Consider the following 116,158-nt stretch of genomic DNA (forward strand, 5'->3'; position numbering starts at 1 on the left):
CCTGTGGCCACAGAACCGGGTCCTCCCCAGGAACAGCCTCCTCATTCCAGAACTTTCTGGGGCTGGGCATTCATTGGGGGGTCCCAGAGGGACAGGGCTGTGGGGTTCCCCCCCGGCCACCCCAGTGGTGTATGTGGTGGGACACGTGGCGAGGGCTGCCAGGCATAGCGCCCGCTCCTGGCACCAGGGACTGGCACCATTCCCCGTCAGTGGGTGCAAATTCTTCCTAAAACACAAACAAAGGAGGAGGCTTGCGTGGGCACTGACAGATTCCTGTACATAGAGGGACCCCACCAGGGCCAGGAGTGTTTCTGTTTAAAATTAAAATGGTCTTTTCAAAGCAAATTAAAACTCGTGAAAGCAACCACAAACATCTGTGATCTCCTCACAAAGGCCTTCCTGGCTATTTTAGAAATTACCCTGTGCCCATTATAGTATCAGCATAATTCTGCCTCTTTATTTCAAGCTTGCAAGATATTTATATTTCAAATGATTTTACATAGTTCAAATGTGAATCACAAGCTGGTTTTTCTGCTTATGTATTAATTGCATGTGTGTGTCCAGTGCTGAGCCTTATTGCCATGTAATTTGTACAACATAATTAACCATGTAGAAACCATATTACATTGTGTTTGGAAGTGTTACATCCAGTTAATCTAATTGACTAATAACATGTTTTCATTTAGCAGCACGTACTGTATTTCCAGTGATTGAATTAATGTCATGTTAACGGCTGCTTTTTGCAACAACATTTGGCATAAATTGCATTAAAAATTGATGTTCGTACAAATGTATTTTGAATACAGCTCAGCATGTGGCCTGGGAAAACACTCCTGCTGTTTATTAAATCAGCTCCACTTAGGAATGCACTCCGAGGCACAGCACCACTGCCCTGCCCGTGCGCTGGGACCCCTGGACCCCTGTCCTGCCCCGGGTCTGAGCCACCCCAGCTGTGATACAGATTCCTTCCAGCTCCTTGGGCTGGCAGTGCCCAGGGTCACACCTTTACTCCCTGGGCTCTTGTGACAGGTTTTAAAAGGACTCTCTGTTGATGAGATGGTGGTGGGCAAGCTCCAGGCACGTGTTGGTAGAGGCAGAGCCACAGGCAGCACCAGCCATGCCCTCGGTGAGCCCCCATGACTGCACCTGGCCAGCCCACTGGCCTCTCCCAGAGCAAGGACAGGATGGACACGTGCTCCACAGCCTCCTCCTTCCCTCCCATCCCTGTTCTCAGCTGGTCCCAGGGAGTTGTAGCCAGGAGGCTCTCGCTCACCTTGATCTGCTGTGGAAACAGCTGCAAGTGCAATGCCCCGACCTCTCTCCACAGCTGCCTGCTCCAGAGGGCCAGGAGAGTGGGCACGGGCCCATTGCACACAGCCAGGCCAGCGGTGTCCAACTCCACAACCACAGACCAGTGAAGGAGCCCGAGGCTCTCCCTGTTTCTCTTTGACAGATTAAAAATCCTGGGGTTTTTTTGTTCTATACTTGTCAGTGTATTATATTTCTGCTGGGGTGGACAGAGTTGGTTTAAGGTACTTGTGAAAGCAAAGCTAAAAAAGAACAGGAAAACTGTTGGTTGTGGTGGCATTTGTCCAAAGCCAGAAAAACAGGAAAACAAGGCACAGATATATTTGTGCTGATGGCAGCTTGATGTCTCATCTCCTCACAGGCATTTTCCACACCATTGCAAAACTGCTTTTTCCCCACCTCTATAAGCACCACTCTGGTAAATCAGAGGGGCTGTAAAAGACACCACAAGTGGTCTGTGAGCCAGGGAGGGTTCACAGCTTTGTGGGGGAGAAAGTTCCCCTTCCTTGGTTTGCTGTCTTCTTTGCAGGCTACACAGGCTCCGTTCTCTCCTACAGTCGCTGCTGAGCAGCTGCACAGGTGAGCATCCTGAGGAGGGGGACTTGACTCACTGGAACCCCATTCCTGCTGCAGCTGTAACCCTATGGCACCACATCTCTGTGCGAGCAGCAAGGAACCAGCACAGCCCTTCACGCCTGTGCCCTGTGAGGGAAGCAGAGCCTGCTGGAAAGGCAGGGAAGCGGTGAGGAAGGCAGTGCTGGGTGGGACAGCACAGTGCAGCAGGAGCAGTGCAGCCAGGGGCTCAGCATTCAGCCAGGAAAGCTGCTCTCAGGAGCCATCCCTGGGGGTGTCAAAGGCAAAGCATGGAGCCAAGCTCCACCCTAGAATCAGCACTGTGGAGTGACAGCCTTGACTCATGGCAATGCACCTCATCGGATCCCAGTGTGTTACTGCATCCCACCGAAGATCTCTGGGAAACAAAACCATAACCAGAAAGAAGCTTAAATCACAGAACCTCACAGCAATTAAAAGTCATGTTAATACAGAGCCATTAGTGCTGATTCTCACGCTCTTTACATAAGACCAGAACATAATAATAATTTCCAATTAAATTATGCTTCTCCAAGGTGCATTAACCACTTTTATCCATCCGATTAATTGGATGCCTCTCCACTGCATGGAGCAGTTACACCACTCCAGAGGGAAAGCAGACAGTTAATAACAGCTGCTGCTGTGGTGCTAATGCAGGAACACTGCTGTCAAACCCATGGACACATTTCCTGCAAACTGTCCACCCAAACACTGCTCCTGCACTGTCCTGTGCTCTGTTCACTCCTACAGTGTGACAAGGGGATGCAGCAGTGCCTGGGCTTTCCCAGCGCTTGGATCTTGTGTTCCCTTCTTCCCAGGACTTGGCACCTGGTGGTTCTGTGGAAAGTAGCGGCTTGTGTGAGGAAATTGCAGAAGGCCCAATCTGTGCAGGAAGAGCTGACCTGTTGCCATGACCCAGGGGTGAGAGTTTAGTTACCTGAGAGGGATGTATGTTTCCATGTAAATTCTTAGGGCACTCAGTTCTTCAGACTCCTCAGTGAGAAATTAAGGGCGATTCCTCGCGTGCAGCAAAGGTGATGTTAGTGCAGCACAGCAGCAGCAGCAGGGCAGTGTGTGTCTGAAATACAGTGAATGGGACACCCAGATGTGTGTGGTGGCCTGAGTGTGTCTGCAGAGACCTCACAGACACAAGGGCAGCTGTACCTGGGATGGAGCCCCAAGGTGCCTTCCCACAAAGAGGTAAGATGAGATCTTTAAAAGAATTACCTGCTGACCTTGGGGCTTTGTAAATCAGGTCAGTACAGTACATGAGCCCTACCCCCTTCTCATGATTGCAGTTCCTCTGTGGGAGCAACCACTTGGACATCCCTTGGGGACTGAAGTAATTCCTGTGTGACAGGAGGCAGTGCAAGCATGGAAACAGCCAGGTGCACCCGGAGCAATGCACACATGGACCCCAGGTAGTGACTGGAACATCACCAGAAACATGTTGAAACGAGCAGGAATGGGGCAGAGCCAGGCCTGAGAGGCAGAGGTCTTTTCCAGGAGGCCTGATGAGTCTCTGACCTGTGCTGGAGGGAGGTGTTGGGATGGCAGAGGTGCGTGTGTGCGTGCTCCCGTGTGCCCACGCTGGAGGCATAGCAGCATTCCCACTCATTCTCTCTGCAGGCACGGATAACATACCCTCAGGAGCATGCAGTTATCAAAATGTTATAAATTGCTGCCTTTTAAATAGGGTGGTAATTTGCTAGTCCATTACGGGAGGAGTTGTAGGATACAAGGAGCACGCTGTAAGATTAAGCCTTCTGCGTCACTGCTGACCTCGCAGCTGAGGTGCTCTCAGAAGTGCTCCATTATGTCAGCCTGCCCTCAGCAATTAGCCACCCGTCAGCACCCGTCAGCATGTCACAGTGCCTCAGAGGAGCAGGGACCTGCCAGTTCCCATCCCTGAGTCCTGCTCTGCTGAGTTTCCAGTCCTGCTGCGGGGCCGCCGGTCAGCAGGGAACCGCAGCAGCTCTGCACCACCTCTGCTGCTGGAATTAGTGCCTTTGGATAGCACCACTGGGAGATGCACCGCCTAATTCTAGTCCAGCAGTTTCGTTCTCAGAGGTGGGAACAATCCTTTCTGGAGAGAGCCGTGTTTTCGGTGGCAGTGCTGCTGCCCAGTGCCCTCCGTGCAGAAGACAGCCTGCTGCAGCACGGCAGCACTGATACATCCCAGCAGCACGTGTTGCTCTGGGGCTGGGATAGCTGTGCTCCCTCTTCATTCAGGTCACACCAGGAGAATTATGTTCATTATGCCAATCTTGTGTGAGGCAAAGGAATATTTCTCCTAACCTATGTTTGATTTCTCAGCATAAATCCCTCTGAAACTAAACTTCCCCATAATTTTATGTGCTTAGATATTTTCTCACAAGTTGCAGGTGAAATCCATGTCCTGGCACACACAGAACAGCAAATACAGGAGGGATGTGTCCTGGCAACATACGCATCATCCCTAGAGATAAATATTTTCTTGCTGGGAAGGAACAACACAAACACCAACTACTGTTTTTTTCCCAATGTATATACACCTTTCAGGACAAAAATAAACATGTGAACACAGGACATGCTATTCCCAGGCTTTCTTCCCAGAGGCAAGGTGACAAGCAGCAGTTCAGAGGAAACTTGCACACAAGTTACACTCAGCCAGCTCATTAAAAACACATCAGGGAACCTCCACTACCCTGGGAACCCCAGAAGCAGCTTCTGATCCTATCACACACACAAAACACATGGGCTGCTGTCATTCTGCTCTAGTCACCTCCCTCAAAACGGGAAATGCAGGAATGGGTGGCAACAATATGGGGCCAAAGGCTGGCACAGCCTGGCAAGGGCCCCCCAGGCACACAGTGTACCCACTCTCCTCCCAAGGACGAGCCAAAACTTCCACCATGGGTGGCTGTCCTGGTCCCTGTTGGTGTGGGACAGCTGTGAGCCAGGGCAGGACCTCACTGGTTTGCATCCTCCACATCACATTCCTCACAGGAACACCATCGGGGAGCTTTGTGGGATCGTGAATATGAATTGCTTTGACCTCACTTAGTCTGATATGGTAGAGTATTAAATCTCTATTTTTCAAGCATTAAGCCTGTGTAATAGAAGGATGCTGAGAGCAATTTGCAGTAAGATGAAGGGATATTACTGTCCTGGGAGACAGACAATCCAACTACATCCACAAATTGATAACACAGATAGTGGCTTAGGTTCATGCTAGCTATTAATTAAGGGCATGTTTTATGTGGAAGACAATACCAGCTTACACTGGCAGGTACTCGCTGACCTCCTCTCCCCTGCAGTGAGCGGCGCTCCTGGAGCTGGAGCGCAGCCAGGTGGGTTCATACCTTGCTGAACCACAGTTCACACGTGTGCATTTGAATCTCTGACAGGAAAAATTAATTTCTCAAGCCTTTAGCATTCACAGCTCCAAGAGCTGTTCTGGCTGAGGAGCTGTGCCTCTGGGAGCAGTGTGCTAGCCCTTCTTGCAGGGACACTCAGAGGCTTGGCCAGCCCAGGGTGCTGAGAGCTCTCACGTCTCTGGCTGCTAATGAGCACTAACCATGTCCCAAGCTCTTCCTCTGCCCTCAGAACTCACTGCCTCGTTAGCTGGCTGATGCACAGCCCTTAGCAAAGAATTCCAATACCAGCTTTCACTTCTCTCATCTTGGCTGTGGCAACATCCCACTCAGCTGTTACCCCTCTCCTACTTGGTGCTCTCAGTAGGCTCTTCCTAGCCCCTGTGGCAGGACTCTCATCTCACATCCACTGATTAACTTAGGATGATTGCACAGCCACTAATTTTGTCCAAATTACCAACAGAACATTATCCTTTTACAATCTTTTGCTCCTTGCCCTAGAATTTAGCAGCAAGCCTGCATCATGCCCTGACAGCTGCCTCCCGTGCTGGCACAAAAGACCCACAACGGCTTCAGCCTCGCTCAGAAAACCCTCTCCCCAGCCTCAGACAGGTTTCCTGAGCAGGGCAAGCCCATGCAGGGACACTCATCCTTGGAAGTTCACAGCCACCCATGGCACAAGGTGAAACATTACAGAGGGCAAGAAGCAAGAGACCCCAGCCAGTATCCCCGGAGCCTGTCCTGCTGATGGAGCCAAGGCACATGGCATATCCAGGGCACCAGCAGTGCCACAGTGTCCAAGTGCTCTTGTGGAGAGGGCCTTCCCAGCAGGAATCTGCAAAGCCAAAGAATGCAGGTCAGCCATGGAGGTATGTATGTAATACTTGAGAAAGCAACAAGACAGTCATGTGTCATGAATAAATTAAAGCATCCCTTTCTATGGACAGACCCCTATGGACAAGAACACAACAAGGGAGCTGGTCTGGGGAGAAAAAAGAAGTTTCTTTTATTTCATATGGGACTAGAGAACAGCTGGAGAATTGACGAGGTGGCAAGGACAGGAGGTGGCTCCAGGCTCCTGCCAACACATTAGAGCCCCTGTGCTGGGCCACAGGCAGGTCACACATACTTTTCTGGAAAACTGCATTCAGAGATGGGGCAACTCTTGGCAGGAAGCATCAAGCCTTACATACCATGACAGCTCCCTTCAGGCTCTCCTGATAAAGTGTCTCATGGCCACTGGTTCCCAGAGACACCTGTCACACCTAGGGTTTGTCCATGAGTTGGACAGGAGCAGACCTGCTCAGACCTCCCCAGCTGAGCAGAGCAAGGACAGGCAGGGACCTGGGTAGGGGCTGTTGGAGAGGGATACACTGGTGAAGGGTGAGAAATGGAGAAATGAACAAAACAAAGGGAAAGAAGGACAAGCTGGAAGTCAGGCCACTGAGGATGAAAGGAACCACCCTCGTAGTGGGAGAGTTCACAGCTGCAGACATATCTGGCCACAGGTTCACCCTGTCTCCTTTAAAAGCTCGATGCAAATGTCCTTATGAAACCAAAAGCTGTCCTGGGCTGTAGTGACCCTCTGCCCAGCAAGTGTGGGAGGGTGCATGCCCTCGCACACCTGGCACCTGTAGCCACATCCCCACGTACCCTGGAGCCAGGATCTGTACTGTGCCCAGCACCCCAGGCTGCCTGCTGCAACCCAGCTGCATGTCTGATCAGGGGTGAGAAATTTCTCTTTATACCGGGCTGTCTATTCAAGTCATAAAAATAGGCTTTTTTTCCTTCTGTAAGTGCAACACTTTTCATATTTTTACTTCCAGCTGTCTAGATAGTATTTCACTTTTTTTCATTTCTAGTACTCGCTCTCAGTTATTTAATGTGAATTTCTAGGGCATGGTGCCCTTAGCAGACATCAGAGCAATATAACACAAGAAATCAGATATACACTGTTCTAGGAGAAGGCAGGAACAAAAAGACAAACTAGGCTCTTAATACATATGGTGCTTTTGATTCATGGAATATAGAAAATTGTATTTGATTATATCTGTAATGGATCCTCATAACTTTAGATTAGGGTTATGCTGATGGCCCAACTAATGGACAGTTTATTGCAGGAATAGATTTCATCCTATCATATTTTTTCCTGGTATCAATTACTTATAATGTTTAAATGTTTCATTTCTGTGGATGTTTATTGCTTAATTTTCCTTTCTAAGAAAAGCCTACAAACACACAATGCCTTGGTGCTCCTCTTCTAAGGGGCAAGGAACTACAGGGCTGTGTTTCTGGAGCCCAGAAACTCCCATCATCTCTGGATGCACAGGCCAGGAGATCCATAGCTGCTGGCACCACCGTGATCCTAAGCTGTGAGGGAGCACAGCCAAAGTTCCCTTAGCAGAGATGTGATGTTATTGGGGAAAAAATTAAAATTAAAAGAATTATTTATTTAAAATAGTTATTTAAATTAACCTGTCTCAAAAGCCAAAGGACTGTGTGGGATTGCTGCCACAAAGTCAACAGCAGAGCTGATGATAAGAGAGGATGGAAGTAAAGATGGTTTGGTGAAGAGAATTGCATTTGCAGTCAGCTGAAATGGTAATACTATTAATAAAAACAGTAATAATAAAAAATAGTATTTCAACAATTATTAAATAATAATATTATGAAACCCTGAAGATAAATGCTTGTTTCCCAGTAAAGAGTTTAGGAGGCTGTTGAGGCACCAGAGATGCTACTTAGTGATCCCAGAGACAGAAGGCAAAGTGGCTAATGGATTTTTTTTTTTTTTTTTTTAACTTTGCCAAGCTGTAACCACACCTGAAATCCTACCCAAAGAAAACCCCTGAAACAAACAAACAAAAACCCCCAACGAAATATAAAACCCCCCAAAACATAAAAAACTTCTAAGCAAAGAACAGTAACAGAAAGATCCCAAACTACAAAAAAAAAAACCCAACAAACCAAATAACAACAATGAAAGCAGAAACAAACAACCCCCCAAAAAAAACCCCAAATCCCAACAAAACAAACTTGCAGAGAAACATACCACCTTTGTCCCACTTTAAATACAGCTGCTTAGACACCAGTGACTTCAGAATGGTCTCTGCTATTTACACAAGCATGCCTTGCTGCACTCCAGAATTGACACCTGGCAGCCAAAGCAGGGCCACGAGTTTGATCTCCCTGAAGAGCAGCAATCCAGGACCAGGAACAGCTCTGAGCATCGCGGGCACCTGTCAGGGCCATTGGCATCAGCAAGGAGCACTAGCTGCACGTCCCAAAGGGTGCCCAGCACTGGGAATTTGTACTTTTGTTTTAATCTTTAGCTGAACTCTTCCATTTGCCCTGCATGCTGAGAGGGGAGGGTGCTGGGGCTCTTCTGGCCCAGTGCATTTTGCTGTCACAGTCCCTTCTCAGGGAAGAAAGAGCCTGGCAGCAGGGACACAAGATGGTCCTGTCAAGAAGGGCACGGTGGCACGTTGGTCACAGCAATTTCCTGTTGTGAGGTGGGATCGTTGCATCCTGCTCCTGCCTTTTCCTGGAGCCGTTTCTCCCACGCTCAGTGGAAGCCCCAGGCCGAGTTGCAGCCCCCCCTCCACAGGGGCAGCCTGAGCATGCAGGCTGCTCAAGGACACGGGGAAGAGAGGGGACGTCGATGGGGACAGTCCCTCGCAGGGCTGGCAGCTCGCGAATGCCAAGCCACCTCAGTTCACTCGGCACACTCATTCTCATACAGGTGGCATGTTATCACCACTTCAAGAGGAGAGCTGGCTCCACTTATTTTTTTTCATTAAAATGCAAATTAATTTAATAAAAAGTGGAATTGTAAATTAATGAAGCGCTTTAAAATTCTACATAATACAAGGCTAATACTCTATAGTATTTCCTCCAGTTAATACCACTACCAACTCCCCCAAGTGGCACCAGCTCCCCCAGTCTCACTGACTGAGATGGGCCCAGAGCTTGCAGAAATAGGCACAATGCCTTATTACAGTTTCTGGGGCAGTTCCCAGGCTCTCTCGTCCTCAGGAACCTCAGCAGTACCTGCCTGCACCCTCAGGGCCAAAGCACTCGAGAGCAGAGATTCTGCCTTTCCTCTAGAAATAGCAATGGATCCCCGTAATTTACTGCAGCCCAACAGTTCCCATGGAGATTGAAGGGGCTGCTGCCCAAACCAGCCCTAGACGAGCTCTGGTCATGTCAGCTGTGACAACAATCAGGGCTGCCTCGGGTGCTGAGCTCCCACGGAAGCTTTAGGCATATTTGAATTTAAGAAAGACTCTCCATTCACATGTGGTTTTTTTCTTTATTTTTACCCCGACACAAAAAGTCAGACTGGGGTATTGGCTCCAAAGCCAACCCGCTGTGGGGGCAGCTCCGCACACAGGGCTGCAGCCACCGCGCTCACGAGCAGCTCGGCTGCTGCACACATCCCCCCACATCTGGCTGGGCTCTCAGCAGCCCCTCTACCCCCACCACTGCTGCCCCTTCACTGCAGGAGGGAGCAGAGAGACAGAAGGCACCCAGGCAAGGCTGGCAGGGGGCAGTTATTGCTCAGGACCACCTGTCTTCAGGGCAAACCTGGCTCAGGAAAACAAAACATTACCTTGAACACACATGAGCAAGGTTTGTCCCCTACATCTTCCCTTTCTAACGTCTACTTGCATGGAAACACTGTAGGAGATCCATCCTTAGAAAATTTATCCTTAAAATAAAGTGGAACCAGAGAAGCACACTAGGAAAATATTGGTCTAAATGAATGAGGTATTTCCAACAGGATCTATCCCTTCTGACTTACAGCTCCACATCTGAGATCATCACCTTCTGCTTATTTTATAGCAAAAGGAAAGAAAAGGCAATTCTGAGAATAATTTAATTCCTCCCTGAAGTAAGTATCTCAAGTAGGTCGGTAAAACACCAAAACCCGCCCTTCCCTCTCTGGTGGTGATGAAGCATCCTGGAGCTGTGGCACTGCTCCATCCCGAGCTGGCCAGGAATACCTGCCTCCCTCACTGCTGGCTCCGTGCTCAGCGGGCACGTTCTGTCCTGCCCTGTCCTGCCCTGCCCATTCCCATCCCATCCCACCCCATCCCCATCCCACCCCATCCCCATCCCCATCCCATCCCATCCCCATCCCCATCCCATCCCATCCCATCCCCATCCCCATCCCCATCCCCATCCCCATCCCATCCCCATCCCATCCCCCTTCTCTGGCCGCACGGGCTCCGTGCCGATGTTAATCCCCCCTCTCTCCTTTTCCGCCGTGTCTACACCGCACATTATCCCTTAAACAAAGCTCGCCCACCCTGTTATTGTAATGTCAACGCTGAAGCTGAGATAAGCCCTACAGACAATTTATAATTACACAGCAATAGCTCTTGTGCGCTGCACGGAGGGGCCATGAGAGAGGATTTAGGTCTTTCACGGAGCCAGCGTTTGACAGGTCTGTGCTGGCATTTCATCCTGACACCTCCTTGCACCCGACTCCACACGGCACACTCGGGCTTTGTTGTGTGATCTCAGGTGAAGAGAGCACGTAATGGGCAATAATTGCGGCCGATTACTGTTTACCTGTTAACTCTGCTTGGCAGAGCAGCCGTGATGGACACGGGGACTGGAATATTCCCTTTTATCGCCTGTAGCACTGAGAGTGAACTGCTGCTTAATTCAAAGGCTGAAATCTATAAAAAATAAGACGAAACCCATCATTAAATTTCTCTTAGTGGCTATGTGCATAATTCATCCAAACACCATCAAATATAGATGGGCTCGTGTCAGGCTGAGCAGGGCGGGCACAGCTCATCCGCTGCTCCCGGCGGGGCACGGGCACCGTGCGAGCCCAGGGCTGCTCCCGATCCCAAATCTCTCCTGCTGCCGTGCTGTTGACTAACATTTTTTTCCCCCCTAGAGCTTAAAAAAAGCTTGCACAGATTACAATATCCAAATTCTTTATTGCTCCCTGCTAGGGTCTGAACTTTGATTAAGAGCTGAATGCCCCCGATTTCAGCAGCCACAGCCCGGTACACAGCCCTCATTCCACACTGCAGATGTCAATCTGCAGCAGTTCAGTGAACGCTTGCAACAAGTTTTCTAGGAAGTTTTTTCCAATTATTTGAAAAACAACAAGTTATTTAATAAATCACAGAAAGTTGTTTTGCAAAAGTATCCTTTGAACCACTAGATATTATTTTGAATGCCAATTTTTCTTCCCACCTTATGGCAGGATAAAGATACCCCACTCAATTTTCATCAAAAGCACATGAAAGCAATTAAGGCTCCTGTAGTTTCTATGGAAATAAGGGATGCAAATTGGGATTGTGTGGTGCCTTTTTTCTTGAATTTATCCATAAAAATGCAAATATTCTTCAACAGATACTGAAATATTGGCCTTTTTTAAGGGAGCAGAATACACAGATGAGGCTCTTTTGTCCACTGGTTCTTCTGGCAGAGGTTTGACAGCCTGTGGAGCACAAGCCTGCAAAAACACAATGAGCCCTGCCAGAGTACGGATGGCAGCAAAGCAACCTCCAAGAGATGTGTGCCCAGCCCAGAGGTCTGGGGCTTCCCCTCGCAGGTCCTTCAGTCACCAGCATTAGCAAGTGGCTTCTCCTGCCTTTTCGCACAGGGGGACCCACCTCACCCACAGGTACTGCATCGATCCCTGCCCATAGTGCCAGGTCACCAGCCCTGTGGCACTGAATTAGGATAGCGATGTCACCTCCTTTGTGTGGAAAGCATAAGCCAAGGGACCAGCACAAACAAATCACATTTGATTTGATATATCTGCTTTACTTTCCTGCCAGATATTTCAGGGCAGAGTATCCAGTACAGAACATCCTAGTCTGTTGCTGGGACTCATCTTGTCCTGCAGCAGGGATGAATCAAAACCCTGCAGCACAAAGTTTAATTAATTCCCTTTCAGACTGGAGGATACAGAAGAGTTAATGCTAGCAAAGGTCTCTGGATTATTCCCCAAAGTGCCATCCAGCTCTCTCCTCTCTCTGCAGGCTGGATGTAGTGAGCATCACACAGCATTCACAATAAATAATCCAACAGCCTGAGGAGCTGCCAATCTGCAGCTGGGCACCTCATGCCTGTCAGCTCCGGGCACTCAGTGCCTTCCATGTAGGAGGCTGGGGCTCCTCCCCAGCATGTGCACTCTGCCTGCGGGTTTACCAAGGCTGAAAAGGTCAACAAATGGTATTTCAGATCACTCTTGTTTGCCAGAATTGATGACAAACCGTGGCAACTCAACTAGTAAAACTCTAAGCATGAACTAGAGCATGCTGCAGCTGCACAATTATCAGCCTGCGATTAATTAATTGTGCTGTCACTATATGCACCTGAGAACAACAGTAAGATCAAAGAACTGAACAGAGATCAAAATGAGTTGTAGATCACCTTACTTACAGCTGAAAGTGCCAATTAGATACAGCAAAGACAGTCTGGCTTAGCTGCTTAACAGCTGCTTTCCTTTTCTGGAAAGGAAAAGTCAGTCAACTGACTGTAGGAAAAACCCCATGACAGCTGGATTGCTTCCAGCCAGGGCAGGGGGGAGCTTGATGGACTGTCCATTGAATTCTCCTCTCCAAGGGTACAGGGTATCTCTCTGTGCCTGTTACACTCTACAGCATCCACACCTTGGGCTGTGCTGGGGAGTCCCACTGGCCGTGTGGCTCTGGGACCCAAAGGCCCTTCCAGCAGGCCCAGGAGCCCCAGGAGAGCCAGAAACAGGATCCCAGCTGCTGGCACATCCTCTGCTGGGGACCCTAGGGAGGGGCTGCCTGCAACCCACCACCTGCCCACCGGGTACCGTGGGCATTGTGAGGCTGAGCCATGCAGGCAGGTTGTGGAAGTGACTCTGGTGACAATGCCCAAGGTCTCAGTGTGACAGTGACATTTCCCAAGGCATCAAGGGCTGACCCACAGCACCATTCTCTCCTGTCACCTCTGAGCTGCCCCACACTGACTGAGCCAAGCATGGCTGTAGTTATGGTGTTGATTTATAATTTCCTGTAAAGTTATTTGAAAAAGACTTTCCAGCTGCACTTTCCTAGCCTCCAGGAGGGACTTTTCCTGCCTGTAGACAGCCTCTCCCCTCTGCCAGCACACTGACAGCAGCAGTGAGGAATTCTGTAGATAGCTATCTTTCAGTGAGCAACACTCTAGCTCACCCAAACATACAAGCTCCTTGGAGGAATTCAGAACCCATTTCTAGCACATGTTAAACTGGATGCCATGTTTGTGACCACAGAGAGCAGCTCTGACTACTGGACTACTCTGCCTCATCTCTGAGCTCCAGGCTGAGGTGATGCATTAGGCTGAGTTCAAGGGATGCTGCCCTTCCAGAGCTGGCTCTGAGTCCTTCAAAGTCCCCACACTCCTCACCAAGCACCCAGCCTCTGAGGCCAGAAAACATCTGCCCAGGTGCCTGGAGGAAAGGGATTTGCTGGACTCTGTTGCTGGCACAGGAGAGATGGTGCCAGGAGGAGAGGCCAGACCAAGGAGGAGATATTCCCTAACAAGTGGGTTCTGAGCAGCCTCAGGTGCCAGCCCCATGAGACAGCTCCCACGCCCCAGTGAGGTGACTGCAGAAGCCCCGGGAAGGCACCACTGCACTGACACAGACTGCTGTACATGTGGCTGCTGGACTGACTGGCCTTCCTTACGTGTGCCAGCTTTGTCTCCATTGTCTCCTGTTTATCACATTGTTTAATTTCTCTTCTTAATTGACTCAGACATTTTTTAATTTCTCTGTTTAATTGGTGCAGACTGAGAGGCTGCAGGCAATGTCATCTTCACACCATCCCTCAGAAACCTCTCCAGCGTGGGGCTGACATCATTGGCCATACACAGCAAGTTGTGCAGAACCTACAGACTCTCCCAGCTGGGGTTGAGGAGCAGGAACATGGAGCAGATGTAAATCATGGATGTCTGCAGGACAAAGGCAATTAGCAGGGTGCTGTCCTGGGCTGTAGAGAAACTGCTTTCATTTAACATACAGTGGGATGGCAGGCAGACAACTCATCCTTGAACACAGATGACACAACTATTTACATCATTCAAATCCAGAAGTTCCTGCAGGGAGCTTCTGAGACATCTCACAATGAGGTGAAAGCAGGTAAAGACAGTGACCAACAAAATCCTGCCAACACATGTGGTCTTGGAGCAGAGACTGCAAGATCTATTTAAGCCACATGTTTTTCTTAAGCAATACAGATTCAACAGATACCTGAAAAACTATTGAACAAACGTTCCTTTGTATTTTAAAATGCCTTGCATCTCACATTTTGTACTTTTCCAGTCACATGAATTGCTTGAACAGATGCGTTTATCTCCCTGGGTTCAACAGGGACAAGCCAACGGCTGCTTCATCTGCCTGGTTTGACAAACCCAGGGGCTTCAGGAAGTGATTTTCCACACAGGCTTCTTTCAGAGGGTGCTGGACAGTACTAGAAGAGCTAGAGGTGAAAAATGCAAGTTCAGACTTTCCCTGGAGAGCTGCAAGTGTTTGGAGATATGCAGCACTGCTCACTGAAAAGATTTTTAATAGCTTTGACCTTTGTGGGGTCTGTACAGTCTCCTTTTGTCAAAAAGTGTGTGTGGAAGAATTGTGGGAAAGAGCTGCAGATAATACACATGTTCTGCAGCCTGTGAGGGGATTACAGAGCACTCCTTACTTGCTTGGATTATTGTTCCCAAGTTTAGACCATCAGCATCAGCTGCTGCAGGTGTATGGGGATTTATCATCAGAAAGGGCAAACCATTGCTGGTCATGAAGCAATATAAATATTAGTTATTGCAGATGACTTATAAATAAATCATTTGAAATTACAAAATTAATCAGACAATTCATCTGACAAATAAGTATTTGATCAGCTCTGTCTGAACCACTGTGGTCAGCCAGGCACTCTGAAAAGAATCCCTGAAATTTATGGGAAGGGAAATTATTGTTTATGAAAAGCAAGGGAATTTATCCCTTCACCTCAGGAGGAGCAGGCACAGAGAGCAATGGCCTGAACATAAACTGTGGGGCTTGGGCACTCCAGACAAGGCAGGTTCCAGAAGGTTCCTGGGGACAGGGGTGAGAGCAGCTCAGGTCTGGACTCCAGCACCCACCAGGCTGCTGGGGACCGACCCCTGCATGGACACATCCGTGCACAGGGCACTCACCAGCGGCCCCGAGGGTTTGGGCAGGGAGGGGACTGTTGCCAGCCAGCTGCTCACATCATTTTCTAACTGTGCCAAGCTAACTTGAGCAGGGGTTTATTTTTTTTCCAAACCTACAAAATGAGTATGTGTCAATCTAATAGCTCTGCGTATTCTAAGTCTCATCTGTATTCAGCACATCACCAAAATGAGAGGAAGAAAATAGCCCCTGAAAATAAAAGTGTGAGAGAGAGAAGGAGACACGAGCCATTAAAAAAGCAAACAGCTCCCTGCATGTGCTCTGCCAAAGGGGGTGCTGGACACAAACCCCTCCTCCTCACATTCCACATCTCCAGTGCCTTTATCAGAGCCACATTCTGAAGAGTGTGGATCCCTTGAAAAGGAAAGATTTCATGTCCCTTCCGTATATTTTAGGAGGAAGCTTCCTATAAAATCACATACATGTAATTTTCCTACAGTCTCCAAATCCCCAGCTGCTTTCAGCTGATGTAAAGAAAACCTGTTATCCGTCTTACAACTCTTGCACCTCCCCAGGATAGGGAAATTATTTGAAGCCACAAGGAGGAATTGGCAGGTCAAACTTCTCCTGATACTCAACAATTTCAGGGTTGGTTCTTCTCATGGAGTTTTAATGTCACAAACAAAACAGCAGCAACCCTGCCAATGGCAGTGAGACCACGGTCCCCAAGGCCTGTGTGCTGGGGCACAGCAGTGACTGTGCTGGCAGCACTGGCTCCTGCTGGCCAAGCTGTGAGGGGGGACCATGGCTGGAGAGACCCAGCTGGGTCAGAGCCAGCCTCACCCAGGGGCTGCATCAGCCCAGCAATAATTTGGCCAAGGTCTGGTTTGGAGGCATGTGTGCTACTCTGCAGCACACTTCTCTCCTGGAACACTAGGGCTGATCCAGGCTGGATGTGGTAGAATTTTCAGGACTGATGTGGATATTTTCTACTCTGTCAACCTTTTATTTAAATGACATTTGGCTGCAGCGCTAGAAGTGTGATATTGAAAATCAATAGCTGGAAAGTGTTTGAAAGCCAATCTAAATCAAATATTACAATATGGTGAAGTTAATCATCTGAAATTAACCTTATAACTGCTTGAATCACTCTAATCTATAAAGAAAATCAATATAAGCATATCAAACCCTGCTGCGAGCTGCTGTCTGTTTGAGCTGACCATGCAAATGGAAAATAATAGCCAGAGGATGTTTATTGCTCCCTGTATGTTAACACTTCTTATAGGGCTGAGATGGGTAGGTGGGTTCCCCAGGGAGATGTGGTTGTGAGATGCAGGTGAAGGCTCCCGGTCCAAGGAGGCCTAGCAGCTGTAGAGACCCTCGGAGCCACCCTCTCAGCAGTGGGTTTAGAGAGCTGTGAGTGACTAACAGGCTGTTTCATGAGGAGAATTGATTCTCCCTGAATGAAAAACAGCTGCCTGTGCCCAGCACCTCGCACCGCCCCGCTCCAGCTGAGCTCCAGGTTACAGCCACAGTGGGGTTCCCGTCCTGCTGCTGACTGGACTCTGCCCTGGGCAGCCGGGGAGGACACAGGCACACGGTCCCCCCCATCACCAGCAGTTGTCCACCCAGTCAGCAGCACCTCCAGCTGTGACAGCTGCCCTGTGCCCACCACAATGCTCTGCCTGGGTGTCCTGGGCCATGTCACAGCAGTTGTCACAAAGGTGACCACCCCTGCTGTGACAGGGATTTCTGGAGAATTTGCCCCTATTGGAGGCACTGCTCGCTGGGTCTGTCTCCCAGTGAGCAGCTCCAAACCAAGGGTGACACACACCCACCCTGGTGGGGGCTGCAGCCCCATGGTGAGGGGCACAGGTGACAGCCCTCCTTGTCCAGCTGCATTTCCAGGGTGGCTATCAACAGGCATTTACTGGAGGCTCTGGGGTATGACAGTGATAAGTGCTTTGATAGCAGACAGAAATCTATAAATAACAACAGTTTCTCTCAAACCCCTCATTTTAAAATAATGAAGACATTTCATAAACTGACAAGTGTCTCAAACATTGAGAGTAAAAGCTCAGAGAGGCTCTTTTTGAAGTTTGGGAACAGATGGGAGGAGTGAGATCCCAGCAGCAACTTGCATGGCCTCAAGAGCCTGGGACCAGTCAGAGCCAAGGAGATCAATCACAAGCTTTTCCTGATGCTCTTCATGGGCACCAGATTTGAAGAAGGATGAAGGTTTCTGAGCAGATTCCATTGTCCAGGGAGTGCAGCTGCTTCACACCACTCCTGCCTGTGCCAGGGTGAAAAGCAGTATTTGCCTCCAAGGTCCGCTTGCTGTGGAACTTCCTGAGCTGCCACAGAACCCAAGGTGAAATTATTTTCTGCATTAGAATAAAAGAAAAAAATTGTGCCAATTTTTCAGCTGTCAGTGTGGCATGTGCTGGCTCCCATGTCAGTCTTGGAGCAGTGGTGTGGGCAGGCAGACAGCAGCAGCAGGAGTGTCCCGTGCAGAGGGTGACAGCTGGACGGAGGTGCCGTGGCACCAGTGACACACGGGCAGTCCGTGGTGCCCCGCAGCTCATGGCAGCAGCTCCCTTTTGCTCAGTGTCCGTTCCTGAGGTATTTCCTGCGTTCCAAACGGAGATGTGAATGACGTGGATGGTGTGCTGCCCTAGGGAGGGGCAGCAGAGCAAACATGGAAGAGGGCAGCAGCTGTCCCAGAAGTGAACACACCAGCTGGGAGGCTGAAGCTGCTGTTTGAAGCAGCAGGTTGCCATGGATTAGGAATGGTCCTTTGATACTGGAAATGTGTTTTAATGAGTTTCCTGCAATGTATGCATCCTTTGGGCTCCTGTGGAAAGGTGTTGAACAATTCCCCCTTTTTCTCACCCAAAAGGACATCAAGACATGTAAAAAATTCTTCATTTTTTTCATATTTTAAGTAGAACAGGTTTTAAAGAACTGAGAGCTTTCTTAGTGCTTAAAAATTTCTTGCTTTCTTTAAATTACAAGGACAAGCTGCACTTTCAGAATCAATACTCAGAATGTACAAACAGCTGTCCAGGTGAGGAGGCTCAACAGCAGAGCTGGGCTCTCAGAGGTTGCTCAGTGGTGAAGTTTTCTGTCCTGGCTTTCAGCCTGTGGAACAGGGCAGCCACAGCTCTGACTCCAGCAGAGCCAGGCTGTGACACTGGTAGAGGTCATGACTCCAGCAGAACTTGGTTCTCCACAGCACAGGAGCCACTTATTCTGTGTTATAATTTATTTTAGAGTTTGAGCTTTCTGAGGAAGGGACTGTGTCTAATTTAGTGTGGAGAGAGTACACACTGGCCAGGACAGAAAATCTGTGTCTGCTGAAGCCATGAGCTCCTGCACAGTGCAGAGAGAGAAGTAATGGCAAACATTAACACTCATCCAGGGGTCTCGCAGCAAGAGCTCAGGGCAGGGTGGCACAGTGCCAGCAAGGAGGGGTGCCACCATGGGGAGAAGGGGTTTGCTGCCCTTAGCCTGACTCTGAGCCTTCACAGACACTCCAAAGAGGAGCTGGGATAAAAGCCCCTGGAGCTGGTACTGCTGTGATCTCCTCCACTTCACCTGCAGCATCTCCCAGTGACCCATGAGAGGGCCCAGGCTCAGCACAGTCCCTCTGCCTCACCCAGTCTGTCCCACAGGGATGCACCAGCGGGTCAGCAAGTGCACAAATGTCATGCAGAAGGCAGGCTTTGCCCAATGTCACTAACACCATTCACAGCCTATTGGAGGGGACAATTGTCCCATTAAGAAACCCAAAGACATTCTGGATTTCTTCAGCCTGAGGGCTTGGAAGCAGGAAGAATTTACTGCCTAATTAAATTTTCATATACTGGCAGAGTACAGCTCTTCTAGTGAATCTGTATTGGACAGTGTGCCAGATTTTGCAGAAAAAGAGCAGGCTCGAGTTGCCTGGGGCTGCCGGCGTCAGCTCCCGGCTGGTGAGGAGAGCCCTGGGCACAGCGGCCGTGGCATCACCTCCTGGAGCTGCCCACAGGGATGCACCAGCCGCTCTCCTTGGGTCTCAGGCCAAGTGCCTTTCTCTTTCTAGCAGAAAAAGGATTCCTCTGGTGGCTTCTCTGTTCATTTTTAAGGGGCAGATAGCAGCCAAAAGGGCTGACCCTGCTCCAGGTTAAGGTGAACACTGTGCAGCAGCTGGCAGTGTCCTGGGCATGTGCCAGGATGTAGGCAGTAGCTCTCCTTGTGCTCGCCCTTGGCCCCAGCAGCACCCACCGTTCAGCACATGGGCTCCCTGCACCTGTGACTCTCAGAGCCAGGGTGGTTCCTTGCCTGTCCCCACTATGCCAGGTCAGAGCTCCTCACTGGGCTCAGCCTTTCTAAAAACCTGCCCCTGACTCTCATGGTGTGTGTTCAGCTGCTCTGCACACCAGGGCACAGATGGAGACCCCAGCAGACAAGCTTACTGCTCCTGGATGCCCCTCGTTACTTCTGCCATAGCCCCAGCCCTTATCTGAGTGCCCTGATGCCCTGTGACAGGATGGGCACAAGGAGCCCTGTGACAGGATGGGCACAAGGAGCCCAGTGCCATCCCCACCCGGGCACAGCCCACTGCACACACATGCCATGGCCAGCACGGGGCTGGGACCACTGCCACACTGCTGAAGGAGCCCAAGGGCTGTGGTGCCCAGCCCTTATGTCCTTGGTAAATAAGTGCCTGAAAAGCACCCACTGGAGACCAGGGACAGACTTTGCACTAAACCTGTGGTGATCATTCACAAGGTCACTCGTGCATTCTCCTGTGCCACAGCTCTGCCACCATGACCTGCTGCAGGAAACATTCCCACAAGACTTCCAGAGCACAGGGCTGAAATAAGGTGCTGTCAAAATAACCCAGATTTGTGCAGCTGCTGGCAGGAGCTGTTGCTGCTGTATTGTTCTTTAACAGAGAGACAAGCATTGGAGCTCAGACCACGACAGGCGTTTGTGGCGGTGCTGGGGTAGTGTGAGTGAGCTGGGAGAGTCTCCAAAACAACCCAGGGCTGCCACAGGCACCAGGCAAGTGCCAAGGGCTGAGTTTAGCTCTCAAACAGACTGAGGCATAGCATGCCCACTGACCAGGTCACATCCAAACATACTGTCTGTGGGCATGTAGTGCCAAGTTACAGGGACAGCGCTTCCTCCCCACACACAGCCGCCCAGCCATGCTTCCCTCCCTCCTCCTGGCTACACACGGGGCTCCACCACTGCTGCCACTGGCCTTCAGCTGGGGCTGAATGCAGCAGAAAACCTGCCCCGTGCAAGGTGTCAGCCACACACATCCAGCTCCAGAAAAGCCACTGCTGGAATTGCTGGAGGGTGAAACGGAGATAGCAGCACTACCCCACTGTGCACTACCCCACCACAAACACCTGTGCACACGCACCCCCATGCAAACGCTCTCCAGAGCTGCTGCACACAACACAAAGTCCTGAGCAATTGAGTAGCTGAAATGCTCTGTTTCAGTCCAGCCAGGGAAAAAGCCAGTGTTTGATCAATAATTTCCACAACAACCACTTCCATGTGATAAATGCAGTTATAGGGAAGAGGAACAAATTAACCTTCTGGTACAGATGGCAGCTACTGCCTGGGAAAAAAAGATGGCTCAATTCTGCAGGGAAACAGGGAAGGGCCATGCCAGAATTCCTGCAAAACTGACCAGTTGAGGCAGCACCTGGAAGGCATTAATGAAAATCAGCTGCAGCAGCACACACTCACCTACCTGTACCTTCCCTAGGGGGAAGGCAAAACCAGCCACTGAAAGTGGCACCTGCATGACTCGGAAGAAGATGAACCAGGAGAAAATATATGAACTTGGGGCAGCTGATAGATGAAGACAACTGAGGGATTGTGCTGCAGCACCATGAATGTGGGAAGACAAAAGGCGTCTCAGAAAGTGCTTCCCAACATCAATCCTTCCACCGGTGACAAATTGTCTGAAGTCAGGGTAGTTCAGCAGCTGTCTGGATCAAAGATTCCATCACAGATTTCTCAGCCACAGGCAGCTGGATGCAAATGGCAGCAAGTGGAGATGTGTAAAGAGTGCACTGTGTAAGATACCATGCACAGGAGCTGTGCAGCCCTGGGAAAACCGGAGCCTGAAGAGTGGAAAGATGAAAAGGCAATTGCCCATGCAAGGAGAGGAAGGGCAAAACCAGCACATGGTGAGGCCCATCTTCAGGCCTGCTTCTTAGGCCTGGAGAAGGCAAGGCAGACTTTCCAAACAGAAAAAAATGCTAAAGAAAAAGATCAGAAACCTCATGGGGATGAAGACATCAATTTCTCTCTGACTATGTATCTCTGACCACTCAGATTACGTTTACTCTTCTCCCAGCTGAAAATGTGGGTGAAAATATGGTTCACTGCTCTGCAATCTATCTTGAACTTGATTTTGTCTGTATCTGAAAGTAACCTTGTGCTGCATCAGCCTCAGCATCAGAGTACAGCAAGGATTCCGTCTTGGAGCTTGGTCCATGAGCTCTGCAGGAGCTCTGCTTTCCTTCTGAACCTCATCCTGCTCCTCTGTCACTGCCAGGCTGACTGGCTTCATGCTGCTGTCACTCTTATTGTGGGGACAACACTATGGGATGCTCAGGAGCTGGTCCTGTGCAACAGCCCCCTAGTCTAGCTGGGGTTTTCCTATCAGATCTAAGCAGATTTTGCCTCCTGGAATGAGTGACAAATGCAGCTGTACACCTGCAAATGCATCTCTGCCATTAGCAGTGAGCGGCCCCAGGTGCTCCACAGAAAACCCAGAACTGTTACTACAAAGCACAGCTGAGAGGAGGCACAGAGCACCTGCACTGCACAGCACAACCCTGTTCTGCTCCGGGGCTGACAGCCTGCCTCACCTGAGTCTGCCCTCCAGGCAGGAGATCCTGACCTGTGAGGTCTGAACCCTGCTCTGGAAAAGGTGATCCAGGAAAAAAAGGGATCACATGTAACCTGGCAATGGTGAGCAGCAAGGCAGAGGGGTCATAAAATTTTGCTGAAAGAAGATGAAAGCCTGTTTGTGTTCTGGCTTCCCACTGAAACAAATACACAAGGCATGAATTTGCTGGAAATTCATTAATGTTCAACATATTTCCAGGAATTTAATTTATCAACTAGTAACTGCATAAATAGAACAGGCAAAAATGCTGAAAGTAGATTAAACATTGATGTAAGTATATATTGATTTGAACATTCCTGTGCCTTTGCTTGTGACACATCAATAAAATTAAATAATATCTTAATAAAATGTCTTGGTAATTATGTCTTTTCCCTCGTGTTAAGTGTGCCCTTCAGCAATGTAATTAAAATCAAAATTACATTAACCCTCCCATGACCATTTGACAAAAAAATTAAGAGTCTAGAGATTTCTCTGAGCTCTCCCACCAAGCCAGATCACTCCTGGTCACACCCCCTGCACACTCCACTTGCATTCTGATGGCGCTGTGAACAGAGATTGTGCTCACTCACAACATGTGTTGAGTGATATCCAAGGAGGTCAGAGAGCTCTGCGTGGGAGAACAAAGAGGGTTCAAAGGTTCACCGGGGCTCTGGAAGGACCTGGCTCTCTGAGCCCTGGTGCTAGTCCTTGCAAAAGCATTCCCATGTCTCTCAAGCAGTGGTGAGTCAAAGCCAGGCCATGGTGCCTCACTGGCACAGAGCAGGATCCACCCATGGGATCTGCCACTGTCATGGGAGCTCTGCTGTGAGGACACCCAGCTGACTTCTCCTGCTAGGGACCAGGAGAACCACGGCAAAGCTACATCTGCCTGGGCCTGCTCACTGTTCTGGTGGCAAGCAGAAGCCCGCTCCTAGCCAGCACAGGGACACCTGCCACAGCTCTGAAGCAGCTCCTCAGAAATGTCACCAAGAAGCTTTTCCGTTTCTAGGAGTGACTGGAGCACAGAACGGTGAAACCCCTTGTCATTCCCATTCAGCAGGGGGAACAGCCGCTGTCCTGCTGTCAGAGACACTGACAACATGGCCTTTCAGGAACCACCAGTAATCTGTTTGCTCAACTCTGCTGTGTAACATTGTCAGCTTCTCACCTAAACTTGCCATTCACATAACCTATTAGTTGTCCAATTTGTCTTTCTGTCATGGATCATGTGATGCTCAGCACAGTGACTCTGCATTTTTATTGCTCTTCGTAGTTAATATAGCACCACTTTGGAATTTGGGGGAATTGAGAAGACATCTCTGTCACAGCACATCCCTGTCCTTGACACCCAGCATGTCCCACCATTCTGCGGCATCTCACCAGAGCAACCCATCAGGACAGGAACAAAACTGCCTTGATAGGACTGCCACACAAAAACACCTCCCAGCCTGCTCAGGAGATCAGCTGAGGCTGCCACAAAGGCATCTGCTCTTGCCTCAGACAGAGCTGGGCATGGATTCCATCAGCTCCAGGGCAGAGCAAAAGGTCCAGAGTGAGACAGACCCAGCTTGGCTTTCATACCTTCTGCTTCACTCCTGGGCTTGAGAGCGAGAGGGGATTGTGAGTCCTGAGTCAGGAACAGGCAGCTGCTGGCTGCGTGGATGGAGGGAGGCCAGGGGATACTGATCAGCTCCAGTGCCAGATTCAGCAGCAAATGGCTATGCAGACAGGGACTCGGAGGCTGAATTGTGTCAGATCAGAGGCTTCTCCTCCTCTGCTGGTGCTGTGATGGTGTTTGTGCCAAGTAAATGCATCTGTGTCCCAGAGACTGTGTCCAGGACATTGGTGTGACTCCATTAGGTGCTAGACCCTCAGCTTCCAGGACTGAAGGCAAAACCTCCCCCCATCCCCAGGAGATGATCATAGCTCCATATCTGAGCTAAATCCAGCACAGCAAAGCCTTCAGATCCTGTCTGGCAGCACCCAGCATCCTCTGAGAGGTGGCTGCACCCTCCATTGTGCTCCTGTGGGTATTTCATCTGAAGGATTTGCAGAGAACTTTGTAGCCATTCATTAGCACAGAACTTCCTGGCACCATCACTAATGAGAGAAGAGAGACAGATGAAAAAGCTTTTCCTAAAAACCATTATCAATCCTGAATTCACAGCAAAGCTTTTTTTCCTGCTTATTAGTTTTGGAATTAAAACAATTTGGCCAACTATTCTGCTACTCTGCATATCTAATAAGCAGACATTTTTCTATTTAGGTACAATTACAAAAGAAACCTTGAGTTGTACAGCGAAGAGCTTGGAGTTTCTGCCCACTCACCTTTTTATTGAAATCCTTGTAAGACTGTGTGCCATAATTCACCAAGCTGTCAAACACCACAGTTAAAGCCCCAGTATGACATTTTACACCTGACTTAACCAGCACTAGATTATTGGCTGTTGGCACAAGAGTGCATTTTTTACAACTTGCTTGTCTCTGAACTTGTATTAAAGGGTCCTGGAAACCTCGTGGGACTGAGCAGGCTCAAGACAGCAGTGGTATAACTTCGCAGCTCTTGGCATGCTTGCACAGACCATTAGCTACAGATGTCCTTCTGAAGATCAAGAGCAATTCAAAGTCTTCTAAATTCCTTCCTAAGCTCAAGAGGCTTGGACCATTTGCACAGCTTACGCCAGCTGACCTCGATTCATGAGGCAGCACTCAGATCCAAACTAAGACTTTACCTAAAAGTAGTTTAAATGTCTCCCATTCTTTGCAATGAAACAATCACTGGACTTCATTTGCACACATTTGAAAAGTTACATTTTCAGTAGCCTGCCTTGTCTGCTTATTACAGACAGTTGCCTTCACAATAAACTTGGGGGAGACTCCCCATTCACTCTAGGACAGCAGTGGAGACATTCCTGTTTTCCAGTCACCCATGGGACCAGGCAGCATTGGTATTTGCAAGTTCACAAGAAACGCTGAAAGTAGTTACTGATTTCTGAGGACTATTGTTAATTAATCTGCAAATATTCTAGTGAGTGACAAGTGCTTTGGGATTTGAGGATCATTGATGTTTCCTTTTGTCTGTGCTTAATGCTGTAATATTAGTAGCAAAATAGTTAAAATTCAGATAATTTAAATGCTTCATGAAAGAAAAAACATTCCTGGTCAAAGATCCAGGGTTATGGACATTACCCAGGGAGGCAGACACTCAACCTGTACCTGGAAATTTGGAAGGACAGGAATCCCTGGCGCACCAAGCTCATGCTCTCTGTTTCCACTGAGGACCTCCTGGTTTACTGGCATAACAAGGATAATTCATTTTGAAGTTTTTAAGAAAATGAACCAGGCACAGCCCAAGCAGGACAGAAACAAACACCACACAGCCTCAGAAACAAACACCACAGTATTAACAGAGACCAGATGGCCCACACAGAGCAGGTGGCACAGCAGCATCTGCTCCAAAGGAGGAAAACCAGCACAAACAGCAGAAAGTTTCCATGCCCTGGCAGCTCCTGCCAGGGATGAGTTCACAGTGGGAATCAATCAGGCCAGAGTCCACTCAGCATCATCAGGGATGGTGCTGTATGGGAGATTGTTTCTCCTTTAGCACTCTCTCCTCCAGTGGATGCTCTCTCCATAGTGATGGGATGTGCTGATGGCTTAAGCTGCCAATGGGATTATGCAGAATCATTTTGTTGGGTTCAGGAGCTGTGTGAAATTGCATATGCTGGAAGCACAAGGCTGCAGAGCCCTAACTGCAAACAGAATGAGATCTGAGCCCAAAGATTTGTGATAAAGAAGAAAAGACACGAAGAGGCTGAACATCTTCAGTATCTGAGAGCAGAAATCCAATCCCTGAAGGTGGTGGGCATCCAGGAGCTGCTGAGTTTCGAGGACAGGCAGAGATTTCTGCAGCATGCATAGCAGAAACTGAGAGCACCACAGTGATGAACATCCCCTGCTGCAAGAGCCCTGGAAGGCTGGTCAGCCCACCCATGTCCAGCAGCACTCCCTCCCACAGGAGGGACACACCCAGCAAGAGCAAAGGATGGTCCCTTCATGACCTCTGCTACTGTCAGGACCCTATAACAAGAGCTAGGGCCCTCCTAGCAAAAGGTGAACAGCTTACCTAACTTCATTAAAAAGCCAGCAACATTCATTATTTCAGCCTTCCAGGGCAGGCACAAAGATAGATGAAAGGAATCAAGGCAAGCTAGAAACATCAATAAATTACTGCATCTTCTTATTGGCTGCAGTATTCAATAGTTTCAAATGTTTTCTGGTGCCTTTGGCAAGCAGAAGGTTTGCAAAAGTGCTGAGCCTGTCACCTGTAACATGTCATCATCACTTATCCCTGCTAAGTTGGATTTTCTCTCCCTTCCCAGGGAGTGCCCATGACTGCAGATGGGAACTGGTGATGAGGGCTCTGAGCTACCAGGGCTTTCTGGGGACAGGCACAGATGGATGAAAGCGACAGAGCAACAGAGCTGAGTGAGTGCAAGGTAAAAGATGTACTTCAACTACAGTCACCAATTATCCTGAAGGAGATGGACATGTTCCATGGGGAGGAGCCCTGCCTGACCTCCCTGGCCTGCCTCCCAGTGTCCAAGAAGGACACTGTTCCCATGAAGACTCACATGTCCCCAGGCAATGATGTGCTCTGCAGCCAGGGACAGAGCTCCTTGTTCTGGGACTGCATGGGAAAGCAGAGGTGAAGGCTCGGCTTGAGCAGCTGATAATGAGTTCCCCATGCCATTCCTATGACTTGGCTAGCCCAGCAGCTCCTGAGCAAGTTCAGGGATGCCCAGCCAAGGGCAACGGGGCCACACTGCAGTTTTGGGGCACTGGGCTGAGAAGTGTCCTCTGTGCAGCACTGACCCTTTTTCTGGGAAAGAGCTCTGCCTCCAATTGTATGTAGAGAGCCCACGGAGAGCCCGTGGAGGTGATGGCACGTGGCATGGTCTGGCCCAAGGAGACACACAGGGTGAGACAGGCCTGGAGCCACTCACAGGCATCCCAGCCCATGGGGAATCAGTACAGGTAAAAGCAATCCTGGATGACCCGCTCCCTGACAGTGCCATGTACCTGCACCAGGATTCTCACAAGTGTAGTAGACTACACCACATGGCTTTGAAAATGCTGTTGAAAATATTTAATAAACTCTGGAATATGAATCACTATCAAGGACCCTGAACATTAATTTCAGTCACAGCTGGCCACACTCTATCACCCTATAAACACTTCTCCAGTTTCAATTAACATTTCGCTATCTCCTGTCTCACTGAATATTATATTTAACTAATTTAAGAGGATTGGTAAAGATAGTTTTCACACTTCACATGAGAGCATAATGAAATAATGATACCTGTACCCAAAAAAAAAGCATGATGATACTGCCTAAAGAGCTTTAAAGTCATCTGAAGCAAAAACTTCTCCAGTCTAGCTTTGGCTACCAAGGCCCCCGTGGACGTGTGTGCCATCCCTGGCACAGTGTCCAGCTCTGGACCCCAGCCCCGAGCAGCCACAGTGTCCCTGCATTTGGGTTTCCCCATGTTATAACAAATGCTTTTGGAAGGAGCAGGCATTTACCATGCCAGACTCAGAGAAACTGATTATTGTTTCTCCTCATCTATCACCTCATTTGCAAAAAAACCCCAATATTGCAAGTTTTCAAAATCATGGAAATTTAGGCCTAAGGAGGACAGAACTGAATGCTGTTCTTTGTTTGAACAAACCTTTCCTCTGTTTGAAGACTGTCACTTCCCCCCCATATTTTCCCATTTCAGGTCAACAGCACTTAATTCTTTCAGCCTTTCCCCATGAGTCACATATTTTGGATCTCAGCATCTCTCTCAAAATTTTCCAGTACTTCACCAACTTCTCTGTATTTTTTCTTAGAAGAAATATATATTTCATTATTTTTAAGAGATAAAATATTTTTATTCTCTGATATTACATGCAGGGGGAATGCTTGTACCTGGGCCCATACAGGCAACACTCATGTTAATGTATCCTAAAATAAGGCATTGCTTTTTGGCATCATCACACCCACATCCTTTCCTGCAAAAATGTTGCCTTGCCAGATACTTCATATCTCAAAAGCAGAATATATAAATACGTAAGTAAGTATTCCTGCTTTTTAGTTCTCCCTTCTGTGCAGAACGTGGACTTTCTGTATCAGTGCAGGCTACTTTCCTATCCTAATTGTGCCCCAGGGACTGCTCAGACTCTACAGCTACATGACTCAGGCCAGAGTTACAAGGTTTATAAGCATGTAGGCTCTGCCCTCATCCCCAGCTAGGGTTTAGCAGACCTCTCAATTTCCTATATTAAACAAAACAATTTTCCAATAATGTGCTTGCTTCATCTTCCTTCTGTGCAGAGCAGAAGCGGCTCCCTGTGGGAGCACAGCTCTAGCTGTTCCACACGGCCAGGTGCTGTGGAACATCCCTGGGTGGGATGGAGATGTGGAGGATGCTCCACCCAGCTCCACTCCGGTACCAGCACTCATCCCCACCCCGTCACTGCTGGTCCTCAGCGCCCTGGAGCTCAGCCCTGCTCCGGCTGCAGCGGGACTGGAGTGCTGGGGACGCCCCAGACCCACTCACATGAGGCTCCAGCCTGGGGTAATGCCCCCACTCTGGGCAATCACACCACGACTTTTGCCCCAGCAGAATCCTGACTTCTGAGGACTTCTGTAGAGCAGAATCACCAAGATGACCCAAAAATTGTCACCATGTTCTTTGTTTTCATCATCACTAGGTCATATTTCCCCTTGTAATGGTGGCAGTGGGCATAGTTTACAGGTATCATCAACTCAGCTATTTTTGTTGCCCAGAAATTAGCCTAGCAGGAATTCAATTCCATTAAATTCCATTATTCTGGGAGAGGAAACTCAATGCTGATTTCAGAGAACAGCAGCCACTAAATCTGCAGAAAGGCTCAGGAGGGCTAAAAACCAAAATGCTGCAGGGGAGGGGTGGGAAGGAGCCTGGAAGAAGGTGATGAGCTGCCCCAGCACCCTGGCACCTCTGCCCAGGAGAGCAGCTCCCTGTAGGGCTGCACCATTCCTGTTACCAGTACCCCACTGGCTGTGCCACAGCAGTTTTGGAACACACAACTTTGCTGGACTCATGCTGTACTCAGAACCTCTTTTTCCCACAAACTCTTCAAAGCAGTGAAAGTGCTTGCTGTGTTTACATTTCCTCATTAAGTACTGCTATGAGTTTCCCATTGAAATGCATCATCCTTGAATGGGAGTCTATGGATTTCCACTCTTCACTGCTTGACAGACTTTACTGCTATCCTTAAAAACAGTTTCAGAGTCCTGATAGTGAGTACTAATTAGATGTGGTCACCTAGGAGACAAGGGAGATTCCCAAAAAACAGTGCCAGAAAATGTGGTAACCCACTAAGTAATTAAGAAAAAATTTATTAGATAAGCCCTGTGTGTTTGCAGTTGCGAAATTAACAGCACAGACACCTGCCTGTGAGCTTCTGTGGGGTTAAAACACACAGGATAGTGAGATGGGATTCCAACAGCCCTGCCCTCATGCCAGCCCATCACAGGATAAACAGCTCCTGACCAGAGCCAAGCTGTAGGTTCAGATTCATATATGCAAGAGATGATTCTTGATGAATCTGAAGTTCAGTTACACGGACCTACAGTTTTGGTTTCTGTGCACTACACAAAACATCATTTGCTGAGAGGAACTGTTGGAGCTGTCAGAGATTTTTATGAGAGAGAAAGATTGCCCCCATCCTATCTGGGACATCTCCATCCTTACACAGCTCTGCTGATGGGAAGCCAAAGGCCCTGGAGCCAGGCTGGTGCCCTGGTCCTTCCCAGTCCTGGCATTGCTGTGCCACTGGAGCCAGGGATGTTGCACTGCTCCTTCACAACAGCAATGGCAAACACCTGCAAGCCTTGGGGAAGATCTATGGCTCAGAGGCCCTGAGCAGCTCAGATCACTGCATTAAAGAGATGAAAAAATATTTTCCTGGTTAGCTCCAACACTTTATTTAATAAAGTTTAAAATACTCACCCTGACTCAATCCATCTGTTCAGGTCCCATTATATTTCTTCATTTTAAGTTTGGAGAGGAAAAAAATGTAGGGTGAGCAGATACAGGAGCTGCCTGATTTGAATTTCACTTCTACTCCATAACTCTTTACAGAGGTCAAGGAGAAAATGACATGTGGAAAAATGTTTCTTGGAATCACCAACTGGAGATTTAAGATTCATTCCCCAGTGTGTCTCTGCGGTCAGCAAGAGAGGAGGAGCAGGATTTGGTGACTGAGTGGCAGCATGGGAGGTGAGAAGTGAGCCCAGTGTGGCAGGACCAGGATGGCGCAGGGGCACAATCCTGACACCAGTCTGGAAACATTCCTGCCAAACCTGATTTTAACATTAGGGAGGAAACTCCATCTTGTCTGCCAAGCAGGCCATCCCAGTGAGTAGTGCCCAAGGCAAACCTCAGCCCTGCAGCAGCCCAAGGCTCACCCCCTGCCCCTACAAACAGCCCAAGTGGAGCCACACTGGGACCTGCTCCATAGCACCTGGGTGCTGTGCAGCTGCTCCAAGAGCAGCCTCAGCATTGCCAGACACCCAGCTGACAGTTGTTTTCTGTGTGAACAGGGCACCATTTTGCAGTTTTGAGGAACTGCAAATGAACTTAATTCACAGATTTAACAAACTCAAAAGTTAAGTAATTAGATAAATTTTCTCTCTTTGTATTAGTAGAGAGCTCTATATATTGATAGAGAACTACCTCAAAAACAAATGAGGAGTGATTGGAAGCATCAGAAAAGGAGGACAGCAGCAACCAATAACTCCCCCACATCAACAGGACTTGGGATTTACATACGCAAACATATTGTCATGCTCTGTAACCACAATCTCCAAGCAGAGACCTGTGAGGGGTGCCAGTCTGGCTCAGGAGAGCAAGCGCATTTGCATTCAGCTGACCCTGGAAGCTGTTTCCAGCAGCAGCTCCCTTCTCTTGCTGCAGAAACCAATATTCCATAAGCTGTGATGGGTCTCAGAGCTACAGCTCAGCACATGCATCTTGTACTTGGTGTAGGACAGACTCCCTTTCACAACTCTCAGTGCTGCCAACCTGCTTACACAGACCCTCCAGCCAAATGTCCCAGAGCCTCCCCAGGATTTAGAAGAAGCCATCACAAGTCCTTGTCCTTTCTCTTCCTTTTGTAAACAGATTTTATCTCCAGACTGTGCATACATACATAGATATACCTTGCTGGGGCAATGCTTGCTGAGGATGTTTTGCAGTTGCTTCTAAGCACAGCCGTGACTCTGGCCCCATGGCAGCTCTGACCCCTCTCCCCAGCCCTGTGTGAAGCAGAGTCCCACTGGCTGCAGCTGTGCTGCTGCTCCTGCTGAGCTGTCACCAAGCTGAGGTCACTGTGTCTGGGAGGACGGAAGGGAGGAGCTGCACAGGCCAATGGCTCTTCCAGAGGGGACAGGCACTTCCCTCCCAGTCACCCCACATGTCATCACTACCTCTGATGTTTTCAGTCTGCTCTTAGACACTCCATGGCACAGCAGGTCCTTTCCTGATGGTGCATAACTGCATAGCTGCCCCACTTACCACAGTGTGTTTTAGCCAAAGGCAGGAACTCCTTTGGCTGCAGGGACAGGTCATGCCTCCACAGCTTTTTCAGGGCTGTAACACAGCATGCAGCCACAGCCACACATCCAGGCACTCCTTTGCCAGCCCCTCCAGGAAGTTCAGGAGCACCCCATTCCACCTGGGATGGTGGAGGAAAAGCTCCTCCTCAAGGCCCCAGGCCCACCCTCATGTGAGCGTGTGAACTGGAGCACAGTCCACTGCCACCCCGGGCCACTGCTCCGTGTCCCCAGCAGTGCCTCTGCCTGCCCTTCTGCAGAACGCTTTCAGCCACCGAGCTTTTGCCTCTCTGCATTATCCCTGCTGACAAATCCCTCAGAGGTGCAACAACGGCACAGCTGAGTCTTTGTGCAAAGTCTCCCACAGAGCAACTCAGCCTGCAAGGGGTTTCCTCTGTCCTACCCCAAGCACTGACTGTCGAAGCCAACGGTTTCATGTTCTCATTTCCTTTAGACTGAAATGCTCTCATTTTAGCACAGCAACTTATTTTTAATGGAGTTTGGAAATATTTTTTTTGTATGTCCTCACTTCTACTCCAAGCATATTTGCTCTCGATTTATTTCTGCTCTTCTTATCTTCTCAACAACTGCATCTCTTGTTCCTAGTCCTGCTCAATTTCTGCTCCGTATTGTGATCTTTCTTTAATTTCATCTTGTTCCCACACTTTGCAATCACGCATTTCATCACTCCAGTTTCCCTATTGCCAAGAAATATGTGATTTCTTTATCTTAATTGTATCACCCAGTCATCTGGTTCCAGGATGGCATCTCTTTACCTCACAGTGCAGTCCCTTTAATCATTACTGCTTCTGGCATGTATAATAATAGCTGAGACCAGCTGTTAGCTCTCACCTTCCAGTTACAGGCACAAGGGGTTTTTTCTTCCATGTAAGTCCTAATGACAACACAAACTGAAACCATCCAAACATCACACAGGCTTCAGAAATAAAATCAGTGCTCCATGGGCTCCTCTTCCCTGCTCCCAGCTAAGCAGCAGGGAGCTGCCCAAGACCAGCCCTGGAGGAAACAAAGTCTTCCTGAAGGATCGAACTCAAGCCCTTGCAAGGAGCCCATCAGCAGAATTACCTGTGGCCCATTGGCTTGTCACAATGGGAAATGATCCCATTTCTGCTGTTTGCTCCCAGGGGTGTCTCCATCCCGTGAAGCCTGGGCTGGACCCAGACCCCTGCCAGGGTTCTGCCAGTGGGCAGTGGTCTCCATGGAAATGCAGCTTTCTCCCAGAGCACATGGGACCCTTTTTCCTCCTACCTGCCAGGTTAACACCTCTCTGATGCCCACCAATCCACCCATAAGTGACAAAGCTCCACATAGTCAGCAGCCAGCCTGTTGCCCTCTGCCCTGCTAGAGGGTCCTTCTCCTGCCAGGCTGGGGGATTTGACACCAAGTGTCTTTCTCAGTGCACAGCAGAAGTTATAGACCAATTACATCATCTGGGGTGCTGTCCTTGTCTCCAAATGTGGGAGGTGCTGGCACTATGGCATTCTCTGGACAACTGGCTACACAAGCTATAGGCAGTGCCCTCTGTGCCTCAGATCTCCATCCAGCTCCTCAGTCCCTCCCTCCCTTCCTCAAAAGAATTTCAAATGGCTAATTCATGTTCAAAGCATCTTCAGCATTTGGGCTGTCCTGCTCAGTGCAGGCAGTGACAGCTCCTTTCCAGAGATGCAGAAGAGAACTGGAACTGCCAGCCCAGGCTGGGATGAGACAACTGTGCTGGGCTGTCAAGCAGCCAGAGTGGAGGCCCTACAGGGGTCCAGTATCTGTCCATTCCAGATGAAAATTCTGCTCTCTGGATCCACTTGTCCAGCTCCAGGAAAAGGCAAAGAGCTTTGAATGCATCACAAGTTATCAGCAATGAGAAGTTTTACATGGGGGTGTAGGGAATAAAAACTGATACTACAAGCTGCTTAAATGCCACTGCAAAAGGCAGCATGGCACAGGAGTCACTGTATAAGTCTAACTTAACACTTCTGTCTGTATCCTGATCCACACGTGATGCTTGGAAGGTCAGGCAGAGATGGGCTTCTGCACAGAGCAACATTTTACATCTGTCAGAGGATGCCCTGGTGCCAGCCATGAATCAGCATAGGAGAGTGTCTGGTCACCTGATTTACACAAAGGTAGAACTGAATTGGAGCTTGAATAATACAGGTCAAACAAAGAACAGGATGGGGGATTATACAGCAGGGAAATCTGACAAAAGGACTTATTTGGTCTGGAGAAAGGCCATTTACTAAGGGCACCAGACTTTGTCAATGTAAAGCAATCCTTGCTGATCTGTCCCTAGACAGGCCCATGCTAAAAGTCAGCAGCTCAAGTGGAGAAGGAATGTGCTCCATGAGTTTTTGGGTCCTGAGCTGTGTTCCCGCTCTGCTGAGCAGGGCCAGGAGCATGGCACCCAGGTGTGGCCAGCACTTTTACACTCCAGCACCAGCACATTAACTGCTCTAGCACAGCAGGAGGGTCAGTCAGAGAAGAACTATCCAATCCCTTGACTTTGCTATGGAGTTGATTTACCCTCTGGAGCAATTGTGTTTTCAGGGTTCAAACATTTAACATCATTGGAGTCACCACTCACAAAACCTGGGCAGAGACAGAGCATGGAGCAGGTGGAAGCACTGCCAGATGCATGAGCTGTTCAGGATGAAGAGCTGCATGCAGAAGAGAAAAGGAGAGGAAGTTTTTACCAAGTGGCAAGAAAGTAGATGTTGCCCAAGGACTGGACCAGAAGGACGGCTTTGCTGACCTAGATGTCTGCATTTACCTACAGGGAAGGAAAATGCACAAAGAGCTAAACAAGGCCCTAGAGTAACAGAAATGTGTTTAAGGGCCCCACGAGTCTTCCTGCCTCTACTCCTGCCAGAGCTAAAGGAGCAGGCACAGGGGTGCACAAGGGCATTGCCACAGGCTGGTACTGAGCCTCTGCCTGAAAGGTTTTCACAAACCAAGGTGAGTGAAAAGGCAGCACGTACAAATACTGACAAAGATGTACAAAAGGACTATCAAAAGAAATGTTGGCAACTGGCAGAGACAAGGGGAAGGTGCTGGACCAGTCCTTTGGAAGCACCAGATCTGCAGACACTGCCCACTGCTTCAGCCATTCCAGGATGGGCCTGAGGCATCAGGAGTTTACACGGAAACCTCCCACCCAGGACTCCCCAGGGCTCCACACTGCTCAACTCAGCTGGAAGAGCTCACTAGCAACAACACTGCCTCATCTCTCCTTGTTCCTCTACACTGAACCTGCACACTGTGTGGCTTAAGTCTTAGGCATTCAAGGCATGTATTGATGTATTCAAATATTTCTGCCATGCAAATAAGACTCTATATAATCCATTCTAGGCAGCCAGAACCTAAATTGACAGCTGAGGGAACCTGCCACAACCATGACAAACACAGATAACAACCACTGAGGGCAATACCCCAATAGCCAGACCTGGATGGATGGGGAAAGTCCTCCTGGACAGTCAGGTCAATGAAATCGCAATTCACCACATGGGTTTGGACTTTAAGAGCAAGTCAGGTGTTGGCAATTTGATTTCTCCCCCTAAAAAAGGATTGCTGAAGGAAAAATAAAATCAACAAGGAATGCCATCTAGAGCAAAGTCTCAGAGTCTTCTTCAAGAGGAGCTCTTTGAGGGCACATTTTTCCCGAGGAAGAGCAGTTCTCCAAGTAGCACACACAGCCCAAGGTCCTGCCCCTGCAGCCCCCACAAGCAGTCCCCAGACCAGCTGCTCTGCTGTTCAGTCTCTGCAATGCCTCCCAAACCCTTCCAACAGCTTTCTGGCTAGAGGTTTTCCAATGTAACTTTTCAGTTAGCTTTCCCAGCAGGTCTCAGCCACACAAATAGTCAAAATGGACTCTCATAAAGGAGCAATTCTAAATCTTCTTGTGTATTAGCCAAGTTCCTGGCACTGATACCCAGCAATTAAATAACCTTGTTAATGTATCTTTTCAAACTTCTTACTGCACAGACAGGCATGCCTTGAGATCTTATCACCCCTGCCCAGAGACAGGGATTTATAAGCACAGGCAGCAACTTAGATGAAGATAGACCAACTGGTGCATGAAATCATACCAAAGCTCTCCCCAATTTGCTCACAACTGGCAATGCAGCCTTTGGGGTAAAAACTGCTGCTTCACAGAGAACCTCTGCCCCTGGCTACATCTCTTTAAGAACCAAAGTTCTTTTCTAATCAAATTGCCATGCCAATGCCTGTCTTTACCATCAGTGCAATTAACCTCCTCACGCATAAAATACAAACGATTGAAACATTTCTCCAGCCTCTGTGGGACTCGCTCATCGGAGTGATGCTGGTCCACCCCTGTTGTTGGGAGCTTCTCTGGCTTCTCCTGGCTCCAGCAGCATAATTCTCCTGCATTCATCTCCTGCATTCATCTCCTCTCAGTATGCACTAAGCACCAGCACCAACCCAATCTCTCTGCACTCCTCTTGTCTCTTCTTATGGAAGGAAGAGCGGGAAAAAAAACCCTGAAGCCCACAAGAGCTCATAAACAACTGGTGCCCTGCTCCTGCAAGAAAGGCATGTCCCACACACTTGGTGCCACTGCTGCCACAAGGTGAAGCAGATCAGACCTGCCCACTGAGAGCTGTTTGTCTCCAGGTGACTGACACCTGCCCAGAGGTCAGCCACACTGTCAGTGCTGGCATCTGGAAAAGACCAAATACTGGAGCTTTCCCCTGCACCTAGCAACAGTGCCCAGTGCCCAGGGAACCAGCCCCCAGCTCTGCAAGAAGCACTGGGAGGGACAAGCCCTGGGGCTAATTTACATGGAATGTAAAACATTATACATGGAATGAAAAATCACTTCATGCATTGAATTCCTGACACTGTGGCAGCCATTTCCTACACACAAAGCAAATGCATTATTGGTTGTTCTCTCAGCCAGTCTTTCCCTGCCCTAGAAAGAGCTCTGAAGTGCTCTTCAGCATCCACAGTGCTGCCAAACCATCGCTGACTGCTGGAGCATGCCCTCCGCAGGATGCTTCAGAGGAGGGCCCTGGCCAGGTGTGCTGAGGTGCCATTCCCGGGCCATGCAGCACATGTTTGTGTCCTGAGCCTCCACAGCTGCTCCCAGCCCTGGCAAGCCCCAGCCAGCAGAGCCCTGGCACATCAGCGCAGTGTCCAGGCAGGTACTGGGCACTGCTGGCTCCCTGGACATGGCCACGGGGCAGCCAGGTGGGCAGAGGGTGCTGCTGGCTCCGTGAGCAGGTGGACACAAGGCCACATCTGCAGGAGGCAGCTGCCTTGTAAAGCCCTAAGACCTGCTGGAGTTTCCATTTGTAGTCAGTGCTGGTGATGTATTGAGAGGATAAAAAGCCTTTTCCTCTCACTCACACTGGCAGCAGTCACAGCCCCTGCACCAGGCTCTCCCAAGAATCCAGCCCCATCACCACCTCCAGCCTCCCCCTGCTCACAGCCACTGGCAGACCACTGTGCAGGTCTCCATGGAGCAGGCACTCGCTGTACATCAGCAATTCCCAGACAGGGATATCAGAGGCTGCAGCCCAGTGCAGGGAGCTGACATCATGTGCCTGATGTTGCCAAACACGGATGAGCTGTTGCTAGAACAATCAATTTTTAAATACCTCTCTGCTTGTTACCCTGAGCCTGCAGTAACTATAGTAACATGCTCCAGGCTCCCCTCTTCAAAGGCACCACGGCTGTGCCTGGGGCTGGGGGTCTCCAGGGGCTGGGAGGGCTGATGCCTCCTGGGCTGTGTCCCAAGATGCTCTGTGGGTCACCCTGGAGCATCCCTTCTGCTCTGTCCAGGCACTGGCAGAAGAACTCTGCAGACACCAGGTGGCTCCAGCCCCTCTGACCACGCAGGGAGCATTCCTCTCAGCACTGCCAGGCTCCACCTCAATACTTTGGGAACAGGAATCCTCTGGAAGGGGTCACAGTGCCCACCCACAAGGCTTTTGCAGGGCTCCTTCAGGGGGATCCAGCATGGTCCTGCAAAGCAGATTTCCTCTGGCACATGTGGCAATGACTGGAAGAGCCCTGACACCTCGACAGAGCCCTTGTGCCTCAGTCCCTGCCTCAGAGTGGTGCTGGCAGGTGCTGTAAGAGCGCTCCCCCTAAACAGTACTGCTTTCAGCACAGGTGCTCACAGGGACACCATGCATGCCATGAGGAAAGATGAAGAGGAAACCAGACTTAGCTTATTTGCTGACCTGAATTAAAGGATCAAGCAATAAATACCAGGCTTAGAAGTAGGAAAAGGCAGAACAGTGATGTGCACTGCAGCATTGGACAGCCCGGTGGCTGCCAGCTGACCTCTGGGCTTCCTCAGCATGGGGAATTGCCATGTCCAGCACCTCTTTGCAGAGCGGGTGCAGAGACACAGCTCTCAGGGTGTGCTCTTGTCCTGCGTCAGTGCAGCTCAGGGGTGATCCCGTCCTCACCTCTCTGCATGTGTACAGCCTGATCCAGAGTGCAGCATCCCACCACCTGCAGCAGGATGGCATCTCCTTGGCAGTGTGCAAGTGGGCTCTGACACACCTACTCCATGTAGGGAACACCTCATGCCGTGGTCTGGGCTGTCTGGGCTGTTTACCTTATTTTTCTCCTTACCTCTATTCTGCTCAGTAAAAATGCAAATGAAGTGTTGCTACTCTGTTCACTCTTTCTGCAATGCAAATGCTGTGCGTTCCCTCTGTACCTGCTGCTTCCCAGATTGAGGGGGTGGAGAACAAGGAGGGAGGTGGGTTGGCTGAATCGCACCTTAATTAGGCTCCTCCCCAGACAACCCGTACTGTGAATTTTTCAAAATCCTATAAATCATGTAATATCAATTATTCAATCATTCTGCTAATCTAAAGGCTTCCAGAAGACTTCTAGCTTTGTAAGAAAGCTAAACATGAAGTGTCAATAATTGACAGCCTTCCCATCAGAGGATTAGCTCCCAGAACATATCCCCTTGGAGCGCAAGTAGAGCATGCAGTGCTCCCTGGGGAAGTATTACCTCCACTAGACAAAAGTGTTCTTGCAGAGTTCTCATCGCACCAAATCCCATCACTGCATTTTATAAATCCTATCCTATTAGATGCATTTATCCTGCAAACAAATTTGCAGTATAATTCCTAGGTTTTCCCCCTGACATTGCTGAGGTCCACATAGCCTAGGTACATAAGGGATTAACACAACGGACACATTTGACAATCACATTTGCAGTTCTGGAGTGTTCCAAGGGACCGGACTGTCTGCATGCACGCACTGGATCAAGGAGGGTCACATCCTCTGCACACAGTGCAAGCTGAGAGGGGGGAGTCCGTGTCCCACCTCAGGATAACTGCGTGCAGCCCCTGCTCATTGCCCCCAGCCCCAAATCAGACAGTTGTATCTTCCATCTGATCAGAGCGGGGGTCACACTTCCACCTTCTCCCATAACCCGGGCTTTCCCTGCACAGCCCTCTCCCTTTCCCCGTCCCGGCTGGTACCCAGCTCGCAGAGGGCGCGTTCCCTGCAGCCCCGGTCCTGCCGGGATGCTCTGCGGGCATTGGCAGTGTTCCTTCCCGGCACACGGCGTGAGCAGCAGCAGCCCGAGGCCGGTGCCTGTCCCCGGCAGCTCCGGAGCTCGCCACAGAGGCTGCAGACAGCCGCGAGCCTGCCAGCACCACGCAGGGCGTTTGGATGCCTCCTACAGGCAGGAGGGGGACAGAGAGTTAATTAAAATGCACTGAGCAAGTGTAAAGTTTCATTTTAAGACACAAAGGTAGGCTGAGTTCCTCCTCCAGCAGACATATCTGCATAATCCGGGCCGGCCCTGCCGCTGTGCTCACTGCTGCTGCAGACACTGTTTTCATCTCTTTTATTGAGCAAACACTACCCCGGCTTGGAGCTGCATAACCAGACCTGCTGCGCCGTAATGCCTTTGCTTTCCTCCTACAAATCTAACATAAAAGTGACCATCCTGCAGACTGGCACGCCCATCTTTTGCCACTGCCTTTCACACGGACGCGAGCCCAGTGTCTGAGCCAGGCATCTGGCACAGGGCATCCCCAGGTACAGTCTGCACCTGGAAAAAAGGACACCTCCAGACCTTCAGGTGGTGGCTGGGGTTGCAGCAGACTGGAGACCATCCGGGGTCAGCAGTCCCACTGCAGAGCGTTTTTTCCAGGAAAACATCCACAAGAATATTGCTGCTTCTCTGGCTGAAACCCAGCTCAGCCTGCAGGGTTTGGAGTATGAATATACTGTACATGTGAACTGCAGATTTGTTCCACATATTTTCCTCAAAGACTGTATGTCTTTTCCTTTTTTTTTTAATAATGCCAGTCATAAATGTCACATGTTGGAGCCCAGATCTCATTATTGTGAGCAGAGAAATGTATGCCAGGCAATAAATTCTTTTGTTGGAAATAACCCTGGTGACTAGAGAAATTTATGAATTTATTACTTTTTGTAGGAGCCTTTCCTCCTGTGACTTAAAGAGAGATCTACCATCCTACAGGAGACCTTGCTGGTTCTCTAGAAACCTTTGTACAGTTTTATGTCACGTTCCCTGCCTTCCTGTCCTGAGGATTCATCCACATGCATGGCTCATTATAAACAAGGTGTTCTGAAACGGGGCAGCAGCGCACAGCCCTGCCGCCTCCCGTGCTGGCACCGCTCCCGCATGGCACAGCCACCGCTCTCGGTGGAGAGGGTGTCACCAGCGCCCTTCCCCAGCACCCACTCGGGGCACGGTGGCTGTGCTGGGTGGCCACAGCTGGCACGGCCGTGCTGGCCCTGCAGAGTGGGGCTGCAGTCCCGGGGAGCAGCTCTGCCAGCCCAGCCCTGCCAGCCCAGCCCTGCCAGCCCTGCCCTGCCAGCCCAGCCCTGCCAGCCCTGCCCTGCCAGCCCTGCCAGCTCTGCCCTCCCCGCCCAGCCCAGCCAGCCCAGCCCTGCCTGCCCTGCCAGCTCAGCCCTGCCAGCCCTGCCCTGCCAGCCCAGCCCTGCCAGCCCTGCCCTGCCAGCCCAGCCACCGGCCCCTTCTCAAGCCCCAGCATTCAATACTCTGCCAGCTGAATGGCTGAGGGGAGACATGGGGCTGCCAACTGAGGAAGATCCGAGGAGTAAATGGCATCAGTTCAGCTCCAGACAGCGTGTCAGGGACCCCGCTGCCAGCTGCAGAACATCCAGAGAGCAGGGATGGGTGTGCAATCACCTACTGACAGCCACTACAAAATTACACCTTGTTATCTCACCACCAATTATATTTTCATATAGGTCTGAAATACTTTGAATACAAACACTTTCTGTAAGATTACAAATTGCTCAAGCACTTCTGCAATTTGGATAGCAGAGGGTCAATTATTTGGACATGGGTTTGTATATAATGGCCTGCAACAGATTGTAAAGTTTCTCTGTTAGTGAAGCAATTATGAACACTGAATCCAAACTAAGGCAGGAGGGTGGTGGAATGGGGCCATCTGGACAGGGAGACACATGCACAGCTGTGAGGGGACTCCCTAGGCCAAGTGCTGTAGGTACTGGGGTATGTGTATGGTCTCCACAGAGCCATACACATGGTGTAAGAGACAGTCCAATAACAAAAATAAAAATAAATACAACTACAAATGTAAAAATAAGTAAGAGAAGCATCTTTTTCTTTTTTTTTTTGCCAAGAAAGAAGTTCAAACTTCACTTCCATGTGATTACTGTTTATTCCAGAAGACCAGATCAGTTAATTCATTTAATGGTTCAAAACATGTTATTTTCAAAAATCCTTAAAAGCTTTCACAAACAGACTCTCATCCAGCCAAAATCCAGCTGGCAAAGCTCCTGGGTGTGAGGATAGATTAATTTATCACTTCTCAGCAATGAATATTAGAGTTTATTTTGTTGAAAAGAAAAACCATTTAGGGTTTTGACCATCCAAAGTGGCAATCACTGCCGTTAAACACAGAACCCAGAGTGCCTGCTATGAAAGACTCAAGAAACCACCTCCATAACAGCACATTCCTAGCACCAGGCTCTGTTCCTGGGATGACATTTGTACCATTCCTGGGCTGCCTCCACAGCTAATTTATCAGTTTCAGGCTCCTGTCCTGCTCCCCACCACCATGCCCAGGGCATCATGTCATCTGCTCTCCTCTAGTGGCACATGGACCCACCAGTCCCGTGCTTCTCTTTGGCATTTCACCACCATTGTGTCACACCTTTGTCCTAGCCCAGCACAGCTGAAGCCTTGTCAGAGCTGGGCACAGCTGCCTGCACTGCAAAGCTGCCTGCTCCACACCCAGCCACACACCTCAGTGCTACAGCCTAGATTTCCTGCGTTTTTCCATCACTTCATAAAAAATGGATGTCGAATGAAAGGTTTTACACAGCAAACAGAACTGAGATTTAGGGCTACAAATGTCAGATTTCACAACACTCTGCCCATAAAACTGAAAGTCACATCACCAGTAGCATGAACCAGGGGATGGGATCACAGATTACCTAAAAGTAAATGAAAATGACATCTGAAGTTATTTTTCTCCTACTCTTAAAAATCAGCCTAACGGGAACATCAAAGTAATCCATGAGCCTGGTCATTCCTGTAACACATTGGCATAAATCAAATACAAAACCATGGCTGAGTCGGGTAGGAAATCATCTTCCAGAGACATCCAACTGAGCTCAGCAAAGGAGAACAGGCTGACACAACATCTTTAAACATTTTTAATTACCCTGTCAAAGTGACAATTATGGAGCTAATTATTAGGAAGACAATACAAGATATACTGAATAGCACATCAACAGTGTTTTTATGTAATTATGCAATTTAATGAATTGAAGGCTACAGTAATGGACTATATCTGGTTAATTAGGGACTCCCTTTCTGTTAATAATGCCATTTATTTTCAATTCACTATATATTTTATTTTTTTTTTTGTAAAACCAAGCACATTTCCACAGACAATGAAGGATTTTTCAGAGTAGCTCATACTGCTTACACCTTCCTGTATGGGTGGGACACAGTTTTTCTTGGGGTGGACAATGAACTCCAGCTGTTACTCCTTCATTTCCAACTTTGCCATGCTCCCTAGGGGTTAGTTACATCCTGAAGCTGGGCTCCAGGTGTTGGCATTCAGCCTGCCCAAAGCCACTCTCCTCCCTGAACTTCTGGCCCAGTCCCCACCTCAAAGGCAGCCCCGTGCCCGGGCACTGGGACAGGAGGTCCTCAGGGGCACATGGATGGGTTGAGGTCGCCCATCTCCCGAGCCCTCGCAGGGGCCTGTTGAGCCAATTCCCAGGTGGACCCTGCCCAGCAGCACCCAGTCTGCCCTGTACTTCTGCCAGCCCCTGACCCTGCTCCTGAGCCACAGGGCAACGTGTGCAGGCCTGGGGCTGGCTGCTGCTGCTGCTCCTCTAACACCAGTCACGGGAAGGAGAAGAAATAATTTAAACATTTTCTCCAGCAGATAAAATTTTGTAGAGTTTCAAGCCTCCTAATTTCTCATTGTTCAACAAAAATTCTCTGATAAATTATTAATTGTATTTTAAATGTACCCACAGAAGCCATTTTAATTTTTTTTTTTCTTTCTGGGAACAATTAACCTGTTTTAATTTTTTAATCACTTGAAGATACTTCCCAACTGTTGATACCTCTTGGGGAGGAGCCCTGCCTGCCACACAGATCCACTGGTTTCAGGAGACTTGAGAGGGAGGAACAGGCTGTGGGAAGCCTTATGGCCACATTCCACTGCTGGACCAGATCCCACATCCCAGATTCCCACAGCATTCCAGGGTGGCATATGCCTCATCAGCCTGTTCCCAAGGAGAAGGTGTTCTACAGGACAGGTGTCAGGTTGTATCCATGTATCTTCCTCCATGGTCCATCTCACAAAGACAAAAAAAGATCCAGCTGGGACTGCAGCTCTTAAGGGACAGAAAACAACTGAAAAACCTCCCTTTACTGGCTCTGCAAAGAGACCTGTCGAGCTGCACCTGCTGCCCCATGCTCTTCTGCAGATGCACAACAAAAGCTACAGCTGCCACAGAACCATGGCCAAGGGGCATTTGGTCTGCAGAAAAGAGACACCTCTGACAGCAGAGGGGCCCCCAAATGGTAATAAAGGCACAAGCTCAATTGGATGCCCACCTTGACACAGGGGCAATAGAAATCAGCTCAGTTGAGGAGTTGCATGAAGCTGCCAATGAAGGGCAAGCTTGGACCATTGCCTGTACAGGCCACAGCAACCTGCCAAGGTGGGTATGAAAATGTGGGTGGTGAAGCTTCTGCTGAGTCAGATGGAGCCACCATCACCACAGGTTCCTGCAGGCACTGCTTTATGTGCTGTCTGCCACTGAGGTACAGCTCAGACCCTGCCCTTTCTCCCCTCTTTGAGGCAGAAGTATACCTGCCCATGCCGCAGCTGCAATCCTGCCAGCCAAAAACACCCCTGCCCTGCTGCTTTGGTCTCTGCAGCTCATTTAACTGTTGTTATGGAGGAGTTGACAGGTCCCAAAACATAGATAAAAATAGAGGTATTTCACTCCAGAAGCAGTGAGAAGTATCATAGTAATAGATCAGCTTTTTCAGGTTCTGATGCCAACTGGGTCCTTTCAAAGAAGGTGCAGTATGTATTTGTTGGGGATCCCTGGTTCTGTTTTGTTGTTAATGCTGTAGTTATTGTTTGTTTGCCTTGTTATACACACTAGTAAAGAACTGTTATTCCTATCCCCAGATCTCTGCCTGAGAGCCCCTTGATTTCAAAATTATAGTAATTCAGAAAGAGGGGAGTCTACATTTTTATTCCTAAGGGGGCTCCTGCCCTCCCTAGCAGACACCTGTCTTCTAAACCAGGACAGTATTTATGGCAGAAATACTGAGAACTTAAAGAAGATGTGATGGAGGAAGATCCTGTGTTTGCATCAAGTGCTGGTGGAACTTGCAGGCTGTGCAAGAGCCTCATGCCCCACCAGCCAGGTGACACAGTCAGCTCTGCTCCCAGAGCCAGGGCCTCCCATGGCATGGAGGTGACTGGAAGTCCCTTCCTTCTGGAAAAAACTGCAATACCTGACAAATGAAAGCACAATATTCACCTTTTCACATTTGCAAGGTACCAGCATTAATGGCACAAATATTTGGCAGGTGACCCTTTGCAGAGTTTTACTGGCTTCGTGACCTAAATACACTAAGGACTTCCCATCTAAGTGGAAGCTGCTGTTAGGAAGGAAGAAATGCAATAATGTACTTGTAAATTAATAAAAAATTGGCAATTGTGAAAACATCCTGAGCTTTTGTCGGCCCAGAGATTTATTCAGTCCTTCTGGCTTCCCAGCTGAGGCAGGAAAGATCATAAACCTGCTAAAAGAAATGCCACTGCAAAATGTTCCAGGATCAGCTATAACATTCCTCCTCCTCCTTCTGGCACAGCAGCCAAGGTGCCTCAAAAAGGCCAAGAGCTGAACTTGGAAACCCTGTCCCATCTGTCCTTGCCAGCAGCTGCTCAGGAGCACTAATGCTGACAAGAGCTAAAGTTCTGCAGTTGGAATTTGGTCTGGGGGGATCTTTTAAAGCTTCCTTCTTTCTAGGAGTACAGTAAGCCTTGAACTGTGTTATGTGCCTATCAAAATTCCATGAGAGAGTGCTGGGAGGGGGTTGTGGGTGTCTGGACTGTGCACAGTCCCTGCTGTCAGCTCAGGCTGAAGAAGAGCCTGTGCTGAGCTGCAATGGGAACGGTCAGGGCCACATGCCCCATTCAGAGCACAGGACCCAAGTCAGGGAGAGCAGACTGACCTGCAGCTCATGGCAAGGGCAGCAGGAAAGGAACCAGTCGAGTGCTGCAAGGCACAGCAGCAGCAAGACCTGCTGCTGTCTGGAGTGATAGTCACGTTCCTGCTCCTGCCTGTTAAGCAGGGCAGACACAGCTCCCTGGCCCTCGCTCCCCCAGCGATGCTGTGAGGCAGTGAAACATTTTGCTCCTGCTGTACAAGTGGAACGCATTAACTCCAGCCCTCTGGGGAGTCTCTGAGCACTGTACCGAGCCCTGCCACTTCCCCAGGGTCAGCAGCTGATCCAACCATCTTCCCAACTACCTGTCAAGGCAGCAGGATTCACCACGTATTCCTTGGATTTATAAACACTCCCAGTCCCCAAGCCCAGGTGCAGGAGATACATGCTCACCATGAGCAGCATCAGCACAGGACAGACCCCAAGGACACAAGGATGCTGATGGGGGTTCTGCCCTGTAGACTTGCAGCCCAGATCCCAGTGGACAGTGAGAACATGCTTGCATGGGATGCTTTGCTTTCATAAGTTCAGGAACAGGATGACATTCAGGATGTGGAAGAGGCTGAGCAGTGAGGACACCAGGGCTTGAGTCAGACTTCACCAAATATTTAATAGAGAAATGATCCAGAACCAGAACTTCTGAGGCACAGAAGCACTTCATTTTTATCAGGGAATACTCAGCTAGCTGTTTTTACAACAGTATTTTTTTTTCCTATGCATATAAAATTTGTGAATTAATTTAGTGCTTGTGAAAGCAAAGGAGTAATCAGACTGATATGGGCCATGGGTACAGCAGAAAGACCAGCCAGCAACTTGAGTCATGAGCTAGCTCAGCAACTTGTGCAATACCACTTGTACCACACCTGGAAGGCAGCTGCCCTCCTAATTCAAGCACTCCAGGTCAGACACTGGCCACTTTCTGGGACTCAAGTACTCAGTACTTCAGGAGGAAAATCTCCACCAGCTTCAGTGCAATACTCATGAGAACAGAGGTTGGTTGTGTGGTGTAAAAGATGCCAAGGAAGCTTCATGCAGCTCTGTTGGATGGAGATTCATATGAGTCATCTCCAGAGTGGTTACCCAAAATGTCTCAAGAGGCAACAAAAGAAGGCACCACTTGTTTAATCTACTTCCACACCAGTGTAAGAAGAACTGAGCTTCTCCTTCTCCCGCACCCCCAGAGCACCTTCCCTGGTGTGGTATCTGTTCTCTTACTGCTCCTCATTTCCAGGGACTGTACTCCCCCGTACTGGGGAGCCCTGGGAGGAATCTCAGGCACACCACTCCTTCCCACAGTATCATTCCTGCTTCCAGCCCTGTCCTCAGTGTCCCCTGTCTGGATGCATTAATGGCAAACAGTCTGTGACAGTGTCCAGGCCTTTGGCAGCGTCTCACTGTCTGCAGAGCCAGCAGTGACCATGGTGACATCACACATGCTCACCTTTGCCTCAGTCCTGTGCCCCCACCTGTGTTCCCACCCCTCTGGATTCTCTTCTTCATTCCTCCACAGGCTTATCAACTGTGCTGTCGCTGTGGGTTTGATCCCTCTTCTCCCTTTCCCGCAATGACACAGACAGATTTTATTTTCAGTAATTTACAAACTTTTTGTACTTTACAGTCTAAGATTTTCTGGTTGATAACAGAAGGATCATCAGGATGGACATCCCCACCATTTTGCTCAACTGACTGCCTCTTGCACCTGCTGGGCTTTCAAATATCCAGGGTGCCTTGGGTGTTTAAGCTTTCTCTTCTAGCTATTTTGCTGCCAATCCTTCCGGGCAGCTGCTTCCTCTCACCCCTCCTGCTCTGGCATGTCTTTGGCAATAGGTCAGGTTGGACAAGCAGAGTCATCTTCTCTGGTCTGGGACCTGTGAAATGCCAGATTTTTTACTGGAGCTCAAATTCCATCTTGTGCTCAACCATCCATTAGCCAGAGGTACAGACTAAGCCTTCACAGAGCCCTGAAGATGGTGAGGAGCTGGCAGAGCTGTGGGCTGAGGGCAGGAAGGATGATCAGAGCACAGTGAAGTCAAAAATGCTCAGGTACAAAAGCAGCCCCACGCCCAGCGGTGTTCCTCTGCTGCCATCATCTCATTGTCCCAGGAGCAAAACCATCCGATGCCAGAGCCTGGTGTGCCAGGGGACACTCACAGAGACAACAAGGGGAGTTCTGGTGCCAAGGAGCTCACCCTGTACAAAGCAGATGATGATCTTCCTGCTCCTTCTGCAGGCCCAGAGGAGGGAAAAGGCAGCACTGGGCATTTCAGGGGAACAACCCTGGAACTGAGGAGTGGCCCAGAGTCCCCAAGGGCCGGAGCAGAGGGAGCAGCACTGGCCACAGGGCTGCTCTGCTGGCAGCACACAGCCCAGCCCAGACATTGCCAGTGCCAGACTCTCTGCTGGAGCTGCTCAGCCATCACCCATGGGGTGATGCACCCGCCTGCCCTCACCATACCGAGGGTGCCCTGTCCCAGTCCCGCCTGCAGACCACAGGATTGGCTCCTGCCCACCCCAGCACAAAGATCAAGATTTCCCTAATGACCTGTCCACGGGGACTGCAGGACGACCAGAGAGTTCTGTTTCCTGGCTTCCAAATGTTTTTGCAGAGCTCCATCTAGGGGGGATGATGATGGACCAGGCTGCAGAGCAAGACAGGTACTAGTAAAAAACACAATGGCTCCTTCCCCTGGCCTGAGGCTTCTCATCACACACGGTGCTAATTACAAAGGAAGGAAACCGCCTATAAATTTTACAGTTTATTCTAATTTCAGTTGCAGCTGATTTCAAAAGAGCTGATGAAGGTAAGCGCACCTGTGCAGATCAGTGGTGCATCACAGACAGAGAGCCAGAGCGCTTAATTAAATGTTATTCTAGGAATAGCCTTCATTGGACAAGTCTGAGTATTAAAGCATCAATTTTCTGGAGGAGACTGAGTGTAATCAGAGCCTCTTGCTATAGAAAAGCAAAACTAATCCCAGCTCCTGACACCAACGTCCCTCAGAGAGTGGCAGAGGAAAGGAGCACAGCCCTGGAAGCACCTAGCATTTCCAAGGACAGAGTGGCCTGCAAAGAGAGAAGCCCCTGGGAGGTCTCAGAAGTCTGCTCTGTTCACAGCTGGCCCAGCACAGGGAGCTGGGTCCCAGACCACCCTGACCAGTGGTAGCAGCACAGGTGCTAAAAACAAATGGGCATTTCCCCAGCCCTCCTGCAGAGCTGATGGATGCTGTGCTGGGGAAAGTGTCACAGCTGTGACCGTAAACAGCAGGTTGGATCACTGACAATCTCCTCAGAGGGGATAGAACTGATCTAGCCTCATCCTCTATATGTTTTTATTTTCAGGTGAATCATGGTGTTTCATTTTATGGCCTCAGCCCCGAGATGAAAGAATAGTGTTAAACTTCACAAATCCTCTAATATTGCTGTGCCTAGAGTTGGAGGCCTCATGTATGCAGATATTACTTCTCTGTTGCTCTGAGGTCTCTTTCTAATTTCATACTTTAACAACATTGCAAAATTCATAATGTGGGCTTCTCCAGAGGAAAACAGCTTATCTCCCAGTAAAGGGAGTCTGTCACTGCAGTGGATTCTCTGCTGTTCCATCCTGTCCCCATGTCTGGGTGGCGAGGCGATGGCTAGGATGCCAGTGCACACCTCTGCATCCAGCCGGGCATTTGGTGCCCATGGCAGCCTCGATGAAGCTGCAGCAAGCACAAGGCAAAGGCTGTGTCTGTGGGTCCTTTCCATCCTCCAATGGTCTCCAGGTCTGCCCGGCTGGAGCCCTGACAGGAGCAGGAGGAGAGGGAGGGAGGGGGATGGAGGGGCTGCCAGCCAGATCTGCCCTTTGCTGTTACTGTCAGATCAAATAGCTGCTAATTGACCAGTGTGTCTCCTTTCGCTGAGCTATTAGCCACGGCACCATGGCAGCTTCCTGACATTAATTATCTGTGAGTTAGCAGGGTCTGAAAGCATAAATAACGATTTGCCATGATGGCAGGGTGAGCTCAGTGCTGCAGGCACTGATGTGTCCACTGTGCCCTGGTGTGGTGGGTGCCATCGCTGGGCCCATGGCCAGCAAGGTGTCGAGCACCACACAGAGCATCCAGTTCTTCCCAAAAGCACGGAGTTTGTTTGGACTACCATGGTCCAGGGACGCCCCGCTTCTTGGTCTACTTCATCTGTGACAACAGTACCAGAGACCTCAGCACCAGACACTGGTATCAACAGGACCACAGCACGCTGGTGTGAGCCACACTGACTGGGCTTTGCCCTGGTTTGGAAGTGGAGTTGTCTTACAGCCAACACAAACACAAAATGCAGCATGGGGTCATTCCTCCAGCAGACCATCACCACAGAGAGGAAAGGATTAAATACAGCAAACTTTGGCACATGTTTAATTTCCCATTAGCCCCCTTGGTTAGAGGGGCTCTGACTGTCCCCTCAGCAGCCACCTCTGACACCACTAGAGCTTAGCAGTCAGCAAAGGAGCTGCTGCAAAGCCAACAGGCCCCTGGCACTGCACCCAAGGAGGCTCAGGAACTTCCTTGCCTCATTGCAACACAGCTCTCCACAGACACCCAGCCTGGCCCTCCATGCAGGGGCTGGCACACTTGCAACACGGCCGCCCTGAGGAAATGGAAGTGACTCCTGTCCGGAGGCAGAACCAATTCAATTCATTGGTCAGCAAATGGCATTTTACATGTCCATCAAATCTTTTTAATCCTGGATAGTTTATATATTTTGTTCACTGATTCCCATGGGACAGATTTATTGGCTTTTTACAGGTGCAGATTTTTTTTCCTCTACAGGAATAGTTTATTGTGCTAACTGCTTTCATTCTTCTGATTCTTTTCACATGGGAACTTACAAGCTAGCTGATAGTTTAGCTAGAGTAGCAGGGCCTAAACCACATATTATAAGGCCTTTCTTTTATAATATCTCTACCTGTATGAATAATTAATTAATTGATTTTCATCAGTTAATCCAAAGTCAAGTCATCCTGTCCATGGCTCCATTCCTGACCTGTTTCTGTGGGCTTCTTTCCTTGTGTATCTAACCCTGTCCTTAAGAACAATTAAATTCCTGCTCTCCTGAAACAGCCAGTGGGTTCAGTGGTGAGACCGTGGAGTGTGAGTTTCTGTCCCCTCAGGACAGGTGACACCCAGCAGCCAGTGGTCAGATCCATGGCACCATCATCCTCCCTGGCATTTCACCAGTTACCAGGTGGGCAAGGTGGACAGCAGGCTCAGCCAGCTGGGCTCACCTCCTGCTGGAGGGGGCTGCTTTCAGAGAATCCAGACCTTTAGCCAAAGGAAGATGGATGTGACTTGGAGTGTTATTGCAACAATCTTGCCATTTTTATTCCCTAGTAGCTAAAATATTTCAAAAAGTGAATGACCCAAGGTCATTAAACTTTCTAAAGAGGTTAGTGCAGGCATTTCCAGACAGCTATCTGAAACCAAGTCACCATGACTGCCAATGACTAAAGGAGAGCACAGGCTGGCAAACAGTAAATTGTCTTGGTTTATATCCCTTCAGAATTTTTTGCTGAGGTCTCCCAGTTCTTCGTGTCTAATTTGATGACTACATTACTTAAAATTAGAGTTGAGTGAGAGGTGCCCTTACCCTTTTATCACCCTATCTGATATGAAGAATAAGTCTAACTTTTGGGAAATATCATGACAATAGATAACTGTATAACTTGGGTTCTTTAAACCAGTTCCTGGTTAAAGGATTGTAACATTTGCTTGCTTGTAATATTCAAGAGACATACAAAGATTATTTAAAAGTTGCAGAAATACAACATCACCCACAACTCCATGAAAGGGGCCCTACAGATCATCCTTGCCACTCCCCTGGACAGCAGCATCGTTGCAGGTGTGTCCTAAGTGATGGACACGATGCAGGCAATGACACCCTTGCTGGCCAGGGCCCTCATAGGGTTTTCCAGGCCAGCAGCCCCAGTCCTGTGTAGGACTGGGATGGCACATCCAGTGCCAGAGTGACCACCTGTTCCCAGGAGGATCCTGTCTTTAGACACCACACAGCAACACCAGACACTGCTGCTCATGGCAAAAGTATGACACAAACTGATACAGAAAGATTAGACTGGATTTTTTGTCCTTCTTTCTGCTTTGTTTCAGTGTGGGATAAAAAACAAACATCAATCCAGAGCTAACATGATCAAGGTATGAATGTGAGCAGCTCAGAATGTTGTGAATCATATAAAAAATTTGATCACAGTCAATATCAGCTGCTGAGCTATAATAGCTTTTGTGACTCTCCTAACAGGATTTTAATTTTATGTTTATTATTTGGGGACCAGCAAAGCACAGGAAATGCCCTTGTGATGGTGGTGCAGCCCCCTTCCCTCTCTTCTCTGGAAAGCTAGGAAGACTCAAGTGCAAAGCAACCTGACTTTCAGCATTTTCAATTTTTGCTTGTGTTCCCCAGGCTTGGCAGGAGAGAGTGAACTTAATTAAAATCAATGGAGAAAGAGAATGGAATAAATCACAATATGAATATTCTCTGTGCCCTCATTGAAGCGCAGCACATGGCTCTGCCAGCACTCAAACAGTGACTCCTTCAAAGCTGGAGGAGCCTGTGGCCCTCTCTTGTCTCCAACAGCATCAGCCCCACTGCAGGGGCTGTGCCCTGTACCCCTCACTCACCCTGCCAGGACGGGATGTGGGAAGCAGGCAGGAAGCATTGCCGTGGCCAGCCTGTGAGTGCTGTCCCAGCTTCTTCTCCAGCCCCCTTGGCCTCAGAGGCCAGCATGGTCCCTGTGCAGAGGGTCTGCCACTCCCACCTTGACAGGCCCCAGGTCTGTTTCCAGCACTGAAGATAAGTTGTCTGATTCTTTTCCTCAATCAGGAAGCTTGTTTTGGCAGTGCATGTTTTCCAAAGCCACAGACAGCATCATCCTCCCCATGCTGGCCGTAACTGGGACACTGCAGAGCCAGAGCTGGGAACAGGCCTGGGACATAGTTGGAGAGGGCAAGAGGGGAGGTTGCTTCTAGTAGTGGTTCAGCTTCTGAGTCCCACCACAGACCATTAACAGGTCAGGGAGTGAGATCAAAAGAAGAGGGGAAAGAAGGAGACACTGTGAGGGAACCACCAGCCCCTATTTATTCCCAAATAAATAGGCTGTTTAAGGGCAATCTTGGATTGCTTTTCAGAAGCAAATAACAGCTTTTCAGAGTCACCTGCCAGCAGGTGTAGGTACTTTAAAGCTCTTCCACATCAGAATAGAATTTCCATGTATAGTGTGCTGAGTGGTTAGCAGCAGCGGGTTAGAGTGCCAGAAGTGCCTCACTCCAGGCTGGCCCCACACCAGAGGTTGCAGTGCTTGCCATCCACGTGCCCACGGGGGCTGTGCTTGGGGCATCCAGGTGTCCACCCCAGACAAGGGCAGATTCTCCATCACTGCCCTGAAGCCTCCTCAATAGCCATTTTTCCAAGTCTCTCTGACTGTTTCAAGCATTATACAGAGCCACAAAGCCAAGCACCAACCAGCTTGTGCCCCTGTAGCAGGGGAGAGCCCTTGGCTCACTGAGGACCATGAGAAACCCCAGAGGCTCAGGCAGGCCCAGGCAGCCTGTCTGCCTCACCAGCCTCAGTGCTGTCCTAATCTGCTTCTTCCTCACCCTAGGAATCTGTAACCAGCACCACACCAAGGCTCAGTCCTCCCACTGCATTTAACTGCTGCCATAGCTACCATGCAAGAGCAACAGGGCTTCCTCTCTTCATGCAGTCTGGAGTCCAGATTTCATAAAAAAATTCATTATACTATTGTTTAACACCACATGCCAATCCCTTCCAGATGACTTAATTTGTTAATCACACTTTTAATGGTGGAGACTGTCAGAGCCCATGAGGGAGAGGTTAATATTAGTACCATTTAACTGTGGAAAGCTTTTCATATCATAAACCAGGCACACGGTTGAACAATAAACCCACGGTGTAATTGGCAGGTAACAGGCCTCCCAGCGCTCATAGCTCCTGGTGCTGCCAGCAGCCACCGTGTGCCAGACTGGGATGGCCAGCAACTGAGACGATTCTACCCTGTCCCCTGGCCCAGAGCCCCCAGCCCAGCTCAGCGGGGCAGGGTGACCACAGAATGATTGTGGGGGCAATCACCCACATGGATTACTGCCAGTGGGCATGGCATGAGAGAGCATTCAGCAAGTACGTGGGCTGCTCCTGACTGTATTTCTCTTCCAGTCAATCTTTCGCAGATTTATGCTGGAGAAATGGGAACATTAAATATCCCTTTGCTGTAATTCAGCAGGCCGCAAGAGATACAGATTTAAATATTTAGTAGCACATAACTGGCTAAAAGCCTCAGCAACATTTTAAAAAATCACTTTTTAATAAAACTGGACTGAAATATTCCCCACAGTTAGAATTTATGGCTTGTAATCGGTGTTCTTGTGATAAATAGGAGTGAATATATATTTATGAACAACAAATATTAATGAAGAAATAATATGGGAGCCCACCTTCAGGCCGTGCAGCTGCTAGTGCTCTGCAACATTCCCCAAGAAATGCTGACATTAAGCAAACATAAAGGCCAGATCAACAGTGCTATTAGAGTGAAAAATCCAGGAGGAAAGGAGCATGGCCTGGGTACAGAGGCTAGCTCAGAGGTGGCTGCACTCATGGGAGCCTCGGCTGAATGGATCACAGACATCATGTGTCTGAACCGTAGCTGCAAATGCTCCAGCACGACTGATTTCTATCGGGGTGAGCCATTAATTTGCATGTGTTTCCCTGTGATAATAAACCTGGAGGCAAAGCCCACAGTAACTGCTTCTCTCTTCTGGCCGACGGCAGGAAGAGATTTATCTCAGGGTGCTGATCTCGATTACTGCCTGGGCACAGCGCAGGCAGGAGCAGCATGCTGATTTCTCTGCACTTCACACCCAGCAGGAGCAGTTTGGGTTTTAATGCTGGCCATCTTCTGCACCATAACATCAAATTAACACAAGCCAGACTGAGGAAAGCTAGAGAGCATGGGGGATTCCTCCCCTCACAAGGCAGCATCTGCACCTGTGGACGCTCTGTCTGCACCCCAGCCTGGACCAAGGAGAGGGAGCCACTGGGCTCCCTAGGCTTTGTGGAGCATACCACAGCCCATGGACTATGCAGGCAGAAAAGCAGCTCAAACACCATCCCAGGGGACCAGCTTCAGGGAGTCAGATCCACAGCAGGAGCTCTTGGAGCAGCCATCACATCTCTCTGCCCCACGGGGAGGCTGGCACTCGCCCCCACACCAGCAGTGCTGAAGAGCTGCAGCAGCCAAAGGAAACATTTCCAACATTAAATAAAACAGACATGTTTATTGTACAATAGAAGCTCTGTGATCTTGGAACACAATTTGCATAAACAGACAATTTGGCTATAAACAATTTCAACATTAACTGGTATTTACATATAGAACAACTCACTCAAAATACAATTAAAGGCCTTGATGGATTGTAAAATGTCAAAATATTTAAAAGGCTACAATACATGCTTGGTTTATGTCTCCTTGGTCAGACATAAAACTGGAGTTTGTTTACATTTTCTCAATCCGAGCCTAGAGCACAAGGGGCTTCTGGCTCCCTGCGTCAGGATGTGCAAGAATCAACTGGCTGGTTATTCCTTCACACGGGGAATCATCTCTGTTTTCTCTGAGACTAGATTTGAAGTAGGGAGGCTATGGTTCACCTCACCACTCCACTCGCTCAGTACCCCTAAAAGAATCTGCAAGGCCACTGTCTTCCCTACTGCCCAAGCAGAGGCTGGTAGGATTCATTCATTCATTCAATCAAGACTGAGCTATTGCAGCAGAGGACAAGACCTGGATCTCACCCCAGGCTGCCTGAAAGCAGAAGAATCGCAAATCAGCAGCAGCCTTTCCAGTTTGGGCCAGAACCTCTAGCTGTCCAGAGAAAGCATCTGACTCCTCAGCCCTTACCAGAACAAAAGCCAAAACCCACCTCTCCCCACTCCCCAGAGTCTCCTCCTCACAAGCTCACTACCTCACCCCACCAAAAAGCTAAGCACCTAACACAAAGGGGAACAGGTCCAGTATCAGCAGAAAGTCCTCCCCACCTCAAAGAGGCTGCTCCACTGCTGTGAGACGTGGGAGATACATGTCCAACCACCCTTGGAGAAGAGCTCAGGCACCCACATCCTGAAAGATGCTCTACCAGGAGGAGGGTGCGGGCAGGAGCTTTGCTGCCGTGGCAGATCCACACAGCTCAGCTCACCAGGCAGGAGCTTTGCAGCACATGGCAGCCAAGCAAGGTGCCAAGAACCAGGCTGTGAACTTCTATCTGGTTCAGCTTCACACCCTCAGAGCTTGGCTGTCAGAACCAGCACACAAGTAACCCAGCCAAGACTGTCCCAACTGCCAGGAGTGACGCATCCCTGGAAATCTCACCAGACACTTGCCAACTTTACCCTCAAGTTCTCTGCCTCTGACTGCACACTGAGGTTACCTGAGAGGAAGAGGAGGCTGGAGATCAAGTTTCTTCCCAAACCACACCAGCCAAACACACCACCTACTGTTGAAATAATAAGTAAGAGTGATTGTCCTGTCTGATCATTCTGGGAACATTTTGAAAGCTGCTCACAGCATTTCTTCTCTCCAAGGTCAGGTTCTTCAGGGACTGAACAATTCTGCATTCATCCTAAAAACACAGAGCTTATTTATAAACTGCCTAATATGTTTTAAAGGGCAGACACTCCACATTTTACTTTTTATTGCCACTTATCTTTCATCTCTGCTGTAGTTTTTATCCTCTGCTATGCCAAGGCACATCTCTGCACCGTTTGGCTGACACGGTAGAACACTGTGAACTCAGTTAAATGCAGTCCTTGTAATCTGTCAGAGCTCATGGAGGGGATCCGGATGCTTTCCCAAATACCACTGAGCTTATAAAGCAAAGCAAAAACCCATAAGCAGTCATTGACCGTGGAGCTCAAAGAAAGACTGAGAGCTATACTCACAAAACCCAAAACATCCGCCTGGGAAAGTGCTGGAGAAGCAGCTCCAAAAGCGAACAGGCTTTGCTCCTGGCAGAGCAGCGTCCTTGTTGGGAGTCTGTTCCACTCACAAGGAGCCATTTGCCTCCCTATACTCTTTAACACTTTCCTTCCAGGCTGCAGCAACTGCCCAACCCAGTGCCAGCCTGCAGGACAAAGCTGCATATGAGTCCAGGCTCTGCCAGCACCCTGCTCTGGGGGCACAGACAACACGGGCAGGCAGTGCAGAACCTCTGGGATGTGGCTGCAGCTGGAGACAGCAGAGCTGCTGCCCAGGGAGCCTGCGTGGGGCTACCCATTCCTCTCCTGCTTCCCACCACCCCTGCTGGGCAATGCTGCCCCTCTGCCCACAGAGCCTGCCAGCTCCTGGCAGCACCAGCCCCACATAGCACAGGCAGCAGAGCAAAGAGCTGAAGAGGCTCTGGGCACAGGGTGTCCCAGATGGGCCCAGGCACTGGCATGGCACTTCTCCCCATCTGAAGCTGGTCTGTATGAACGGAGCTGGGGAGCCCCAAGCACTGCCTCAGGCCCCTGATGAGGGGCTATGAAGTCAGGTTTTCTGCAGAAATCCACAGCAGGTGTCTGTTTAGAATTTGAGGTAATTTTGGAGAGCCCTGAGAAGGGGGCTCTCATCAGCAAGGACACAGGGTCCCAGCCATGGGACTCCCTGGTGGGAAGGGGAAGAGGAAGGGGAAGCACAGCATCCCCAAGAGTCATGTATCACCCCACCAACAACTTCAAGCCATATAATTACAGAAACTATGAATCTGAAAGACAAATTACTTGTGACACACACACAGAGCATGTGACACAGACACCAGCACATTTGAACTGGGTCTACATCATGGGATGATCAGTACAGAGATAGAAACCCACACAGTTTTCAATTCCTGAAAGAAAGCACATTTTTTCCTTTATAGATTCTTGATAATTAACATACTCAATGCTTTTTATTTGCATTGATCACATTTTATAGTATGATTAAATTTGTATGGAAGCAAACCAATTAGTTTTGTTTTACACTTATTGAATCCACTTTATGGTCAGACAAATTAACTCTCAGTTAGTTAGTTTGATTTATTTAGCAGCATAAAGCTTGACAATCTAGACTCTCAGATAAACAGTTTTAAAATAATTATATTTTTCCTTATTTTTCCTGTTTGGGAAAAACCATTAAACCTGGAGACAGGTATGAAGAAGAAGCAAACACTCATCACAGACTGGCCCTTCCCAGAGATTTCAAAACTCAACCTGTTTGTCTCCTGCCAAAGGCTCTGTTGAAAGGCACCACCATATTCTGCATAGAGACTGTCCCCTGGCAGAGAGTGAGAGCCAGCACAGTGACCCTGTTCTGAGGAGCGAGTGCCAGGCTGTTTTAGGAAGGCCACTTTACCTGCTGTTGGGAACTACATGTAGGCACAGGACCAACAGGTGCAGTGGGTGTCCAAGATGCTCCCCCAGGGAGTAACTGGAAATGCTGAGCCAAGAGGGGGTACCCAGGGAAAATTACCTATGGGAGAGCTAGGGGAAGAGCTCAGGAAGGTGAGCAGCCTGGGAAACCTGTCAAGCCCTGCAAGGATGGAAACCTGCTAATAGATGCCCTTTCCCCCTCAGTCTCTGCCTGGACTCTGCCTGTCCTGTCTGGCCCTTGGCCTGTCCTGAGGACAGCAGCTCTCACTGCTCTGGCAGGCAGAGGATGGGATGGCCCTGTAAGTGTCTGTAACACTTCTGCTCTGCCCCCAGCAGCTCTCAGAACATCATTCTTTCCAGTGCTGTGTCGCTACAGAGATGTGTGTCAGGACAGGGCACAGACCACGGCTGATGGCTGCCCTTTGGAAGCAGCCTGCTCCTAGGCTGGCCCTTCTCTTTTTGTCCCTTGGGCAGGGCACACAGTTTGGAAGAAATTATTGCCATTGCTGGGGATGTGTTCCCGTGAACTGGAAGAGATCTTTTGCAGTCCAGCACCAGCGAAGGGGGCTGAGCCTGGTCTTCCTTCTGTGTAAGCATTCTTTAGCCTGAGGCTCAGCAAGCCTCCCATGTATAGCAGCACCTACCAGAAGTTTTCTGCTGGCAGAGTGAAACTGTCATTGACACAGGGACAAATGGGCCAAGGAAGCTTCCTGGCACCTGGGCAGCTCTGAAGCCCACCCTCATTTATATTCAGAAGCTACAAGAAGAAATAATTTGCCCCCAGTTAGTAAATGAGATTTAGTTAATAAATTGGCACAGGTAAGCAAGCTGCCAGTTGTTCCCATGCAATGCAATAAAAGAAGAGATGGAAGCTTATTATGTTATGGGAAGGAGCTGTTTTGTTACAGGATGAGGTGCAGGAGAAATGTTATTTTTTGGCAGGCAGTGGCCATGTTTGATGATCATTCATTTCAAGGATCTTCACGTGGCAGTCAGAATACTGCCAAGACTGCTGAACTGTGCAGGGGAGTCCCTTCCTGACAGCTCCATCACCACCAGACTCCCTCTTCCTTGGCTCCTCAGGCATGGGGAGATCCTGCCACTGATGCAAGCCCCAATACAACATCTACAGAAGAAGCCACATCAGTTTACCCTGTACAGCAGCTAGATAGGAAAACCTGTTATGTTAGAATGGAAATCTGTCCCTGGTAAAAGGAGATCTGGAAATCCTGGGAACAAATCCATTATCAGGCCTATCAGATGGGGCCCCATTCCTTTGCTCCTTATTGATCCTGTAACATAAAATTCAAAAGTAGCATCTCTTACTGGATAAAACACTACTTGCTCTCTAAAATATCAAGCCTAAATATGATACTGAGAGTATGTCAGCAACAGACTTCTAAGCTGGGAAACAGAAGTATAGTTTGGAGGACTGCATCCAAGAAACAAAAGCATCCCAGCACTTCTCTGGAGTGGGTATAACTTTGCAGGGTCCTTAGAGGACACAGTTGCTCCTCTCCCTTACATGGGCCTCCTTGAGAAGCTCCATGTGCATAGATCCCACAGCTGCCATTTAACCAAGCCACAAAGAACTATGAAAGTCAAACCTTGGACTGGGAGCAGCACACCATCTGTTCAGGCCTGAAAGACAGGAAATCACTATCACAACTGCAATCTAATCATGATCAGCTGGCTGGCAGCTGACAAGAATGTACACTGCCTGGTGAAGAGCAAAAGAGAGAGCCCTGCATGAGAGAAATGAAGTGTGTGATGGACTAAGGGAGAAGTACAAGAGTGGGTAGCTAAGACAATGAAAGAGGAGAGTGATGTGGTCCAGTGATAACCAGGGAGCATCTACACAAGGTTCCTCCACTTGCACCTATACACCTGTACTTTGTACCTCTAAGCTGAGCCTGTTTTGCCCTTGAAGAGTTTTCTCCTGGTCCCTATCTCAACTTATGAACCCTTTGTTAATTTTTTTCTCTCCACTGCCCAGCTGTGGCAGGGGAGGGTGAGCAAGTTGTTTTTGTGGGTGCCTGGTGCTTGCCCTGTGCCAAACCACGACAACACCTCTGGTTAAATTTACATCCTCCATGAAACAGTGGCCAAGAAGTCGTCAAATATATCTGCAGGAACAAAACTAAAGCCTAGAGCAGAGATGGGAATTAAGCACTACCTATGAACCCTGGAGTGAAGGAACTAAAACATGTACTGGATAGAGAAACTTAATCTCTAGGAAAGTATGGAAGATGTTCCGTGAAAAGGACACTGACAGCAAATCCCTGAAGATGCCAAAGTTTGCTCTATTGAACTCCAGGGTAGGAGTAGCAATATTTTACTTTATTTCAATTATTGAACTGTTCTTATTTCAATCCACAGAAAAATGTACTTTTTTTCTGATTCTCCTTCCCATCCCATTGAGAGGGGAGGGTGAGCAAACAGTTGTGTGGGACTGGGTTGTTGGCCGGGGTTAAGCCATAAGAACATCTCCTGTTCCAACACATTTGCTGTGTTTATCTCCTCCCAGAACCTCGTTATCCCAGGAGCATCTGATGATCCACAGCTGTTGTGGATGTAGATACTCCAGATATACTGGGGGGCTGAGCCCAGGACAGTTCTCCGTGAAAATACTTCAATCAATAATGAATTTGTCACTTCCTCAGTGGGCTAAACAGTGAATGCCAAGGAACAATACACTATTGCTAGCTGCTGTGACATCCTGCTTGGGATCACAGAGTCACAGAATCACTGAGGTTGGAAAAGCCCTCTAAGACCATCAGGTCCAACCATTCCCCTGGCACTGCCAAGACCATCACTAATCCTTGCCCCCAAGTACCACATCCACACATCTTTTGAATCCATCCAAGGATGTTGACACACCACTCTCAGGAGGTGAACAACCCTCTCTGGAAAGAAATTTTTCTTAATTTCCTATTCCCATCTAAACCTCCCCAGGCACAACTTGAAGTCATTTTCTCTTGTTCTGTCGCTTGTTACCTGTAACAACAGTGGTTGTTACACAGCCACTGCCTGGCTCTGCCCTCCTGTCAGGGAGTTGTGCAGAGCCACAAGGTTCCCCCTGAGTCTCCCTTTCTCCAGGCTGAGCTCCCCCAGCTGCTCCTCAGACTCGAGCTCCAGCCCCTTCCCCAGCTCCATTCCATTCTCTGGACATGGCCTGCTGCAAAACGTCAAAAACTGCTGCCTGCTGCTGTGGTCAAAGCCACACCTAAACAACATGAAATTCAATTTTGGGCAAACTGGAAGATAAAAAAAGGTGAAAAACTTAACAGAAGCATTATTTGCTGTAACGGTATAACAGCTATCCCTTGAGCAGCACAAAGCACAGCCCTTGCCTGTACGCAGCCACAGGAAATGTAGAATTTGCCCATCATTCTTGTTTCCTTACTGATGACATCTGGGATCTGCAACAGACATAGATTGTCCCGAAACATCTCTTCCATTTTTCATTTCAAGCTTGCAGTTTGAATCAAAGGACTTGCTTAAAAGGTATTTTAAGGATTTTTCTGCATTTCTGTTGTGTATGTAAGAAGCTTTAATTGTTTCTAAAATAGTCTAATTTCAGCCATCTCCAGCATTCAGGGTAGGGCAGCAACACAGGTGCCATAAAAAACACAGTGTTGGATCACATCTGCAGTCCTCCACCAGCAAACATGAATCCTGTGTGCTGATCTTGGCCAAGACACAGCCAATACACCCAGTACTCAGGGAAACAGAAAGCATGTTGCATTTGAGTAAAATGAATGGCAAATTCCAGGAACACAGAACTACCTGACATAGATCACAGCAAAAGGGAAAGAGTACCAGGGAGGACAGGCAGGAAAAGTCCCTCTTTCCCCAGCTCAACCCCACAGCCTGTTAGAGCTACTGCTTAGGGAGAACCTGACACTCAGGACAATGCTGACCACCCTGTCACTCGCAGACACAGATCCATAAACCAGGGGTAGTTGGGTGCAGGTCAGGCTGGCTGCAGGGACAGGGACCTGAGAGAAATGAAGTGTCTTATGGACACTTCAGAGTGTCTGAGGCTGGGGGCAGGGCAGCCTGGTCCTCATCTCCTGTGGGCACATGGAAGCAGAGCCCATGCAGGGGGGGCTTGTGCAGAGAAAGTGATGGCGATGCAACAGCTCTGTTTTCATGTGTAATGGAGGGAATGGACCACTCCTCCCAGAAAAACAGAAGATCTTTCTTCAAGAGCTGTGGCTACAAAACCACTTCTCTGCGGTTGAAGTGATTCAGGACATGCATCTCTAATGGTGAAAGACTGCAGTAGGGGCAGCTCAAAGCCCTGACCTGGAGGAGGCTCCTGCAGGCACAATGCTCTCAGAGACAGCAGCAGAGTCTGGGGAACAGTGAGTGCCCCCACTTTGGGAGACCCTCATCCAGGGCAGAGAACCCACTTCACTGAAGAAACTGAACTGGAAGTTTTCAGGCTGCTATGATACATCCAATTTTCCTTTTTAACAGTTGCTTTTCTTTTTCTCCTGTCTTTGGTCTTTAATTTCTTTCTGGAACAACAACAAGAGCAGATAGGCATTCTTTAATCTGCTCCCAGGGAAAGATGGAATGCTGATTGCTTGCTCTGCCTCTTTTGGTCAAACATTTTTATCCTGAATTGCTGTGGGGAAAGGTCTTGGCTCTTCAGGCACTACCTTTTGTCTTTTTGTGAGCTGGAGGGTTTTTCCCAAAGTGAGTACTCAAATGCTTCAATGATCTTTAAAAAAACTTGTGCAGATTTTGTGAGATTTCAGCTGCAGTAAAAGCAAAATTTAACATGCTGGATGTCGTTTTTTTAAGGAGTTAAGCAAAAGGCTACTGGAGCTGTCAGAGTTTAAGCTTCAACCTTTATGTTTACAAAGCAAAAAGGGCAATTAGATGTGAAAAAATAAATTTTTCCAGGAGTCTGTCAGCAGTTGTGGTTTGTACTCAGACTGCTGAATGACAGGCTAGTTTAGTGCCGCAGGCAGAGAGTCAGTGTAGAGCAGCCCTGACATTTCTTTCATGCTAAGCAGTGTACCCTAATAAAGACGTTCTTTGAAGTCACTCCCTCTTGCCGGCATGCAGGCATTACAGAGCATTCCCAGGGCAGCAGGACCTGGATTGCCTGCATGCTCCAGGCCTCTCATGACTGGCATTCTGCTTCCCTCCTTGCTTCATTCTTCCTGCATACCTCTACCTACTGAACCGGAGGAAGAAAGTTTTGGAATAAATCAAAGATATAGCTAATAGGCAAGTTCTGTGCTTTCACCTCCCAGCTGTTTCACAAAGCCTGTTTTCACCAAGGAGACAATGACAGAAAACCTCATGGTCCTGCAAGCAGAGTCCATGAACAAGCACAGCCCAGCGTGTGGCTAGGACAGCTGCCCAAACTTGGAACCAGTCACAGTCCTCCAAGCACCTGCACAAGCAGCTGAAGGCAGACCTGCTTTCTCAGCAGATGGAGAGAGCTCCTCTTGGCTCTTCCCTCTGCACCCTGTCATTCAGTTTTGAGCCTGTGGCCAGGCCAGCAGAGCTCGGTGGGAAGGGAGGGCATGGACTGCAGACAGCAGTTCCCCAGTGCCAGCTGTGAGGTCCTGGCTGCTACTCAGGGATGGACTGCACTCCCTCCCCATTCCCTTTCTAGCAGCCTCCTGTTCTTCATGTATTTCTTCTCTCTGCAAAGACCAAAGCACAAAAAGAGAGATGAACAGAAGTGGGGGAAGGCACTGGGAAGCCCATCTCCAAGTGTGAAGTGACAGCAGATGGCAGAGGCGCTGCTCTGTGGCAGATGAAGAACGTGTCAAAGGCAGTCGTTACAGCAGCCTGTCTGACTGCCTCAGCTCCCAGCTGCCAGCACCCGTTGGACTTGGCTATCCCAAGGACACAGCACATTCCTGAGCCTCCTCCCACAGAGCCACAGACACAGGCACTGGAGCAGCTCCTCAGCCACTCAGGAAGGATGCAGCAATGCAGGGTCAGACCATGGCCCTGCAGCACAGATTTGCTCAGCACTGCCTGAGTATGAAACGCTCCTCACACGCTCAGCAAAGCAACGTTGTTCCCTCTGCCATTTACTAGCCAGAGCATCAGTGGCTCACACCAAGCACAGCTTTTGGCAATTCTCCATAAACAGCCTCATACCTGGGCACACGAGGTCAGGAGGGAGCAGGGCCAGAGCAACAGCAGCACGCAGCTGCCAGCACACAGAAGACCATGGTCCTACCTCAGAAGGGGAGCAGGGTATCCCAGAGTAAAAACTTAATTAATTATAACATTAAGCACTGTCATGATGCCTTTACATTTACAAAGCACTGGGTAAACATTAACTAATTAATCTACTGTACTTAGCAATTATATAGTTCTTTGTATTTTCCAGATCCTGTGCAAACATTAGCTAATTAATCTATTTCATTATTTCTGTGTTTTATATTCCAGAGCACTGTGTACTGGCAGTCCAAGGAGGAGGCTTTAACAGGGATAGTAGCATGCACACTCAGCTTTTAGCTGCCTGATACATTTTGGGGAAATGTCTCGAGAAGGTGCCAGCAGTCTTGGACAGTCCTGCCACCACAGCATACCAAGAAAAGTAGACCAGTCAAACTAGAGAAAGATCAAGCATATTCCATCAGAAAGACCCTAAAAGAACAGAGTCTGCCAATCACATATTCTCCAAACAAGGATTGATGTGCACCCCCTCATGCAGAGCCACAGCTCTCTGATTATTGCATTTTAACATTGTCAACAGCGCTCGTTGCGGCACTTGCTGTGCTCTGTTGACCTTCAGTATTCCCCTGATCCAGCAATCTCCACCAGGGAGCACTTCGAGGCCCTAAGTTCATGACAACAGGTATCTCTAGCTCACAAAATACAAGTAACTGTGTTGTCACGACTGTTGAGGTACAGGACAGGAGAGGTCAGGCAACAATCTTTACAACACAGGGAAGGGAGGCTGTGGGGACAAGCCTGGATCACTAAATCACTTTTTCCTGTGTCTCAGATTGTTCTGCTGCAGATGAGGTCACCCTGCACCAGCTGCTGCACAAAGTTCTGCACTGTTGTTCTTTCTGAGCAGGGTCTTCTGTGATAAAAGGCTCCTCCCTCCTTGAAAAAATTGTGGAGTGGGGAGCAGACCCCTAAGCACCACAAGCTTGGCCTCTATAGGCTACTAGACCAAACATCTAATCTCGTCTACAACCAGTGTGTTATATATCCATTCAGTAGGAAATTATTTGTAATAGTCCTGTTCTCACCTGAAGCCCGGCAGCATGCATGCCCCTTTCTCCCAAAGCCTGCCCAAAAGGGCTGGTCCTCCCTCCCTGCAGGTTACAGAAGGTGGTGGCAGCCAGCTCCATCACCACAGTGTGGCATCCTGTCCTGGAAGCCTGGAACTTCCAACACCAGTCCTCTAGAAACCCTGGAAGTATCTTGTGACACAGAGAAGTGCCATATGCAGCACAGCCATGGTAACCTTGTGGCCCCACGGAGAGCAGGGGTTCCTCTGACACTTGTGGTGAGGGGAAAGGAGCGAGGGTCTGCTGGAAGCACTGACTCCAGCCTGGGCACACACCCTGAGTGTGCTGTGCTGGGGACAGGCCTGGGCACCTGTCCAGATAGTGGAGCAGCAGCCCCTCTCTATGCTGGCCTTAGTCTGAAGGGACCATGCACCATAACCACCATATAAATCATGGAAATTCACCTCAAATGCAGGTGAAATGCTTCCACATCCATAGGATGAGCTGTATGTCCAGCACAGTCCATCTGGCTCACCAGCGAAGTTGTCTTGGACCAAAGAAGGAAATCATTCTCTTGTCAGAGTTGCTTTTTTAATATGCTGGTCTGTTCAGTCTTGATTAATTCAACTTCATGTCTGTGTGTCTTGCAAATTAATTGGCAGAAAAATGGAAACCATTAAAAACATTAGTTTCTTCCATGTTCCCCTGAAGCAAAACACTGCAGTGCTGCCCAAGGCTTGCAAGTCCTGCTCAGCAGGAGTACAGCAGGAGTCCTGGGCAAGAGTCCTTTGGCAGTCTCCTTTGGAGACTCCTTTGGCAAACCTATCCATGACCCACCAGGTGCCACGAGAGAGGCTACAGTGGCAGTGTTAAAATTTAAATTGGTTTCATTCCCATGGATCTCCTGGGACTGCGCTTCCTTTGCCTACTTTGTACTTGATTGAGAAGCTCATGCATGTGAAAGGCAAGTACCCCAGCCATAGTTCTGGTGATTATTTAGAGTTACATTAACAAACAGATCAAGTAGACTGCTTAATAGACACATAATATTTCATTTTTCATTATAACCTATTAAAGATGGATTCTCTCAAGTTGCTGTAATAGAATAAAGCTTTCTGAAAAGTTGATTTAAATACAACTACTCACAGGGACAAACATCCGGCATTCAGCTATTTTTGTGTACCTGAAAAGATTTTTCCTGTAACTGATACAAGGAGCACTGCCTATGGGCTCTGGTAATTGTAGTTCTGATAGAGTTGGCATTGGCATTATAACACTAATTAGTAACTAGTCTTTAAATTTGGAGTAATTACAGGACTATGCATCTGGGGTTAAAAAAACAAAACGGCCAAAGCCCTAAAATGTTCATGAAACATTTACCCGTGCTTGAACTTGCACACCCCAGCCTGATTCTGAAGAACAGCAAGTGTTCATTCACATCCTGGCTCTGCCCCACAGGTGACAGCAGTGCTGCTCTCAGAGCAGCATCCAGCCCAGGCAGATGGGTACCCAGAAGCCTGACTCCTCCAGCAGCTGCACTCACATCCATTCCTGGGAAACTGGGGCATGGGCACACTGCAGAAGGGAGCAAATGGGACGAGGGGGAGCTGGGACAAGGAACCAGGTAGCAGTGCCACAAATCCTCCCAGAGCATGTCAGCATTGCCCTCCCCACAGCAGGAAAAAGCACTCAGGGCACAGGATAAGTGAACAGATTTTCTTCCTACAGGAAAGACCTAAGAGAAAATTGTAACCAGCAAATATAAACAGATAACAAAACTGATGCTGACATGGCCAAACAGCAGTGCAGAGCAGCAGCAACCACCAAAGCCTCTGCTCCCTGGCATGCACAGCCTTCTCAGCAGCAGCATTCCCACCATCCTATGCCACAGCCCCCACAGTGTCCTCTCATGGGTGAAGGTGCTGTACACACCTGCAAGGAGACAGGAGCAAGCAACAGGATGGCTCCAAGCACCAGCACTTCTCAGTCTCACTCTAGAGTACTAAGAGCCATGCTTTGCATAGAAAGACATCTAGCAGAGGAGAGAGGATCTGTGTTGGGGAGAGGGTCAGTATCCAAATGAGGACAAGGAAGGCCCAAAGAAGGAAGGCCAAAGAAGGAAGGTAGACATCCAGTGCTTCTTGGGAGCAGGAAGATTTTCACGATCCACCATGGCCCCTTGGTAAGATCAAATCAGACAGGGAAGCAAGCAAGGGGCAAAGAGGCACACTCTTTCCCAAGGCTTCCTGAGTCTTCAATTGCAGCCAGATACAATCAGCTTGAGATTTGAAGGGTTCCACATGTCCTCTGTAATAAGCAGCACCAGCACAAACAACAGCTGTGACACGTTTCTGCCACAGAAGAAAACAACTAAATGGTCCAAGGGACAAAGGCCAGAAGTTGGGACGCAGTGCCTGCCAAGGACCAATGCTCCCAGCAGCCTGATTTCAGCATCACTCCACAGCTGAATCGGCCACACCATCCCCAGCCTGCTTGGACCAGCACCCTACAAACCTGTGCAGTCCTGCAGCCCTGCTGCTGGCTCAAGCAGCGAGCCCAAGGTTAAATCTATGCTCAGCAGCTGTTTCCTGCCCTCTGCTCTTGGGGCATCCCCTCTGCACATGCCAGGTGGAAAGGAAAGCAAGGCTGAGCACCTGGATGAGAGATAAGCAAGCCATGGTACTTTGCCTGTTGCTCTTACGGGAGTAAGGGGCGAATCATAACTTCATCGGCCTACAAGTAAAAGAACCAATTATCTGGCAATTGTATGCAGTGCTTTTCAGTGAGAGGCTCATAACCTAAGCAGCCCTTGTAGTCAGGGGGAACAAAATATATGCTGACATCAGTATACAGAGGTTCCCACTGGAAGCCACTTTCACTGCAGTGTCGTGAATCTTTCCAGAAGCAGCTTGAAAAGATTCACTCAGTGTATCAATCTTCCTGGGGAGCAGAGCTGATGATGGTTGTACATAATAATGCCTAAGCCAGTTCATATGCACTGTTAGTGGCTCTCTACAAGTCCTGGCCCTAATCAGTGCATTAAATGCAAACATAGAACTAATAACTCTGAAAAGGCCTCTCCAGGGGCAGTGAAATCCCTCTGCCTTGGCCACTGTCAGCTCCTCAGGCTTCTTCTATAGTGCCACAATCTCCCCTTGACTCCAAGAGGGAGAATGGAAAACCATAACTCTTCTCTTTGTTCAGGTGACACATTTTTTATGAGCCAAATTCTTTACTTTAGGTTTTGATGGCAATTCTGTGACTTTATGTTTGTCCTGTAATCACAGGACTCCTCTGAAGCAGGAGCACAGCCTGTAACTGCTGCTGCCTTAGTCAGCTTGTGCTGGAGGGGAAAAAGCTGCCCCACTGCAGCCCCCTGAAACAGCCCTGGCTGCCCACTGCTGGGGTACCATGGGTGGGTGGGTGCCCAGCTCTCCACCACACAGCTCCCCTCTGCCAGCAGCCAGCCTGCACAGGCAGTCCCACACTCTCCCACTCTACTGCCATGAGGAACCCAGGAGCTGTAAGCCAAAAAGCAGCTTAATGGAGCAGGTGACTCAGAGCTGTCTGGGTCAGGACCTCCCATGCAGTCAGGATTTCTTGAGCAGTATTTCTTTTGCCATACCTGTCATCACGCATACCCCGTGGGGGTGGCACATTGGCAGGGATGGAATAACCTTAAATACCACATCTTCTGCAGAAAGCATGTGATGCATACTTACCCAACATCCATGTTCTCCAATACTGCTGGGACTACTCACTCCATGTGCAGGAAAATCCCTCTAGAAGCAGCATAATGCTGTTGCAGACTTTCCCATGTAACAGACTCTGTGTGTCTTTTTCTTTCTTTTTGATTCTTATGGTTTTGTTTTTTTTTTAACAGGTAGACCACCTTAAAACTTCCCCTTTCATCATTTCACAAACAGAATCTGACCATTAATCCCACATTTATCCCCTGTGCACATACACCTCTGGTTACTGCAGCTGTGGGAGTCCTCCATTTAATCAATGAAATAAGCAAGAACCTAGTTTGTGCTGCCAGGGGAATGTGACATTGGAGAGAGAACACAGTATTCCCCCTTCCTTATCTTGGAGTGTGCTTTACTGCTGGCTTGAAGGTATGCCCTGCACTCGGGCCACTGAGGAGGTAATGCAGGACACTCCAGAGGAGGCAGCCCCTGAGCACGCCTTGAGCTCCACTCAGGGTCACTGCCATCACTTGTCACAGGTTTGTAGGAATGAAGTGTCATCCTAGATCAAAGTCTTGTGAGTGACTTCCTGTGAAGAAAGGGGGTAGAAAGGAAAGCATCTTACAAAGCAGATTATAGCTGTCTTCACCTTCCCCACATCTGTGTGGCTGTGGTGCAGCTCGTGATACACTGGCTATGCCCTGATTGTGTGGGCAGCATCTCTGAACTGGGAGCCTCTGTGCCATCCTCCAGAGCAATCACACTGAGGGTAGGAGAGCCCAGAAGGGGTGTCCAGGCCAGACTAAGTCCAAACCCAGCATTAAGAGCCCTCTATATGTTGTTTTCTACAGCAGCTGAATCACAGATGCTGTTTCATTAAGCTTGAGATTAGTCAGCCATTGTTAGTGTTTCACACAGTAAAATATTTTAAAGAAAATAGGCATCAGAAGAAAGCAAGCCCGCTGGCTGCTGGGTCTGCCATCCCCCACTGAAGGCTGGCAGTCTGCCTGCTGCCAGGCCTGACAGACAGGCAGAGATGGGAAAACCCCTCATGGCTCTTTTTATTGTGATAGCCCTATATGAAGCTGCAAACATATCTGTCACCTTCCAGCACATTGTTTACCAGCTCTCCTCCACATTCCCCAAACAATATTTTCTAGAGACTGTAATTCAATACCTCACACCCCAGAGCTGTAGCAGCAGCCCAGAGAGCAGCATGATGAATGTATTTTGTTCCTCCAGGGCTTGGGCTTGGGAACTGGTTTGTGCTGTTCCAGCTGTTAATTATCCCTCTGCTTTTTGCTATTCTCATCCCACCTGTGCCTCTGTATTTATCATATGGGTCTACATGCACTAAAAACATCCTTACTCTTTAAAGTATAAGGAGTAATTTATCCCTTTTGTGCAACCCAAGGCAGCTCAGGGGGCCAAATGGCAAGACTTGATCAGTAAGGCGCTTGCTAGATTAGAGGCACTGGGGCTGAGACCTCAAAGTGCTTGTTTAGAAGAAATGCAAGAGAATGAACTAAGGATGCTAAGCACAGGCACAAATACAATTTCCACCACTCTCCCTTTCCCACCCCTTCCCCAGCCTGCATCCTCACACTAATCACTGCTGAGGACACCCTCCAGAGCCAGGCCAGCCCAGGTCAGGCTGCTCAGTGAGGAGAGCTCTTCCTGCCCTCCCAGGCATGGCAGCACTGTCTCTGACAGCAGCCAGTGCACAGGACAAGCACCCCACTTTGCTGGGAAGCAGCACACCAGCCTCCATCTGTTCAGCCCCAGCATCCACTCAGCAACAAGCACTGCTCTCAGCTGCTGGTTACGCTGGGCTCACCCAGGGAGCTGCAGCCATTCCCCAGAACACTCCTGCTCACTCCAACCAGGGCTGGCTCACTCACACTCACTCACTCACTCACTCACTCACTCACTCACTCCCCCAGACCTTTAGCTGGTGTGGAGTATAAATGTTGAAGACTGCACACATTCACTTTCATAGCATGCAATCCAAAGGACCAACCAGTAATAATGGCAGGCAACTTACAGGTGACAACGCCTGTCCTTCATGTGTTTCTAGAGAGTGTATCTCAGACCTTTGTCCACACTGTACTGCACCCTCTCTTTCTCACCATTCCAGTACTGCTGCAGGGCTCTCTCATATCTGTGCTGAAGTCTTGTTCTCTGCTTATAATGACAGCTTGGATTTCTTAGGAAACCTGCAGCCTTATGTAACAGCCATGATGTACCCAACTCAGGATCCCTGGCAGGATTGCTGTCCTGCTTTCCTCTAGTGGCCTAGAGGCTTCCTCCCACTGAGGCACCACACATCTCAGTCTATACAAAAGTGAGGGATAGTTGCTGACCACAAGGACACTTTGATTCTAAGAACCTCATACAGGTAATTAAGACCCATGCTGCTACTTCTTGCGCTGGGAATTGCTGATATTTAATGACATTTCTTAAATATTTTTAATAGAAATTTCAGGTCTTGTTTCTAATATGACATTTATCTTCTATTAGCATGAAAACAAATAGAAAAGCCTGAAAATCATTGCCTATACTATAAATTACTTTATTGTTGGTTTTATTACCTTCTCCATTAAGCTGTCACAATCTGTGCCTCTTCCCATTTTTGTGATGGCCAGCCACTGAAATCCATCATGTTTTCCATGTGATTTATACAGGACCCCAGTGATAACTTTATTCACCAGGAGGATAATTATCAGCTATATTATTAAGGCTGCTCAGTTGCCCTAGGGGATAATGTGTCAAAAAGGTTAAAATATTGACAAGCAATAAAGTATGTATTATAATTACACTGGTGCCAGGATAGATAACTGGGTGTGAGCAAGGAACTGAGCTGTATCTTTGCATTTTCCCAGTAAAGACAGCAATGATGTGGTCACACTGCACACATCCCTATAAGACTGCAGCAGTCTAGGCCCATCACCTAGAGAGGACCCCAACAAAGGGCCTGCCCCTTCTCATTCACATATATTGACCATTTAAGCCCAGACAACTGTGCCTTTCAGTGAGTTTCTTTAGGATTCATAATTGAACAGCATGCATAGCTGAAGTAGAGGAGGTTTTTCCACAATCTTTCTGTATTTCTTCCCATGTATCCTAAAAAAGCTTTTCTTCATAAGAATGGCAGAAGGAGAGAGAAGAAAGAACTGACATCTTTGAAATGAAACATTGATTTCTTCTGAGACTGGAGCAGCCAGGTGCATGCCTTATTGGTATCATGGTATATAGGTATAATCTGAAGGACGTTGCTGAGATAAATTGCTCTTTGGTTCAGGCACTAACAAAACGAAGCGCTGAATAACTTGGCACTACATCTGAAGTGAGACCATAAAACTAACCTTGGTCATTCCTCCAGATCTACTATTGTTACATCAAGAAGACTAGACTAGAGATGGAGGAGCGCATAAATAATTTTTCATGGAGAGCACGTACACCAGCCAGACAAAATCTCTCTCTGAGAAAATGTGGAAAAGTAGTAGACTTAACCTACTTCAAAATGTCATTTTTTGAAGAAAGAAAAAGCCAATCCATGTCTCTTTCTTGATGCTTAAAGGAAGTGTCTGTACCGCAGCAGCATGTTAAGCACCAAGTCCTAGACCTGGCTTTGAGCAGCTGAAAGAACTGGCTTCATCAAACTCTGCCACTTCCCTCCAGTATAATCATATTGGAAATAGATGGTCACCTATGGATAAACATGACTGAACAAGAACTGTAAGACATTTAATAAACTATGTTGGTTAACTTCTGCTAAAGTGCCAAGGACTACAGAAACTGTATTTAGCGCAGGTTCATCTACATCTCACTGGATTTGTCCAGGGGAACATAACTAGTGTAGAGGACTGTGGTCCTAGAGATGAGGGTCAGAGCTCTAGCCCAGCCAGCCTGAGACACCCTGCAGCGTTTCTCTGGAATACAAGCTCGTGCTACCCTTTCACTGGCCCTTTGGTCCATGAGTCATGGATGCTGGAGAATCAGAGGTAGTTCAACAAAATATCATTTCTCTGTTCACCACAAGTACAAAAGTGAGAGCCTTTGGCTTTCTTCTCTTATTCAGAACCAAGAAGCCTGGTGCTATAGATGCAGCCTACAGATGCTCATGTGCTCATGAGCAACAGTCTTTCAACCCAAGTGGTACAAGACATACCCCTGGGGCAATAAGCAGATTCAAGGGCCCTACAGTAACTACAAATCATGCCAAAAAAATTAGCTATAGTGAGCCCACAAGGTACTCCAGCTTCCCTCTGCAGGCTCCTTGGAGTCCCACAGGAGATGCTTAATACAGCTCTGGAGGAGAAGCTCTGTTCTCACAACCACATCTGTCTCCAGGCTTAATGTTTACCCTAGAGCTGGAAAACTTATTTCTGCAGCACAGTGCTCTGGGCTTCAAACGACAAAACCTCTGCAAGGGCCACCAGGGAGCTTGCCTTCCTGCCTGCTCCCCAAGTTTTTCCTCCTCCATCCAAGGAGTTGGCTGGCATTCAGCAAGGTATCAGAGCCAAGCCTGACTTGAGGACCTAATGTGTCACCCCCAATGCCAGCTCTAGCACAAACACACCAAAGTCCTCAGAGCATGCCATTTGTTCCCCATGCAAGGGGATTTCCACAGAGGCATCACTGCAGCCAGCTTCCTCACACAGGAAGGAAGGATGAACCCCCAGAAAGGCTCCTTTTCTTGAAAATTTGTTGTTAACTTCCCTGATGACCCCCACACCATGCACTACAGGAGGTGTTAAAACATGGATAGATAACCAAGAGTTTCCTCGGATGACAGCTTTGTGGAACTGATTTGGAGAATGTCTGGTTCAGCCTGGCCACAGCTGGTACTGCCCAACACCCTGTGACAGGATGAGCAAGACATGAGCAGTGTGAGCTGCAACAGAAGCTCATTTGGTCCACAGGCACCTCGGGAACAGAATGTGTTTTACAGAGTCATATCAGCACACAGGGACGGGATGACATAAACGGAGGTGAATTAAAACCCACATCTCATGAGAGCAGTGGCTGTGCTTGCAGCATCTGCTCAGCCTGCAGCTTCAAAGCAGTGCTACCATTTACAAAAGGTTCATCTTCACCTTTTGTTTGACTGTAAATCCTGAAACTCACCTTCTTAAGGAAAAGTCTGGAACAGCAGGAGTCTTGTACCTCTTCCACACCTCCCCCAGTGTATTCTTCTCTGATGCATTACAGATCATCTCCAGGAGAGATACATCTGCATTACAAAGCATGAATACTCCTTTCAATAACAGACATGTCCACCACATGCCTGACAGCAGGAGACAGAGTATTTCATTTGCAGTCACCTGCTCCCACCATCAGCTCAGCCTGCTCAGGGCAGCGACCCTAGGAGGTGTTTCCTAGGTATGCCACAGGGAGCAAGAGCACTGGGTTATGTGGTAGAAGCTTTCCTGTACTTGGCTTTGGTCCATTATTAAAATGTCCAGCCAAAACCACATCAGCCTGGGGAAGGCACAGGGAGATAGATGGTCACTATATCTTCTCTCCTACCAGAAGCACTGAAGGCTGAATTCTCTCCTCATTTGCAAGAAACACTTCATATTTACTGACAGAGGATTAGACAACACAGATGTCGCTCTAATTAGGAACGGCTGGATAGAGATGACACGGACTCTCAAGGAGTCAGAACAGGAGAATTCCCTAGTTTATTACTTTAGACTTGTTTTATAGATTAGTTGGTGGAAAGTACAGAAAGGAAACTCTTATTGGTTAGTTAACTGCTACATCACCATCATTGGTCAGTGGTGTACACCACCTCCTGACTTTCTCTTGCAAGGAAAACAAGAGGACAGACAAACAGCACCTGGCAGTTGTTTTCTGTCTCTGAGGATTGTTTTGAAATCCTCCTATGAATTTCCCAGGCTAGCTCTCAGGCAGGGAGCAGTTTCTGCAGGCTCCCTGCAGCTTGCTCCAAAGCTAGCATCCATACACAGACTCTTAGAGGAAAGCGTGATTAAAAAACACACCATCCGTGGCACAATGCATACAAATGCTGACGTTGGCTCTCTGAATACTATCATCTAGCATTATAATACTTTGCAGACCACCAGAAGACGATCTCCGCAGGACTATTACCTCTGACACCTGATAAAACCTCTTCTGAAGTATTTTCTTCCCATTGTGCCTTGCAGATATTTCCATTTTTAATTTGTCAGAGACAAGTAATGGCATCACTGAAAATTCTTCAATAACACTCTGTTTACTGCCAGATCTCCTTTCTCAGCTAGTACTGGTTATATTTACCCTTGTTTATCAGATGGGCAAACTGCAGCCCAGGCCCTTGATTTAGGTTAGTATAATAAACATGTTCCAATAAAAATCAACTTTATATTACTGAAAGTTCTGTAGCTATGAAAAGATGGGAAACATGAAGTCTTCTCACAGCACATGGGTCTCTGGCACTGGGCTACAACACAAGACTGGAGAGCACTGATGGTGTAAAGTCACTTCCCCACTCAGCTTCTGCCGCAGAACCTGCAGCCAGAATGTACCTGATCGCATGCAGGTCACAAGTCTCTGTCTTTACTGGGTTGCAGCTGCTGAGAATATACAAATCACTCAGTGCATCTTCAGGAAACCCAATAGCACAGGGCTGGGAAATTCCTCCTACCAGCTGCTGTCCATTTTTGTTATAGTCAGCATAGATCCAGGAATCAATATTACTACTTGTAGGAATTACAAGCATTAAGGATGTTAGATAGAAGGTGAACTTGTCCTTTCCTAGAGCTAAATATCTCTTCATGACACTTGAGCAGCCTAGCAGTAATCTGCCCTTGCTGGATGTACAATCACAGGGGCTCTGCCAGCACTATAAACAGATGTGGAGAGCAGAACCAGCACCTCAGGGGACAGTACAGCAGAAGAGCAGATGGCAGTGTGACCAAAGAAAGTCTGGGAAAAGGAGCTCCTTCTCCAGGGAGATGGTGCAGGGAGTTGACAAAGTCTCTTCCCTTCCTCATGGGATACCATCAGATTGAAATAAAAAACACAGAGCAAAGGTGTCCCATGCTCTTAAGGGAGGCAGAAATTTCATGATTCACCTATACTGGACACAGAAGCACTGCTGTCAGATCTCCAGTCTTCACAGCCCACAGACCCCTACCTCTACAGCAAGTCCACTTCTACTAAGATAAATATAATGAGGTGTTTTGTCCTGCCAAGCTCACCAGTAAGAAGAAACAAAATGACTTGTCCCTGTTTCCTTCAGTGAGCTGTGAACACGCTTCTGATACAGCCCTTTGACAATGGCATCCTTGCTGCACCTGAGACTGGCAAGTCTATGTTAGTGACCTCACACTGTCCCCCTGAGTAAGTGCAGGGCAGGTTTCCAAATCTGCAGACTGTTAACCTTGGAGAGTTGTGTAGGCCAAGTAGAAAGTATAGGAGGGATTCTTCCTCCTAAAATTAAATAAACCTTATGTGAAAAATGCCATTTTGAGTGTCTTGAGCTATCAATTGCAGAAGAAAGTGATATTGATTTCTACAGAAACTTTGAGTAGCCTATTAAATGAAACTTATTTGACACCAGATGACTCCTGCAATTTAATTCCTGAGTGAAGTGTTGTCTCCAAGGCTTTGTCATGTTCTTTAACCTGAATGATGAAAGGCATTTTCCTTACAATCATTTGCTGATGGATCTCAGGGTCTTTGTGAATAAAGTCCTCCAAAGAAACCAGAACATGCTTTCACTGGCAAAGTGCAGCTGATACCCCGGCTACGCCAGAACATACCAGGCTTTAGGAGCAAAGCTAAAGGTGCAAAGAGCCTGAGAAGAACCGCCAGGCTCTGCAGCCTCCACCTGAACAAAAGTGCTGAGAAAAGCCCCAGGATCCAAGAGCTCAGTGGCCACAGGTGACACAGTCCTGCCCCAGCCAACACTCATGCCAGGACAGCGCGGCTCAGGGCTGAGGTATGCTCAGACCTCAAAACCTCCTCCCCTTCCTACTGCACATTTCTATCCCCAAGTGCCTCAAGGCAAAGCTAGAGCTGCAGAGGCATTTGCTTTTCAGTCCAGCCCCCTCTGCATTGCACCTTGAAGACTTGTTAGCTAGCTGTGATCATGAAGATGCCTGTCATGCTTCAAGGGCCACTCATTTCTTTTCAGCATACCTTTTACACAGTTTGGTTTTTTTCAAAAAAGCCAATTTATTTTTTGTTTGAAATTTACAAGGAACAAGGAACAATTAAATAGCAAAATGTCAGATTCCATTTCTTTCATCAAAATGGCTTAGTCATGTCTGGATTGTCAGCACTAACAACCCTGGTCCTTTGGTGCTTACAGCCCCAAGAGCTCGTGCTGCAGCACCAGACCGGCTGTGCTCTGGCACATGCCTTGCAAGGGCTGCCTGTGCTGCAGGCTGAGTGTCAGTGGTCCTTCTCACTCAGAAGGCCCTCCCAAGGGCCCTGTGTGGGCAGAGACACACACCTACCTATTCCCTTCAGTCCCTCTGTTCTCAAAGAAACAGGAGCTAAGACTGCCTCAAGTTTTGAGAAGACTTTTCTAGCTGTGTGTGGCACGAGAGGGAGGAAGAGCACTGTGTCTGCATACAGGAGGAGCCTTCTATGGTGCTCTGAACAATGTGTAGGTCAGGCAAAGCCACAACTTGGTTGTAAAAGTGCTCATGGGAGTTCTGTGAAGTTCTGGAGCTCAGCAAACACCTCAAGCAAGACTAAGGAGGGGGACAAAAGCACTGCCTGTGGTTCTGGGTTAGATGGCAAAGTCTCACGGGATGCTGAGCAGACCTGGGCAGGTAAAGTTGCTATCAACAAACCAACAGCACATCTAAAATGAGACCCACCCTCTGATCCAGAAGCTGCCTGAGGAGCTGCTCTCTGCCAGTCATTGTCAGCAAGCATCCTGGGGCACAGACAGCAGGCAGAGGCCACAGGGCACTCAGCTCCTCAGGACCATCATTGCAGCACTGTGGCCACAAGCACCTGTGTCCTGCCTGCTGTCCCATCCCTGGCCTGTTCAAGAGACAGTAGAGCCCAGACACCAAATGCCTTCTCCTGCAGCCATCCATCCATCCATCCATCCATCCATCCATCCATCCATCCATCCAAAGAGCTTCTATAAACCTACTTTGTACATTTCCCCTAATTTCAGTTCAGTCATGGCAGATCAGCCCACAAGGTCTGAATGCAATTTTCTCATTGAGTTATACTAGGTCTTCCAGGGAAGGAGACAAAACTATGCAAAATCCATAAAAATTAGAGTAACATTTCTATTCTGCATTTTTACATTTTATTATTATTTAGAGTTAACCTTTTCTACTTCCAAATCATTAACAATTTTATATTCCACTATCAGACAGGAGCCTTAAGCTACACAAAACATGAGATCACTGTGTTTTATACATACATGAGCTAAAATATAACAGGGCACCCAGTGGTCATTGCTTCTCAGAACAAGGCCCAGAGTAATCAATTTGCTCAAGGCACACTACAGTCTGCTTGTTCAAAGAGGACACAATGATACAGACGATACCTGGATTCCACTGCAATGCACCCAGCTCAGCTCAGAATGTTTCACCTTCTGTGAACAGAGCTTCTCCCTCTGTTCCCAGGGTCATCTCCATCAAATTTAAACACAACAGCTGGGAATCTGTGACCTAAGAACTTGGACATTAAATACTGCAGCCCAAAAAAATCAGAAGAGCAAGCTTAAAACAGATAAGATCTCAGCTAAGATGCACAGAGCACCACTGCTTGTCAGCAGCAGTGGAGGCTAGCCAGAACTGCTTTCTTGCAAAGCACTACATATGTGCTGTCATTCCAGAGACAGAAACTGGGCTTGACGGATGCAAAGTTAACAATGACCCTTTCCATGTTAGCTGCCTGAGGGCTGGCAAGCAGTCACTGTTTTCACAACTGGCCTATCTGCTAGGAACCTGCAGGACATCTCCTGCCCTCATGAGAGTCCAGCCAAAGCCAGAGCCACTGTCTCTGCCCACTGCACCAATCCAGCTAGGTGCTGTGCTCCTAAGACAACTCACACCACAGGAGTTATTCTAAGATCAGCCCAACCTTCAGGAGGGAATACCTGAAAAGCTCACTAAAGTCTCAGAGAGAACAGCAAAGGAGAACTAGGGCTCATCTAGTTCTCTTCACTCCCAATGGCAATGCCTGGCAGCCCAGGATCCTGTCAGTTCAGCTCCCATTGAATCAGAATCTACACCACTCTGAAGAAGAATGAGGTTTTCCTGGTAGAACACAAGACATGCTGTCGCAGAGAGGAGCAACCAGTCTAACCACCCTGTCAGGTCAAAGCAGCAACTCCTGCCAGAGACCAGCAATTTGCCACTGAAGCCAATTCCTGCCAAAGGTGTTGGGGTGCTGCTGGAGCCTGTTACACTCAACATCCAGCTGATGGGCTGCTGCACAGATCTCTCACAGCTGAGAGAGAGCTGATGGAGTATATCCTTAAAGACAAGTTTCCATCATTCAGTATATTTGGTTTCTCTTCCTGCTGCCTTTCCAGATGCCAAGCCTTCTTTAGAAAGAAAGCACACAAATCACTACTTTCTTTCTGAAATTTCAGCAAAGCTGAAACTTGACTCCATCAGCTTCATTTACTCTACAAGTAATTAATTTGCTTCATCCAAGTGGTACCTCGGGAAAGAGAAGAAGTCACAAACATATTCACCTGTTAATAAAAAACAGACAAAGTAAATAATTCAAGAGGTTTAAAAAAAAATTCACACATTCATAGAAGCAGACTTCCAAGCTTCTTTTCATCTCCTCTTTGCAGCACCCCGCTGTATGTAATAGAACAGTGATACAAATACAAAGGGAGAGAACACAGAACAAGTCCTGGGCTTGACTCACTTGGAAACCAAAGGAGTCTGTTTGCAGGGACAGAGCCCTGTGGAATACGCTCAAAGGCTCCTGGATTTGCAGTTGGGCCCAAAAGAACCAGACCCTTGATATTCTGGGAAAAAATGCAGGCTTTCAAAGCAGATCAAGCTCTCTTGACTGGATGGGGAGGGAACCTGCAGTGCTCTGTGAAAGGGGATATACAGCTGTGTTGTCTAACAGGAACCACATCAGCTTTGCTGCTGCATTTATGATGCAGCATTCATTACTACTGTGGTTCCAACTGGTACTTTTGAGCTGTTGAGCCCTACATTTATTCTCAGCATCCTTACTAGAATGAAATAGTACTGCAGGTGCATCCATGAGGGGGCTGGCTGCCCCTGTTCTTCCCGAGGTTCTGTGTGCTCCTGGAGGATGCCAGGAGAGTGGCATGTGCCTGGCTCCACTGCCATGGACCTCTGTCCTAGGTAGGACCTGGGACTGTCCAGGGCTGGGTGCTGGCAGACATCACCATAGTCCTTTGCCCAGGAAGACACTGCTCAGGGGCTTGCCCCAGAAGACTGTCCCTTCAGCAGTCAAAAAGCATTTCAGAAATGATGGCCTTGGAGATCATCCCTAGAAAGAAGGAGGAAGAGTCTTTCCTGGCTCCACTATGCCCAGGAAACCGAGGCACTAATGCTACACAGGATTGATGTTCCTTCCACCTACCAGTATGTGCCTGAGTATTCTGTACAGAACTGGGAGGACATAATTCCTAATACCAGGTAATAATGACCCAGGACTTGGTATCTTCAAAATCTGTAGAATTTTATTTCCTAGAGTGTTTGAAAATTACTCTTTGCTAATGGCTAGCTAAATGTCTTTAAACATCTTTCTAGGGGTGTGTCAAGTAGCTCAGAGCAGTCACCATCCCTTGGAGGAGAGGAGTCCCCAGTTCAGCACTCACAGACTGAGGCAGAGAGCTGTGCAGAGACAGAGTCCCAGCAAAGTAGGCAGAACTGCCTTTAAAGTAGACAGAAATCAGGTGGTATTTTGCCTATAGTATTCCCAGTGCTGATCATTTTTTTTATCTCCCTTGCCATCTACCAAGCTATCCTCTCCACTTACAGGTCAAATCTGCCTTATTTTTGAGAAATCGTTTTTTTCCTCTTTGGTAGGAGCAGCAACAAGAGTGGGAAGGTCTTTGGCACCTAAGCTAGAACTCCCTGCAATGCCCTCTTGAGGAAATCAAGAGGATTCTCATCACATGAACTTAAATATACCAACCTCATACAACAAAACAAGTGAAGCCACCTTCCAGCAAAGAGCAAGAAATGGCAATTTCTGGCAGATCCATCCAGAGCAGTGATAGCATATTATTCTTCAGTGCAGTTTCTATGCTCAAAAGAACATCTCGCTGTGACTGAGACAGTGTCAGATACTTCCATGGCACAAATACACTTCCCAAAGATTTTGTGCTGAACCCCGAGTTGGGCAGCTCTGTGGCAGGATACCCTCACCCCTCACCAACCACATGAGCATGTGGCTTCCTGAAAAGACTGCATTTTATCTCTCACTACGTGAAGGGCTCCCGTTTTCTCTTAGTTCAGTGTACACATATCCGTATTGAACAGCACTTTGTTCACATGCTGCCTGCTTTCTCAGAGTCTTAAAACAAAATCCTTCCAGTGTGTGCTGGCAAGAGACAGGGTCCCAGCAGACCTGCAGCACCAAACACTTGGACTTTGAGATGCAGGCCAGATGGAGCAGACAGCCAGTGTTCAGACTGACAAAAAAGGGATTCTGTTAGCATCTCCTGCGGGGACTGGACAACCAGCAATCTTTGGGCCCATGAAAATTCTCTCACAGCTGGCTGTGACAGAGAGGAAAAAACTCCATTATGAATGTAGTTCCCTGAAAGTGTTCCTCCTTGCAGAAGGATACAAAGAAATCAGGTAGCTGTGAGTGCCCCTCTTGGGGTGTGCAGCAGGAGCAGGGTAGCTCAGGTCATGCTGCTTCGTCTCCTGTGACGATGGCTGAACACTGGGGATCTCCCAGGAGCTGACTGAGCCAAAACTGAAGAGAAGTGGTAAAGATGTGCTTGGGATCTAGCACAGAGGCAAGATGGAGTGGATCTGGAAGCCTGGCACAGAGCCCTGTGGATATCTGGTAGGGGTGAGGGAAGAGGAGCCCTGTGTCAGCACAGCCAGGAGTTCTGTCGGAACTGCTCTCAGTCTGCCTCAGCAGCCACCACCCCTCTGCTTGGGAGGAGGGAGAAGAGCTCCTCTTTGATAGAATTTCATTTGGTCTCTTTTGTAATCCCAGCAACAAGATGGAAGCAGATAATGTGCAATTTGTTTTAATTCAGCTTTATCTTGTCAGCCCTAGCTATAACACTGCAGCAAACATCATTCTGAAGAATAAAGATGTGATGGAGCAGGATGAGATTCTGCAAACCATATTGATTACATCACAAGTCATCACTATAAATATTTGAAGGAGAGAAAAACTCTTGATCTAAACATGTTCATGTAACAAAATGTGCTACTGAGAGTGAGTGAGAGACGGCTCTAACAGGACAGGGATGCTAGAAAGTAAAGCATTTAAGCTGCTTACCTTTCAACCTAAATACATTATAAACATCCATTAAATGGAACATTGTGGAACTTACACTGTGATAAGAGGAATAAAAAAGGCTCACTGTGCAGGAGCCTTAGAAGCATGTGAATGAAGTATGTCACAAAGGAAGCACTGTGTTCCTAATCACTACAGAGAAACTAAAGTACTTCCTACAGCTCCTTTTGGGGCCAAGAACTGCCCCAAAAGAACTGTAAAAATGAGGAAGCCTAGAATTGCTGGGTGGAGAAGGGTGCTACAACCATTACAGACAGGAGAACACCAGTGTAGCACAGCAAACTCTGCTCAGTGTTCCAGGTTTGCTGTTGTGCCAACACTTCTCACTGTGCAGGAAGCAGAGAACAGGCATGTCTGGTGATCCCTGGCCTGGGGGCCATTGGAAAAACCCTGGACTCTTGCTCTTCTTCAGAATAAAGTCAAATTCTTGGAAAAGACAATGCATGCTGTCATCACAGCAGTCAGTAGCAGCTGAGGGTTCTCACCAGGTCTGCAGAAGTGATGTACACAGCCAGTGGCTGCCCTCCCACAGCCAGCACCTGTGGCCACAAAGCCTGATTCATTCAGTCAGTTTGAATTGATCCTATTTTTATTATTTTTATGACAAATTAATCGTGAGGCAATTTTTTCCTCTGTTTAAACTTGGGAAGATACTGTTCAAGGACTTGTGACACTTCTCTCTCTGACAACTTTATTGGGTAATAGCCACAGATAGTGTAGGTGTGCACAGACATTCAGACCTTTTATACTATGTGTGTTCCCATAAAAATTATTTCGTTTAAAGCATTATTCTAGCATTGTTGTGATTATACCACAGGACCAAGCAGCCTAAAAGGCAGATGTGAACTGAAGGCAGATCAGTAATTGTCCTCCATGCCCAGAAGGGAGAAGCCAGACTGGTATCTGCCTGCAAAAGCAGACAGCATGGAAGAGGAAAGAACAGCTTTGCTCAAGTTCAATCAACAAATTATATGCAGATATCCCAACTCTCATGGGGAACAGCCATATCATATTTCCATGGCATCCTAAGCCAAATATGGCTCTTCTGTCACTCAAGGCACATTCTGCCCATGACAGTGTCCCTGACACAAGCTGTGGAAGTGCCCAGGCAGACAGTACTGGGGCTGCCCTTCAGTACGGCATAGCCAGAGCTCATGGCCCTCTGAGGCCTCTGGTACCTCATCCCTGCCCCAGATCTCCTAAAACAGTGTCCAAGAACATGGTGTGCTGCTGCTGTGAGCACCTACTCATGCAGACAGCAAGTTCTGTTCATGGCACAGCTTCACAAGGTGATCACTGAGGGCTCTTCTATTGTTTAGAATGTTTTAAAAGACTCCAATGTGTGCAGCTTGGAGGGGTTTTGATCTGGCTGTTTGTAAAGCAAAGGACAGTCCCGCTTAAAACCAAAACTGAAGGTATAATTTATGATATTACCATCCCTGCTATTCTAATTCCAAAGGAGAAACTGTGTTGTTGTTAATTCGTTAGCCTGTACCACTACCATTAGTTAATTCTCACACACCAGTTCTAACTGGATATCAGATAATTTAAAGATTTGATTGTTTTTTATTTTGTCAGCAGTTTCAGAACCCCATCTAGCCAGAAGTGAAAAAGTTTAAATGTTCTGCCAGGTATGGAAGGCTCAGGTAGGCACTGGTAAGGGAAGATAATGAGGAAGATCATTGATGATTGCAAAAACAAAGAACAGATGTTCCACATATTAAGGAGCTGTTAAACGTCATTCCAGTGACTTGTGGCAGTGGCACACTCAAATGACAAAGATTACCTGTTCAAGCAAGGTCACTTCTGCTTCAACATAATTGGTTATACCAGGATTGATAAAGAAGAAAAAATAAACCTGGCAATGAAGCATCATTACCTCATCACAAGATTATCTCCTTGAGTTCAGGCTTCCCCAAAATCCCAGAAGAGTCCAGTTCATACACAACACAAGATTTTGTTCCTTCCTTTTCTGTGATACAGATATTCCTCTTAGTTCCCATCATTTTAGAATCTTCTTTGCTTTTAATCTTAGGGTTTTTTTTAATAGGAATTCATTTTGTGAATTATGTGACACTTCATTATGGCAGCCCCATGCTAGTAGATTTAATAATTCATATCTGCATTGGTCACTTTTAATTGAAACTATACATTCCAGGGGTGCCCCACGACTTTGTATTCTTGTGAGCCAGGAACAGATTTGGCTTTCCCCAGTGATCTTCTGTTGCATTACCAATCCACAGGGACTACACCTGTCAAGATTCCAAATATGCCTTGGAAAAAGAGTGAAGATCTCTTCACAATGATCTTGAGAAGATTACAAAGGAGACTGGATGTGAAGAGTGAAACCCAACAGACTGCTTCTAGAGCAAGACATAACAGACCCATTACCACAAGACAGCAATAAGTGCCCAGATATGTTTGGAACACTGTGGATGCTAAATGCAAAAGCAAGCAGGAAACAGCCTGTGTGAAACTAAATCACACAGGCTTCTCATTCTGGCCTGAGAAAGCATAAGAAAGAATCCAAATAATCCTTGGTAAAGGACAACAATCTGCAGGTGTTGTTTAGTCAAGGGGTGGTGTTCCACTTAACCAATGATGATGATGATGTGTTGCTTTAATGACCAATGAGTTTTACCTCTTGGACCGTCTCGAACATGTGTATAAAAGAAGATTAAGAATAATAAACATTGCTCTCTTAGACAATGAAGCTAAGGGAGTCAGTGTTGTGCTTATCACCGTTGCTAATACAGTGTGACAGAACACAGCCTGTACAATGCCAGAGCAGCAGGGCTGTAACCTGCCCTTAGAGCCCTTAGAATTGTCCATCAAGGCACACCACAGAGGCAATGGTAACGGTAATGCTGGTACCAGCTCATCACACCAGAAGAGCAAATGCAAGTGACAAAACAGACTGAACAGGCTGTATTTCTAGTTGAATTCATAAATTATTACTATTATAATTATTACTATATATACATATATATATATTACTATTATTATTATTATTATTTCATTTACAAAACAATTTTTGCAATCTGTCAGCCTTTGCATACAGCATTAGTGTTGGTGTGGATCAAGTTACCCCCACCTGAAACAGGAAGAAGCAGCTGTATGCAGCTGGTAAGTCAGGGAGGGACAGAGCAAGGATATCCTCTCCACCCATCTCCATATCATCTCCATCTGCAGCAGAGCCTCAGACACAGTGTAAGGCACTGTAGTCACAGCCAGCCTGGACATGCACCTCACAGCCTGACCCACCAGGGAAGAGGAACAAGAAGGAACAAGAAGGCCCAATGGCAGTGACTGGTCAGCACTCTGCAAATTGGCTCCATCCAGAGCTTGGAACTTCTGCTGCTGTAGGACACACACCAGCAGCATTCATGCATTTTCTGATCACAGATCCACCTGGGTAAGTGCACCTAGCTGTCCGGCCTGTGAGGTCAGAGCAACTGCAGGGTTAAAATAACAAAACCCAAGCTGACAGTGCTGTAGGCACAGTGCCCTTGCACATGCTGGGATCACCTGCCACCATGGCACTCAAATGGCACTGGCCAGAGCTTTACCACAGAAGGAGAAGCACTTTCATCTTGTATAAGCTGTTTTAATATCAGCTGTCAGGTGGACTTTGTTATGAAGCAGAGCAACAGGATTTGACTTAAAGGAGCAATTTGAAGGGGTCACGGTGGTCCTCAAGAAATAAGGATACCCATGTATGATCAAGGGCAAAAATGAGACCACTGGGTCTCATCTTTGATCTCAGAAACAGCACTCCTATAAAGACAAACCATCACATGGTACTTTACAGGTTTTTCTACACCATCTCTCCACAGTCTCTGAAACCTGGAAAGGCAAAGAGGCCCAACTACAGAGGGATAAGATAGAGAGCTCTGAGCTGTCAAGCACCCAGTCCTCTTTATAAAGACATTTCTGATGCCAAGTGGCATATTCAGTGGAATTTGGCAACAGGCATACCAAAACACAGATTCAAGATGAAAGACAACAAGCAGTAAGAGAAAATAGCTTGTCAGAAAGCAAGTGCCAATCTGCATTCATCCTGTACTGTGAAAGCTCATCTGAACCAGCAAGTGCTAGGCTGTGCAGGTGCCAAACATGCTCACAATTCCTCATGGACACAGGTATGCAAAGGGCTTAGGTCTGTCACTATGATATATCCTCCACAGTCACACAGGGGTAACCCAGCAGTGTAACATGCTTGTTCTGGCCAAACCAGCCATGCTAAAGCCTGCTCAGCACAAGCATCTGCAGTGTGCTGTGCAATTAGCCTGTGCTGTGGAGCCTCATAAAAACTCCTGCATGCCAGGCATGGCAGTGTGGTGAAGGTTCAGAGAGTGGAGCAGAGGCCCTTGAACAAATAAAAGCAGCAGGAAACAATGAGACGACAGACTGGAATGAGCTTCACAGTCCCTGTCTTTGAGGTAAAACCTCATGCCTTTATAAGAGAAGCATTTTTTCCTGACAGGCAGCCTAATGTCTGTACAGATTCTCAGCACAACAGATCCTAGTTTTACTCCTTGTGACTGTAGTGAGTTTTGTTTTACCCTTGAACTCTGTGATTTCTCTTGAAACAATTTTTCCTTTCCATAACCATCATGTGCCTTGGGGCAAGGCTTCTAGCAAAAAAAAATGCTTATTATTGAAAACAGAGAAGTTCACAAAATTGACTTCAAGCAGTTCAGACAACAAAGGCAGATGACATATTTGCTGCAAATTCCAAAGAGAGAAAGGTACTGCTTTTATGGTAACAGGAACACCTGAACAAGACATTTATAGTTCCTTTAATCATAATTATAGAAGTTGTCCTTCTCTTTCCCTGAAATGAATGAACACATTGGTAGTTGGTTCTCAAACTCTCCCTAGCTAAATTAGAATTGCTTTTGACTGGACTTCAAACCAGACTGATGAAAGCCTGTGTTTTCCTTTTGCTATTGCTCTAGTAAAAACATAATGACCAGGGATGCTCTTCTTGGCACAGGAATTTGCTCTGCATAAAAGGTTATAAACCATCCCACACTGAGCTTATCTAAAGAGAAAGCTGCATAAGATGAGCCAGATGGCCCTACCCTGCAACCCTCACTTGGTCCTGAGGGAAATGTACTGTAACCTGAGGTCTTTCCCAGCTTTTACTTTGGTTACTTTGAAAGGGACACATTTTTGCCCTGAGTCATGAAGAATATACTCCTATCTATAATGGCAGAACTGTCTCTGTCCAGCATGGGGGAGATTTTTGTCATCTTCTCCTAGAAGACAGTTCGTCAGAGTCCCTCCACTGCCAGAACCTTGCCATGTAACCCCAACACAGGACAATGCAGTCCGTTCCACCTATTCCTCTGCTCCTCCTAGCCCCTGCACAGGTCATGGAGAAGAGCATGGAACCCATAAGATAAACAAAGGGGCTAAGAATCCAGATCACATTGGATTAGTGCCTTTAACTGATACACACACCTTTGGCACTAGCTCCCTTGTCATCTAACTCCAGCAGGTATTTATTAATGAAACCCTCCTGACTGTTGATTCATTTGATTGTTAAAGCTTGTGTAACTCATGCTGTTATTATTCATTCTTATTAATGTTCACAACTCAGCCTCTCTCTTTCCAATATGCTCCACAGAGGAAATCGAAGGCTGAAGCCAATTGCTGCAGTAAATGAGTGATGGAGATGCTAGAGGACAGCAGTCCCCTTGCTCTGGGACTGAGGCAAATTTGGGGAAATATATTAATCTTCAAGCACAGGGACTACAAAATGAATGCCTGTTTCAAGTGGGTTCTCTGGTGTGTGCTCACCGCTTGCTCAGTTAAGTCACCAGGGAGCATCACCCAAACAAAATTGTCTGTGCACAGGACCAGGCCAGAGTCTGACCTGTGTGCAGAAACAGGTCTAGACAGGTTCAACACAACAACTGAGACAGATGCTACAGGCCACATGCAAAACCTTGCAGAAAACACATCTCTATGTGATGGCAAGTACTGAGGAAAAGCAGAGCTGGATAACCTCTAGACATTCTCTCCACTCCTTTGCAACTGCTTATTCCTCACCCAAAGCATAGGACAACACCAGAAGGACACAGCTGGTGGTATCCCAGACCTCAGGAGGGCAACACCCCAATGTGCTGTGTCGGGGTGAAGAGCATGCTGCTTGCTTCAGCATGTCCCCTCTCCTCCCCTTTTGCAAGCCTCCTTCACCCTTTTTCTCACAACCTCTTAGCTACACAAATGTTTGCCCATTCTTGCATCACACATAAACCCCGCAGGCCTGGATGGTCCTGCTCCTGCCTGTCTGGTAGTTGGAATGCTTCTAAATCTTCAGCAGTGCTCTTATACCAGCTTTCCAGAGCAATGCATTTGTTCATGTCATATCTTTGGAGTCTACAGAGCCATCACATACCATATTCAAACCATATTCATCTCAAACAGAGAATTCTGAAAAGCAAGAGGAAATAAAAGAGAGTTTAATACAGCTTTACTAAAATGGAATTTGCCAAAGACTCACAGAAAAATGGATTTAATTAGGGCTGCTAATGGGAAACAGTTTGTTCCTGTGATTTAAAACAGAAGTTAGATAATGCCTGTAATTCCAACATTTTTAAATTATATATAGGGGGATATTTCTCATTTCTACCTTAATTATAAAAATCCATCTTTATTAATCACAATTTTAAGGCAAATAAAGCAAAGGCAGTAAAAATAATGTTTTAGTTAATAATACTTTTAAGAACTTGCCAAAGAAGCAAAAGAAACTTCAGCATGGATAAAACAGACTTAACATGGTAAATCATAGTTGCAGGCAGTCCTCTGGATGCTACCTGAGGACAGCATAACAAGGTTAATTTTTTTACTTGGGAATATGTATGTAAAGGAAGGTGTTCTGTTACAAGAAATGAATCCAGGTGTAGTTTTTAGGGAATAATGGGAATGTCCTCCATTTAATTTCACAGCTAGTAGGTCTATCAAAGTTGCAGGCATTAGCTGGCCTGACATGATTCAGCTAATAATCCCAAATCCTAGAATTTTCTGCTACCCATTCTTACACTGACTACTGTAAGATTTTCTGAATTGCCTACAAATTATTTGTCCAGATTAGAGGAAATAAAATTATAGATCTGTGAGCCTCTTCTGCAGCCTTTGGTTTTATTTAAAACTAACAAATGTTGATTTTGTGGAATTTCTCCTGTTAGCTGGCTCTGACCACATGATCTAAGTAAATGAGTCCCAGCATTGTAAAGCACTGAATAATTTAATTACAAGTAGCCCAGACAACTGATAAGCAAGCTGGGCCTAGCTGATGTCACTGATGCAGATTCTTCACCAACCATACTGCATTTTAATATTATACCTTGATTCAGAGCAGAATCAATGAGTGAAGTTCAAATGTGGCACATTTCCTATTTCTCTGACAACTTATTTCATGGATCACAGGGAGCAAAGTATAGCTGCTTATTCAACAGAGGAAAGAATGAATCAATTTTCATTCTTTAACACACTGTGTGACCTATTCTCTTATGCTGTATCCTTTACAATGGCTTCAGTCTCTCCAAGACCTTCAAATTTGTTGGATAGAGAAAATTTAAAATAATGACAAAATGCCATGCCCTGGGTCTGCTTCCAACTGACTGACTGCTCTGCTGGTAATAAGTCCAAATGGAAGCTATTATGTCACTCAGGTTGAATTAAACAGACGAATTATAGTCCTAGATCATTAAAAATTAAACTGTCTTCTGGAAGATTTCTGTGATTTCACTCCAAGCTCCCCACAAAAAGCACTGGATGCCACAAAGCTTTTGATCCTCATGTGCTCCAGTTTCTTCCCCTACTTCGGACAGTAGGAAGGACTAGCATGGCAGGATGGCAGCAGCTGCTGACCTGCACACTGCGCTGGTCGCAGCTGCATCTGCCCCATGCAGCAGCACTGAGGCCAGCACGGGGCACCAAGGCCAGCAGGCAGACAGATACAGAGGTGCAGGGCTCCCTCCCAATCTACCATCCCAAAGACCCTGGCACACCAAGGGGATACCAGAGCTCTACTGCTCTGCTTACCCTACCAGACTCCCTGAAGATAGCTGATAATATCACAGTTCTTTAGGCATGGCCAGTTGGTCAGAATTAACACAAGGAAATGAATAATTTTTCAATTTCATTGTGACTTTTTTTTTTTTAAAGATTTAGAAATAGCCCTAGGTATTGTGGTTTTAAACACCCTCTGTGTACCATGTGTTTGTCTTCTTTTACTGTTAACCCTGGTTCACTGGTGACACTTGCATAGCTCCCGTCATTGATAATTTGGTACCAGCCTGTGCTTTTAACTGTAACCAAATTTCAGATATAAGGAAGCTTATATTCTAAAAGGAGAACAGAGCATAAGGGTGAGTGCTGTGGTCACCCTCGGCAGCCATAGGCACCCCAGAGTCAAGGCAGCAGGGCCAAGGGCAGTGGGCAGCAGCCTGGCACCAGAACAGAGGGGCAGCCAGACCCATGGTGGACCTGACAGCATGGCCTGAAGTAGAAACTCTGAAAGCAAAGAACTAAGACGCTTCTACTGGCAAAGATTTCTGGATCTCCTTTTTCAAACTCTTCCCCTGCCTCATTCTTCTTTATGACTGACCCCATGAGGTTTGCCTAGCCTTAAGACATAAAGGTAATAAATCTGGCCTTACCAGGATATCACCCAGATGAAACACACATATCACAGCCAGCTTTTATTTGCTTCTCTCTCTGCATATCCAGTAGTTCAAATCTAGGGCTTTCAAAGCAGTGGATTTGACAAATATCAGTACACGTGGGCAGACAAATTGCTTTTTCCAGTTCATAAGGTGAAACTGGGACAAGCATGGGTCACTAAATGGTTGAAGCAAATTATCTAGTCCAGACCTGTGTTTAAGCAGGCCATGAGATGTAGCAGAGGTTGCTGGTTTGATTTGTTTTCCCCTGAGAGACTAATTTTCCTTTTTTATTTTTCTGCCTTTTGTGCAGGAAGACCAAAGACCCATCACAGCTCAGGATGGCCCAGCAGTAGTAGCCATTCCACTTGCTGCTATGGTCTGGAAGCAAATAGGACAGTCAGCTTGTGAGAGCTGCTGGCTGAGCTCTGAACCCTTCAGTATCTGCCACCTCTTTTCTTACCCAGCCAGAAGTGTACTGCAGCTAAAGAAAACACCTGAACTTCCCACTGATCAGGTTTTGGCACAATTCTGGAGGACTGTAATGTGGAATGGAGGGAGCAGCCAGCAGGTATTAGACAGTCAGATGCTGAACAAGTGGATTTGGATGATGTTCACCAGATCAGCTTTGGGTGCACTAATGAGAACTGTGCATGCAGCACTGAGCACATACTGCCATAGAGGTTATGCTTGGTGTGCCTGTCACCAACCCCTGGCTATCGGAGACAAATGCCCACTATGCTCCAGTGAAGTAATGTTTACAATGGAGTTCTAACAAGACCTTTTCCCTTCATACAGTGTACAAATTAACAGTCAGCAGCCTTTGAAAAATGACCCTAATCCCTGTCCACATGGGGAGTTTGTTCCCAGTGCAAAGTGCCAGATTATGACAACAATACATACTTCAAGTGGGTGAATACGAATGAATCACAACACCCTGACAGTGCTGCTATTCCTGAGTGCTTAGAAGCTGTGTAAAACTGACAGAGCAAGATTAATACAGCACTGAGATGTTACTATGCATGGCTGGTCAGGAGAATCCAGACTTACTTGCCATTACAGATGGGTTAATTCTAAAGGCTGCATTTGATTCTGAGCCATAGTTGCTCTCTGAGGAATTAGGGAAGGCTCAATCACATGAAGGACTGAATCGCAGGTGATAGTCCCATTTATGAAGAAAGCACTGGGTGATCCTAGAAACAAAGGATGTGAATTTGCCTGTTGCCTCTGTGTCCCCAAGAGCAGGCTGACTTTCCTGCACACCCCCAGAGGATCCAGACAAATGGAAGTGGATAACTTGCCTACAGCTGCAATCAGGAAGGCAGGACTGTCCCCAGCTAGAGGGATCACCAACACACGCCAAATATTCACTAGTCCATTTTCATAGTATAAACATCACAAGGTGCCAGGGAAATTATTTGCTATCAGGCTGACAGAGGAAGGCCAGTGTAATCCCAGGATCACATGTGGCTTTTTACCAGGAATCCTGTGGAGCCCAGATGCACTCAGGATTTCAACAGACTTCTGAGACACGCCTGGAGTGCAACCTCATCTGCTAGTTCAGAGCAGTGATCGAACACAGACGCTGCTCCAGAAGGACTCTGATCATGATCTCAACTACTCCTCACCTTGTCTGCTACAGGCTTTTCAGAAGCGTCTGCTAATGGCTGTGGCCAAAAAGAGGCTCCAAGTCAGCCAGCCTCCTATGCCTCAAGGAGCTTACTCTCAGATTGCTTCCATGGTGGTGCTGAGGGTCCTTCCATGGCTTGTCACTGCCAGTACCCAACAGCAGCACACCCCAAGCTCAAGAGGATCCCCAGCAAGGGAGTCCCTGTGTCTCAGTTACTTCTGCCCATCCACCTGCAGTGCTGTGGCATGTCCCCTACACCTGCAGTATCAGGTAGGCTATGTCATCAAAGAAGGCTTGGCCTGCAGCAGCAGGCAAAGGTCTCTTATTGCCCAAGACTTGACACAGCTGCACCTTGGACGCACTTCAATTTAAATGCAATCAAGGACAGACCTTCCCTGTCCTCAAAAGAGACAGAGCATGTGTCTTTTACATGTACCTCTTTCCAAGAGTAGAGATTTCAGATGACAATGATGTTGCAGTACATTATCCTGGTGAAATCATAGTTGCAGTGATGTCAGGATGGTCTCTGAGCCTCTTACCCCAGGCACCCTCCTCCCCAGGAGGAGCTGGTTTCTGTAATTACAAAGTGGAGTCGTATTAGAGGAAAACTAATCAGCTTGCTGAATGCCAACCAATTAAATATTAATCTAACTATTGTGAACACAAAAATATTAATCTTCAGATATTTTCTGGCACATGTGTCAAAATCAGAGTGGAACTAAAGCTTTATTCATTTTTCTATTATCAACTTAGATAAAAACACTCAGAAAAATGGGCAATGATACGCATAAACCACTCAGCACAGATAATTACAGAGTAAGTTTAGGCAGCTAATCACTTCTAGAATATGCTTCAGATCAAGATAACTCTGGCTTGTTTCCTTGCCTTCTTAAATCAGGCAGATTCTCAGCTTTGCCTAATGGCATGGAGCTCTCAGAGTCAGCATCTTTACTAAACAATAGGGCTGTCTCGCAGGCATGCTTATCCCACCAGTCAGCAGCAGGACTGGGAGATGGTGTCCCCACATCAGGAGAGCAATAGTGGCAGCTGAAGCAGGCAGTGGGTAGGGCAGGGACAGTGGGAGGAAGGCAGGGCAGAGCAGAGAGACAAAGAGCCACAAGCAAGGACATGTTGAAGAAGGATGAGCGGCTGCAGCGGCAACAGTGGGACAAGAAGACCAACTGAGGGAAGAGGTAACCTTGCAGGAGGCCATTCCCTGCAGGATACCAGCTCTGGCCTTCATGGCATTCACAATGAGGGATTCTTGGGGCTGCCCAGGAGCAGCTCCTGCACAGCACTTGCACCCACCCTGCCCATTGCCACCAGCCATGGTCAGAGGAAGGAACCGTACTGACACCAATGAATTCTCCTTTGGGGGAATCACTGGGGGCAAGAGGCGATTTTCCACAGCTCTTCCTCCAGCATGTCAGGCCCAACATTCCCAGGACTGCAAGTCCATGAGCTTTACACAACAAAGGCCTGAGTGCTGCCGGCAGCCAAGGCAGTGAGCAGGAAGGCGAGCTCCTGCTGGCTGTGGGACAGGTACCATGGATGCACCAGGGACAGCGGAGGGGGCACACCCAAGCCAGAACACATTCAGCTGCACTCTGCATAATCTGCACTTGCCAGTACCTCACCACTGCATTTTCTTTATTCAGAATGGAAAAAACTTCCCCTTTATACTTCAAGTCAGTAACCCTTACTTTCTCAATTTACACAGGAGTTTACCTTGGAACTAGGGAATTATTTTTATAACGGCATTCATGGATATTCTCTCTTCTCCTTAATTATTAATTTTGCTGCAGTAAAAAAGGGTGTTTAGGAATTCCATCAATATCAACAAAACTTTTGCATTAAAGTACTGAACTAAAGATCTTCTACTGAAGAAGCAACATTCACTTTTGCTTTATTTAAAGGAATTAAAGGATAACTACACTTCTATGGATGCTCTTGTGCAGCTTCTTAAATTCAAAAGCCTGCCAGAAATTATGCCTGACTTACTAGCTGCTTTATTATACCAATCCTAAAAGATATGAGTGGAGTGAAATAAATTGGGAGTTTCAAGAGCCCACAGGCCCTTCAGCAAGACACAGACCTTCAGAGATGACAGCAGCTCTGTTAGTTAACTGGTGCTCAGTATACTGCTTTGAAATGCCAGTGTCTCTTCCTGTTAAGAATTGTGCACCAGCTGAACCCTTCAGTGATGTCACAGAATGCTGTGCTTGGCAGGCTCTGTTCATAGCAGTGCTAGAGCTGCTTTGGAGACAAATGAAGAAATTCCATATTTACTTCCTTTAGCACATTCTATGTCCATCCTTTCTTTGGTCATAATGATGAGCTTGCATTGTGTGGAATGCTGAGCTGTACTATTTCTCATCCTTAAGATCCCCATCAGGTAGAATGCTATGGGGAAGTGCCAGCCATGGATTTTTCAGAGTGGTCCCCGCGATTTGTCTCACCGTTGAAAATGCATCTCTCTAGAGATACACAAACTAAAGCAGCAGCTGTTCCTGGGGATTACATATTCCAAAGTACATATTCCCAGCTATTTATAAATTACATTGCTAAACAGGAATTGCCAGAGTTTCTTCTTCCACCAGTGTTTTTCATTCTGATCCAGTCCGACCCTGACAAACAGTAACTTCCCTGAAAAAGGCATAGTCTCTTCTGTTTTCTAAATAATCAGCAATCTTTCTTTCATCTTGATTTAAGAAACTGACGATCTTGAGGTGTATTCTGCTTAGGATCCCAAGGGCTTGGCACAATATGCTGACAGAAGCCAGTGAATTATTCCAGCTGGGCCTAAAAACAACTCAAGCTTTTGTCAATATAAACCAAAAATGACCATGCTCTCATTCTGGGAGAAACTGCAGTATTAGAAAGCATAGGTTTGACAAGACAAGCTAAAACCTATACTTTTCAGATTCCAGCAGGTCTATTATTAATTATTTAACAACATGTTTTCTTATAGTGTCTTTGTGCCTTTAATTTTCAATTCCCTTAATGCTAGGAGGATCTCTGCTGGCAACACATAAATTATTAACAGAGTTAAAACAATATTTGTTTTCCCCCAAATACATTTTTGAATGCTGTCCTCATACCAGTTAGGTTTTTCTGAAACTTTAATGAAGGTCTCTGATTTCCTCCAGACTCATGGCTGAGGCACAGGCTTGGCTGGGCCTTTGATTTGGCTGTGGGAGCACATGTGGCACCACCACATCCTCACACTGTTCATCCCACTGGGGCTGAGGGAGTGATCAAGCAAAACAGCTGTGACGAGGCAGGAGAAACGACAGCATGTCTGTAATGGGAAATTCAGTTGCTGAGTTCAGAGGCTGGAATACTTTCCTCCTAACAAAGAAATATACAGTGCAGCTCCTTTAATCTACAAGAGAGCCATTTTGATTCAGCAAAGGGATACTTGAAACATCATGGGTTTAAGAATTTTATGCAATCTCAGCCACTTCTCTCTCCGCCAGGGAGCATATAAAAAATTAAAACCCCAAATATTGCTTCTTGCTCTTCTAGGCCCTAATTACAAATACATTTTCAAAAGGAGGAGCCAGCTTAAGCCTAATATTGTGCAAAATCTCATACTTTCAATACAGTCTTCACTTGATGTGGATTGGTAATTGGAGCTGTAGAATCAATTTTTCCCACACTTGAAACACTCAAATGAGTATGAAATGTGTTGCATTTGTTCCATGCACGTTTACAGTTCTGCACTTTGCTTGGAGTGGAATGATCATTCTGATGTATTTTTTATAACAGAGCAACATTTCCTCAGACTTTGATGTTTCATGTGCAGAGCTATTATAACCATTTGCCATTTAAGTGCATGATCCATGGCTAATCTCCAAAGCTTTGATGCATGCAATAATTATTATTATTGATGTCATTGCACCATATTTAAAATATGAACATCTCATTATAAGCCTAAAGCTAACAGAAAAGAAAGGCAACCATTCCACACCAAGACTGGAAATTCCCTGTTGGAAAACATCTGAAGGGGTGTAAGATGTCATTCCACAGGCTCCAGTGGGGCACTGACTGTGAGTGCAAGGGTTCTGAGAGCAGAAGGGTGATGCAAAGTGTGTGCTGGCCTCTCCACTGAGAGCAGCTCTGGAAAAATGAGAACTGGGGTCTCCAGATCATATATTCTGACAATCGGTTTTTGAACTTTGATCCTGAACTCAGGAATATGGCATGTTTCAGCAGCTTCTGCACCTAGGCCTCTGAGTAATTTTATCTGTACCCTGTGTCACTGGCATTCTGGAGACCAATATTCATTCCAACCACAGTTTCCAGACCTGACTAAGCAGAACACCTGGAAGCACCTCAGAGCTCTCTCCCACCTTTTTATGTAATCTGGGTCTGAATAGATTATTAATTGGGACATTGTCATGACTGTTTTCAATGAGGACTGAAAATGTGTGTGCCTGTATTAACACTTTCAACTGGCTAAAATGTACCTTAAAGGTGTCTAATTACACTGAAACAAACTGGATTAATGTATTTAGTTAATGGTCCATTTATGCTACTGGCAGCTGTTTCTGGAAAGTCAAATTAACAACTCTGAACATCTGACTAATAGGAAAAACATTGTACTTTGATTGTACATGAATGTTAATGGTTAATACATTTTCAAAGCTTCTGTATCAAAAATTAAATCAATATTTCCTTTAACCACCTTAGCATAATGCCGTAACTGTGGAAAAACTTACTAGAAAATAATGACAGAAAATAAACTAATATCTTCAGCCTAAAAAGTCACATGGGTCTGAATGCACTAGAAATAGTCTGTCTGGAGCATATAGGACAAGATTAGTTTGATTCTGAAAGGTGGAAGGCTGAAGCTGCTAAGGTCAGCCTGTGCCCAGGGATACCTGGGATCATTCTGCAGCACAGTCTGGCTTACACAGCAGCTGACACCAAGCTAATGCTGTCACCCTGCCAACCCTTACAGATGGAGGTGTGCCACCAACAAAACTGTGGCTCCTGCAAGCCAAGCTGAGCACAAGGACCAGCATGTCCAGCCAGGGTCTGCCCTTGTGCTGCTGTGTAGCGAGACCACCTTTCCACACTTCCATAAGAGGTGCTAACTATAGCTGCCTCTGCCTTGCTCAGGCTCCACCGGTTGATCTGGCATGTTAAATCTGAGAAGAAATTTCACTGACTTTATTACCTATGGACAGTGTTTTACATGGCAAGATCAAGAGAGAGAACACAAAGAGTGATGAGCTGAAAAAGAGAACAAGAACAAAAGGCCAGCAAGGGCAGATGTAAGGATTGGGGGCCGAGGGTATGTGAAAGCATCAGCAGTTAGGGAAGAGAAGAAGCACTTTGGAGGCATAAGGCAATTATGCACAAAGACACTCACTGTCCATTGCCTGGATGTCTCATTGTTCCCCCCAGCCTTACTCAAACCATTACAACCAGAGCTGTGCCTTCTATTGCCTCTATCTCTTCAGAAGTGCTTGTGGTTGCCCTGATCACATGAATCTGACCTGCTCTGTCTGTAGAACCCCTTCTCCCTGGGTCTCTAGGCACGTGGACAGCTGCTGGCAATTCAGGAACTGAGACAGGCTATGCAAACAGGCTGCCAAAATTGCTCCCAAAGACATTGGATGTAGTTGACAATCTGGAAGAAAATATGAATCCATGCAGAGAAGTGAAACCAGAACTCTATACAGGTCCTGACCAAGGAAAATCTCTTTCTGGAAGGCAGAAATTCCTTTATTTGCCTCCAAAGGCAGAGCTCTGCCCAGGTCCTGGAGACCTGACTGAGCACCCTAGTCCTCCCAGTATCCATTGCCCCCTCCTCAACTGCTTTTAAGATGATCACTTTACATGTCCTTCCTTTTCTTTTTAGTAATCTAACAAACTAGAGAGATTGTCATTGTCACAGCTGGTCCACCTGTGCCGTACTGTCATCTCATCCCAGGGCACAAACCAGGGAAATACAAATGCAATTCATTCCTGGATTAACACTGCCTAATGTCCATGCCTGACAAACTGACAGCAGAGAAGACAGACATGAAAAGAGCTTTCTTTACAGATTACCTTATCATCTTTACAGTTAGTATGGTTCCAGTGGCAAAAATTACTGAATTTTGCAGTTCCATCTTGTAGGTAGTACTGCTGCTTCCTTCATCTAACATTGAGGAAAATTAGAAAGTTTGACTTACACCCAAGCAAAAGATCGGATTTCTCCTTTTACCAGCATGCACAGCACAAAAATAAGGTGAGTGCAGGGAACCAGACTCACAGCTGGTGTAAATGATATTAGCCCCACTTGTCTGTGAGGTGGCTCACTGTGGAGCTATCCTGGTGCCACAAAAAGGCTTTGGCAGAGCTCATGTATTTCTATTTCACTACTGAAACAAATGAGCTGAATGCAGCATCTTGATCTTTAGCTGGTGACAAGACACCTAACATGCTTCAGCAAGATGACACAGAGCTCCCAGATGTCATTATCACCCGTCAGGGCACTTCATCTTGTTTCCTCAACATAGATCCTTTGTAAAACTTCATTGTGAAGGAGAGACCAAGTTAATCTGGAACTGAATTAGGCATTTCATTCCACAGTACAGCAGCACAGGTCAGAAAGTACTAGGAAGGAGGTTAAGCAAATGCACAATTTCTCTGTCAAGCCCAAGTGCCTCTCCAGAAGACCTTGAGGCCACAGTCCTTCTGCTGGGAACAGCCACCTCACAGAAGCCCTCCTTGGCTGCCAGGCCACTTCCCAGACTGACATTTGCCTATTGGTGAGACAACTGCAAAGTCTAATCACAGTTTTAAAATTACATGACTTAAGCATTATATACAGCAAGTTCTGAATGCAGGAGATCAGTAAGCAAGCCTGGCCTGCATTCCCTTCATTTTGAACCTGGCCAAGAGACCCTCAGAGCTGTATGTAAGGATGACACAGTCACCTGAGCAAATCTGCAAAAGAACCTCTGGGATATTTAAGAATTCAGGTGAAAATATAGCACAGAACAGTCTTACTTTAATGTAGGTTGCCAGTTACCATTTACCATTACCATTCATAATTCAGGCTGAAATAAAACAGAAGCATCAATTGGGTGCATTTTCCATTAAAATATGATCATGTATCTAAACTTGGTTGTGGTGGTTTGACCCCAGCTGGAGGCCAGGAGCCCACCTGCTTGGTCACTCCCCTCCACAAGTAGACAGGGAACAGAAATTATAACAAAAGGCTCATGAATTTTTATATGGGTAAGGAGAGGTCACTCACACATTAATGTCACAGGCAAAAAAGACTCATCTTGAAGAAACTAACTGAATTTATTACCAATCAAAATCAGAGCAGAATAATGGGAAGCAAAAAAAATCCTAAAAATACATTTGCTCCACCATTCCCTCCTTCATGGGCTCAACTTTATTCCCAATTCTTCACCTTCTCCACTTAGCAGTGCAGGGTTATGGGGAATGTGGATTACTATTAGTTCATCCCACATGGTTTGTGCCACTGCTTCCTTCCTCTGATTCAGCAGGCAGTCCCTCACAGGGAGACAGTCCTCCACAGACTTCTCCAGTGCGAGTCCTTGGGCTGTAGCTCTTCATGAACTGCTCCAGTGTGGGTCCCTTTCCAAGAGGTCAGCCCTTCAGGGACAGACTGTTCCAGCCTGGGTTCCCCACGGGGTCACAAGCCCTGCCAACAAACCACTTTTAGCATTGGCTCCTCTCTCCACAGGACCCTGCTCCAGCACAGGCTTCCCATGGTGCCACAGCCTTCTTTGGGCATCCACCTGCTCTGCTCTGGCATGGCATCCTCCTGAGGCTGCAGGTGGATTTCTACTGTCCCTCTGACCTCCACAGGCTGCAGGGCACAGCTGCCTCACCATGATTTTCACCACAGGCTGCAAGGAAATGCTCAGCCACCTGGAGCACATCCCCTTGCACTCCTGCAATGACATGGGCATTTGCAGAGATGTTCCTCTCGTATATTCTCACTCCTCTCTTCCCTGCCTGCAATTACCTCTGAGTAATAATTCTTTTTCTTTCTTAAATATGTTAGTTTTCCCAGAAAACTAACCTAGTGCAATCACTGCTGGGCTCAGACTTGGCCAGTGGCCTGCAGCCAGCTGCCATTGACTCTGTCGAACCTGTGAGAAACTTCTCACAGAAGTCCCTGTTACCATCCCCTGTTACCAAAACCTGGCCATGCAAACCCAGAACAATGGTGTGCAATCCCATTCTCTGGCATAACACTGGTAACACACTAACCCCAGCTGTGCATGCTTCACCTTTCCAGTGTCAGTCTTGGCTTTTTAAATTCCAATTCAAACTTAACCTCTGCAGAAAGTGGGATGAACAAGGCTTGCTCAGTACCTGTGGCAATTTGCCACTTAGTAGCTGCACAAGTCTCACTGTGCAAAGAACAAAGCAAGAGCAAGCTTCACTAAGAGGAAAGCATCACAGGAACCCATAATGAAAATTCAGTGTTGGAAATGCTCTGAATTTATTTTCACTTTTTCAGGCTTGCATTGAAAATAATCATTGTTATTACTAAACATTTGACATAATTTTAAAAGTGAATATAAATCTGAGAATAATGGTGATATTGTGCCACCTTCCCCAAGGTGAGCATCAAAGATAGAAAGCTGTGTCTTTAACTCAGAAGTCTACAGATGGCATGTAGGTGTCCACATAGCTTCTGAAGTCCGAAATGGGTCTCTAGAAAGGATCCAGGCATACTTCAGAAAGAAAGAGAAGGAAAAACATTTAAGCTGTTGCTGCCCTTGTCACTCTGTCAACAAACCAGTGAATGAGCTCAATATCTACTGTGCAAGCTTCAAATGACACATCATTTCATCATCCTCAACAAGTTACTAGATAGATTCCCTCCTTTGATTTCCATTCCAGAGAAATAGAAACTTCTTCTGAGCAATTTAACAATACAGTGGCAGAATAGGCCCTGCACAAATTCACCATAAGTCCTTATCTCCTGCCAGCCTACAGAGATGGAAGAAAATCTATGGACAAGTGACTGTGCATCCTAGTCAGCAACAACTACAGCCAGTGCACAGCAAAGTCACAGACAAAATGAAAAAAGGATGGAATGCCATATATGGAAAATTGCAATTACCTTTTCTTACTATCTGAGGTTTCTCTTTTTGCTTCTGTATCACTGTTACACATGCAGTTAGTACAAGCTCTGTTAGACCACAGGTTGCTGTAGCCAAAGACCATACACATACCCAGTGCGTGAAGCTGTCTATATAACAGAAGTTTATATCCCACTGGATATATTTCTTCTGAATACCAGAGCAGAAAACAGCAGCTGATTCCAACAGAGCAGAAAGGTAGAGTTTGTGACAGAACAGCAGTCAGACCTTCATCATATTACTGCATCTGAGTAGTGCTTGTAAAACTGTCCCTGTATCATGCCTCCAGACAGACTTCTTTTTCCCAGAGAGGCCTGAAAACATCTCAGTGCTAGGTTAACAACAGCTCTCCCCAAGAAGGCAAGAAATGAGACACCAGCACCCTTTTTGTCTACTCAGCCCTCTCTCCCTTCCTGTCTGGGATCTTTCTGGCTAACTAACTATGTAGAAGAGCGGACAACTTCTGCAATAAGCAGCCCCAAATTCTTGCAGCCGAGTTACAGAGTTGCTTATCATCTGGATACACAGAAGAAATACCTGTCCAGTATATAAATCACCTGTCATCATCCTCTCTGGAAAACTCATTATTATAATAGTCTAATCATTGTGATATCCAGTGGCATTATTCCTACCAACATTAATCCTTATTAGTTCATCTAGTTTTAATGTGCATGTCACAAGTATTTCCACATGATTTTCCAGGTTTCTTGTGAGCTTAACACCATCCTGGTTTCTGCTTCAAGGAAAAAGCTTCATTCACCACCTATAAGACAGTCAGGCACTGAAGTGCCTCGATTTGAACCTTAGGAATCCCTTCCTTAGGTCTCCCAGTGTCTTCCTCTTAGTGAAAAACATACATCATACCCCACCACCGTGCAAGTTTCCACGTTGTTATTTTGTACACATACCATAGAGCTGAGGCTGAGCTCAACATCAGTGCTCAACAGGTAGTAACAACCTGTCCACAACACTGGAGTCACAAAGTCCATCCAATATGTGGGGTCAGTCTTTCAAAGGGAGGGAGGTGCTGGGGTTTCATGTTCTGCTTTTCTGTGTCTGCGCTCTCCCCTGGGCAGCAGTGTGGGACTAGCCTGCAGGCAGGTCCCCCGGTACCAGACACTGGTGTCAGTCTGCAGCAGGCTGCACAACCTCTACCAGAGGCAAATTCTCCTGTAAGAACAGGAGTGGGGATCACTCTGCTCAGACCCGGCATCTCATCACAGAGCCAAGAGTTTTACTACCAATTCCTTCAATGCTGTTTTACGTTTCACTAGCTCTGCCTTAAACATGGCTGGAATGTAAAGCAGAACTCCAGGCGAGAAGCATCAGCTAACCCATGCTGCCCTCCTCAGGAGCCGAGCGCAGCCTGCACAGGGAATGATGGGCTGCTTTGCATAAACAGGCACACCAAGAATTTCATTTTTGTGAAGCTAAAGAGCTTCTCAAAAGAAAGGGCCTCTTCTACAGCACTGAACACGTTCGTCTTCAGCTGAAGCTCAAGGAGCAAGAATAAGCCTTTCTTCGGGACAGACACGCACTCAGGAAATGCAAAGGGAGACAAAAGAGCGGGTGCTGCATTAGTGGCAGCAGCAACACCCTCTGGGTACACCTGGTGGGGCAAAGAGCAGGATGGAGATGAAAGGTAGCAAAACCCATACTCACATCCTTATGCAGGGGACAGCACACAAACGGGGATTCCTCCGTAGCACATGCCATCGCGCCCACACCACAATGAGCTCCGCTGCTCAATCACAGTCACAAACTCAAAACACTGGCACCGCCCAGTTCTGACAGAGAACTTTATAGCCCAGAAAGCAAAACGTCCAGAGACAAAGCAATCGGTCCACGTACTGACAGGAATGTGTTTCCCAGAACCAAAAGGGGCTTATCCAGTCATAAACTCCTGAAGGGGAAAAGGGGCAAGTATCAAACAACAGGGACATAGCAATCAAAATAAAAACATCAATGAATCACCTGAAGTGGGAACAAGGAGGATTTAAGCATCACATCAGTATGGGAAAAAACAGAAAGTCATTGAGAGAATTCCAGCTGGTTATGTTTTATCGAAGAGCTAGAATTCAGCACAAGGCTGTGTTTGAAAGATGCAACTCCATCTGGGAAGGTCATGGTCTGGCATGTGCCACAAAGGGCTGCCAAGAATGGTGTCACAGTAAAAGGTCTTCAGCTTGTTCCTGTGGCATGAGAGGAAAAAGCTAGAGGAATCAACCCAAAGCAGCTATCTGGAGGCAAGCTGTGGCACATGTCCAAGATTATGTTTATAGTCCAATGATGTTTTATTCTTTTGCTCTCATCTACCATCCAGGGACATCTTTGCATTTTGCTTTTATCACCAAAGACAATTCTCATCCTAGTCCATCTAGAGGCTGATGAACAATGTTTCTTTATTTTTCATTTCAGAGGAACATTACTTATGTTGAACCCATTTGTCCCTAACAGAGATGTAAGATGTAGTTCCCTAGGAATTCAGAGCTTATTTAAAGTTCTTTTCCAATATCCAATTTGCCTGTTATTTATTTAGGGAGTTATTTCTGCAGGAACCTTGCAGTGAGAGGCACCTTGACTTGTTACTAGCACTGTCCATAAAGGTGGCCAGAAGTTGGGTCAGGGAGGCAGGTGGCAACATTATAGATTAAAGTAGTAATTACAACAGAGAATCCAACCTTAAAGAAAGCAAAAGTAGCAAAGTCAAGGGAGGAAAAGGAAACATAAACCAGGAAAAATACAGTGGTGTTTAGGATAATCAGAGTGCAGGAACTAGCATGTGCTCCTAGCAAGCACTTCCCAGACAAACATCACTCACTTCAGAGTGGGTCTCCTTACGCATGCTGTGATCATATATGTGGCTGGTAGTCAGGCTGGCACACCACCTCTCCAGAGGCCATCAGCCACACCTGTGCTGGCAGGAGGGCTCCTGAACCACTGTTCACCAGAAGGGTCTGCCTGCATGCAGCAGTGTGGGGCTGGTCTCTCCTAGGAGCAGACTTGCAGCCCAGACTCTGCTCTGCTGCAGACACACTGCACAGCCCTGGGCAAGCCTCTTCATCTTTCTCTGTCAGAAGCACTGGGTGACAATGACACTCCTCTCACACAGGAAAGCCATACATTTGTGACTGCTGGGACCTGCACTGAGCCTGCCTGACAGAAGAGGCTGGATAAAGTCTTGTTACCGAGCATTCCCAGGCATCCTCCCACGCAGCTCTCAGCACACATGCAGCGAGCAAAGGGGATGGATTCAGGCAGATACCAGGGGCTGAGCAGCCTCATTTGCACAGAACTTCTCTGGAATAAAGCTCCTTGTGAGTAAGACCTAGCCAGGCCCCTCTGCACAGCACCATGGTGCCAACCAGAAATTCTGTGACACTTGCTTGGCAGCACCAAGAAAACCTGCATTCTCCTTAACTTCCGAATGAGCATTAAGGAGGTAAGCCCATGCCTCAAACACAAGGCAGCTGCTAGTTATTCCCACTACTGTTAGTTTCCTCTGGTCTCATTCTGATCATTTAATGGGAAGATTATGTAATAATCAAATGTTGAAACTAGCAGAACCCCCACTCCAGCAGGGGATACACATTATTTACCCATAAAAAAGGATTGCTACCATGTAAACTGTGATTAATTAAGTTCACAGGAGTTATTTCATGGCATGTAAAAATGGAAAGCTTCCTGCAGAGGAAAAGCTGGGGAGCTAGCTCCATCCTGACAGTAACACAGCCATGCAGTAGGAGACAGCCCTGAACTCACCCACAGGACTTTTGTGCCACACAGTGAACAGCCAAGAGTGCAAAGCAGTGGGAATGGTGGAGACTGGAGAGACTGTCTGCTTAACCCAATACAAATTTCCATCTATCCACAACCTCCTGACCATCTGGGTTTCTCCATGCTAGCAGGCTGCCAGCTCCTTCCACAGGCATCTAAGTGCATGGCCTTCAATCACCATCCACTGCACAGGAGTCTCCATAAACATTCCCAGGCCTCAACTGACCATCTCACAGAGGCCTATGAATGGATCCTAGATGCTGACTGAAACTCTTCCCCTTTCTTTCTTCACCCCAATCAATTACCAAAACATCAGTGCATCAGAGCCTTGCCTGCCCACCTGTGACATCCGTGCAACACAGCACTTGTCTCCCCACTTTAGACCTGACTTCCATTGCTGGCAATACAACTTTCACTGCAAGAATTAAACACACCATGGCCTAGGGCTGCAGTTATCTTTCATGACCCAGAGGACAATTTTAGAAGTAATTAAAACAACAGTAAAAAATACTGGCCCTAAGTGTAAATCTGTATCATACATAGCTTCTTTCCTGGAATGTTTCAAATTGAGGACAACATAGACATGCAAGAGTAGCCACATAGCTTCAAATCTAAAGTCTATTCAGCTCAATATTCTGGCAACAGACAGAAGAAGAATGTCTAGCAAAGAAGGTAAGAAATTGAAAAGCACAGAGCAGCATGTTCCCAATCTCTAGTGATGCACATACAGTTTGAAAAATTTCTAAGACAGAATGTGGTGGGGCTTTGTTGTTTAATATTCACAGATGGATTTCAATTCCACAATTTTTGCTTTAATTTTTTTTTTAAAATTTTTAGCACCAACAACATCCTGACACAAGGAGTTCAACAGCTCCAGCATGCATAGTGTGATTTTGATTCCCTTTTGATTTTTGTCTTTGATTTTTTCCTTTGAGTTTGACTTGTATTTTTATGTTCGTCCTTCCAGCTCCAGGCCCTTCATCAACAGAGACAGTGAACAATCATTCCTTCCTCATCCTTCCTATTCCACGTGATTTTATACACACATGTTCCATTTAATTGTCTTTTTTCCAAGGCAGAGCTCTCCTCATAAAGAAGCCGTTCCAGACCTTTATTATCTTTGTCTGTCTTGACTAACATTTTCTAGTTCAATTCTTTGCTTTCTGAAATGAGAGAACAGCACTGCATAGAGTATTCAAGGTGTACAACACTAGGAATTTAGGTAAGGACATAATCCTGTTACAGTTTTGTTGCTTCTTTAAGAACTCCTAACATGTTATTTACTCTTATGACTCAGCGCTATGCCAGCTTTTCCATGTCAGTATTTATTACTATCCCAGGTCTCATTCATTACTTAACAATCACCCCTGTACTTTTGACTGTCTATGCAAAATTAGGATTATTCCTCCTTCTGCTCATCACTTCCTAGTTCTCTACACTGGATTATATCAGGTCAGTCACTCATAGCACAGGACAGCTGGGAGAGGTGCCCCACTCCTCTGCGGACATAGCGAGACGGTCAGAGGTGGTGAGGAAAGGTGAGCACTCACATCCAACTTACATGACGATGCAGCTCCTTTGAGATCACAAGAAAGCTCCCTGGTTCCAGGGTGCCAGCCTAAACTCTGCCATTGGCAATGGGCTCTTCATACATGTCCCCTTATGCCTCCTGACATCCCTACCACAGGCACTCCTGAAACCAGCTTCAAGCCCTGGTGTTCAGTTCCACACTGAGAACAGCCACATTGGTGCAGCAGAGAAGAGAGTGAAATAGCATGTGTGACTTGGGAGCCATTTGTCACAGAGTTTGTTTAGTTTCTCATAGTGAAGAAAACAGCAGAACATAGGATTCATAATTTTAAATTCTATATAATGACAAACTAGCAAGTGCATTTAACAACCAAAATACATTTCACAGCCAGTAATGGATACTGTAAAATGTAAGCTGGTACTTGGATTATCAAAGGCAGAGTCTATCAATGTTTGGTTTTGTATTAAAGTTGGTTTTTCCATCTGTTGAAAGTGGCTCTTTGTGATTTCACAGGGCATTACACTTTATGTGTCTCACTTGCTGCACCCAAAGGAATTTCATTCTGCTACATTAAGAAATACCTTGGTACACTGGCTAAGCTTTTAACTTTCCAGAACACACTGTTCCATGTCTGTCTCCATCCCAGCAGTTACTTCCTTTAAGTGTCTAACTTATACACACACATACACATACAAGATATAGTGTGATTCACATATCATATGGGCTTTGTCACAATGAGGATTCTGTCTCTGTCCCTTTGTGACCTCTGTGATCACCAGCCCATCTTCTGCTACATGTGTTCAGAAAGGACATGCCTGATCTCTGAAGCACACTTGTAAAATCTATACCTTTTGCTTTGGACTGCATTACATACAGGTGGAGAAATGGGAAACTACACTGAAACTCCTTTTGTTGGGTGTGTCCCACAAATGCACACTGAACACACAGACAGTTGGACCTTTGTTCTTGTGAGAATCTCATTTTTTCATTTTACAGCAACATTCGTTCCAGCTGGGCTTTCCCATGCTAAGGCACAGCTACCTCTTAGCAGAGGATCACCCCAGTTGTATTACCACAAATACCATCTACTACAAGTGCTGTCACAAAACCCACTTCCAAATGCATATTCTATTCTTTCTTAAAAGCCATGGCAATGAAACATTATGCCTCAGTAGTAATTATGCCTCAGTAGTAAGCCTGGTCTCCCATTCATCCCAAGCTCCCAATGCCCCCTTCTCCCTGCACACTTGTTTTTCCCATTATTGTCACTATACTGCATCAGCTCAGATTATGCTGCCATTAGATATGTATTCTGAAGGATCTTGCTACAAATTAAATTTGGGGAAGGTTTAGTATATTGCTGAATCTAAACTTCCTACTGGGTTTTTTCCACCTGCACTGTTACTTCACAGAACTGTTAACGGGAACTGGCAGGTAGCTTGGCAGGTGACTTGAACCTGCTCTGCAACACACACTGACAAAAATACCTGCTCTAGCTGGACCTGCCTTGGCAGTGGGTTGGACTAGACTATCTGCAGAGGCCCTTTCCAAGCCCAGCCATTCTGGGATTCTGTGAAAAGCAGAGACAGCATAAGTCCTGCACTGTCATTTTGGAACAGCAGCGTTGTCCACAGTTCTCAAACACAAGCTGTGTGTAAAGCATGTCTGGGTGACTTGTTGAGAAATATGGTCTATTTCCACAGTGATGTGCATTACATTCCTTTAAAAATCATGATGGAGAGAATATCCAGGGAAGAGGAAGCTGCACAGCATTTTCATGGACTATTACAACATGAAGGTATGCAAAGTCCATGCTTCTTCCCTTATTCTCACTGCAGTGATCCAGAAAATTTTCTTCCCCAAAAACCCCATCATGTCTGAACTGGAAAGCTATTCACAAATAAATGGAGAATGTTCCTTCTAAAAACATGCATGAAAATACACCCATTTCCATTGATTCTTCTTACCATGCTTTCCAAAGCACAGTGGGAGCATGGTCTGACCTTACCAGACACCAAGATCTCGCATCCTGGCCAGACTCTCTGTATGCTTTGTGAGGAGCTTTGCTATCACGGGCATCAGGCAAGGTGGGTACACAGCTGCTCAAGAAAAATCAACCCCAAAATTCCACTATAATATCTTGGAATGAGTCAAGAGGAGGCAGAAGAGCAGCATATCTACCACCCAGCCACATGGGAAAAAGCAAAACCTGGTCTCTAACCTAAGGAGAGCCAAGAGCCCCTGATTCCTGACGGGCAAACATGAAGCCACAACAGAGTACAACTTCTGATCTTCTGACACAATTCAAGCAGGGAAACCAAGCTACACAGAATGCTGGGCATTGCAGACAAAACGGAGACATATGAACTTGATGGGTTTCTCTCCTGCATTTTCTTACAGCCTCCATTGCTATAGTGACGCACAACACCAGAGAATATAATTGCTGTAGTGATTACAGCCATTACATTAAGCTTTAAAATGCTCCTTTCAAATTGAACAATGTTTTTCAAAGTCAACAGCTGGTTCACAGCTTGAAAGCAACAATTAAGATAAATTAAATAAAAAGGGTAATAAAATCACAGACTAAATTTAATTTTTGAAGCACATGCAAACTCCAGCAAACACTTTAAAATATCTTTCAGAAACATCCACAGAAACAAAAAGCAATACAACCAACAATTGTGATGTGCTCATTAATAAGAATGTGATGTAGGAACACAGATAAATGTGTATACTTAGAGCAGAAAACAAATTCATGCAGCATTTATAGCCCTAATCCAGGGGATTGAATCAAACACAAGCTTCAAATGACATTTCTAAGTCTTGGGAGGAAAGTAAAAATGTTTATATATCTGTATATATATTCTTCCTCTTAAGGTACATAAATATATATAAAGTGTGGCTAATGAAAATGGCATGTCCCAGCCCTTAGCCCAAAAAGGGAATCTTGTGTGTGCTCAAGATCACTACAATGCCAGGAGCCTGCATCTACTACTGGAGTGCACAGGAAATGCACTACTGGAGTGACAGGTAAGCCTTACATTTCCAGAGTGTATAACATCAGCTAAATGCCAAGAGATTTTTTGGTGGCCTGGCCTTCTGTTTGTCACTGGGAGAACACTGTTCTCAATTCCAATGGCCTGCCTCGCTAGCAACAAAATGTCGATGCTACACATCCATTCGGACAAAACAGAAAAACATAAAGGACTCATGCCATCATTTCCTTCTATACTCCTGTCAAGAAGGCTTTCTACCTGCAGCAGTGTTCCAAACAGTGTTCCAAACACGCTGACTACAAGCCAGCTGTCTCCGCCTCAGACCTTCAGGCTGCCAATCAGCTGTTCAGCAGTTGACATCCTATGGCACTCGAATAAGAAAATGATAGAAGAATTTGGAATACATATTCTACCTACTTCATTACAATGGGGTTTTTTGCCTCATGAGAAAGGCTGTTTCTCATTAATGCTCATTAGTTATAAGAATTTATTACTAATAATAAAACTACCAATTTAGTTTTCTTCGCACCTGTAGCTATAAAGATTGTTTTAAAGGTTTGTTCTTGCTGTAGTGCATCTGCTCTATTCCTTCTTGGGCTGCACTATGATCCAAGAAACGCTGGCTAGGCTTAGGCCTTGACAAACAGCACCTGTGCCAAGCTCCTCTTGAGCTTATCAGAAACAGTGTCTGTTCGCAGGAAGCGGTGCTGTCTAATGAGCTCCTGTTTTTAATGAACAGACTTGGAAACTTATTTTTCTTGCCTGAATAACAACCCAAGTTGAACGACGTTTTTGTTATCTAAATTTCAGAGAAAGCTACCAATGCAAATTGCAGCCAGGATGAAAAACTACTATGACTGAAGTCCACCCTCTTGTGACCCTATGAACAGTGGTCATGAATGAGACCCTTTGAACTCTTCTGGCTGCGACCAGCAACCTCCTTTTGAGTGGGACCACTCAGAGCCAGTGAATTCTCATTTGCTATACTCAGACAACCACTGCTGAATGACAAGATAGATCCTGGGCTGATGCCCTCACTCCTTGAGGTTCAACCCTTTGTCTCTTGAGAAGATGCAAAGGCATCTAACGTGAATCTTTCACTGAATTTGAGGGGAATTTTTCACAGGTACATACCTTGTACATAGTATTTAGGTCTCTGTGCATGCAAATGTGAACATGCTATATGAAATGTACTATAAATGTTGTTCTCTCAAATTCTTAAGAAGTTTAGATTTGTAAGTAAATTAGTCCTGGTAGCTACTGTTGTGCTATAGTAAATTCCATATGAATCCTTTGTTAAAATGCTTAATTTGAACTATCAGTTAAGCGTTGTTAAAGTTAAGAGCTGTTAAACCTTTGGGCCTAAACTGTTGGTCAAGCCCCATCTCAGTTTAGCAGAGAGGTCCATTCTGAACCTTGTGACTCAGTAGGAAGGTCTTCCTTATTTCTTTTTATCTTGAACATTTTCTATCCCTTACCCTTTTTCCCCCTCCACCCACCAGCCTTCCCACAGATAATTTTGGAGCTGATTCTGGTTTTGGATTGATTGATTTTTAGACTTTATTTTGCTTTTTCTAGTTCTTAAACCAAGTAGTAGTTAACTTTGCCAACAAACTTTTTCATGTTTCTACTTTTATGTTAAGCATGTTTCTGCTGATACCTTTGCTGGTGATTCTTTAAGCAACCTCAAAGCAGCCATTCATGACAGTAGTAAAGATTTTATGTTTTCCTTAATGTTGAAGGAGCTGTCTGAACATATTTGCAAATATGAAGGGGATTCAAGTTGATATAAGGAAAAAGAATTTTGAAATAGTCTAATTTACATAATTTCCATCCAGCTAAGGTAACTAAGGCTACATGTATAACTAATTCTGACTGTCTCAGTTGCATCTCAGCACTGACACATACGTCCCAGATGGATGTTACATAATGTTTTTGTAAAATAAGTATTTTCCAGTGATTCCTGAAAGTAGAACTGGATGTGCTTGCTCCAGAAAGAACACTGTGTGTCCTATACCCAAAGCAATGAGAAGCATTCCAAAGCACCATGCAAAATGTCACCTTATCTCAAAGTTATTTCATCTAGTAATATCAGGGAAATTACAACAATATGTTGTTCTATATGAAAGTACATGACAGCACTATTTGTGAGACCTGGCAGCTGCCACTCTTGGCCAAGCAGATGGCAGTGATAAAACACAGTTCAGGGAACAGGCTGATAAAGATATATCCGTCATTACACTGTCGCCGCACAATTACACTCAACTCCAAGATACAATCAAAATACATGGCTGTGTTACTCTCAATCAGGAACCTTGCTCATCTGAGGAAAATTATGTTTAATAATTAATTCTGTGCATATTTTAATCAGAATCATTCATCTCCTGTTCAGAGGAACAAAAAAGCAACCCAGAAAGACATCCAAAATCATTAAAGTCTTATGTGCTCACACTTTTGTTCTTGCAGAAGAGACTATCATTTCCTGTAAAGGAAAATAAGAGCCAACTATGGCTTTCATAGCAGTCATCAGGTTATATTCCCATTTAAGTGCCAGAGGGCATCTTAGGTTTCATTTTCACTTACTTTTACCTTTTTTTTTTTTTTTTTGCATGGGTGGGGAGGCACAGGGGCTATGTTAAATGAGTATATTGTGCATATTGTGTATATATATCATGGGAGGTACCGGTCAACCACTCCTGGAAGCAAAAAAAGCCTAAGCACTGGTGGCAGGGCAGCAGCAGTACCAGCCTGTCACCACTTCATCTCTGATCCTGGACATTGTCAATACTGACAGGCACTTACCTGCTGCAAAGGCCTGTGAAGGCACATGCCCAGGCATTCCAAAAGCCCTAGAAATGAGGAAACATTCCCTGGTACAGAATTCCCTGGTACAGAATTCCCTGGTACAGAATTACAGAATGGTTCCGTTTGGAAGGGATCACAGATGGGTCATCCCGTCCAACCTCCCTGCTCAAGCAGGGTCACCCCAGAGCACATGGCACAGGATCATGTCCAGCTCATTCTGGAATATCTCCAGTAAGGGACTTTGCTCACCCTCTCCAGGCAATCTGTTCAGTGCATCTCACCCACACAAGTGAAGAAGCTCTTCCTCATGGTCAGTTTCTGCCCATTGCCTATTTTCCTACTGCTGGGCATCACTGAGAAGAGCCTGGCTCCATCTTCTTGCCATCCTCCGTTTAAGGAGGGTGCAAATTCCAAAGTACCAAGCTGCCAAAAGGGACATGGCATTCCTGGAGAGCTGAGCAGCAGCCTGGAGTCCTAAGAAAATCTTCAGTGTCACTTCTTGTGCTCTGAATTGCTAGACATGATGTTGCACTGGAGAAGGTTTCACATTTAACAAGAACTCCAGACAAGGCAACCCATCTGAGATGACTTTCCCAGTAAGCACTGCAAGCAATTTACACATCCTGACTTGTGCTTAGATATTTGGGGCATCTGTTTTGATGCCTCAGCTTTCACACTCCTTCACAGAACAAATAAATACTTTCTCTATCTGCTAATTCGAGCAGCTGGCTATTACTCAACAGACTCCTGCTACATTCACCTAGGGAAGAATCATAAATATATGTGTACAAGTAAGCAGATGCCGTCATTTTAAAAATTGATTCACCTAATACAAACAACCTACTTTGGACTTAAGTGGTAAACCACTGAGTATGTGTTCAGTGGTTAACTTTAATAAAATCCAAAAACAATCATAGGACTTTGTTCACTAACTCAAATTAGTTAATGAGGAAAGAGTGCTATATAGGAGAATATTCCTATAAATAAATTTTTTAAAAATTTAAATTCGGGACAGGCCAAATACCTACTTTTTTCAATGAAGACAAATGCAAGATAAGATACAGAGCTTTTTTTTTTTTTTCACAAGTGGCAGACAAGGTAGCATCAACATCAACATCAACTGTGGGTCCTGGAATGTATGACTATAAACAGAAGAGAGAAGTACAGATGATTCATCAGGCTCCATTATCTCCCTTAATTGTGTGCCTGTTTGTTTGGGTTTTTCTAAATAGATATTTTTTTCCTGAAAGTCAGTGCTAGGAGAAGGAGAGGTGGCTGCAGCATATTTTAAAAATATACAGAATATAAAAGAGAGCAAAAAGCACAGACTATAACCCAGGAAACAACAGGGGAAATTTTGGTAGTAACTTTTCTTCTGTGCTTTAAGGGACATCTTTCTACAAGGCTAGGCAGTCTGCTTTCCATAATCTTTGAAGAATTTACTTCTGATGGAAACAGCACAAGCGTCAGTGATGGTGGCATAATCCGTGGAACTCTTTTTCCCATCACTTTCTGCAAGTTAAACACATGACAGTAATCTCTGTTCTTTGGCAGCAGGAATTAAATTCTCTCTTCTTGACCTAAAATGGAAATGTCTAGCACTGAAGTCGTCTATTTCCTTGGTCAGCCAGCTCACACAAAACATCTGCATTAGTTTACAGGTATTTCAAAACTAGCTTGCATTATTGCAAGATTAATTGCTCTGAGAGCTAAACTTCTCAATTCAGTATTTGCTAATCTGTTGGCTTTTTTTCCCCAATGAAGAAAATTTCAACCAAGTTGTTAAGATGCAGCATGATATTATGAGCTTTTAGTGGATTTTCCTCCAAGACTAGAGGCCAAATACACAAGAGTCAGTACGCACCTTAAGACCTGAGCTTTATTAGTTCAGAAGATATATAGCCCCTTTAACTGCAATGACAACTCCCTGAAAGGAGTTTGTAGCCAGATGGGGGTTGGTCTCTTGCTCCAGGCAACCAGTGACAGGACAAGAGGACACAGTCTCAAGTTGTGCTAGGCAAGTTTTAGGCTGGACATTAGGAAGAAGTTTTTCACATCAGGAGTGACTGGGCAATGGAATGGGCTGCCCAGGGAGGTGGTGGAGTCACCGTTCCTGGAGGTGTTAAAGAAAAGCCTGGAAGTGGCACTCAATGCCATGGTCCAGGTGACAGGGTGGCCTTAGGTCATAGGCTGGACTTGATGATCTCAAAGGTCTTTTCTAACCTAACTGATTCTGTGATTCAAGACTATTGATGCTGTATCAAAATTCAAAATATTGCACCAAATTTGATTAGAAATAACTGTCTTCCAGCGTATGCTCACAGAGAAACACTGAGCCTCCCTGAATACTGCAAAACTAAAATCACCTGAAATGAAACTAATAAAGCTCATCATGGCCTCAATGCCTCACTGCTGTGCTGGAGATTGCTTGTTCAGACCTTGCTGTTATTTGAAATTCCAGAAAGAGAAAATCCTAATCTTCAAAGTGAAACTTGTGAAAATATTGCTCATATTTGAACAACAAAAACTATTATTTAATGAGAATTGCATTAACCAACTTAAATGCAAATAAAAGTTAATGAAAATGGTTACAAAAAGTGGACACTCCACAGACACAAGACTAACAACCCTTGCTAGCAAACTAAATTGCAAATAATGAACACAGGGTCCAACAAGAAAATCTTGCTGCTAAAATACTTCCTCCTACAGCAGCATACATTAACATTTAGCAGTTAAGGAGAAAAGACTGAATGAAGGTGCTAAAATCACATTGTCACAGGAGGAGTTTAAGGTGCCAAGAGAAAGGCAGTCAGAAGACAGGAAACAGGCCATGCATGATAAGCAATGCACAAGTCTGAAGTGTGAGAAGTGTGAGAGCAGTAGTGATCATTTTGAGGAGACAGATGGGGAGCAGGGGGAGAGCCACCACCAGAAGCAATAGAACGAGCTCACATCAACTTTTTGTCCATTTTTGGAAAGCACTAGTGACTGAGTCCGTCTCTTTCACCAGACAGCAACCGAGACAACGAGAGAACACAGTCTCAAGTTGCGCCAAGGGAAATTTAGGTTGGACATTAGGAAAAAGTTCTTC

General features: G+C 46.9%; 1 long non-coding RNA gene across 1 annotated transcript; it reads right to left on the bottom strand.

Annotated features, from left to right (window-relative positions):
- Window positions 1–9,764: 9,764 nt before the first annotated feature.
- LOC106628187 (uncharacterized) lies at window positions 9,765–93,392 on the bottom strand. The gene is made up of 3 exons (XR_001331470.2): window positions 93,264–93,392; window positions 10,833–10,942; window positions 9,765–9,842 (listed from the first exon to the last, which is right to left on the bottom strand). It is a non-coding gene; the product is annotated as an uncharacterized LOC106628187 (long non-coding RNA).
- Window positions 93,393–116,158: the final 22,766 nt, after the last annotated feature.

The sequence above is a fragment of the Pseudopodoces humilis genome, chromosome 18 (genome assembly GCF_049639895.1).
Source record: "Pseudopodoces humilis isolate 2021_Gansu_Grassland_sample_001 chromosome 18, ASM4963989v1, whole genome shotgun sequence".
NCBI lineage: Eukaryota > Metazoa > Chordata > Aves > Passeriformes > Paridae > Pseudopodoces > Pseudopodoces humilis.